Raw genomic sequence first — 144,179 nt, 5'->3', positions numbered from 1 at the left:
GGGTTTTTTAAGGTGAAACATGGAGTAAACAAGCCCAGGAAAAAAAAAAAAAAAAAAACAAGAGCTACTCAGCCAAGCCTTATAAACTGAGCAAATGAATCACCTGGGGAGAGAGGCAAAATGAAGCGCCTGAGTCAGGAGGTCCAGGGTAGGGCCCTGATATCCTGCATTTCTTTTTTTTTTTTTTTTTTTTTTTGTCTTTTTGCCATTTCTTGGGCCACTCCCTCGGCCTATGGAGGTTCCCAGGCTAGGGGTCTAATCAGAACACAGTCTTTCTTGTATAAGATGTTCCTGTAGGGCGGAGTCCTTGCCCTTCAAAGGATCAGAGGTGCCAATATTTGGCTTCATTAGAAGTAGCCTGTAGCAATTCCTGTTGTGGCTCAGTGGTAACAAACCTGACTAGTATCCATGAGGATGTGGGTGCGATCCCTGGCCTGGCTCAGTGTAGCCATGAGCTGTGGTGTAGGTCAAAGGTGTGGCTTAGATCTGGTGTTGCTGTGGTTATGGTGTAGGCTGGCAGCTGCCGTTCCAATTCAACTTCTAGCCCAGGAACTTCCATATGGGCCGCAGCCCTAAAAGGAAAAAAAAAAAAAAAAAGTTGCCTGTAAAACATAGGTATGGGGGCTAAAGAATGATGAGCTTATGGGTGGTTCTTGTCCTTGGCTGCACATTAGAATTACCTGGGGGAAGAATAGAAGAGGGGAGGGCATTTTAAAAATAGCCAGGCCAAAGCTAAAACTATAGAAATTCTATTGGTCTGGGCTTGGGGGGCAGGCAAGCATTAGCCCTACTATCTAAATACCAGTCAATGCTGAGTCACTTAACGATACTATGTGACTGAGGCTTCTGTAACAAAGTATCACAAATTGGGTGGCTTAAAACAATAGGAAAGGTGTTCTCTCAAAGTTCTGGGGGCTTGATGCCCAAGACATTGATAAGGCCATGCTCCCTTGGAAGGCTCTGGAGGAAGATCCTGCCTTGCCTCTTCCAGCTCCTGGCTGCCCCAGGTGTTCCTTGACTGTGGCCGCGACACTACAACCCCTGCTTCTTCTGATGACCTCAGATCTTCACATGACCATCTACCCACTGTGTGTGTTTCTGCATCCAAATTTCCCTCTTCTTACAAGAACAAAAATTGCGTTGGATTAGGGCCCACACAAACGGCCGCATCTTAATTTGATTACATCTTCAAAGATCCTATTTCTAAATAAGGTTACATTTATGGATACCAGGAGTTAGGACTTCAACATGTGTTTTGGGGGGATATAAGCAACCTATAATACCGACCTTTATATAAAAGAACCTCTCAGAAGGAGCTTCCAGCTTAGGCAGACTTTCTAAGAATGTTCTAGAGGGTGGTAGCATAGGTGATTGGCTTGTCCTTCCTACAACCCTCTTCCCACATTCCCTCCCACCCACCCCCCCAAAAAAAGCCACCTTAAAAATTAGTGGTCTCGAAGTTCCCGTCATGGCGCAGTGGTTAATGAATCCAACTAGGAACCATGAGGTTGTGGGTTCGATCCCTGGCCTTGCTCAGTAGGGTAAGGATCCAGCGTTGCCGTGAGCTGTGGTGTAGGTTGCAGACGCGGCTCGGATCCCGAGTTGCTGTGGCACTGGCTTAGGCCGGTGCTTACAGCTCCGATTCAACCCCTGGCCTGGGAAATTCCATATGCCATGGGTGCAGCCCTAACAAAAAAGAGAGAGAGAGAGAGAGAGAGAGAGAGAGAGAGAGAGAGAGAGAGAGAAAAGAATAGCTATCATCATTTCTGAGCTAGCAGTTGCCATTTGCCCACAAAATTTATGTCTGCATATTGCTGTCTATTATCCAAGGAGAATGTGTGTGTCCTGTGTCCTGTGTTTCACATCCTTTCCATTTGAACCAAAGTTCTGTTTTTCTTCTCTGTGGTGGCCTTCCAACTTGTTCATGTATCAAAATCTACCAGCCAACATGCCATGAATTACTTGTGTCCTGAACTATGCTAGGATTTTGAAAGATACAAAGGAACAGAATACACCCTCCTGGCCTCAGGGGATTACAATTTTATATGATATGAGAACTGAGTACTTCCAGTTGGGGATCAAAAGAGATTTCATTGAAAAGGAATTGATGGAATTCCCGTCGTGGCTCAGGGGTTAACAAACCTGACTAGCATCCATGAGGATGCAGGTTCGAACCCTCACCTCTGCTCAGTGGATTAAGGATCCGGCATTGACACAAGCTGTGGTGTAGGTTGCAGACAAGGCTGGGATCCCTCCTTGCTGTGGCTGTGGTGTAGGCCAGTGGCTACAGCTCTGATTGGACCCCTAGCCTGGGAACCTCCATGTGCTGCTGGTGTGGCCCTAAAAAGAAAAAGACAAAAAAAGAAAAAGAAAAGGAATTGAGTTAAACCTTGGGGGGAAAAGGGGAGAGGGTTTGGTGGGAAGTACATTCCAGACAGATGAAACAGCCTGCAAAACGGCCCAGATTAAGGAACACAGAAACCTCAGCAACATAAACCCAAAGAAAGTAGAAGGAAGAGAATAAAAAACAGAGAAAATAGTGCAGAAATACTATTGAAGATAGAATGTGTCATTCTTGGCATGGAATAAAGATAGGAGTCTATAGATTAAAATATTCTAACAAATGGTCCATTAAAAAAAATCTAGTTTTCTGGGAGGATTATGTTTTAATTCACTTTTACATATTACAGTGAAACTTCCAAACACAATGGTATCTTAGCAGTGGATCATTTGACCTGCCTGTTGGTGAAGGATGGAACACCCGGCAGCTGTGAAATTAACATGTACTACAAGTGATCATCAACACTTGGATGGCACTTCGGCCCCAGGATCCTCCCAGGGCTTATTAGAAATGAAATTTTTAAAATTTTTTTATTAAAGTATAGTTGATTTACAATGTTTCTTCAATTTCTGCTGTACAGCTAAGTGATACGGTCATACATATATATACATTCTTTTTTCATACTATCTTTCATCATGTTCTAATCCAAGAGATTGACCATAGTTCCCTGAGCTATATAGTACAGAAATAAAATTTTAAAAAGATAAAGATCAAATCCAAAATCAATCAGAGCAGAAAGCAGTGCAGCTACAAAGGACCAAAAATCAAATTGATTGACTTGCCTGTGGAAGTCACACGCATAATAAATATTTTTGGTGTGCTGTAGAAAAATAACTGAAACAAACTGAGATATTGTACAAATGGCTCCAGTTCTTGAGCATTTGATTGTTGGCCAATTCTTCATGATTTTCTTTTCTTGTCAGAGAAAGAAATTAATAGTGTACTGTTATTTGTACTTTAGAACCACATTCAAATGTGACAATAGAATATGAAGAATACTCTGGGACTACATTCAAAGAGTGCATACACATTCATTCATGGCTCCTTTCCGGGTTGAAACACTTGACTCTCCAGCTTTTGAGTGCAGTGCTCTTGTTGACTGCATCCAACAGAGTGCTGAATGTAGTCTTCTGGGAGAATTTCTCCTCTATAATTTCTATCTCTGTTCAATCCAAATATGCAGATATATCTAAGTGAGCAATCAAATGTTTGCGCCATGCTCAGTATGGATTGCGAATTAGGAATTTCTAATTTTAGAAAGACTAAGAAAAGAAATTGATGGCATATGCTGGAACAACTTCTCTATCCTTGATCTGGATAAAGCCACAGAAAATACCATCTGGCTGATATGAAACAATTATTTTCATTGCTTTTTTTTTAAAAAAAATATGCTTCAGGGTGCTATAAGATTTTGAATGCTTTCTTCCTAATTTACTTATAACGCATAATCCTTTTGAGTCAAGACAGCCCATAAATAATTCACAAGTGACAACAATGGAAAACTACAGACCTAAGAATGAAGTTCAAACTGTTCGATGTACCAGGTGAGACGGCCTGTGGTCTGTACCTCAGCTTAATTGTCAGGGTTATCTGTCTCTTCCTCTGCTCTCCAGCCTCACCAGACAGCCTGTGGTTTCCAGCATGTGCCATGCCAATTGTCACCAGCCTGAAAAATCTTCCCCTCTCCCTCTCCCTCCCTTCCCTTCCCTAGGCTACCAAGTCTCCATTCAAAACCAGTTCACAGGAGTTCCCGTCGTGGCGCAGTGGTTAACGAATCCGACTAGGAACCATGAGGTTGCGGGTTCGGTCCCTGCCCTTGCTCAGTGGGTTAACGATCCGGCGTTGCCGTGAGCTGTGGTGTAGGTTGCAGACGCGGCTCGAATCCTGCGTTGCTGTGGCTCTGGCATAGGCCGGTGGCTACAGCTCCGATTCAACCCCTAGCCTGGGAGCCTCCATATGCCGCGGGAGCGGCCCAAGAAATAGCAAAAAAAAAAAATAATAATAATAATAAAAGACAAACCAGTTCACAGTCACCACCCACACACCTAGTTTTGCTAACATGAAACCTGATGATTTTCTTTTCTTGTCAGAGAAGAAATCAATAGCATCCTACTAGTCATTTTTCTAAGTTTTTATTGTTATTTATTTATTGATTGATTGATTTTGATTTTTAGGGCCCCACCCATGTCATATGGAAGTTCCCAGACAAGAGTCTAATTGCAGTTGCAGCTACAGGCCTACGCCACAGCCACAGCAACTCCAGATCCCAGCCATGTCTATGACATATACCACAGCTCATGGCAACACAGGATCACTGACCCACTGGGCAAGACCAGGGATCGAACCCACATCCTCATGGATACTAGTCATGTTCATTTCTGCGGCACCACAGCAGGAACTCCTTATTACTCATATTTTAAAACCACATCCAAATGTTACCATAGAATATGAATACTATGGAACAGAATTCAGAACTGGGCTCTGTCAGCTCAAGGCCACGGGTATTTAGATTAGGAGCTGCTCTGTTGGGCCATGGGCGCAAACGGGCAGTAGCTGCCTAGCTTTAAAAAGTCACCATGAGACCCTAGAATGTTTAGGGAGAGGAGAAATTCACCATCTAGGGCCCAGAGGTTTGGCTGAATTTGCCCTTGGAAGGAACCTTAGGTGGGAGAAAAGCTTTAAGCTCTAAATGTCAGGTTTTGCATATGAATAATTTTTTAAACAATGCATGTCTGGCCACCATGGGATACATAAGGCTGGAGTCAGTCTGAAGTGGAACCAGCCAGTTTCATAGACCAGTATCTGCTTCCTGTTTCCCAACTGAATCTAGGATGCATGGTTTCAGAAGAGGAGGGATTGATGAGTGATCATGACAGTTCCCATGTTCCCCATGGCTTCGGAGGGAAGGAACAAAGCACCGAAGCAACATGACACCAAAAAGGGCAGTAGAGGAGTTCCCGTTGTGGCGCAGTGGTTAACGAATCCGACTAGGAACCATGAGGTTGCGGGTTCGGTCCCTGCCCTTGCTCAGTGGGTGAACGATCCGGCGTTGCCGTGAGCTGTGGTGTAGGTTGCAGACGCGGCTCGGATCCCGTGTTGCGGTGGCTCTGGCGTAGGCCAGTGGCTACAGCTCCGATTCAACCCCTGGCCTGGGAACCTCCATATGCCGAGGGAGCGGCCCAAGAAATAGCAACAACAACAACAACAACAACAAAAAAAGACAAAAGACAAAAAAAAAAAAAAAAAAAAAAAAAAAAGGGCAGTAGAAGGAAGAGCAGGACACTTTCTGTGCCGATTGATTTCAAAAGCCAAAGTGAGCCCTTAGACCTGGTGGTTGCACATGGCAGGGAAGTCCTGACTTGAAGCAGAGAGGTACCCCTTGGATGGACAGGGCAAGCTTCCTGGGGCTCTTCCAACCCCTGCCTCCTGGGGGACTTTGACAAAGATTCCCTGGCACGTTGTTGTATGAGAAAATCTCAAAAACTCTTGAGGTTTCTGCTCTTATACTTGATTTTTGCCTAAAAGCAAACTCAGAAAATTCAGACCAGGGTAGAGAATGAAAGTTTATCATTTCAGCTTTAGTGCAAATATCCAAAACATTTTCTCCAACTTTTTATCTTGAAAGTTCAAACTTATTAGAATTTTTATTTTACCTTATTTTATTTGGCTGCAGCATGCAGTGGCCTGATGTGGGATTTCAGTTCCCAGACCAGGGATTTATCCCGGGACACAGTGGTGACAGTGCTGAATCCTAACCACTAGACCACCAGAGAACTCCTCCAATTTATTAGAATTTGAAAAACTAGAACAATGAACATCCTTATACCATTTACCCAGAATTATCGATTACTATTATTTAGTCCTATTTGCTTGCTATTTTTTTTAACTGAAACTAAGTTGCAGACATTATGATGGATAACCATGAAATATTTAACTATGTGTCTTTTTTTCTTTTTTTTTTTTTTTTTTTGTCTTTTGTCTTTTGTCTTTTGTCTTTTAGGGCTGCATCCACAGCATATGAAGGTTCCCAAGCTAGGGGTTAAATCAGAGCTGTAGCTGCCAGCCTGCACCACAGCCACAGTAACACAGGATCCAAGCCATGTCTGTGACCTACACCACAGCTCATGGCAATGCCGGATCCTTAACCCACTGAGCAGGGCCAGGGATCAAACCTGTGTCCTCATGGATACTAGTGGGATTCATTAACCACTGAGCCACGACAGGAACTTCCTAGTTATGTGTCTTCTAAGCATATACTCTTACACAGCCATGATATTATTAACACTCCTTAGAAAGTTATTATCAATGGAATAATATTGAATGTACCAATGAAACTAGAACACACCCCCACAACATGCACAAAAATAAACTCAAAATGGCTGAAAGACTTAAACATAAGACAAGACACCATAAAACTCCTAGAAGAGAGCACAGGCAAAACATTCTCTAACATCAACCACACAAATGTTTTCTTAGGTCAGTCTCCCAAGGTGATAGAAATAAAAACAAAAATAAATCAATGGAACCTAATCAAATTTACAAATTTTTGCACAGAAAAAGAAACCATTTAAAAAAAAAAAGACAACTTATAGAATGGGAGAAAATAGCTTCAAACAATGCAAACAACAGGGGCTTAATCTCTAAAATTTACAAACATCTTATACAACTTAACAGCAAAAAAAAACCAACAACGCAATTGAAAAATGAGCAGAAGACCTGAATAGACAGATCTCCAAAAAGGATAATACAGATGGCCAAAAGGCACAGGAAAAAATGTTCAACATCACTAATTATTAGAGAAATGCATATCAAAAGTCTAATGAGGTACCATTTGTTAATGGCCATCATTAACAAGTCAACAAATAACAAATGCTGGAGAGGGTGTGGAGAAAAGCATATCCTCCTACACTGTTGGTGGGAATATAAATTGGTACAAGCACTATGGAAAACAGTATAGAGGTACCTCAGAAAATTAAATATAGAACTACCATACGACCCAGCAACCCCACTGCTGGGTGTATATCCAATAAAACTTTCATTGTAAAATATACGTGCACCCCTATGTTCATAGCAGCACTATTCACAATAGCCAAGACATGGAAACAACCTAAATGTCCATCGACAGAAGAATGGATTAAGAAGATATGGTACTTATACACAGTGGAATCATACTCAGCTATAAAAAAAGAACAAAATAATGCCATTTGCAGCAACATGGATGGAAGTAGGGACTCTCATACTAAGTGAAGAAAGTCAGGAAGAGAAAGACAAGTACCACTTATATATGGGATCTAATATATGGCACAAATTAGCCCATCTACAGAAAAACAAACAAACTCGTGGACATGGAGAACAGACTTGTGGTTGCCAAGAGGGAGGGGGAGGGAGTGGCATGGACTGGGAGTTTGGGGTTGGTAGATGCAAACTATTGCATTTGAAGTGGATGAGCAATGAGATCCAAACTATATCTAGTCACTTGCAATGGAACATGATGGAGGAGAATGTGAGAAAAAATTGTGTGTGTGTGTGTACGACTGGGTTACTTTACTGTACAGCAGAAATTGGCAGAACATTGTAAATCAACTGTAGTAAAAAATTTAATTAAAATAATAAAAATAAAATGTAAAAAAATAGTGAATATACTGTTCATATTCAAATTTTCCCAGGTCTTCTGAAAAAGATACTTATAGCTTCTTTTTTGGTTGACGATCCATTCTAGGATCATATATTGCATTCAATTTTTATGTTTAATTTTTATTATTTTAAAAATATTTATTACTTCACATGCTACAGCAGTGACATGTGAAAATTCCCAGGCCAGGGATCAAACACATGCCACAGCCATGACAATGTGGGATCACTAGCACATTGGCCACCAGGGAACTCCTTCATACCTCTTTAATCTTTCATCTAGAATAGTTATTCTGCCACTTTTTGTCTTACATATTTGTCTTACATAACTGATTTGCAGTGTCCAAATCAGTTATTTTGCACAATGTACCTCAATTGTGTATGTGTGGCTTTTTTGCTCTTAACAGGATTCAGCTTATTAATTTTTGTCAGGAGCACCACAGCTGTAAGTTTGTGCCCTTCTCAGTGCAGTACATCAGCAGTCAAATGATATCATTTTGTCCTATGATCAGGAATGTTAAGCATGACCCCTTCCCTAATCTGATACCCTCTAGATAACTCTCTTGTAAAGCTAGCTTTCCTCCGTTGTAATTGACAAGTCATCTGATGCTTCAAGGCTAATGTCTGGAAGAAGGAGATCAATTGCTGGAGGTGAAATGAAAACCATAATCCATTCTGTAAAAGAAGAAATTGCAAGAATGTTAAGGAGGAAAGTAAGTACTCCCTCCCACACTATTTCCCTTACACACACACACACACACACACCGACACACTAACACACTTGAAAGATCCCAGAAGATGCTGGGAAAAAGAAGAATGGGATACTCAGTATTTATGGGATGAGGGTTTGAGCCATCAATTTTCACAGTAAAGGAAAAGTAACCCAGAATGCTGGAAGAATTGGTAGTATTAAGGTGGCAGGCACCCTGATAGATTGTCTGCAGTAATGAACCCAGTTTGTTCATGCTCCCTTTATCCAGGCCCTTTGGTAGTGAGCTTTCACATGACCTCTGAACCCAGCCATATGGTCCATGATCCATTTGGTCCATAGGACAGTAGCAAATGACACAAGTAGAGACCAAAAGTGCTTACTTGCACATTAGGACTTGCCCTCTTTCTTTCTTTCTTTCTTTATTACTCAATGAATTTATTGCATTTATAGTTGTACAATGATCATCACAATCCAATTTTATAGGATTTCCATTCCACACACCCAGTGCATCCCCCCACCCCCAAAGCTGTCTCCTTTGGAAACCATACGTTTTTCAAAGTCTGTGAGTCAGTATCTGTTCTGCTGAGAAGTTCATTGTGTCCTTTTTTCAGATTCTACATGTCAGTGATAGCATTTGATGTTGGTGTCTCATTGTCTGACTGACTTCACTTAGCATGATAATTTCTAGGTCAATCCATGTTGCTAAAAATGCTGGTATTTCATTCCTTTTAATGAGTGAGTAATATTCCATTGTGTATATGTACCACTTTTTTTTTTTTTTTTTTTTTGTCTTTCCTAGGGCAGCTCCAATCAGAACTGTAGCCACTGGCTTATGCCAGGGGTTCAATCAGAGTTGTAGCCACTGGCCTACACCTGGGCCACAGTAATGCCAGATCCAAGCTGCATCTGTGACTGACACCACAGCTTACAGCAACACCAGATCCTTAAGCCACTGAGCAAGGCCAGGGACCAAACCTGCAACCTCATGGTTCCTAGTTGGATTCATTAACCACTGCACCATGACAGGAACTCCTGTACCACATCTTCTTGATCCACCCTCTGTAGATGGACATTTAGGTTGTTTCCATGTGTTGGCTATTGCAAATAGTGCTGCAATGAACATTGGAGTACAGGTGTCTTTTCGATTCATGGTTTTCTCTGGCTAGATGCCCAGAAGTGGGATTGCTGGATCAAACGGCAGTTCTATTTTTACTTTTCTGAGGAATCTCCATACTGTTTTCCACAGTGGTTGCACCAATTTACATTCCCACCAACAGTGAAGGAGGGTTCTTTTTTCTCCACACCCTCTCCAGCACTTATTGTTTGTAGACTTTTTGATGAAGGCCATTCTGGCTGGTAAAAGGTGGTACCTCATAGTGATTTTGATTTGCATTTCTCTAATGATAAGTGATGCTGAACATCTTTTCATGTGTTTTTTGGCCATGTGTATGTCTTCTTTGGAGAACTGCCTGTTTAGATCTCCTCTCCATTTTTTGATGGGGTTGTTTGTTTTTTTGGTATGGAATGGTAGGGAGTGTTTATAAATTTTGGAGATGAATCCCTTGTCAGTCGATTCATTTGCAAAGATTTTCTCCCATTCTGTGGATTGTCTTTTTGTTTTGTTTAGGGTTTCCTTTGCTGTGCAGAAACTTTTAAGTTTGATTAGGTCCCATTTGTTAATTTTTGTTTTTCCTGTCATTACTCTAAGAGGTGGATCTGAGGAGATGTTGCTGTCGTTTATGTCAGAGAGTGTTTGGCCTATGTTTTCCTCTAAGAGTTTTATAGTATCTGGTCTTATATTTAAAAATAATTGGGTTGTTAACATAAGCACACTGTTCGATAGAAATATCAAGCCTCAATGAAGGCCAATCAATTTGACCTCAAAGCATAATGTTGTTGAAAATGGTTTAAAGAAGTCTGAAAATCCCATAAAGGAAGGCTCAAACTTTCCTACACATTAGAATCATCTGGAGAAACTTTTAAAAATCCCAATACCCAGGCCACACTCCAGACCAATTAAATCAGAATCCCTGGGTGTAGTCCCCAGGTATCAGTATTTTTTCACAGCTCCTTGGGTGATTCCAGAGTATAGCTAAGCCCAAGACCCAGACCCACCAACTCTGCTTATATATAAATGTGTTAACAGATGTAAGTCATTCTGCAGTCTGAGTGCCTGAGAAGCAAAATACACCATGTGATCCACTCACTGATAGACATTCTACAGCAACCCTTTACAAAAGCATCAAAGATATGCTCATTCATCTCCAATTTCTACCCATAATATTTTCATATTTTAGGTAATATAAATGATCTGACAACCAAACTTCATAATTATCAAATAAAGCTTAATTTTTTGTTCTCTTCCAGAGTATCTCCTAAACTCTGAAATACTCCAGAAGGTACACAGCTGCTTAACTTCAGGATTAAATAATGCATGATTTTCTCAACAGAGCTTTCCTATTCTCTCACTGCCTGCCTGGAGAAAACACTTTTAAATCTCTTTTGGAGATGATTCTTGGCTGCTATGCTGAGTTCCTTGGCACTGATATCGTAACAATTTTATGACTCAACCCCAGGCCTCCTAAACCATATGCATGGAAAGTTATTGTATCTACATTGTGCCTTTCCCATAAGGGTCTTTTGTTGCTCAGGGATTTTTGTCGACATTTTATAGCCTAGCTCCTTCAAATCTTCCGCAGCTTTTTTAGCCAAAGATCTCTAAAATGAGCCAAACCGTTTTCCTCCCTAGACTTTTAAAATCTTCCAAGGCACCACTGAACAGTTAGTTGCCTAAGTTACATCATACCTACAACATAGACACATTGTGCAACTCAGTCTCCTCTGAACAAGAAGATAACACACCAGACTAATGGGTTAGAAGATACTGAGAGACCACACAAACTCCCTGCCTGGGACAGAGCTAATTTCACCCAATTATGCCCAAGTTGTAAATGTCATCATCAGCATCTAGGAGATGTCATTCCATCCAGCCCAGACCTGGTATTGCACACCTTGAACTGAATCAGGTTGGGGTTATTTTGCAGCAGACAACAAACAATAAAATCTGAAATAGTCCCAATGTCTCAAAGAATATTCTAAAGTTAACTATAAATGTTGACCTTGGGAGTTTCCATGGCTCAGCAGTAACAAATCTGACTGGTATCCATGAGGATGTAGGTTCAATCCCTGGCCTCATTCAGGGGGTTAAGGATCTGACATTGCCATGATCTATGGTGTAGGTTGCAGATGTGGCCTGGATCTGGTGTGGCTGTGTCTGCAGTGTAGGCTGGCAGCTACAGCTCAGATTTGACTCCTAGCCCGCAAACTTCCGTACACCATGGGTGCAGCACTAAAGCCAAAATATATGTGTGTGTGTTGACTTCCACCTACAAGAGGAAGTCGATGCCTTATCATTTCACAAAGGCTAATAGAAAGACCTTTTGAAATGTGTGTCCAGCTATATTGGGTCTAAAGCAATGGTGAGCAGGGAAAGGGGTCAAAGGAAATTGGGCAATTCCATGTCACCAGAAGGACTGAGAAATGAAGCCTGAGCGCCTGGTGACCCATCAGAAGAGCCAGCCCTTCAGGAAGAAGAGAGAAACAGGGTCTCCTGACACAGACTGAGTCTTGTCAAACATGGGAGAGGGTGGAGAGTTGTGTGTGTTGGGGGATTGGGGGTGGGGGGAACAGATGCAGAAAGACAGCAGCCTTCCCAAAATACAGATGGGTTTTTATGTCTAATATGGGAACAAGATTGACAATTACAAACAGATTTCAGAAAAACGTGAGCCAGTTTATAGGAGTGGGTTCAAACAGAGTTCATAAAAGAAAGATCCAGTTGCTTTCTCGGGGCCAGGTATCTTGGTTCATTCAGCAGAGCCAGGAGAAGCACTCTAGACGCTGCCTCACCCCTGCTCCCTCTCCCAGAAGACACAATTCCATATGTCCCAGATGCTTCCAATCTCTAGAATGAAAACCTACTGAAGGAGAACTTCTGTTCCTTTCTTTCTTTCTTTTTTTTTTTTTTCTTTTTTTGTATTTTTAGGGCCGCACCCGCAGCATATGAAGGTTTCCAGGCAAGGATTCACAGTGGAAGCTGCCAGTCTACACCGTAGCCACAGCAACTCTAGATCCAAGCCCCATCCACAGCTTGCAGCAACACTGGATCCTTTAACCCACTGAGCAAGGCCAGGGATCGGAATCAAAACCACATTCCACATGGATACTAGTCGGGTTCTTTACCTGCTGAGCCACAATGGGAAATCCTTGTGTTCCTTTCTTTAATAAGCCTTTTGCTTCTCAGCGGTGAGTCTCAGAATCTGTCTTGTATTTCCCTCAGTTGTTTGATGCTAGAAATTGAGCCCAGGTGATTGCTCTCTCTCTCTCTCTCTCTCTCTTTTTTTTTTTTTTTTTCTTTCTTAGCTATACATAGTAACACACATATCAACTCGGATTTAATCATGTTCTCCATACATACAAGCAAAGGTTACAGTTTCTTTGTGGAATATGCCCACTGTAACATGATCTGCCTGAAAGAGGTAGAGTGGAAAGTTCTAGAGCTGTTTTTGTTTCCTGAAGTGGAGAATGGAGGGGAGAAGGGCTGTCTCCCCACCCACCTGCTTGGTAAAGACCATATGATTCTGCCCGTCCCTGCCCCAGCCAGAGTCGATTAGACTGGAGGTGGACTGGGGCTGCTGTGTGCTGTTGTCTGAGCTGCGCCCTGCACAAGGAAAGCAGTGGGTTTGTGCAAGTGAAGCCTCAGTGTGTGCCCTGCTTCATCCCCTCTGGATGAAGGGTGCCTTTTCCAAATAACCCAAATGTACCCTGAGGACCAATGACCTGATCTGATCTGCAGGAGTTAAATTCTCTCTTTCTCCCAGGTACCTAGGATTCCTGGGCTTTAAAACTGAGATACCAGATGGAACTGGGTCTGGAACAGGGAGAGAGAATAAAGCAAATACACAGAGAGAAAAGTGTGCAGAAAACAATTCAGATCCCCCAGAATGTGGGGATATAAGCTGCACGATGATCTCCAGCTAGACTGTGGCCCCCAAAACAACATGAGCTGTGCCCGGCTCTCTCACCTAGACGTCTCTCCTTGACATGACCTGGTTCAAGGGCACTTCTGGTAGTTGCAACCAGGGATGCTTGATTGAGGTAAAGACCTTGTGAAGAACTACTCCCAGGTACCTTTGAGATGGATCGTCTGAGTCCTGTGCCCGGTCAGTATAAGTTCCCACAATGTTTCTTTGCTGATCAAAGTAGAAAGGCAGTTGCCATCGGCTGGGGAGAAGGGGAAGGGGGAATTTCAATTTAATGGGCAGGGTTTCTGTTTCACAAGATGGAAAAGTTCTAGGGATCTGGTGTACAACAAGGTAAATATACTTAAGGCTACTGAACTGTACACTTTAAAATGGTTAAGAGGGCAAATGTAAGGTTATATTTTTCACTACAACTTATATACATAAATATTTACATGTAATAGGCTATCATTTATTAGTTCTGGGATTTGCCAGACTTTTCTTCTTTTTAGAGCTGCATCTGTGGCACACAGAAGTTCCCAGGCTAGGGGTTGAATCAGAGCTCCAGCTGCCAGCCTACACCACAGCCACAGCAACACCGGATCTCTGACCTACTGAACGAGGCCAGGGATTGAAACGGCATCCTCACGGATACTACTCGGATTCATTTCCACTGCACCACAACGGGAACTCTGAGTTGCCAGACTTTTATCTAAAGGAGTCCAATTGCAAAATGACACTCCCACCCGTAGGATGGTAAATGCTGCCTGCAAAAGAAAAGTAGAAAATAGTAGTTGCCCCATCAAAAAAACTTTCTAGTTCAAGAAAAAGAGCAATGATCACTAATTCAAGGCATGAGGTAGAAGCCAGCCTCTAGCTCTGGAAGCTGGAGCCCACCAGACGGGCTTCAGAAAGGGCAAGATATTAACGGGCTTTGAAAGGTGGATGGAAATAAACAGGGAGAAGCTTACTTCCAAACTCCTTGCAATTCAGTATCCAGTGAAGCAGATTGAATTTGTTGGCCTTAAATAAGAGGAAAGCTGTGGTCTGAAATCCAGCATTGCAGATTACAAAGCAAAGAGCACTCGATGGAAATGGACACACTGTGGGGAAATAATGCATAACAGGGACGGCCTTTGCCACAAAAAACAAAATGTAGAGCGTTCCCATCATGGCTCAGCTGTAACGAACCTGACTAGTATCCATGAGGACACAGGTTCAATTCCTGGCTCTGCTCAGTGGGTTAAGGATCCAGGGTTGCCGTGAGCTGCAGTGTATGTCACAGATGCGGCTCGGATCCTGAGTGACTATGGCTGTGGTGGAGGCAGAGGGCTGCAGCTCCCATTCAACCCCTAGCCTGGGAACTTCCATATGCTGCAGTTACTGCCCTAAAGAAATAAAATATAATAAACAAAATGGAAGTTGGGGGAAATGGAATTAGAAGAAAGAGCATGGCACCTACTGGGCTTCATATGGGGACCATGTCACCGGTGGGCTCCTTCCTTCCCTTCTTAACTTTCGAGGCAAATAAAATCACGAACGGTTCTAATACCACATCTTTGCTATCTCTTGTCTGCCTCTTCCTCTTTTTCACTCCAACCTCATCTCTAATTGCGAGGTCTGTCAGTGGGGAGGCTGGGGGTTCAGCAAATAAAGAAAGCATGTCTGCATGGGGTCTTCTTCAGCCCCTATCCGATTTTGCCATGTGGAAGCCCAATGGCCCCTGCAGGTCCCGTACACTGCCTAATCCTCACCACTCCTTGTAAAGGGTCCCCAGTGAGGCAGGGACAGCATGGTGTGGTGAAGAGAGTGCAGGGGTTAGGCGGGGCTAGAAGTAGGTACAATTCCTACAAGCATAACCCAGCCCCACCAATGCTCACCCACCTTTCCCTAAAAGTCAAAGGCAAGCCAGCATCCAAGACCTTGGAAGTCAACGGCAAGCCAGCATCCAAGACCTTGGATACCTTTTTAAGGGACATATTCTATCTCTTCTTCTGAGAATGTTTGTGATAGGAGCAGTAAGATTTGGCTTCTTTATTCTCAACTTGCGCCCGAAGTGATACAAATGCCAAAAATGCGCCACCACCTGGACTGGACAGACTCCTGGGGCTGCAAGCCACTCCAGTACTTCCCAGCTACCTCCCTCAGAAAGTATTTCTGGACTTAAATGTTAGTTGCCTTTTCTTTTAAAAGAGGCGTGTATGCATGACTCAGGCCGGTTATTGGATATATGGTTTCACAAAACTGACTTCCAGTTCCCTGAACTAGCTGTGCCTTTGGATAATCTGGTATCTCTCATTTTTCTGTCTCTGCCCCAGCTCAGGCTCAGTCCATGCTGCACCTTCAAAAGCCTCACACAGACTAGCAAAGTGCATTACATGGAGCTGATACTCAAAACCCATGTGATATCCGTCACTGATTTTAATTTTCTCTTCCTGGCAGCCATGTTTTTTTTAAGTGGCATTTTTGACTGGTAATAAAGTGTCTAAACTGAATGAAATATAGAGAAAACACCGAAACTGAATTTTTTTTTTTTTAATGGGCACACCCCGCAGATATACGGAAGTTCCTCCACCAGGGACTGCACCAAGCCAAGCTACACCTGCGACCTACACCATAGCTGCAGCAATGCTATATTCTTTAATCCACTGCTCTGGGCCAGAATCGAATCCATGCCTCCACAGTGACCCCAGCTGCTGCAGTCAGATTCTTAACCCATGGCGCCACAGCAGGAACTGCAAACTGATTTTTTTTATTTAAAAAAAAGAAAAGCATTCACACAGTTTTGGTTGATATGAGATTACAATTAAGAATAAAAAAATGCCATTCTGCTAGGAATCCAGGATGCTAAAAGCTACATCGGGGAGTTCCCACTGTGGTGCAGCAAGTTAAGGATCCAGTGTTGTCTCTGCAGCAGCTTGGGTCATTGCCAAGGTGCAGGTTCAATCCCTGGCCCAGCACAGTGGGTTAAGGATTCAGCGTTGTTGTGACTGTGGCGAAGATTGCAGCTGAGCCTTGGATTCAATTTCTAGCCCCGATTTGATTCCTGGCCAGAGAATTTCCATATGCCTCACATGCAGCCAAAAACAAACAAACAAACAAAAAACAGGTTTCCCAAGTATCTACTCCAATTTGCACCTAATCCAGAGGCTGTTTTTTGTTGTTGTTTTTTTTGTTTTGTTTTGTTTTGTTTTGTTTTTTTTGGTTGGTTGGTTGGTTGTTTTTGCTTTCTAGGGCCACATCCTTGGCATATGGAAGTTCCCAGGCTAGGGGTCAAATCAGAGCAACAGCTGCCAGCCTATGCCACAACCACAGCAACACCAGATCCAAGCCACATCTGTGACCTACACCACAGCTCAGGGCAACACCACATCCCCGACCCTCTGAGCAAGGCCAAGGATGGAACCCACATCCTCATGGATACTAGTCAGATTCATTTCTGCTGATCCACAACAGGAACTCCCAAGGGCCGCCTCTTAGAGTCAGTGATTTGCATCTGCGTATTTTGTTTCCATGTTGTTTTTGTGGGAACCCTGGCGAAGAATGAACACTTTTTTGAAAAAGCCAGGAAAGTATTATAGATCTATAGAATAAAAATCTATCTGCATGTGGCCCAGGTGTGTGTATTCTGGAAAAGGTCTGAATACACACTCCATTTAGAGAATTGCCATCAGGGCCAGTCTGAGCTGGAAAGCGCAGAGCCCCCAGAACCAAGCACTGGTCTTGGGGATCTTGTTCATTCTTATTATCGTGTTTTGTCCTTCGTACCACACTCCCTCTGAGGCAGGCAGAGTTCACTACAGCAAGAGCATGTGTGAAAAATCCTGACCCTACTGCCTTTCCCTTGTACTAGAGAAACCCCAATTCTCAAGTTAGTGCAATGGAAAAAGTCTAGAATTTGGAGCATCTTTTGAAACTCAACTGTGCCACCTACTAGCTGTGTGACCTTTGGCACTTAACTTCTCCAAGCCTATTCTTTCCTGCATGAAAATACCCGAATCTGATAGGAGCCCTTGAGAGCATGCAATCGAATCCAACTTTGGCTAAATGAAGCCAAAAGGGAATTTTTTTTTTTTTATTGAAGTGTGATTGATTTATAATATTGTGCAATTTTTTTTTTTTAAGGGCTGCACCTGTGGCATATGGAAGTTCCTAGGCTAGGGGCTGAATCAGAGCTGTAGCTGCCAGCCTACACCACAGCCACAGCAACACAAGGATCTGAGCCACATCTGAGACCTATACCACAGCTCACGGCAATGCCGGATCCTTAACGCATTGAGCAAGGCCAGGGATTGAACCTGAGTCCTCATGGAAACTAGTCAGTTTTGTTACCACTGAGCCACCGTGGGAACTCCAATACTGTGCTAGTTTTAACTGTACAGCAAAGTGATTGTTACATTTTTTTCACATATTTTCCATTACAGGCTATTATAAGATATTGAGTATAGCTTCTTGTGTTATATTTTTTGCTTATCTATTTTATGTATAGTAGCTTACATCCATTAATCCTATACTCCTGATTTACCCCTTTCCTGCTCCCTTTCCCCTTTGGTAACCATAAGTTTGTTTTTTGTCTGTGAGTCTGTTTGTTTTGTACATAGATTCATTTGTATTATTTTTTAGACTCCATATATAAGTGATACCATATAGTATTGATCTGGCTTACTCCACTAAGTATAATATTCTCTAGGTCCATCCATGTTGCTGCAAATGGGAACATTTCATTCTTTTTTATGTCTGGGTAATATTTCATTGTGTGTATGTATGTATACATATTTTTTCTGAAACAAATCATCTGCCTTTGGGCACTTGGGTTGTTCTCACGTCTTGGTGATTGTGAACAGTCCTGCCATAAACTATAAACCCTTTTTGAATTAGAGCTTTTATCTTTTCCAGATATATGCCCAGGAGTAGGAGTCTGGATCATATTTTTAGTTTTTTAAGCAACCTCCATAACTGCTTTCCATAATGGCTGCATAAATTTACATTCCCTCCAAAAGTGTGTGAGGGTTCCAAAAATGGAAGTTATTGAGACAAGGAGGTGCCTCACAAATCAAAGCAGAGGTGAAGGGGCAGGGCAGGCAGCTCTGGAATCCAAGACACAGGAGCTAAATGCAGTGGATTACTTTGGCAGGCATTCTTCACTCTTCCCTTTACCGGTGACCTTTTGCCATACAATTTTGCAGGGCACTCCCACAGTGAGTGGGGTGACCTGCCCCAAAGCATGACTCTGGACTCAGCTATGTGACTTATTTCAACCAATGGGATATTAGCAGATGTGGTGCAAGGAGAGGCTTGAACTGCTTCATAATTGGAACCTGCTTGTCTAGCACCTCTTCCGTCACCATGAGAAGGATGTGCGCAGATGAACCCGTTGGAGGGTGAAGAATAAGGCCAGCCAAGAATTATAACTGCAAAATGATGCTCAATCCATATCTCCCAACTAACAGCATAGGCATCTCTTTGCCTGAGGACTTTCTCTGACCACAGAATTCTGCCCTGCCTGTGGGCTGGCAGACTGGGCAAACTGGGGGATTAACACTCAAGAAGAGTCCTCAGCAGATGAGTGTGAGCTCCCTTCCGCCCTCTGCTGGCAGAATGCTGAGGTGCTTGTTCCACACTGCCTCAGAGTCACCAGTGGAATTTAATTCCATTTGCCCATAGAGGAACTTGCATGATTTCACAGGCTTTATTGGCTACCTTCCCTTCCCTGTGTTACTTTTCTACTCCCCAAACATTATTTCTTGGGATTACCTCCCCAGGAAACTTGATGTAATCAAATATTTGTCTCAGGATCTGTTTTTATGGAAATCCAAACTAAGACAGACGACTTTCACCTTGGGGCACAAATTGTAATAGGCAAGAACATTTGTAATCTGTTGCAAGATAGTCACTAAAAGCTATAAGCTTAAATTATACATAATGGCCCATCTCTGGGCACCCTGCCTCCAAGTAATGAGCCTTAAGCTAAAATACCTCTGTTTAGCTCACAGGAAACACCCTGAGCAGGTCCATCTGTGAATGACTGCAGGGAAGAAGAAATTAACACATTCCCTCCGGAGACTGACCAGAACCAGGAAATGTTTTGACTTTACTCCTTCTCCTGTTAGAACACAAGAAGCCTGAACTCTAACTCAGGTAAGATGGTTCTTTGAGACATGAGTCCACTATCTTCTCAGTCTGTCAGCTTTCTGTATAAAGTCACTGTTCCTTGCCCCTTGTCTCTCAATTTATTGGCCTGTCATGAGGCAAGCAGTACAAGGCTGGACTTGGTAACAAAACCAAGGCTCCATTCCTTTTTATATGCAAGTTGAATAACTCAGAGCCCTAAGTCACTTAGAGTAAAAAGGTCTTCCCTCCCCCTCTTGGTTCCTCCCAAACCATTTCCAAAGCCAGTATGATTCACCTCTGAATGTGTATAATCCAATCCAGGTAATGGGAGTCACCACCAAGGGACTGGATTGTAGAGGGTGGGGCAGAGGAAGAATTGAGTTTTTGATTTTCTGCATTTCTACATTATGTGGATTCTTACACCACATGTATGCACCCAAACCCTCAGATGACACACCTGAGAGAGGAAGTTTTGCATGGCTTCCTGAGCTCGGGTAGAGATGTATATGAGCAGCTGGGTACAGGGGCTTCACCTGGAGGAGGAAGCATCAAAGAAGCTGAGGGTCAATATAAATCAGTGTTCAAGTACCTTCTTATAAAACTAAATCCTTTCTGAACTCAACCAGACATAGCTCTTGATAAGGTACAGCCTCATCCTCTCATTCATCTGAACTTTCAGAGAAGATCCTTTTACCACCAAGAAGATTTCATTAACTGAACTCTCTGTGAGTTCAGCTTTCAGGCTATTGATGACATGCTTCTTGCAAAGACTTTGCTCACGCAACCCACTCTCTCCCTACCACTGCCTCCCTCTGAGAGATCTGAAAACCTTCAGAAATAGTTTAAAAACACAAATTTCTGACTGAAAATCTGTAAGCTACCATAGACAGGGCGTGTGCCTGGCAGGCACAGATCCTGATGCCTCACCTTCCTCCTGACTCTCATCTTCCTGGTACGGACCCAGAAGCAGATGGAAATGAAAGTGGGAACCATATTCCACCCGTGTCCGGTGCCTTAGCAGCCACTCCTTCCAGAACCCTGTGAGAGCCAAGTGGATTGAACAAAATGTGGAAGCCTGTGCCAATGAACCTTGAACCATTAATTATGCTCTACTGTTTCCAACTGTAATTCATAGGTCTTAATTACATTTACTTTCAAAGTAATTAAAGAGTTTACATAGCAATATGTCTACAGTCAATAACAAGGGCACATTCGTAATTTGATTATTAGTTACTTTATGAGAGGCACATAAACTCATATAAAAATAACCTCAGGTAATATGCTTGGCAAGAGTGCTCCTCCTACCATACTTTGAATGACTGAGAGGATGCCCTGCATGCAGAACCGAGGACAGGTGTGACAGAATGGACACCGCTCAGAAATCATGCTTTTCAATATTGCCTTTTTCAGCCTCAACAAACATTTGCTTACTGGTTCAGATGCAACCCTCCACCCCTACCTCTACCAAAGACTGTTTACCACAAAAGTGCAAAATGATGAGAACTCTATGGAGTTTGAGGTGACAATATCAATATCTAGCAAAATTACAGATGATTTGATGCTTTAACTCAGAAATACTACTACTAGAAATGTATCATCCAACTTGTATTTACACATATACAAAAAGATATGTACAAAGCTATTCATTGAAGTACTATTGATTTCATATTATAGCACTATGCATAGCACGAAAGAGCTAAAAATTGTAATTTGACAGACATACTTTGGAAGCATTAAACAAATGTCCAGCAATAGGGAACTTAAAAAAACACTGTCGTATATCCACACAACAGACATTTATACAATTGTAAAAGGAAGAGTGAAGAAGCACTCTGTATTTTGATGTGAAAACTTCTTAAAGGCGGATAAATAAGATATATCACTGAATCTGCAAAAAGAAGAAAAATGGGGCAAGGGCAAGAGATACTTCTCCATGTATGACTGTGTTGTTTTGATTTTTGAATCATGAATTTACTATTTGTTCAAAAAATGTTAATGACAACATAGTATTTCATTAAAGACTTTTTTTTTTTACTTTTTAGAGCTGCACCTGTGACATATGGAAGTTCCCAGCCTAGCGGTCAAATTGGAGCTACAGCTGCTGGCCTATGCCATTGCCATAGCAACACAGTATCTGAGTAGCATCTGCAAACTACACCACAGCTCACAGTAACGCCAGATCCTTAACCCAGTGAGTGAAGCCAGGGATCAAATCTGCATCCTCATGGATACTAGTCAGGCTCCTTACTGCTGAGCCACAGTTGTGGGAATTTTCATTTTTAATATTAATGAAACTCAGCCTATTAATTCTTTCTTTCATTGATCATGCCTTTGGTGTTGTATCTAAAAAGTCATTACCAAATCCAAGGTCATTTAAATTTTTTCCTGTGCTATCTTCTAGGAATTTTACTGTTTGCGTTTTACATTTGGGTGTCTGATCCACTTTTTTGTTGTTTTTTATTTTTTATTTGTTTAGGGCCGCACCCATGGCATATGGAAGTTACCAGGTTAGAGGTTAAATCGGGGCTACAGCTGCTGGCCTGCACCACAGCCACAGCAACACAGGATCCAAGCCACGTTTGCAACCTACACTATAGTTCACGGAAATGCTGGATCCTTAACCCACTGAACGTGGCCGGGAATCAATCCCGTATCCTCCTGGATACTGGTTGGATTTGTTTCTGCTGTGCCACAATGGGAACTCCTTAATTTTTATTTAATTTATTTTAATGTATTATTTACTGAAATATAGTTTCTATATTATATAAGTTAGCAGGCATATAATATAATATAACCATTTATAGTTATAAAATATTAGCTATATTCCCTATGCTTTATAATACATCCTTGTAGCTTACTTTATACATAATGGTTTGTACCTCTTGGTTCCCTATCCCTATCTTGCCACTCCTCCCTTCCCTCTCCCCACTGGTAACTCTAGTTTGTTCTCTATAAGAGTATGTGATCCATTTTGAGTTAATTTTTGTGAAAGCTGTAAGGCCTCTGTCGAGATTCTTTTTTTTTTTTTTTAACATGTGGATGTCATTTTTCCAGCACCATCTGTTGAAAAGACTATTTTTCTCCATTGTTTTGCCTTTTCTCTTTTGTCAGATATCAATTGGCTATATTGATGTGGATCTATTTGTGGGATCTCTATTCCATTCCATTGATGTAGTTGTCTGTTCCTTCACCAGTACAGCACTGTATTGAATACTGTAACTTTACAGTAAGTCTTGAAGTAGGTAGTGTCAGCACTCTAATTTATTCTTCTCCTTTAATTTTGTTTTGACTATTCTGAGTCTTTTTGCCTCTGCATATAAACTTTAGAATCAGTTTATCAAAAGCCACAATGTAACTTGCTGGATTTTGATTGGGATTATGTTGAATCTAGAGATTTCACTGGGGGAAAAAAATGACGTCTTGACAATATTGAGTCTTCTTATCTGTGAACAAGGAATAGTTCATTTATTTAGTTCTTTGATTTCTGTCATTGGAGTTCTGTACTTTTCCTCATGTAGACCTCCTACCTGCTTTATTAATACTTCATTTTGGAAGGGAGCAAATGTAAATGGTATTGTACTTTTAATTTCAAATTCCACTTGTTTCTTGCTGGCATGTAGGAAAGCATTTGACTTTTATATATTAACCTTGTATCATGCAACCTTTCTATAATCACTTATTAGTTCCAGGAAGATTTTTGTCAACTTTTTCAATTTTCTACATAGATAATCATGCCATCTGCAACACATATTGTTTTATGTTTTTCTTTTCAATCTGTATCACTTTTATTTCCTTTTCTTATATTACAGCATTAGCTAGGACTTCCAGTACAATGTTGAAAGCAGTGATGAAAGGGAACATCCTTGCTTTGTTCCTGATATTAGTGAGAAAGCTTTCAGTTTCTCACCGCTAAGTGTGATGTCTACAGGTGTTTCTGTCAATAGTCTTTATCAGGTTGAGGAAGTTCATCCCTATGCCTAGTTTACTGAGGTTTTTTTTTTTTTCCTCCTGAATATGTGTTGGATTTTGTCAAATGCTTTTTCTACATCTATTGATATAATCATGTGATTTTTCTTCTTTATCCTGCTGATGTGATAGACTATGTTAATTGATTTTCAAATGTTGAACCAGCCTTGCATACCTGGAATAATATATACAATATACACATTGTTGTGGTGTATAATTCTTTTTATGCATTGTTGGATTCAATTTAGTAATATTCTATTGAATATTTTTGTACCTATACTGCGAGAGATATTGGTCTGTAGTTTTCTTTTCTTATAATGCCATTACCTGGTTTTGGTATTAGGATAATGCTGGACCCATAGAATGAGTTAGGAGGTATTCCCTCTGCTTTTATCTTCTGAAAGAGATTATAGAGAACTGGTATAATTTCTGCCTTAAATGTTTGGTGGAATTCATTAGTGAATTCATCTGGACATGATATTTTCAGTGTTGGAAAGTTATTAATTATTGATTCAATTTCTTTAATATATGCAGATCTATTTAGATTATTTCTTATGTGAGTTTTGGCAGATTGTGTCTTTCAAAAAATCAGTCCATTTTATCTAAGTTATCAAATTTGTGAGCATAGAGTTGTTCAAAGTATTCCTTGATTACCCTTTTCATATTCATTAAAAGGATAATCAAAGATTATTACACTTGGTAATGACATCCCCGCTCTCATTCCTGGTGTTGGTGTCCTCTATCATTTTTTCTAAGCCTGACAAGTTCATCACTTTTATTGATCTTTTCAAAGAATCAGTTTTCACTTTCATTGATTTTTCTTTAGTAACTTCCTGTTTTCAATTTCATTGATTTCTGCTCTAATTTCCATTATTTCTTTTCTTCTGCTTACTTTGGATTTAATTCACTCTTCTTTTGCAAGGTGGAAGCTTAAATGATTTATTTTAGATCAAACCTCTGTTTTCATCATTACTACAAATTTTATAAGTTGTTTTTTCATTTTTTTTTCCATGTACAGCATGGGGACCAAGTTACACATACATGTATACATATTTTTTCCTCCCATTGTTGTGTTGCAATATAAGTATCTAGACATAGTTCCTAATGCTACACAGCAGGATCTCATTATAAATCCATTCCAAGATCAATAGTTTGCATCCATTAACCCCAAGTTCCTGATCCCTCCCATTCCCTCCCTCTCCCCCCAGGCAGCCACAAGTCTATTCTCCAAGTCTATGATTTTCTTTTCTGTGGAAACATTCATTTATGGTGTGTATTAGAGTCCAGTTAAAAGTGATATCATAGGGTATCTGTCTTTCTCTTTATGACTTACTTCATTCAGGATGAGAGTCTCTAGTTCCATCCATGTTGTTGCAAATGGCATTAGGTCGTTCTTTTTCATGGCTAAGTATTATTCCATTGTGTATATATACCACATCTTCCTAATCCAATCATCTGTTGATGGAGTGTTTCACTTTCATTTAGTTCAACCTATTTTAAGATTTCTTTTGAGGTTTTCTCCTTTGACTCATACATTTTTTCTTTTTTAGATGTGTGTCTCTAAATATTTTGAGGGTTTCCAGCTATCTTTCTGTTATTGATTTTTAGTTCAATTCCATTGTGGTCTAAATGTAGATGTTATATGATTTCTTTTTTTTTTAAAACTGGATCACATTTTCAAGTTCACCACCACTAGACCTACCTTACAAGAAATTCTAAAGGAACTTCTTCGCATTGATAAGAAAGGATGCTAACCAACAACATGAAAACATATAAATATATAAAATTCACTGGTAAAGGTAAATATATAATCAAATTCAGAATACTCTATACTGTAATGGTGATGTGTAAATCACTTTTATCTCAAGAATAAAAGTTAAAAAACAATATTAAAAAATACCAGAGTTCCCGTCGTGGCTCAGTGGTTAACAAATCCAACGAGGAACCATGAGGCTGTGGGTTTGATCCCTGGCCTTGCTCAGTGGGTTAAGGATCCAGCATTGCTGTGAGCTGTGGTGTAGGTCGCAGATGTGGCTTGGATCCTGAGTTGCTGTGGCTCTGGTGTAGGCCAGTGGCTACAGCTCTGATTAGACCCCTAGCCTGGGAACCTTCATATGCCACAGGTGTGGCCCTAAAAGGACAAAAAAAAAAAAAAAAAAAAAAAAAAAAAAAGGACAGACAGGTGGCCAACAAGTACATGAAAAGATATTCAATATCACTAATCATCAAGGAAATGAAAACCATGAAGAGATATGACCTCACATCTGTTAGAATGGCTATCATCAAAATGAGAGATAACAGGAGTTCCCGTCGTGGCGCAGTGGTTAACGAATCCGACTAGGAACCATGAGGTTGCGGGTTCGGTCCCTGCCCTTGCTCAGTGGGTTAAGGTTCCGGCATTGCCGTGAGCTGTGGTGTAGGTCGCAGACGCGGCTCGGATCCCGCGTTGCTGTGGCTCTGGCGTAGGCCGGTGGCTACAGCTCCGATTCAACCCCTAGCCTGGGAACCTCCATATGCCGCGGGAGCGGCCCAAGAAATAGCAAAAAAAGCCAAAAAAAAAAAAAAAAAAAAAAAAAAGAAAAAAAAATGAGAGATAACAAATGTGTGGGTGAGGTTGTAGAGAAAAGAGAACCCTATGTGCTGTTGGTTGTAATGTAAATTGGTGCATCCACTGTAGGAAAAGGTGTGAAAATCCCTCAAAAAATTAAAAATAGAACTACCATATAATCCTGCAATCCCACTTCTGGGATTACATATGTATACACCAGGAGGAAGCAAAACTATCTTAAAAAAAAAAAAAACACAACATAATTATATTTTATTTTAATACACAACCCAAACAAAACACCATAGTAAACTGATGGCGTAAACACATGATGTTTCATTTGCAATGCATAACAACTGGTTAACATCCTCAGTCATAAGTGAATTCTTAGAAACCAGTTAACACAGACACTGATATTCCAAGGGAAATGAGGGGAATGAAATAATACAGGTGACCAATAAAGATTAAGCATACATGAGGATGACTGAGTTGAACAATAACAGTGAAAAGCAATTTCTTCATTATCTCATATTGCCAAATATTGAAAATCTAATATTTCTATAGGAACTAGACCCTCATAAACAAACACTGGGGAACAAGACTGATGAGGACCTATCTACACATTTGGGGGAAATCTGTAGATTGATCTCAAAATATAATTTTGGATAGCCTTAGTCCTGGCAGTTCTATTTCATTGAAACTATTTCAACAAGCTAGTTGGACAAAACCACTATCTTGAAGAGATATCCCCACCCCCATGTTCATTCACAAATAGTCTGGACGTGGAAACAACCTAAGATGGATGGATGAGTGGATGATATGTGTGTGTGTACCATTCTATCATATTCCACTATATACATATATACACATATATATAAAGGGATATTGTAGAATCGTGGTTGCCAGGGGCTGAAGTATAGGGATAACAAGGAGATATTGGTCAAAGGGTACAAACTTGCAGTTATAAGATGAATAAGTTCTGTGTATTTAATGTACAGCATAGTGACTATACTGTATTATACCAATACTGTATTATAAATTTGAACGTGGACAAGAGAGTATCTTAAATGTTTTCACCACACCACACACACACAAAATTGTTTTAATTATGTGATGTGATGAATTTCTTAACTAACATGACTGTGGTGATCATTTTACAACACACACACATATTAAATCACCACGCTATATATCTTAAACATACACAATGTTATAAGTCAATTATAGTCAGTAAATCTTGGAGAAAAATAAGTACAAAAATTTAAAGGGGAGAAGGAAGGTGAGGTTACTTCTACATAAGGTGAAAGGCAGAATCACATAGTGTCACCACTGGAAGCGTTTTCTTGATCTATTCAGGAATTTTAAGTTGGCATCCCAGTGCACTATGTTCATTCTCCAATATGTTTTCTTTGGCCAACACGTGGTTTTTGTTTTGTTTTAACTAACCCAACAGAATATTTATAAAGTTCTGAAATCCCAGGCTGGCTGGAAAGATGGGAAGATTTGACAAAGCAGAATCCATATTCCAAGCTACCAATTGGCGACAGGGATTTAACAGCAGGGGACCTCTTTAGACCTTCATCTCCTGCCACAGCTTCCGGTTCCAATTCCGCAGAGCCAAAGTTTCCCCTGTGTTTCACAGCTACCAGTCATCAAAATTAACAGATCCTGAGAGTTTAATCCCCTTTTCAACTATAAGGAAAACAAGGATCGGAGAGGCAAAAGAAATTGCCTAAAATCAGAGTCCGTTGTAAACAAAGTGGGGAGCTCCAGAGTCTCCCTGCAGATGGGGGGTGGGGGACTCAACAGGCATCGCCTTTGAATGGCCAAGGACTCGAGCATCGCAGGTTTTAGTCAGGACTTCAGGGTCGGAGTTTTGAGCGGAGCAAGCTGCTCCCGGGTTCCAACTTCTTCCGAGGCGGGGGCGGGGGGGGCGGGGGGACTCCTCCCCTCAACTCCAAAGGCTCCCTCTGAACTAGTCATCCATCCCCAGCACCAGCTCCTGGAATGATGCACCCCGGGCTCCTCCTGAAGGAGTCAGGGTGTAGCAGGAGCGGATTCTGTCACTGAACTCCCTGGAAGACAGAATGCTTGGCGCTCTCTCTCTGCCGAACCCCGTGGGGCCCCACGTAGGGGTGCAGAGGGCTCTGCGGGTTCCTCGGAATCGCAACATCTAAACTCGGCTACTGGGGTCCCATTCACACAAGGGTACCAGGGCTTAGAAATCCTCTAGAAGTGTCAACTCCACGGCCTGGGGACCCGCACCAACGCAGCTAGAGTTCGGTGCGCCCGGCGCCCTGGGAGCACCAGGTGCGGGAGCTGAGCGCCCACCCTCCGCCTCTGCTCAGAGGCTGGCGGAGACCCTGGGGGCGGAGCCCAGTGCGGGGTGGGCGCACCCGGCAGGGCCCCAGACGCTGGGAGGAGCTGCGCGGGCAGAGCGCCAACTCTAGCAGGAACCGGGAGACAGCGACGCGCCCGGGAAGCGAAGCGCGCCGGGCGAGGAAGAGGGAAGCCTCCTATGTAGCGCTAGTCCAGGTCCCCAAGGTCGCCGGGCAGCCGAGCGCGCCTGGGAGGAAGTGCGGAAGCCGGTAAGTGCAGATCTCCTGGGCACCAGTGGTGGGGTTCGGGGAGCCGCTCTTTTCTCGGGAGCATTAGAGCCACTTTTCCTCCCGCCACTCTCTGGATGAGCCCGGGCTGGCTCGGAGTAGTGGAGTGCGTGCCGGGAGATCAGGCCGGGGACCGTAGCCTGGCACTGGGCAGTGCGGCCACGGACGGAGGGAGCCCGCGGGCGGGCGCCAAACTGCGGCGGAGGGCGCCTTCTGAAAAGGTGAGCAGAAAAGGGGAGATGTCTTCGGGAAAATTCCCGCCCACCGTCTCCTCCCTCCACCCAGTTTTCTTCTCGTCTGGAGGCTCCACATGCTTTGCTTCTCGAGCCTGAATTTCTGATTCCCGCCCCTGCCAGGGCAGCGCCTCCAGGGACCAGGCGGCCGCACCGGGTGGTTAATAAGGTTTAGATGAGGGACGAGGTTCCTGGAGAGGTTTGGTCGAGGGCAGGAAGTGTCCCACATGATGGGGCCAGGACCTGCCCCAGCCCGGGCACACGCCCTCTCCTCGCGGTCCCGGGACTGAAGAGCAGCCAAGCGCAGAAACCGAAAGGGCTTCTCCGTCTCGGGCTGAGCAATGTCTGCGGAGATTCGGGCCTCGCGTAAGAGAGGTGACCCAAAAAGAGGACACCCCAGCTGCGGTCTTGAACCTCCCCTGGGGTACACAGACGGCGGGCGCACCGCAGATTGGAGTGTCCCCACCACCCTGAGACTGGGACGGCAGTCTCTGCCCTTCATTCCCCCTCTCTTCTCACAGGGCTGGGCCACACCTACTGTCCAGTTTGGTCTGCTTCTTGCCACCAGCATCCCGCTGTCCCGACACTTGGAGTCCTTTCCAGGTGTGCTAAGGGGGTGGGTGGTTAGTGTCTGGACGACTAAGGCCCCCATTCCAAGGGTGTTGGTGTCTGGATTCTTTTTCCAGCCCCTCAGATTCCTCCAACCAACTATGCCCTATCTCCTGAGTGCTCAGAACTTCAGAAACCATATTTCCTCTCCAATGGGCATCTGGAAGCACGAGGAATATGCAAAAGACTTGGGCTAGAAGGGGCAGTTCAGCCCTCAGCATCTCCAGGGTCCTCCCTGACACTCTCCTTGCACCCTCCCTTGGGTGGCTTTTTCCAGTTCAGCCAGGTCTCCAAGCAGCCACCACTTTCAGAGGAGCCACCCAGACTTTAATGACAAGTTGTGGGACCTCCCAATCAAGGCTAATTCTAGAAGGGCATAGAGGGCTTTTTTCTGGAGCTGGTTCTTAAAGCATGGGAAGCAGCAGAATTCCCTCCTACCCACAGGCCCAGCCACCTGCAGAACTCTGGTCAGGATCCTCATTCATTCATTCGACAGATTCTTATCCAGACTCCATTCTGTGCTAGGCCCTGAGCTCAACAACAGGAATTTGGTTTACAGGAAAACTGGGATTCAGAAAGCAGAAATCACTGGCCCAGGCTGACTCAGCCTGTGCATGTGAAAAATGGTGCTGTCCAAGTCTGTGGACCGGCCGGGACAGAGGGAGCAGTGCAGTGCTTTGGGGGAAAGACCCTGCTATCTTCCAGTCCTCTGGCTTCATTGTCCCTGGCCAGCAGATGGCCCAACATTGTGCCTGTCATGAAGGACTGGGCCAGCTGCATGGAGCAGTGTAGGGAATCTTCCAGAAGACCTCTGTGGGGGCTGATGGGGAAGCGGGGTGACTGGACAGTCAAACTGGCCCTGGCTCCTGGGAAAAGGGCAAAGATACGTATTCTTCTTGGGTGTCTCTGGGTCGTCCATTCCATCCTATACCCAGTCCCTCCCAACAACCAATTGAAGATTTCTCAATTTCCAGATCTCATAAGTCCTCCCTGCTGCACCCTGAGCAGTTCTATCTGTGGGTAGGCCCTAGGCCCTGAGTCTGGTTGGCCTATATCTGGGGGGACCATGGGAGGATGCTACTGGGCCTTCAGCTGTATTTTGTCCGCTGGCTGTATCTCCCTCCAGGATCCAGGATGTCGTGTTGAATCCCCAAGGATGTGGGCATGGTGCTGGGATCTCTGACCTCAAGAGAGCAGAAGGTCTGGAGCCCCAGCTCAGAGTGCTCAAGCCCTGGAGACCCCCAAACACCACTCACCAACAAGCTCTGCCATGGCAGCCCAAAATGGAAATGCTAGTTTTGCCAGCAACTTCAATCCACCCCAAGACCACGCCTCCTCCCTCTCCTTCAACTTCAGTTACGGCGATTACGAGCTCCCTCTGGATGAGGATGAGGATATGACCACGACTCAGACCTTCTTCGCAGCCAAGATCGTAATTGGAGTGGCACTGGTGGGCATCATGCTGATTTGTGGCATTGGCAACTTCGTCTTTATTGTTGCTCTTGCCCGCTACAAGAAGCTGCGCAACCTCACCAACCTGCTCATCGCTAACCTGGCCATCTCTGACTTCCTGGTGGCCATCGTCTGCTGCCCCTTCGAGATGGACTACTACGTGGTGCGCCAGCTCTCCTGGGAGCATGGCCACGTGCTCTGTGCCTCTGTCAACTACCTGCGTACCGTCTCGCTCTATGTCTCCACCAATGCCCTGCTGGCCATCGCCATTGACAGGTAAGGATGCTGGGCAGGGGGAGGGTAAGATGGGGGTGGGCCAGGCTGCCCCTTCCCTCATTTCAGCTCTGGCAGCTGGCATAACTCCAGATTCAGATGCTTGCTGATCTGTCAGACAAGAGGTGACCTGGTTTCTCCAGCTGTGGCTCATGTTCTCCCAAATGTGGGCACAAGTGACGCTCCTGAGTCATGCCCCCCCACACACACCGTGTCTGCTTCAGACACAAGCATGTCACATAACCGTGAGTGGCACCAAACACAGAAACAAAAGCAGCACGTTCAGGCAGGTTACTACTCAGAAGCCATGTTACACAGGTTAACTAAGGCAGCTTCCAGTCAAGATGGCACATGTGAAGTTCTTCCGGTAACCGCTCTCCAGATCAAGACACAGGACAGATACATCCCCTAGAAAGCTTCCTCGTGCCCCTTGCCAGTCAACCCACCCACCTCAGGCAAACATTGATCTGATTTCTATCATCATAGTTTAACATTGCCTGTTCTTTAACTTCATAAAAATCGCAGTATGTACTCTTTGTTTCTGGTGACTTTGTTGCAGAGCTGATTTTAAAATAAGATTGCAGGGTTTGGTTGCAAAAAAAGGAAAGGACATTCTTACCTTTCTTTTTTGTATATATCCATGTGCTCATTTGCATATATTTACATGCGATGCTCTAGAAGTCCTTGATCTATTGTAAACATGTAAAGTAAAATTTCTAATAACAGCTTCAGACAAATCTGACACGTTTTATTTATGTAAACAGTTGTAGGCCAGCATTGGACCACCAGCAGCTCTGTGTGAGGGGGTGATTGGTGTCACATCTTCTTGGTCCATCATTGTGGGTTATGCTGAAATGCTTTTCTTTCTTCTTTCTTCTTTTTTTTTTTTCTTTTTAGGGCCACATCCCTGGCATATGGAAGTTCCTGGGCTAGGGATTGAATCAGAGCTGAAGCTGCCAGCCTAAGCCACAGCCACAGCAACGCCAGATCTGAGCTGCATCTGTAACCTACACTGCAGCTCACGGCAACACCAGATCCTTAACCCACTGATCGAGGCCAGGGATCAAACCCGAATCCTCATGGCTACAGTTGGGTTCTTAACCCACTGAGCCACAGCAGAAACTCCTGAAATGCTCTCTTTTTCCTTTTTTTTGTCTTTTGTCCTTTTAGGACTGCACCCGAGGTATATGGAGGTTCCCAGGCTAGGGGTCTAATTGGAGCTACAGTCACTGTCCTATGCCACAGCCACAGCAACGCCAGATCCCAGCTGCATCTGCGACCTACACCACAGCTCACGGCAACGCTGGATCCCTAACTCACTGAGCGTGGCCAGGGATAGAACCTGCAACCTCATGATTCCTAGTTGGATTCATTTCCACTGTGCCACAACGGGAACTCCTGAAACCCTTTTCAATGATATATTTTTAATCATATTTTTTTCCTCTTTTATCTTCCTCCTTTCAACTCCAGTTTTTCCCTCATTCTCAGTGCTGCCAGTTTATTGTTCTGCTTAATCAACCAGTTGATCATTTTTCACTTTTGATAATATAATACACATCCAGATGTAAGAGACATTTTCCTTTTTATAATCTAATTCCTGTAGGAAGAACAAGTCTGTTACCCCAACTGTAAGGTGCTTCTACCAGCCAACTGCACAAAATTCCCCAGGAAAAAATGATACAAAGTGTCTTTGATGCAATGGACAAAGTCAGATTCCTGGGCCCCACCCCAGCTCTACTTGAAGGAGGCATCTGCATTTTACCCAGTTCCTGAGTGATTCTGATGTTTATGCAAGTGAAACTTATCACTGTTCTCATCCCTTTTGTTCCATTGAAACTTTTGTCTTTGTAATGTAGTTGTGGGTTTTTTTCTTTTTCTTTCTTCTTCTTCTTTTTTTTTTTTTTTTGGTAGCACAAGAGGTTCTTACAAAGCAATCACCCTGTTACAACACAACAAGTGGTTCCTTTTCTACCCCAAACCAGCTCTGCCTCTGTCACCTTCCAACTCAGTCACCAGTTCCACCATCTCCCAGTCACCCAACCAGGAAAAACTACCATCATCCTTATTCTTGCCCTCTCTTCCGCTCCCGCACCCCTTGTGTGCAGTCCTTTATCAAGTTCCAGCAATTGTCCCTCCAGCCTCATCCCTTGGCAAGTCATGGCTGGACCATCATAATGCTCTTCTCACCTGTCTCTTCGCCCCCTCAGGACCGCCTGACTGTCCCCTGAAATCCATTGTCATCCATATTAAGCATCAGAATATCACCATTGTAGAGTCTTTCTAGCATGTTTCATTCCTTACAAAAACTCCAAAAGTTCTGGTGCCTATAGAACACACACCAAATCCCAAGTCTAGCACTGCAGAGCCTTTATCGTCTTATGCCAACCTGTCTTCCAATCCAAGGCTGTGTATGAAGACTGTATATGAGTTTTTCCAAAGGTCATTGTATTTTAAGTACAACAACCATGTCTTCTATCTTTCTGTTTCCATAGTGCTTAGCATGGAGCCTTACACCTGTGTCTTAGTTTGGTTTACTCTCCGAATAGACTCTGAGACTAGGATTCATGTGCAGGCAGCATCCAGGAAGCTCCTATGGGAGATAGGAAGTGAGGCAGGCTGGGAAGATTGTCAGTACAGGCTGGGAAGATTGAACAAGGTCCCTCTGTGGGCAATTGAGGCTTATTCCTGCTGCGGACCTCTGGCAGCTGGTGTAGATCACGCCTCAGAGTTTTCCCAGGAGTGGGAGGGGAGGGAGCTCGGATATTTATACACTGACTCTCCTTAGTCATTTGTGAGGGCCACTCTGGGATTTCTATGCAGGTTACCAAGAGGACTCTGGGAGCCAAAGAAATGCAGGTGTTAGCAGATGGGAGTCGAGAGGTATGCACTCTGAAGTGATGAGAGCAAAGGGTCAAGAGCAGGGCACCGACAGCATCTGCTCCAATCTCATAGATCCACATATTACTGGTCCTACTGTGTGCCCAACTCCTGTGTTTGGAAACAAAGCAATAGGAGGCATAGCCTTTGACCTCAAGGAGCTTTTCTTCCACACAGAAGCTAGAATAATCAAGAGATAAGTCAAGAGTAACTCGGAGGAAAACGTGATCACTATGTTAGTGATACAGTCTGGGAATGCTTCATGAGGAAGGTGTTAAGATTTGAGTGTGCTACTTCTGATCACCTCCTATTCACCCACTGATGGAGGCAGGATGCTCTGGCCCTAAGAGTAGTAGATGCACACACAGCACCCAAAACTAGGATGATGAGACTGACAGCAGTTGGTTGGTCTCATATACTCCCAGCCCAGGGGAGGAGAACACTGCACATCCAGCAGCGCCACGTGGGGGGCTGCACTCAAAAGTACAGTGAGCCAGGAGGGGCTGTGGGAAGCAATGGTGACGAGAGGATGCGGTGACCCTTGGCTTCTATGGAAGGATATGATTGGCTTGTGTGAGTAATTTTGCCAACTGGCAGGGAGGTGAAACCCATTAGGGAGGCAGCTGTTTCCACTGATAGAGGAGCTGGCAGGACAGCAGCCTTTCCCACTGGGTGGAGGGGTGTGTCTGGTGAGAACAGTGGAACTCACGGCTAGGCTTTGGGGACCCTGTAGGACTCAAAGATGTCAAAGCAGGATATGGAATTTCAGCCCTTACAATCGGGACCCTAATAAATAGTATCTCTCTTTCTCAATTTCAAACCAATTGAAAAATAGGGGAAAATGATAAGAAAGCTGGATGGCTAAACCCTTACTTTTGTTGAGATGACACTAATATTAAATAATGGGCTTAGGAGTTCCTGCTGTGCCACAACAGAATCAGCAGTGTCTCTGCAGCGCCAGGGCACAGTGGGTTAAAGGACCTGGCATCGCCATAGCTGCAGCTAGGTCACAGTTTCGCTCAGATCTGATCCCTGGCCCAGGAACTCCATATGCTGAGGGGTGGCCAAAATAAAATAAAATGAAATAGCATGCTTATATCTGTGGGCGTGGGGATCATATCATACTCAGAATTATATAAACCTGCAAACCCTGACCAGCATGGGAGAAGCATAGACCTCCCTGTGCACTTTGTTTCCTCCTGGGTAAAATACTCCTGTCCTGCTATGTAGAAACATCAAAAGAGCTTTCTACTGCCGTTTCCAGATGCCGCAGCAAGAAGGAGAGCAAGGCTCATGTGCAAAGGGCCTGGAAGGGATGCTATTTGAAGTCACATAGACCCCAGAAGGAGAGTGTTGACCTCAAGAAACACACATCCAAGCAGATAGATGGCAACAAAGACCTTGCAGGTGTCCCTCTTGCCAGTGAAGGAGTTCTGGGAAAAGATGGGTTTAAACAGAGTGTTATAAGTTCCACCCTGCTTTATGTATATCTACCTTCTCAGAAAGAATATTTCAGAAAGCCTGGGAGGTTGTCTGTAAAGTTATTTTATCTCCATTTCACAGATGAAGAAACTAAGTCCCAGGAGCATAAACGACTTATCCAAGGATTCAGGTGCACAGCTGAAATCCAGGGCCTCTGAGTTACTCCTAGGCCAGTGTTCCCTCTTTTATGATTTGATGACCACTCTGAATTTTGGAGCATCCTATAGGATGAGGAAGAGGTTACTGCATGAAAAGGAATTAAAATTTAAGAGTTGACAGCAGAATAAGCAGGGGTGTGGAATTTCTCTTTGGTATTGGTTACTGGGATACTTTTCATGCCAGAACCTGATTGAGAGAGCACTACTCAGCCTTGACTTGGTTCTGCATTTTATAAAAACTTTGGATTCAGTATGGTAGGCAGAATAATGACACCCACCCCCCAAGATATCCACATCCTAATCCCTGGAATATGTTGTGCCTAAAGGGAATTAAGATAGCAAGTGGATTTCAGGTTGCTAATTAGCTGATCATAAAATAAGGATATTATACTGGATTATTTGGGTGGGCCTAATGTAATCACAAAGGTCCTTAAATGTGCAAGAGGGAGGCAGAAGTGTCAGTGTCAGGGTGTCAGAGTGATGTGATATGGGAGGAGCTTGGCTGGTTATTGGTGGCTTTGAACACGGAAGGTGGCCATAAGCCAAGGAATGCAGACACCCCTAGACAAGAAACAAGCAAACCAGATTCTCCCCTCTGAGCCTCCAGAAAGGAACATACCCCTGCCTACACCTTGAGTTTAGCCCAGTGAGACACATCAGACTTCTGACCTCCAAAACTGTAAGATAATAAATTTGTGTTAACTGATTGAATTTGTAGTTATTTGTTACAGCAGCAGCAGGAAGCTGATACACTCAGGCATCACCGAGTGATGGTGATTGTGAGATGTCCCTGCCCCAGTGAAAGATGGGCCAGCCCATTTGTTTCAGCCTCCAGCCTGTGAGCCTTGTGCCACCCAAGCAAGTCATGCAGGTTAATTTGGAAAAGCTGGGTCCCGTGGATGGGTGAAGAATTCCAGGAACTCCTAATCATTACTATCCAGCAAGGTTGAAGCCAGTGGTTGGGATGGGATCCAACTTTATCTCAGGCCTTCTGAAAGCTGCAAGCTGGCAAGAGCCATGCTGCATGGGATATCCTAATTGAATTCTATGTGTCTGAGCTGCCAGCAGGCAAGGGGCAGGGAAGAGTAGATAAAGCAGGCTTGTGACAGAAATATTGCCAGGACCAGAGAGAAATAATATGGCAGAAGGCCTTCTTGGTCAAGTCAAAAACTTGACCAAAGGGTCTAGTTACAAAAGGAGGGTTAGTTGGATAGAATTTTTTTAGGTGGATTCCTGCTTTTGATTACAACCTGATTTAAGCTCCAGGTATGAGGTACATGTTCATTTTCAAGGTTGAATTGTTTCTTCCCTGCTCCTATGCCTCTTCTCTTCCTATACCTTCCTCCACCCCATAAAATGCACAGGAATGGGAGTTCCCATGGCAGCTCAGTGGTAATAAACCTGACTAGTATCCAAGAGGACTTGGCTTTGATCCCTGGCCTCGCTTACTGGATGAAGAATCAGGCATTGCCATGCGTGTGCTGTAGGTTTCAGACGTGGATTGGATCTGGCATTGCTGTGGCTGCGGTACAGGCCAGCAGCTACAGCTCCGATTTGACCCCTAGCCTGGGAACTTACATACGCTGCATGTGCAGCCCTAAAAAAAAAAAATGCACAGGAATAATTCCAGGACACTAAGGCCTAAATAGGCGCTGATAAGTTTCTCTGGAAAGAAGGTATTCGACCCACACAGATGAGCTCATTCCCCTCTAATGGCTCCAACCTCTTTCCTAGGCAGTGTGGCTCATGGAAAGAGCAGGATAAAGGCATTAGGCTATGTGCTGCTTTATGGTGTCCGGACAACTTTACACACCTTCTCATCAGAACATGAGACAGCCCAGGGACATGAGTAGGAAAATTTTGCATCAGGACCTGGGGTTCTATTCCCTGCACAAAATGATCTCACTAGATTCCCCGGACTCAACCTTGAGCCCACCACTACCCTCCTGCTCTGTAATGAGGGATGACACCAGGAGGTAGAGAGAGAAAGACCTAGTCCACAGCCCTTCTTTCACCTCTGCACCATGAGATATTTGTTTTGTTTTGTTTTTTAAATTTTATTGGAGTTGACTTACAGTGTTGTATTAGTTTCAGGTGTACAGCAAAGTGATTCAGATATATATTTTTTTCTTTCCCATATAGACTATTGACTAGATTTCTCTGTGCTATACAGTAGGTCCTTGTTAATTCTTTATTTTATATACAGTAGTGTATATATGTTATTTCCATCCTCCTAACTTATCCCTTCCCACCATGGTTTCCCCTAACACCAGGAGACATTTTGATTGAAGAGTTTTGAAAGAATTATGTTCTTAGACAGAACAGCAAGCTCCAAAGCCAAGGTGGTCCCAATAGGACTCATAATCATGATAGGCCACATGGTTTTATTGAACACTTAGTACATTCCAAGCATTGCACAAACATTATCATAGCAGCCCTCCAAGGCAGGGTCATTTTTACTCTATGTTGCATTTGAGGAAATGAATTTCAGGGAGACTGAGTGATTCACTCAAGACCCCAAGGCCAATCAAGCGAAAAGCCAGGATTTATCATTTTTGACAGAAAGCCTCTGCTGTTTCCACTAAACCACTTCTCTATTCCAAATGCCAAATGATGTTGCTAAAATGAGGTGAAGCATGTTGGGGCTGGAGGACTCATTGTGCCATTTTTGTCTGCTATTGTGGGTCTTTGGGTTAGTTAAAAACTAGTAATGATTCCAAGCACACATCGTTGTTATTGACGACTTCCCTCCCCCACCAGATACCTTGCAATCGTTCACCCCTTAAAACCACGGATGAATTATCAAACAGCCTCCCTCCTGATCGCTTTGGTCTGGATGGTGTCCATTCTCATCGCCATCCCATCAGCCTACTTCGCGACAGAAACTGTCCTCTTTATCGTCAAAAGCCAGGAAAAGATCTTCTGCGGCCAGATCTGGCCAGTGGACCAGCAGCTCTACTATAAATCCTACTTCCTCTTCATCTTCGGCATCGAGTTCCTGGGCCCCGTGGTCGCCATGACCCTGTGCTACGCCAGGATCTCCCGCGAACTCTGGTTCAAGGCGGTGCCTGGCTTCCAGACCGAGCAGATCCGGAAGCGACTGCGGCGACGCCGGAAGACGGTCCTGGTGCTCATGGGCATCCTCTTGGCCTACGTGCTGTGCTGGGCGCCCTTCTACGGCTTCGCCATCGTCCGTGACTTCTTTCCCACCGTGTTCGTGAAGGAGAAGCACTACCTCACAGCCTTCTACGTGGTCGAGTGCATCGCCATGAGCAACAGCATGATCAACACCGTGTGCTTCGTGACGGTCAAGAACAACACGGTCAACTGCTTCAAGAAGATGCTGCTGCTCCACTGGCGGCCCTCCCACCGCGGGAGCAAGTCCAGCATGGACCATGACCTCAAAACCAGCAGTCTGCCAGCCACCGAAGAAGTGGATTGTATCAGACTGAAGTGATGATGGAAGATCCAGAAGCCAGTACTTGGAGCGTAGTTCAGCAATGATCAAGTTCACAGGCTTCATGGGGAAAGGGCAACTGTGTCCGCACTTCACTGCTCTCGAGGAGCTAGATGCTTCTGGAGTCCTTAAGATACAGTGAACCCAGACACAAACCACAGCAGGTGGCATTTACTTATATCTATTCAACACCTACTGTGTGCACAACCACACCATTGAGAATGGACAAGGACAACAAAACCTGACATTTACTGGTTACCTACTGTGTGCAAAAATATTTAAATAGCAAAATGAAAAAGCAGAAGCCATTGGAGTCACCAAGCTATATCCAGATATCTAGGTGGTCAGACAGAGGCCACAGATGGTTATAGCGGCCTCATTATTCCTCTTTCCTCGTTGTGTATCTTGTCAGTTTAGGAAAGTCAAAAGGCTGCAGAATACAGCACTTAGACACAATGGAAGTCAAAGGATAAGTTCATGCCATCGCATTGAGCTTTCCCACCCAACTCTTATCACGTCCCTAGAATGTTCTCTAGGATTCTGACTGCCAGAAAATAATTTGCTCATAACCAAGTCATTGGTTATCTATAATGGTGTGATTTCAAAGGAAAGAACCAAAAAAGTCTCTTTTCCACTGATGCTTGAAAGCTCATCATCCTTTTGAGTGAAGACAGAGGATCCCGAAATGAGAAACACATCCAATTCCTGATACCTCAGTGTAAAGGATTTCAGGAGCTCTAGGTCAGGAAGGAAGTGGACAAAGCAACAGTGGAGTTTGCCACTGTTAGTGAGCATAATCTCTGTGGCCATTTTGCTAAGAGCTGAACCACTTTTCTGGAACACACCCTCTTGTGCAAAGATGAGGTCTACTTGGAACCCAAAGATCTGGGTTCAAGTCCTAACTCATATGACCTAGATGTTTACTCTCTTAGTTTACTCATCTCAGTTTTGTTCTGTGAAACAGGGACGATGAAAATATCTTCTCTGCCTCCTTACAGTACTGTCGGGAAAGCCCACTGAGGTCAAAGTTTGTGACAGTGCTTTTCAACTATACAAGTGATAAGACTGGATAAGGGATATTGAACAATTTGTTTGGACCCCAACCACTGTGACTTATTATAGAGAAATACTCCCACTTATTCACTCTTATTCTTTAGACCAGTGATCCCTGAACTCTTCACAGGGTGGCCCATCTACATCAGGGCAAAAAAGAAACCCTAGTCCTGGGTTATAATCAGGAAGATTCAACCTCAGCGTCTCAATGACACACACACACACACACACACACACACACACACACACACACACACACACACATGCTGTCAAGACTTTTAGTATCCCTCTAGTCATAACCGTATTGACAATCTTCCCTGCATGTTGAAATTTCACTGTTGGACTAAAAACACCAACAATTAAATATACACACCCCAAACAGCACACCCCAAGGCTGCCTCAATCTGTTTGTGTTATCACATATCTCTGGTAATTGTGTATACTTGTCCTTATTTCTTCCTGATTCTTGTTGAAAGAGACAATGCACAGAGTAACTGATTTGGGATTGACCCAAATGGCCCACATTTGGACAATTCCTGCTTTTCTGTAGAGAAGACATTATTTAGTTGTTTGCTTGTGTGTGAGTGTGTGTGTGCTTAATCGTTGGCGTTTTTAATCCAACAGTGAAATTTCAAACAACGTTTTCCTCTATCACCACTCAACAGACTCACCTTCAGCCCAGTCATTGTAGTACTCTCAGAAAATACAAACTCACTTTAACATTAGGCTAAGCAAAATTATTTATAAATTCTGATTTTACAAAATTACCACAAAGCATCCTAAAGCCAAACAAGCAAATATTTGGGGTTATCTGAATTTTCACAAATATAATAACTGCATTTTTTTATGGCCGTACCCATGGCATATGGATGTTCCCAGGCCAGAAATTGAGTCCAAGCCACAGCTGCTGGATCCTCTAACCCACTGCATAGGGCAGGGGATTGGACCTGTTCCTCTATGGAGACCTGAGCTGCAGTCGGATCCTTAATCCACTACACCACAGCAGGAACTCCTGGTAACTGCATTTTTATTTATTACCCCTGTCCTGATTCTCTTCCTAATGATTCTTAAGAGTGGACAGTTACCAAGTGTATCCATCACAGGAATTTAGCCCCTTTTTCCTTTATACTAAAATTTACCATCCTCCTTTCATTTATATTTAACTGAAACACTTTTGTAAATATCAGTGTGATGTGTGACTTTCCAGTGAATTAAATCATTATGTTGTTGTCAAATGAAACAATTAACATTTGGAATCTTAACCACACTGTTCAAGCATTTTCCCCGCAAATCTTCTACCTGTTAGTATATTTAGATATAAATGAAGTAATAGCTGTCTAGTTCAACCATGAAATAAAAAAGGAGGTTCTTGAAGGCATTTTTAGAACAGTGGCAGCCTGTACCAGCAACCAGCCTCATCTTGGTTACATCCCTCAAGCTGATAGCCCAGGAGGCATACTCATGCATGCAAATCAGAGTCATAAATCCATGCTCGTGTTGCTCCTTCATTTTACTTTTTTTATCGGAGTATAGTTGACCTTCAAGATATGTTAGTTTCAGGTGTACAGCAAAGTAAATCAATTACACATATACATATATCCATTCCTTTTCAGAGTCTGTTCCCATATAGGCTATTACGCAGTACTGAGGAGATTTCTCCGTGCTATCCAGTAGGTCCTTGTTTCCATCTATTTTATATATAGTGGTGTGTATATGTCAATCCCCACCTCCAAATTGACACCTCCCCACCCATTTCCCCTTTGGTAACCACAAGTTTGGTTTCAAAATCTTTGAATCTGTTTGTTTTGTAAGTTCTTTTGTATCATTTTTATTAGATTCCATATACTAGTGATCTCACGGTATTTGTCTTTCTCTATACGACTTATTTCACTTAGTATGATAATTTCTAGGTCCATCCAGGTTGCTGCAGATGGCATTATTTCGTTCTTTTTATGGCTGAGTAATATTACATTGTATATGTGTGTCACATCATCTTTATCCAGTCCTCCGTGGATGGACATTTAAGATGCTTCCATGTCTTGGATTTTGTAAATAGTGCTGCAGTGAACATAGGAATGCATGTATCTTTTCAAATTATGGTTTTCTCCAGTTATAGACCCAGGAGTGGGATTGCTGGATCATATGGTAGTTCTATATTTAGTTTTTTAAGGAGCCTCCATACTGTTCTCCACAGTGGCTGTACCAATTTACATTCCCACCAACAGTGTAGGAGGGTTCCCTTATCTCTACAACCTCTCCAGCATTTATTGTTTGTAGACTTTTTTGATGATGGCCATTCTGAATCATGTGAGGTGATACCTCATTGTAGTTTTGATTTGCATTTCTCTAATAATTAGTGATGTTGACCATCTTTTCATATACTTTTTGGCCATCTGTCTGTCTTCTTTGGGGAAATGTCTTTAGATCGTCTGACCATTTTTTAATTGTTTGGGCTTTTTTTTTTTTTTGGTACAAAGCTGTATGAGATGTTTGTATTTTGTGGAGATTAGTCCTTTGTCAGTAGCTTCATTTGCAAGATTTTCTGCCATTCTATGGATTTTCTTTTCCTTTTTTATGGTTTCCTTTGCTGTGCAAAAGCCTTTAAGTTTAATTAGGTCCCATATGTTTGTTTTTGTTTATTTTCATAAGGAGATGGATCAAAAAAGATATTGCTGCAATTTATGTCAAAGAGTGTTCTGCCTATGTTCTCTTCTAAGAGTTTTATAGTATCTGATCTTATGTTCAGGTCTTTAATCCATTTTGAGTCTATTTTTGTGTATGACTTTAGAGTGTTCCAATTTCATCCTTTTACATGTAGCTGTACAGTTTTCCCAGAACCCCTTATTGAAGAGAATGACTTCTCCATTGTATATTCTTGTCCCCTTTGTCATAGATTAATTGACTGTATGCATGTGGATTTATTTTTAGGCTTTCTATGCTGTTCCACTGATCTATATTTCTGTTTTTGTGCCAGTACCATACCCCTTCATTTTAAAATCATCTTGCTTGTTTAATGAAAACTACTGTTTGCATGGAAATTGTTAATTCACCTAACTAGTGTTAAAGTAATAAATTAATTGCTCTGTGTTTACCCTTTTTTTTTGTTTGTTTGTTTTTTGTTTTCGGGGCTGCACCCTCAGCATATGGAAGTTCCCAGTCTAGGTGCTGAATTGGAGCTACAGCTGCCAAATTATGCCACAGCCACAGCAATGTGGGATCTGAGCTGCCTGTGTCTGTAACCTAAACCACAACTCATGGCAATGCTGGATCCTTAACCCACTGAGTGAGGCCAGGGATCAATACATACATACTGGTCAGGTTCATTACCGCTGAGCCACAATGGGAACTCCCTACCATTTTTTTAAAACTAATTAATGCTAAGCTTAAGATACTTTTAACGTGCTGAGATATATAAACATTTATATATACTATTATGTATTGAGGAGTTCTCGTCGTGGCTCAGTGGTTAACGAATCCGAATAGGAACCACGAGGTTGTGGGTTTGATCCCTGGCTTGCTCAGTGGGTTAAGGATCCGGCGTTGCCATGAGCTGTGGTGCAGGTCGCAGACGCAGCTCAGATCCCACGTTGCTGTGGCTCTGGTGTAGGCCGGTGGCTACAGCTCCGATTAGACCCCTAGCCTGGGAACCTCCATATGCTGAGGGAGCGGCTCAAGAAAATGCAAAAAGACAAAAAAAAAAAAAAAAGCTATGTTTAAGTTTGCTTCTCCATCTTCCAATGCTCCAGGGGCCCACGAAGCTTTGATCGATGATAATCAGCAAGAAGTTACATTCTCCCTGTACACCCAAGTGTAGCGTCAGCCAACACTGCACATATAACCACAATGAAGAAAGAGAAGATTGGGGGCTGGGATGGGGAGAAAAGAGGAAAAGAAATTGTCGCACTTGAAACGTGTGATTAAAGATAGGCGTTGTCGGAAGTTCCGGTAGTGGCTCAGCAGAAACAAATCAGACTAGTATCCATGAGGACATAGGTTCAATCCCTGGTCTTGCTCAGTGGGGTTAGGGATCCTGTGTTGTCGTGAGCTACAGTGTAGGTCGCAGACTCAGCTCAGATCTGGCATTGCTATGGCTGTGGCATAGGCGGGCAGCTGCAGCTCCTATTTGGCCCCTGGCTTGGAAACCTCCATATGCTACAGGTGCGGCCTTTAAAAAACAAGACAAAAACAAAAAATTGGCATTGTCATACAGGAGCCAGATCCAGATATTCTGCAATAGGGCTCAAAACAATAAGGAGAAACCAGTACGTCTTTGACATGGATACTGCAGGAAAATACAGTTGATATAGAATATGTAGCCCTTAATATTGGCAGCTTTGATACTTATGACTTTATGAACAATCGCAAAGACTCATGATGAGACCGTTTGTTATTTTCGAGGTCCAATTTCCCATCTTGGACACTAGTGACGAGGCCTAGCCAATCACATGGCAGCTGCATTTCAATGGACTTTCTTGTTCTTTACTCAACATTGCATCACTAGTTGCTCTCAAATAATGAGAGACTATTATCTCTCAGTTTAAAAATGTATGTACCCCTTAAAAACTTATATATAGCCCCTAAAAGAAAACCAATGGTAAGAGTTCCTGTCCTGGCTCAGTGGTTAACGAATCCGACTAGGAACCATGAGGTTGCGGGTTCAATCCCTGACCTGCTCAGTGAGTTTAGGATCCTGAGTTGCCGTGAGCTGTGGCGTAGGTCACAGACGTGGCTCGGATCGCACATCGTGTAGACCGGCAACTACAGCTCCGACTAGACCCCTAGCCTGGGAACCTCTGTATGCCGTGGGAGCGGCTCAAGAAAAGGCAAAAAGAAAAAAAGAAAACCAATGGTTTTTTGGTGGTGGAAGCTGGTGCTAGTGTTAAAAGTGAAGAAAGAAACAAAAATATTATTAGGTGAGAAGTTAAGGATCCTTTGAGAAAATGATAGTTCTTAACCAGAGAGTAGAAGTTTGGATAAATTTAAAGAATATAATGACATGCTTGCTTATTCCAACCCATGAATGAATTGAATAGAAGTTTTATCGAGACAGAAAAAGTGATTCCCAATGCTTTCAGCAAATGCTCCAGCCCGTGGGAAAAAATGCATTTCATGCAAGAAATTATATGCTGCAGCGTTGATTATATAATTGGTTATTTCCAAAAGTCGAGGATGAATCCTTCATGAATGTCAAGGCTCTATCTTTTCTGTGTCTCGGTTAAACTTTCAATACTTTGATATTTTGATGAAGTAGATTGATACCTGGTTGGAAGAATATTGATTAAAGTATCTGTGTTAAGCTAAAGGTTTTATCCTTTACTTGACTGAAACTAGAGAAGGCAACATTGTTACAGGCTGGACCACTGAATGGAAGATGGAGTGTACAGGACACTCTTGGATGAATCTCTTTTCCTTCAAGCTCATTGTTTGAGCTACATTAGCTAAGAGAAGTTCACAAAAGGCTTCAAGCCTGTTGTGATGTACTCAGATTGTACGCCTGAAGTCCCGCACTTTAATGTTATGTCAGCAAATGGTTATTGTATCATGTAGAGGCAGCTGTGAACTCTGGAAATTAGTTCTCCACTTTCTCTTCCTCCTCATTACCATCACCGCCATCTACCGTCTGTGGAGAGTTGTGGCTGTGTCAAGGGAAAAAAGCAGGAGTTCCCGTCGTGGCGCAGTGGTTAACGAATCCGACTAGGAACCATGAGGTTGCGGGTTCGATCCCTGCCCTTGCTCAGTGGGTTAAGGATCCGGCGTTGCCGTGAGCTGTGGTGTAGGTTGCAGATGCGGCTCGGACCCCGTGTTGCTGTGGCTCTGGCATAGGCTGGAGGCTGTGGCTCCGATTCGACCCTTAGCCTGGGAACCTCCATATGCCGAGGGAGCGGCCCAAGAAATAGCAAAAAGACAAAAAAAAAAAAAAAAAAAAAGGAAAAAAGCAGAAAATTGGGAGGTCCATAGCGGACCCAGGAAAGCGCTGCCATGCACAGCTATACTATTTTCACAATAGCATTTTTGTTTGCCACTGCTTTCCAGATCTCTGAGCATCTCTTAATTAAGGGGTGACCCCAGCTTCTGCCCATGGTTATTATAGCATCATAGAAACACATGGTGTTGATATTTCTGGTTCTCAGATTACTCCACCTGAGCCTTTGCTCCAAGCAGGAGTTTAGCTAAAAATATCTCCTAACATTGGGTTTAGAAACCCAGTGAAGTAGCTCTGAATGAACCTTCTATTCCCCCAGTGTGGCACGCTGAATAATGACCCCCCTAAATATGTCCACATCCTAATCCCCAGCACCTGTCAATGTGTAATCTTATGGCAGAGGGAACTTGGAGTGATTACGTTAAACATTTTGAGGTGAGGAGCTAATTTCATATTTTGGGGGGTGGGCCCCAAATAATCACAAGCATCCTTATAAGAGGAAGACAAGGAGGACAAAGTCAGAAAAAGGAGATGTGATGACGAAAGCAGAGGTTGGCAAGATGTGCTTTGAAGATGAAGGAGCTACAAGCCAAGGAATGCAGACATCTTCCAAAAGTTGGAAAAAGACAGCAAAACAAATGCTCCCCTAGAGTCTCCAGAAGGAATGCAATCCTGCTGACCCCTTGATTTTAGCCTCACAAATTCTTTTCAGACTTCTGATCTCCAAAACTCGAAGAGAATACATTTGTGCTGTTTTAAGCTACTAAGTTTGTGTTGATTTTTTATAGCAATGACAGGAAACTAGTACACCAAGATACCAATTCCACTACTTTCTTTGAGCCTGAATAATCAAGAGAACTTTGGTCCTCCCCAAATTATATGACTCTGGCTGGATATTTATACTCCAGTACACATGGTGAGGACAGCATCTGAAAGGTGTGTAACAGGCTGTCCAGAAAAGGACAGAAAATACTGCCACTTAAGGCAGGATAGAGGTCAAGTTTAGGGAGAGCAATAAAAGCAGAGGGACCAAGGCAGAGTCCAAGGGGTCAGACCGCAAACAGCACTGATGTGCTCAGCTCCTCAATCAGTCAAGGCTCGATCTCTGTCCCTGATTTGTACATCAACAGTGTGGGGGTTGTTTGCCACAGAAAGAGGTCAAAGGTTATGAGAAAATCCTACCTTAGACTGAATTGGACCCCTAGCCTTGGAACCTCCATATGCTGCGGGTGCAGCCCTAAAAAGACACACACACACACACACACACACACACACACACAAATTTAGCATTTAGGATAATTCACAAATGAAAATCTGAGAATAATGACGATTGATACTATATAGAAAAGAGGCTGTCCATGAAAAACAGAATCCAGCTGCCTATGATCCCAAAATTGTCATCCATAGGGTCAGTCTCCAAGCACAGAGCAGGTCAGAGAAGGGCAGAGAAGGCCAGAAAGAGAATCGGAGTGGGCAAAGAGTACAAGCAGACCCTTCATTTCTTCTGCAACCATGACAGCTTCAGACTTGGGCTCTCCTTGCCTCCTTACAGGGGGTTTCTCTTTAGTCCTTCGCGAGATGTCCACTTGACAATAGCCAAGGCAGCACAGTTCCCACAGTGCTGTTCCAACTACTCAGCTGTGAGTGAGACCCACTCCTGGGTGATGGAAACCTGGCACTTCTCTGATGCTAGGAGTTACTGGGAACTTATGGACAGAGAACAAGGGAGGCACGTGTCCCCTCAGGAAGCTGCCCTTGGAGACGCGGGCAGGTGGGACAGAAGCAAAAGGGAGGAAGGCCACAGGACTAAAAAGTTCAAGCCAGGGAGTTCCCATTGTGTCTCAGTGGAAGTAAATCTGGCTAGTATCCATGAGGACCAGGTTCGATCCCTGGCCTTGCTCAGGGGGTTAAGGATCCAGTGTTGCCGTGAGCTGTGGTGTAGGTTGCAGACGCGGCTCGGATCCTGCGCTGCTGTGGCTCTGGCGTAGGCTGGCAGCTACAGCTCCGATTAGACCCCTAGCCTGGGAAGCTCCATATGCCACGGGAACGGCTCTAGAAATGGCAAAAAGACAAAAAACAAAAACAAAAACAAAAAACTATCCTGCCCTGAGTACGAACGTGTTTCCCTCCCTGCTTCTCGTATTTTTAATGCCTTCCTCTCCTTTCTTTCTAGGTTTATTTATGTCATCCATCCCTTTTTGTTGTCACCTAGTCCCAATTTCTTGTTCTTTGCCAGCTTTTAGTGACTTTAAAAATGTGGTTGCCATAACAACTCTTCTAAAACTCATGGCTGGCTGAATTATTTAGCAGTTGGCATAACCTACCTTGAAACAACATCCTGATAAGACGGAAGGCGTGGTCTTCTATCTTATGTTAACGCTGAGACTCAGGGTCCGGAACTAACACACTCACCCCCAGCAGGCAGGCACACACATTAGCTCATTTAACCCTTCACCTACACTCTGAGGGATGAATCGCTATTAGTGCTGTTTCATAGATGAGGTAACTAAGGCTCAGAGAGGTTGAATAACTTGCCCCAGGTCGTACTGCTAGTGAGGATTCAGAAATGGGGCAGGAACTCAGATCTGTCTGGGTATAAAGCACATGCTATTAAGCAGGAAATCAAAAGTCTCCCATATAAATTACTTCAAAGACCCACCCCCAGTGAAGACACAACTATGAGAGATTGTGATGCAGACTGCTAGGAGACCCTGCTCCTGGCATCTGCCCCTCTTCCTCCATGAGAGGTCTGGGGTCTTTACTAAATGATAATTCTCTTTAGGGGTCATGGCTGGTTGAAGCTGATGTGCCTCTGATTATCTTCCTTCCCGAGAACCTGAAGTGTTAACTAGAATGTCCTCTTGGGCTTCAAACTCTGAGTTGCCCCATTATTGTAATCAGATCAGAATCCGACCCCAAGACCAGAGTTCCGGTGTAAGTAGTTGATTAAAAAATAGTGAGTTCTTGGAGTTCCCGTCGTGGCGCAGTGGTTAACGAATCCGACTAGGAACCATGAGGTTGCAGGTTCGGTCCCTGCCCTTGCTCAGTGGGTTAACGATCCGGCGTTGCCGTGAACTGTGGTGTAGGTTGCAGACGCGGCTCGGATCCTGCGTTGCTGTGGCTCTGGCGTAGGCCGGTGGCTACAGCTCCGATTCAACCCCTAGCCTGGGAACTTCCATATGCCGCGGCAGCGGCCCAAGAAATAGCAACAACAACAACAAAAAAGACAAAAGACAAAAAGACAAAAAAAAAAAAAAAATAGTGAGTTCTGGAGTTCCTGTTGTGGCTCAGTGGAAATGAACCCAACTAGTATCCAAGAGGATGTAGGTTCAATCCCTGGCCTTGCAGACTAGATTAAGAATCTGGCATTGCCATAAGCTGTGGTGTGGGTCTCAGATGCGGCTCCCATCTGGCATTGCTGTGAATGTGGCTGTGGCTGTGGCCAGCAGCTGTAGCTCCAATTAGACCCCTGTCCTGGGAACTTCCATATAGGCAAGATTCAGCCCTAAAGACACACAAAAAAAACCAACAGGTTCAATCCCTGGCCTTGCTCAGTGGGTTAAGGATCTGGCTTTGCTGCAAGCTGCGGCGTAGTTCACCAACTCAGCTCAGATCCGGTGTTGCCCTGGCTGTATCGTAGGCTGGAAACTGCAGCTCTAATTTGACTCCTGGCCCGGGGAATATGCATATACCACAGGTGCAGCCCTAAAAAGGAAAAAAAAAATAGGGATTTCCTTGGAGTTCTCTGGTGGTCTAGAGTTCCTTAATAAATTACATAATTAATTAAGGGGAAACAAGTAAGAGAGTGAGGGAAGCAGGATATGGAAGAGGAAGAAGCCAAGTAAGGGGACATGTCAGGTGGAGCCCCAGGCTCAGCCTGATCCCATGGGGTGATAACACCCTCAGACTCTGTCCACGCTGGGGAGCTGAGCCTCTGTCCTCCCACACCTGTCCTTGGCAAGGAAGGGAAGAGTTTGGGGAAAGGGCAAAAAAAAAAACCCAGGCCCCTCTAGATCTCTTTTGGACAAGGCAACTCCACCACCCAAGACAATCTTCAAAGGGCATAGGTGCCAGTGTTGGCAGCAAACCCCATAGCAGCTAAGGGTGCTCATGGGAACTGGGCAGAGGGGGTCTCAGGGGTCTGGGCAGCACAGCAATGTCCACACCATACCCTGGCTTCTCTCCTGGAACCAAGAGCCATTACTGCTCCACTTAAGGGCGACAGACATCCCGACCCTCCTGATGCTGTTGCTTGGTCCCCCAGGCAGTTCTGAGGATGAGCTGGTTGGTTTTCCAGCCCTGGCACAGGCTTTCTCCAGCTCCTCTCAGTTCTCTGTCCGTCCTGCCGAATGTCTGTGACATGAGAGGGAGGGATAAAAGCAATAGTTGAAAGGAAGCACTTTCCTCTCCTCTGATTTCTGTCCTTTCTCCAGCTTCCCTGTGGATTCTGTATAGATCTGCCCCTCATCTTTGCCTTATGCTTCAGAACAAGACTGAATGAATGAATAGCCAGAGCTGTTGGAAGCAGCCTTCCTGATGCGGCGACTTGAGCCCCAGGCTCAGTGGGCACTAGGCTCCCCTGGCCAGACCTTTTCAAACTCAACCCAACAGTCAGCCATGGTGCCTTTGTTTTTTTATTTCGTTTTGTTTTATTTTGTTGCCAACCTGCTCTATTCTAAGAACATAAGAAAGAACTTCTGTTTTCTCCAGGGAACCAGGAGGGATGGGGATGGGGTTATCCTGAAAGAGGTAAACTGAGACAGAAATGGAGCAGGGCCTCTATCTGCTCCTCATCCTCCCACTGCCTCTGTCCGTACTGGGGTCATTTCCAAACTACAAAATCAAAAAGGCATGGCCTATTAAAGAGCATTATCTGGGGCAGTTTGGGGATCTCTCATCTGTTCCTCAAAACATGCACACACAGGAGTTCCCATGTGGCTCGGCAGGTTAAGGATCCATCGGTGTGACTGCAGTGGCTCAGATCGCTGCTGTGGGGCAGGTTTGATCCCTGGCAGAAACGTCCACATGGTGTGGACATGGCCAAACACACACACACACACACACACACACACACACACATACACACACACACCCCTACCTGGGTACAGATTGGATAAATGCCAAATACTTCTGCCCTGATTGCATGCTGAAACTAAATCCATGTGTGATATTTGAGTTTCTTCATAGGGAAATTGGGTCCAGAAAGGCAAACTCTCCTGTGCAAAGTCACAGAATGGTTGGTGGTGGACTGTGCTCTAGAACCCACGTCTCCTGGTCCCCAGGCTAAGGTCTTCACACACTGGGCCATCTACACACCTACCCCCATGACAGCTTGTTTCAGAAGGTCCCCATGCAATTAATGCACGATGTACAGAGGGTGTATTAAATATATGGGGGTGTAGGTGGGCATAAGACTGTGTAGTTGCACATGGTGTGTGGGAGTGATAAGTATATTATTGTGCGGATGGTTTCATTTTGGTGAGCCGTGCTTTTGGGGTCGGATGTCTGCATGTTTGGCGTGGAAAGTTTTTGTAAACTTGTTTTGGAGATAGTAGGAAGGTACTTGGTGTTTTGGTTGATATACAATATTAGGTTGTTATAATTGATAGTGGCATGGCTTGACCAGGGAATAGTTTAATTGGAATTTCAGCTTTGGGTGCTGATGGTGGAGTTAGTCTCCTTCCTTGCGTCTTAGGGAGGTGGTGTCCTCCTTCTCTGGTTTACAAGACCGGAGTATTTGATATACTACAAAGACTCTTCATTTTAGGAGGTTGTTTTCAATGATGCTGGTTGCTGGCGTGCGTACTAGAATAATTAGAAAGTATAGAATTGGTGCTAGTTGTCGGATAATGATGAAGGGGTGTTCTACAGGTTGTCTCCAATTCACGTTACTGTGAGGAGGTCCCCTACTAGTATTCAGAATGGACATTGGCTCAGTGGTCGGAATGTTATGCTTCGTTGTTTGGATGTGTGTAGTATGGGCACGAGTACTAGGATTAGGATTGAGGATACCGGAGCTAGTACGCCTCCTAGTTTATTAGAGATTGAGCATAGGATTGCAGAGGCAACCAGGAAGTATCATTCTGGTTTAATATGGGGTGGTGTATTTAGTGGGTTTGCTGGGGTATAGTTGTCAGGGTCTCCTAGTAAATCTGGTGAGAATAGTACTAGAATCTGTAGGACTAGACTTAGGAATAAAGCTCCTAGGATGTCTTTAATGATGTGGTATGGATGGAATGGGATTTTATCTGTATCGGACGAGATTCCTGTGGGATTGTTAGATCCGGTCTCATGGAGGAATAGTAAGGGTACGGCTGCAAGGGCAGTGATGATGAAGGGTAGAATAAAGTGGAAGGCAAAGAATCATGTGAGGGTTACTTTGTCAATGGAGAAGCCTCCTCAGATTCATTCCACAAGGTCTGTTCGGATGTATGGGATTGCTGAGAGTAAGTTTGTGATGACTGTTGCTCTTCAAAATGGTATTTGTCCTCAGGGTAGTACATAGCCTATAAAAGCTGTTGCTATGACTGTAAATAGTAGGATGACTCTGACATTTCGTCTCTCTATGAACATGTAGGATCCATAGTATAGGCCTCGCCCTACATGAATGAATAGGCAGATGAAGAATATTGATGCTCCGTTTGCGTGTAGGTAGCGGATGATTCATCCGTAATTCACGTCTCGGCAGATATGTGTTACTGATGAAAAGGCAGCTGTTGTATCTGATGTGTAGTGTATTGCTGGGAATAGGCCTGTTAGGATTTGTTAAGATTAGGCAGCTGCCTAGGTGGGAGCCGAAGTTTCATCATGATGAGACGTTTGATGGGGCTGGAAGGTCAATGAATGCATTGTTGATCATTTTTATTAGTGGGCGTGATTTTCGGATGTTGGTCATTAGTGTTCTTGCAGTTGAAGTACAACGAGGATTTTTCATGTCGTTGGTCGTGGTTAGATTCCATGTGAGAATAATGACAATATACATTGCATTTATTTTAAGCACTACTTTTGTTATTAGTTTTGTTGGATTTTCCTCAAAACCTTCTATTTATGGGGGTTTGGATTAATTGTGAGGGGTGGAGTTGGTTGCGATATTGTTTTGAATTTTGATGGATCTTTCTTGGGTTTAATGGTCTTTTTAATTTATCTGGGAGGTATGTTAGTGGTATTTGGGTATGCAACTGCTATGGCTACTGAGATGTACCTTGAGGTTTGACTTTCTGACAAAACTGTTTTGGGGGTGTTTGTTTCTGTCTTGATGATAGAATTTTGTATGGTTTATTATGCTTTAAAGGAAGAGGAAGTGGAGATTGTTTTCAAGTTTAATGGACTTGGGGATTGGGTGATTTATGATACTGGTGATTCTGGGTTTTTTAGTGAGGAAGCTTTGGGGACTGCTGCTTTATATAGTTACGGTACTTGATTAGTTATTGTTACTGGGCGATCATTACTCATTGGGGTTGTTGTTATTATGGAGATTACTCGTGGTAATTAAATAGTGTTGTACCAGTTATAATGGTGATGAGGAATGAGAGAAAGCATAGTTTGATTAGACCTTTTTGGTCGGATACTATAGTTGATATTTTTATTTGAACGTGGGAGGTCGTTTTTGGTAGAATGGTTTTTTTTTTTTGTCTTTTGTCTTTTTTGTTGTTGTTGTTGCTATTCCTTGGGCCGCTCCCACGGCATATGGAGGTTCCCAGGCTAGGGGTTGAATCGGGGCACCGGCCTACGCCAGAGCCACAGCAATGCGGGATCCGAGCCGCATCTGCAACCTACACCACAGCTCACGGCAACGCCGGATCGTTAACCCACTGAGCAAGGGCAGGGACCGAACTCACAACCTCATGTTTCCTAGTCGGATTCGTTAACCACTGCGCCACGACGGGAACTCCCTGGTAGAATGATTTCTAATCAAATTAAGTCTAGGAGTGATGATGCAGATTTTTGGCTTGCTGAGAGGTTTAAGTATGTTGGTAGGTGGTGTATGACAGAGGGGTAATAGCCCAGTATATTGGAGAATTTCTATGACTGTGATGAATACTTGAATTTTGAGTACGTGTAGCGTTGTTTAGTTCGAGTGCCAGCATAAAGCCCATAATAGTTACAATTAAGGCTGTTAGTTTTAGGTAATAGGGTATTGTTATGTGTGGTACTGTCATCGGTGGGATATTGTTGGAGATAAGGAAGCCGGCCAGGACGCTTCCAACTAGGAGGTATTTAATGGAGTTAATTAATAGGGGTTATTTTCGTTAATTAGGACTAAGGGTGAGAAGCGTGGTTGTCCTAGAAGTGCGAAGAAAATGATTTGGGTGCTATAGACAGCTGTTAGGGATGTGGCAACGAGTGTTATTAGTAGGGCTCAGGCGTTTGTATACGATGTATTTGCTGTTTCAATAATTAGGTCTTTTGAGTAAAATCCTGTGAGATAGGGTATTCCTGTTAATGCTAGGTTTCCAACAATTAGTGCTATTGTAGTAAATGGCATTGCTTTGTACAGTCTGCCCATCTCTCGGACGTCTTGCTCATCGTTGAGGCTGTGGATAATGGATCCGGAGCACATGAACAATTTGGCTTTAGAGAATGCGTGTGTGCAGATATGGAGGAATGCTAGATAGGGCTGGTTGATGCCAATTGTTGCTATTATTAGGCCCAGTTGGCTTGAAGTTGAGAAAGCTACAATTTTTTTGATATCATTTTGGGTAAGGGCGCATAGTGCTATGAAAAGGGTAGTAATGGCCCCTAGGCATAGTGTCATTGTTTGGATAAGTTTGCTGTTTTCTATTAGTGGGTAAAAGCGAATTAGTAGGAATACACCTGCTACCACTATTGTGCTTGGGTGGAGTAATGCTGATACTGGGGTGGGACCCTCTGTTGCTGAAGGCAGTCATGGGTGTAGTCCAAATTGGGCTGATTTTCCTGCTGCAGCTAGGAGTAACACTATTAGTGGTATGTCTGGGCAGTTACTGTTTAGTACGAAGATTTGTTGGACGTCTCATGCATTTGAGTGGGACAGAAATCATGCTATTGATAGGACAAATCCGATGTCTCTGATACGGTTATATAGGATTGCCTGTAGTGAGGCTGTGTTGGCATCTGTTGGTCCGTGCCACCATCGGATTAGTAGGAAGGATATAATTCCTACCCCCTTCCAGCCAATGAAAAGTTGGAATAAATTGTTAGCGGTGACGAGGATTATTATAGTAATGACGAATAATAGTAGGTACTTGAAGAATCGGTTAATAAAAGGGTCTGAGTGTATATATCATATGGAGAATTCTATAATCGACCATGTGACAAATAATGCTACTGGAATGCATATTATTGAGAAGTCATCTATCTTGAAGCAAAGTGACAGTTCTACAGTTTGGAGGGTCATTCAGTGTCAGTTTGAGATGATTATTTCTTGACCTGTGTGGATGAATATTAATATTGGGATTAGGCTAATAGTGAAGGCGTAGGATATGTTGGTTTTTACATAATGGGGATATCGGTTGGTTTTGTAGATGTTAGAGATGTATATTATGATTGGTATTGTGGGAATAGCTAGTGTGGTTAGTGTGAGTGAGGCATATAGGTTTATTACTTTTATTTGGAGTTGCACCACTTCTTTGGCTCCTAAGACTGACGGATAACTGCTATCCTTTAGAAGTTGAAAAAGCCGCATTGTTAGATGTGGAGGCATGAGTTAGCAGTTCTTGCATACTTTTTCAGTATATAAGAATATTTCATTTTCTGTTACTAGATTCACAATCATTGGATTGTCTTAAACTATCTACAATATAGGGGCCCTAAAATCGTCTTAGGGTTCAGGGTTAGTAGTAATAGTGATAGGAGGTGGAGGGCTATAAGAGCATTTTCTCGTGTGAAGGATGGTTTGATGTTATTGTATATTGATGTTATTGTATATTGAAAGTGTGTATACTTTCCTCGTTGGGTTGTAATTAGCATATACAGAGAGTATAGAACTGTGATTAGCATATTGAGTCCTATGAGGATGATGGTGATATTAGATCAGGAGAATGATGCTGTGATGATGAAGAGCTCTCCAATTAGGTTAATGGTTGGGGGTAGAGCTAGGTTTGCGAGGCTTGCTTGCTATTAATCATCATGTTGCCGTAAGTGGTAGAAATGTCTGTAGGCCCCGGGCTAGGATCATGGTTCGACTATGTACGTGCTCGTAGTTGGTGTTTGCGAAGCAGAATAGTATAGACAATGTTAAGCCGTGGGCAATTATTAGGGCTGTTGCCTCTATAAAGCTTCATGGGGTTTGGATTAGGCTTGCTACAATTACAAGTGCTATATGACTTACTGATGAGTGAGTGATTGGGGATTTCAGGTTGATTTGACCTAAGAAGATTGAGCTGGTTATGATTATGCCCCACAGGGAGAGTGTTAAAAATGGGTAGGCTATGAAGCTTGTTAGTGGGTTGAGAATGGCAGTCACCTGCAGTATGCCGTAGCCTCCAAGTTTTAATAGGACGGCTGCAAGTACTATTGAGCCTGCGATACGGGCTTCCACATGGGCTTTGGGTAATCAAAGATGAAGTCCGTATAGTGGTATTTTTACTATGAAGGCTATAATACATGCTAATCATATGAAGATATTTGATCAGGTGTTAGGCAGTGCGTGAATTCAGTTAATGTATGATTAAGAAGTTTAGTGAGCCCATGGTGTTTTGGATATAAACTAACGTTACTAGAAGTGGGAGGGATCCTGCTAGCATGTAGAACAGAAAGTATAATCCTGCGTTAAGTCATTCTGTTTGGCTTCCTCAGCGTGTGATGATAATTAGTGTGGGTACTAATGTTGCTTCAAATAGGGTGTAAATAAGATTAGTTCGGTGGCAGGAAAGGTTATTACTAAGAATAGTGGCAGTAGCACTAGTATTATAGTTTTTTTCGGGTTGATGTCTCTTTTGCTAGGTGTGATTGGCTGGCTAAGAGGCGTAAGAGGAAGTAGCCATGTAGTTAGGACTAGTAGGGGTGCTGACAGCCAGTCGGAGAAAAATGTCAGGGAGAGGTTGAGACTATTGTTGTTTAACTGATTGAGTAGGGATGGGCTGATTAGGCTAGTTAGGAGGCTGTATGTTGTTAGGTTGATTCAGATCATGTTGTGTTTTGATCTTCATGTGAGGGGTAATACTATTATTGTTGGGATGATCACCTTTTTTTTTTTTTTTTTTTTTTTTTTTTTTTGCTATTTCTTGGGCCGCTCCTGCGGCATATGGAGGTTCCCAGGCTAGGGGTCGAATCGGAGCTGTAGCCACTGGCCTACGCCAGAGCCACAGCAACGCGGGATCCGAGCCGCGTCTGCAACCTACACCACAGCTCACGGCAACGCCGGATCGTTAACCCACTGAGCAAGGGCAGGGACCGAACCCACAACCTCATGGTTCCTAGTCGGATTCCTTAACCACTGCGCCACGACGGGAACTCCCTGGGATGATCATCTTTAGCACTGTAGGAGATTTAGGTTTTGAACATAGTCGGTGCCGTACGTATTTGAACCTATCACTCGTAGCGATAGGCCAAGTGCGGCTTCACAGGCTGCAAATACTAGTAGGATAATGGGTATTGCGCTGGCCAGGGTGAAGTGTGTATTTAAGATGATTAGGGTTGATATAATAAAAAGTGATAATATTATTCCTTCTAGACATAGTAGTGAAGATATCAGGTGGGATTGGTATATTGGTAGTCCTACGAGGGCAACTATGAATGCTACGATAATGTTTATGCATACTAATGGCACCTGATAATTATGAAGTAACTCATAGTCCAATGAGTCGAAATCATTTGTTTTGTTTTAAACTAATTACCATATTCAGTTCACTCTAGGCCTTTTTGAGTCCATTCGTAGGCTAGGCTTGCTGCTAGTAGTGCTATTGTGAGCATAGTGCTATTGTGAGCATAGTTTTGAAGTTATCTTTTTGAGATGCTCGTGGTAGGGGTAGGTGGAGGGCGATCTCTAAGTCGAAAAAAAGGAATGTGATGGCTACCAGAAAGAATTTTATTGAAAATGGAAGGCGTGACGATCTTATAGGATCGAATCCACATTCAGATGGGCTCGTTTTTTCTGAGTATGTGTTTAATTGGGGTAATTAGAATGTGATTAATACAAGGAAGGAGGCTAAAGTCACGTTTGTAAGTAAGGTCAGTATGATATTTATTATTCTTTTTCGGGTTTTCCTGAAATTAACTGATTGGAAGTCAGTTGTACTCCTTGATACTAAAAGCATAGGAACCTCATCAATAGATGGACATGTAGAGAAATAATCGTCCTACATCTATGAAATGTCAATACCAGGCTGCAGCTTCAAAGCCGAAGTGGTGGCTAGATGTGAAGTGGAATTTTAACTGTCGTAGGAAACAGACTGCCAGGAAGGTGGATCCAGTGATTACGTGTGGTCCGTGGAATCCTGTGGCCACGAAGAAAGTTGAGCCATATACCCCATCAGAAATTGTAAAAGTTGCCTCATAGTATTCTGAGGCTGGAAGTAGGGTAAAGTATACCCCCAGTGCAGTGGTAATGAAGAGTGCTTGGAGCATATGTTTGTGGTCTCCCTCCACGAGACTGTGGTGGGCTCAGGTAATAGATACTCCCGAGGCAAGTAGGATTAAGGTGTTTAATAGCGGCACTTCTAGTGGATTTAGTGGGCGAATGCCTGTTGGTCAGCAACCCCCTAGTTCGGGTGTAGGTGCAAGGCTAGAGTGGTAGAAAGCTCAGGAGAATCCGGCGAAGAATAGGACTTCAGAGATAGTAAATAGAAGTATGCTATATCATCGTCCTTTTTGAACCACTGGTGTGTGGTGGCCTTGGAAATTGCTCTCTCGGATGATATCCCGTCATCATTGACACATGGTTAGAGTATTGGTTAATAGTCCTAAAGATGATAGGAATATCGAGTTGAAGTGAAATCACATGATTAGGCCTGATGTTATTAGAAGGGCCGATAGAGCCCCTGTAAGGGGCCATGGGCTTGGGTTGACTATACGGTATGCGTGCATTTGGTGGGTCATTATGTGCTGTCCTGTAGGTATAGGCTTACCGGTACTATAAATACACAGGCTTGGATCGGGGCTGTGGCAAATTCAAAGATGGTTAATAAGATGAGAATAGTAAATGTGATGAGGGCTGTTGCAGTGCTGATGCTGAGTAGTGCTAAAGTGGCTCCCCCAGTTAGGTGAATCAGTAAATGTCCTGCTGTGATGTTAGCTGTTAGTCGAATGGCCAGGGCTACTGGTTGAATAAATAGACTAATGGTTTCGGTAATTACTAGTATCAGAATCAGTGGGGCTGGCGTTCCTTGCGGTAGAAAATGGGCCAAGGATGCTTTAGTTTTGTGACGAAATCCCATGAATACAGTTGCTGATCACAGGGGATTGCTGTACCTAGGTTTATTGATAGTTGTGTTGCAGGTGTAAATGAGTGTGGTAGTAGACCTAGAATATTTGTTGAGCCAATAACTATAATGAGAGATATAAGTATGAGTGCTCAGATTTGGCCCTTTTGATTGTGAATGGCTATCATTTGTTTAGATATGAGTTGAATTAGTCATTGTGGAATAGAGATCATACGATTATTAATTAGTCGTTTAGGTGCTGGAAATAGTAGGCTGGGACATACGATTAGAATGACAATGGGAAGTCCTGTTATCGTAGGGGTAATGCAAGAGGCAAATAAATTTTCATTCCTTTTGTTTCTCAAGGGGTATTTTGCTTTTGTCCTTTAGATTCAGTTGGCTCTGGGCTCATGGGGTAAGTAGAGTTTGAGACTTTTGATTGAAATAAGATGAAGAGAACTATGATTATGGATAAAGTCGTAATGAATCATGTCGCTGTATCTAGTTGTGGCATACCATTAAGGGAAGGTTTAACTCCCAGTCTCTAACTTAAAAGGTTAGCGCTGATTATCTTCTCAATGAACCTGTTATACTGATGTTGATCATTTTTCGAAATACTTTCGTGGAACTAGTTCCAGTACCATGGGCATGAAGCTGTGGTTTGATCCTCAGATTTCTGAGCATTGCCCACAGTAAAGACCAGGCCGTGTCGACATTAGAGCTGTCTGATTTAATCGTCCTGGGGTAGCATCTGTTTTTAGGCCTAGCGATGGACCGGCTCATGAGTGTACGTCGTCCTCGGAAGAGCCCACCATTCGAATTGTCATCTCTGTTGGTAAGACTACTCGATTGTCTGCTTCTAATAGTCATATTTCTCCGGGCTTCAGGTCGGATGTGGGGATTATATTTGCGTCAAAGGTCAGGTCTTCGTAATCTGTATACTCATAGCTTCAGTATCATTGATGCCCTATTGTTTTTATGGTTAAGGATAGGTTATTAATTTCATCCATTATATAGAGAATTCGCAGGGATGGCAGGGCAATTAAAATTAAAATAATAGCTGGTAAGATTGTTCAGATTGTTTCTACTTCTCAGGCATCTACGGTGCTGGTGTGTGTTAGTTTTGTTGTTAATATGAGTGCGATATAATACTAGCAAGCTAATTAAGAAAACGATTATTAGTGTATGGTTGTGAAAGTGTAAAAGTTCTATGATGGGTGAAGTAGTGTCTTGAAAGCCTAATTGGAAGGGGTAAGCCATAGAGATATATAGGGTTCTCACCTATAATTTAACTTCAACAAAGTTACGTAATGTTTTACTAATATCTCAGTTATCGAGAAAGACATAATGGTTCCGGCATTGGCTTGAAACTGGTGGAAGAGGGTTCGATTCCTTCCTTTCTCACAACTATTTCAAGTTTCTATAGGTTACTTCTTCAAATGTGTGATAAGGCGGTGGGCATCCGTGCAGTCATTCTAGGTTAGTATTCGTTAGTTCAACTGAAGATGCTTATCATTTTGATGCAAATGCTTCTCAGATTATGGAAATTATTAATATAACCACTGTTAGTGAGATGAATGAGCCTATTGAGGAGATAGTCTTTCATGCTGTGCATGCGTCAGGGTAATCGGAGTATCGTCGAAGCTTTCCAGACAGGCCTAGAAAGTGCTGTGGGAAGAAGGTTATGTTGACTCCTACAAATATAATTACAAAATGGACTTTTGCTCATGCCGAGTTAAGTGTGTATCCAGAGAATAGGGGGAATCAGTGCACAAAGCCCCCTATACTGGCCAATACTTCCCCCATGGATAGTACATGATGGAAGTGTGCAGATACGTAGTACGTATCATGTAGTACGATGTCTAGAGATGAATTGGCTAGTACAATGCCAGTAAGGCCTCCTACAGTGAAAAGGAAGATGAAACCTAGAGCCTATAATATTGCTGGTGACCATTTAATATTTCCATCGCGAAGGGTGGCTAGTCAGCTAAATACTTTTACTCCAGTTGGAATGGCAATAATTATTGTGGCAGATGTGAAGTATGCTCGAGTGTCTACATCTAAACCCACAGTGGACATGTGGTGGGCCCATATGATAAAGCCTCAGAATCCTATGGACATTATAGCTCACACCATACCCATGTATCCAAAAGGTTCTTTTTTTCCTGAGTAGTAAGTTACGATGTGTGAGATTATTCCGAATCCAGGTAAGATAAGGATATAAACTTTGGGGTGTCCAAAGAATCAGAACAAGTGCTGGTACAGGATAGGGTCCCCTCCACCTGCTGGGTCAAAGAAAGTTGTGTTAAGGTTGCGGTCTGTTAGTAGCAGAGTAATTCCAGCTGCTAGGACGGGTAGCGATAGGAGAAGCAATACAGCCGTGATTAGTACTGATCAAATGAACAGGAGTGTCTGGTATTAAGATATTGCTGGTGGTTTTATGTTGATAACGGTGGTGATAAAATTGATGGCACCTAAAATTGATGATACTCCTGCAAGGTGCAGAGAGAAGATTGTCAAGTCGACGGAAGCTCCTGCGTGAGCTAGGTTTCTAGCTAGAGGTGGATACGCAGTTCATCCAGTACCTGCCCCAGCTTCCACTACTGAAGATGCAAGCAGTAGCAGGAAAGATGGTGGGAGCAGTCAAAAACTCACTGTTCATGCGTGGGAAGGCTATGTCAGGTGCTCCAGTTATTAGGGGTACTAGTCAGTTACTGAACCCTCCAATCAGGATGGGTATTACCATGAAAAAGATTATTACGAAGGCGTGGGCCGTGCTGATTACATTATAGATCTGATCATCGCCAAGTAGGGCCCCGGGTTGACCGAATTCAGCACGAATTAGCAGGCTTAAAGCAGTGCCCACCATCCCTGCTCAAACACTGAATAATAGATACAGGGTGCCAATATCTTTGTGGTTTATTGAGAACAATCAACGATTTATGAACGCAGGTAAAATGGCCAAGTAAGCATTAGACTGTAAATCTGAAGACAGAGGTCGAATCCTCTTTTTACCAAGTCCTGTGGTGAAATATCATATTGAATTGCAAATTCAAAGAAGCAGCTTCGATTCTGCCAGGACTTCTCCTGCCTTTTTTTTTTTTTTTTTTCCTGCGGCAGGAGAAGTAGATTGAAGCCAGTTGACTAGGGTATTTAGCTGTTAACTAAAAGTTTCGTGGGTGTGTAATCCCACCAATCTAGTGAGGGTTTAGCTGAATTAAAGTGTTTGATTTGCATTCACTTGATGTAGCATGAAGTCCTGCAGTCCTTAGTTACCAGGAATTAAGTATTGTATACTTACTTCGAGCTTTGAAGGCTCTTGGTCTGTGTTAGCCTAAATTCTCAGTTTAGTGCTGAGAGGGCTGATGTTAAGGGTAGGATTAGTGTTGATAGTACAGTTATCGTAGGGAGTAGTTTTATTCGTTTTGTATGTTGAAATTGTCATTTTATTTTTATGTTATTGGTGGATGGGAATATGGTTAGTGATGAGGAATAGGTTAGTCGTATGTAGAGGTAGAGGTTCAGCAGTGCCACTGTGGCTATGAGTGTTGGTATAATAATACGTTCGTTTTTTGTCATTTCTTGAATAATTATTCATTTTGGCATAAATCCTGGTAATGGGGGTAAGGCCTCCTATTGATAGCAGGGTTACTAGTACTAGGCTTGTCATGATGGGTGTTTTGTTTCATGTGTGTGATAGGGATAGTGTTGTGGTAGTTGAGCTGTGAGTTAGGACTACGAACATTGTTAGTGTTATTATAATATAGATCAATAGATTTAGGAGTGTCATTGTTGTGTGATATGGTAGGACTGCTGTTATTCATCCCATATGTGAGATTGACGAGTATGCTATGATTTTTCGTAGTTGAGTTTGATTTAATCCGCCTCATCCCCCCCCCACTAAAATCGACAGCATGGCTGCAGTTCCTATTAGGTTAAGATTAATTGACCGTGAGATTTGGTAGAGTATTGATAGTGGGGCTAGTTTTTGTCATGTTAGTAGGCCTGCTCATAATGAGATGCCTTGGGTGACTTCTGGCACTCAAAAGTGGAAGGGCGATAGTCCTGGTATTATAGCCAGGGCTATACTTATTATTGTTGCTGCTGTCGGGTTAAATATTTTTGTAACAGTTCATCGGCTGGAGTATAGTAAGTTGATGATAATAGCTATTATTAGTAGTATGGAGGCTGTGGCTTGGGTTAGGAAGTATTTTGTGGCTGCTTCTATAGCTCGTGGGTTGATGTTTTTTATTAATACAGGAATTATTGCTAGTAAATTTATTTCAAATCCAATCCAGATGAGTAGTCACTGTGAGCTAATCATCACGAGTATGTTCCAGATACAACGGTTGTGATGTGGATGGTGGAGATAATGGGACTTACTAGTATGGGAAGGATATGAAGCAGCATTTTCAGGGTATGGGCCCGATAGCTTAATTTAGCTGACCTCACTGTAGAATATGGTGTATTTTGGTAGCACGGAGGATTCTGAATTCTCAGGTGTAGGTTCGAGTCCTGTTGTTCTAGAAATAAGAGGGTTCGAACCTCTATTCTTGACTCTTATCAAAGTAACTCTTTTGTCAGACATATTTCTATGTCTGTGGGGGAATGCTTGCTGTCATGATAGGTAGTGAGACATATCATATGCACAGGGCTAGTATTAGTGGTAGGAAGCTTTTTCATAGTAGGTGTATTAATTGATCACATCGGAAACGTGGGTAGGATGCTCGGATTCATAGGAAGGTAATTGTTAGCACGAGTGTTTTTTTTTTGGTCTTTTTTTTTTTTTTTTTTTTTTTTGCTATTTTTTGGGCCGCTCCCACGGCATATGGAGGTTCCCAGGCTAGGGGTCGAATCGGAGCTGTAGCCACTGGCCTACGCCAGAGCCACAGCAACGCTGGATCCGAGCCGCGTCTGCAACCTACACCACAGCTCACGGCAACGCCGGATCGTTAACCCACTGAGCAAGTGCAGGGATCGAACTCGCAACCTCATGGTTCCTAGTCGGATTCGTTAACCACTGCGCCACGACGGGAACTCCAGCACGAGTGTTTTTAGGACGAAGTTGACATAGTTCTGATGTGTTAGGTTGTGGAATGCTCCTAAGAATAGGATTGCTGTGAATGCATTTATTATAACGATGTTGGAGTTACTCTGCTATAGAATATGGCAAAAGGTCCAGCTGTGTATTCTACGTTGAAGCCAGATAACGAGTTTGGATTCTCCTTCTGTAAGGTCAAATGGGGCTTCAGTTGGTTTCTGCTAGGGTCGAGGTAAATCATATCATGGCTAGGGGTCAGGATGTGAAGATTATTCAGATTCGTTCTTGTGTTGTGATTAGGGTAGATAGAGTGTAGGAACCATTTGTTAGAAGTACTGATAATAAGATAATTGCTAGTGTTACTTCATATGAAATTGTTTGGGCTACCGCTCGTAGGGCTCCGATGAGTGCATATTTTGAATTGGATGCTCATTCTGATCATAGGATGGAATACACTGCTAGACTTGATATAGCTAGTATGAATAATACTCCTAAGTTTATGTCGATTAGAGGGTTTGGTATTGGTAATGGAATTCATATCGTTAGTGCTAAGATTAGGGCACCACAGTAGTGACCCAAGCGACAGCAGTGACAATGCCAGATCCTTAACCACAGGGAACTCCAGACCCAGTTGGGTTTTTTTATATCTCTCTTGCTCCCTGGTATGTTTGCAACAAAAGGTAACAGACGGGTAGAGGGCCCTTGGTTGGGTGAAAATTCTGCAAAGTTGAGTGATGGTTATGGAGAGTTCAGTGAGAGTGAAACTGCAGGATTCGTTTTGGGACTTAGTCCGCATAGGTTCTTCTGTCTTGGTGCAGAAAGAATTCAGTGAAAGTCAGTGGCAGGAAAGGACTTATTCACATAGGATGCTTGTGAGCAATATAAGCAGATGTGTCAGGGTGTGCTCCCTGGAGAACTCAGCGGGCTACAGCTTTATAAGCAAAGGAAAAGCAGGGATTGGGAGAAGGCCACCTTCTTCCTCATTCGTGAGTAGATGTCAAACTTCCATCATCAGCTCCTCCTCCAGGTCAGGCCAGGAGGTCTTCTTGTCCCTACATGTCAGCTTGGACTGTCATGATGCAATGGAAATGAGCAAAAATCTCTGAAGTTTCAGTATAATGTCACTGTATTCACTATAGTTTTGTGTGTAGTGTGTGCAGAAAAACATATCCTAGGAATCATTAACTTACGGGCCTTACTGGGCAGGATGTGGGTCTCATTCCAACATTATTTTGTTGGTTTGGGGGCATGTCCCAATGCTTCGGTTGTATGGTTTTGTGGCCGAGCAAACCTGCTTTGTTGAGTGATCATTAACTTACAGGGGTCTCCCATACTTCTTTTTCCCCTACTTATAATGCCCTAGTGAGATCAACCTATTTAGTCATGTACTTTGGCTCTTTACTTTCTTCGCTGTCATGAGCAGCTGCTTATGTACAACAGATGTGCTCAGAGCAGGCAGGTCCAGACCCAAGAGTAACCTACCCGCCCCCCACAGTGAGCCATCTTGGGGATGCTATCAAAAGGCCAGGCCCACTGACCAGGAAGAAAAGAGGGAAGGAATACTGAAATAACAGCCAATACTTGTGAAAATGTACTATGTGCCAGAAGCTAATAATCTAAGTTCTTTACAAGTACTAACTCATTTTATCCTCGCAATACTGTGGGGTGGGCACTATTACTACCCCCACTTCATGGATGAGGCAACTGAAGCACAGAAAGGTTAAGGAACTTGCCCAAAGCCACAAAGTCACACAGCCGGTAAATGATAAGTCAGGAGTCAAACTCAGGGGCTCTCCCAATTAAAATGTCAAAGATGACAAACCATCTCTCCTTCTTGGGTTTGATAAAGTGGCGGTGGAAGGGGATTCCAGCACCAGATTCAGCCCCTTTCAGGACAATTTTCTTTTTTCTTTTTTTTTTTTGCTTTTTAAGGCTGCACCCGTGGCATATGGACGTTCCCAGGCTAGGGGTCGAATCGGAGCTGCAGCTGCCGTCCATAGCCACAGCCACAGCCACGTTGGATCTGAGCCACATCTTCAACCAACAACACAGCTCATGGCGACACTGGATCCTTAACCCCCCGAGCGAGTCCAGGGATGGAACCCGCATCCTCACGGTTACTAGTCAGATTCATTTCTGCTGCACCTCAATGCATACTCTCCCGGGATGAAATTTAGTTCCTAGTCCCTGAGGTAAGAAGACTCAGGAACAATTATATAACTTCAGCCCCCATCCCCTTCCTTCCCAAGGGTGCACCCTTCCCTGTGCCCCAGCTTCAGCAGCCCGCCTGCCCCTGTCTTCAATGGATTCTTGGCGCCAGTTCCTCCCCCTGCCTTCCCTAGAAATTCACTTCTCAGATAATAATATTACAAATACAAAGGTCAACTATAACAGAAAAAATAAAAATCTTAAAATAGGAAAAAAAAAAAAAAGCCAAAAAATGTTTTTTTGGCTGCGCCCATGGCATGCAGAAGTTCCCAGGCCAAGGATTGAACCCAAGCCACAGGAGTAACTCAAGCTACAGCAGTGACAACACTGAGTCCTTAACTGCTAGGCCATCAGGAAACGCCAACAAATAAATTTCTGATGAGTGACAGTAGGTGTTTGTTACTGAGCAAGCGTTTTGCCTATTTTTCTCACTTATCTCCATTTTATAGAGGAGGAAGCTGAGCAAGAGGTTGAGTGTTTTGTTCAAGGTCACAAAGCTAGTGATTGCTGGGAGTTCCCGTCATGGCTCCAGCAGTAATGAACCCAACCAATATCCATGAGGATGTGGGTTCGATCCTTGGCCTTGCTCAGTGGATTAAGGATCCAGCATTGCTGTGGCTGTGGTGTAGGCCAGCAGCTGCAGCTCCAATTCTACCCCTAGCCTGGGAACTTCCATATGATGTGGGTGTGGCCCTAAAAAGACAGGGAAAAAAAGAAAAAAAGCTAGTGACTGCTGGGCCAGGATTCCACCCAGATGTGTCTCATTCCAAAGCCTTGTGCCTCACTAGTGTCCCCCTGCTGCCCTCTGCTGGACATGTGGCAGCACTGCCCTATTGTGCTGGGTACCAAGTTTTACCTAGGGCACAGCACTCAGCTAAACCCCAAGAGGTTTCATCTGATGAGGTAGGGAGGCAGAAAGAGAAGTTCTGGTTCTCAAAGCCACTGCAGAGCCCCTCAAATTGCCTCAGCCAAAACTATATGTATTCTTTTGCTACGAAGAATACGATTGGGATAATTGGTGAAATCTGAATAAGTTTACGTAATAGTAAAGGGGCATGATGTGTACAACTTTCAAACAATTCAAACAATTTTTAAAAGTGTGTGTATGGGAGTTCCCTGGTAGCCTAGTGGTTAAAGATCCAGTGCTGTCACTACCTTGACTCAGAACACTGCTGTGACTCAGGACACTGCTGTGGGGTGGGTTTGATCCCTGGCCCAGGAACTGCTGTGTACCATGGGTACCACCAAAAAAAAGTGTGTGTGTGTGTGCGCACACGTGCACACATGTAGAGATACTAAATAAATGTAGTAAAATGTTAATATTTGTGGAGTTGGGGTAAAGTAGAGAATTATTTATACTACCCTTTTTTTTCTTTTGTATTTTTAGGGCCACACCCGAGGCATATGGAGGTTCCCAGACCAGAGGTTGAATCAGAGCTGTAGCTGCTGGCCTACGCCACAGCCACAGCAACACAGGATCCGAGCCAGCCGTGTCTACAACATACATCACAGCTCACAGCAACACCAGATCCTTAACCCGCTGAGCCAAGTCAGGGTTTGAACCTGCATCCTCATGGATCCTAGTTGGGTTCATTAACCACTGAGCCACAGTGGGAACTCCTCTTTATACTATCTTATAAATTTTCTGGTAAGTCTGAAATTATTTCAAATAAAAAGGTAAACAATTACACCTTCAGGAAGTGCCCCAGGTCCCTGGGACTCTGGTAACCAAAAGATCCATGGGAGATTGCAAATTTATCCACCATGTGGGTCCCTCCCTGGCTCCTCTTCAGGACGACAATCATGACAACCCTGGTAGGTAGGGAGTATAGGGACCCTTGAGATGACAGGAGGAAAAAGCTCCCTTTGAGCAGCTTCAGGGTCTTCAGTTCACAGGACTCCTTCCTGGGCACCCCTCCCCCAGTATACACACATATTCACAACCAGAGGCAATGATAGAGGATTTCAAAAAGGATAGGCTTGTGTGTGTCCAGACACTGGTCAGCATAGCGAAGGGGTGAAAGGCATCTCTTGTGAGGAAGGATTGAGGAGAACAGAATGAGGAGCTTGGGAAGAGAAGGCTGGGTTGTGAGGGGAGGAGCTAGCTGGGGGCACATGAGAAGAATTACAGGCAGTTTCCCTTGTGGCTCAGCGGGTTACAAACTCAACTAGTATCCATGAGGATGCAGGTTCGAACCCTGGTCTCACTCAGTGGGTTAAGGATCTGTCATTGCCTTGAGCTATGGTGTAGGTCGCAGATGTGGCTCAGATCCTGCATTTCTGTGGCTGTAGTATAGGTGGGCAGCTGCAGCTCTGATTCAACCCCTAGCCTGGGAACTTCCACATGCTGTGGGAGTGGCCATAAAAAGCAAAAAAAAAAAAAAAAAAAAAAAAAAAAGGAAGAAGAAAAAAGAAATGTATAGACATTTGTCAAAGCAAAAGGGATGCGGACTCAGTCCGAGAAGCCAGACAGGATGAATACTGAGTGGAGGTACCAGGAGGCACACACCTTTCTATACCGTGGCTTGTGGTGTGGAATGACACTCCAGTGATTTCACCAGAAGGCTCACCTCAGGACACCCTGAGCCTCTCCCCTGGGGACATTCGAGTGTGCGTGGGGAGGAGGAGTCCGAGAGGGGTGGACTCAGTGAGGGGAGTTTCAACCACTGCTTCTCCACCTGAGCTGTTTGCTGAAAGTCTCCCAGGAAATGTTTTTAAGAGGCCCACATCAGAGATTCTGATGTATTTGGCCTGGGGTGCTGCCTGGGCATTGAGATTTTTCAGAGTCCCTCAAGCGAGTCTAGTGTATGGCTAAGTCTGAGAACCAATGGCTTGGAATGTACTGCCTCTAAGGCTCTTTGACCTCAGAGAAATTGGGACACATGGGCAAGATCAGAGGGCCCATCTCTGTTACAGAAATGAATGGCTTTGGAGTTCCTGTCATAGTACAGCAGAAACAAATCCAACTGAGAACCATGAGGCTGCAGGTTTGATCCCTGGCTTCACTCAGTGGGTTAAGGATCCAGCGTTGCATGAGCTGTGGTGTAGGTTGCAGACAGAGCTCAAATCTGGTTGCAGTGGCTGTGGTGTAGGCTGGCAGGTGTAGCTCCATATGCCACGGGTGCGGCCCTAAAAAGCAAAAAAAAAAAAAAAAAGGGAGTTCCTGTTGTGGCGCAGTGGTTAACGAATCCGACTAGGAACCATGAGGTTGCGGGTTCGATCCCTGCCCTTGCTCAGTGGGTTAACGATCCGGTGTTGCTGTGAGCTGTGGTGTAGGTTGCAGACGCGGCTCAGATCCCGCGTTGCTGTGGCTCTGGCGTAGGCCGGTGGCTACAGCTCCGATTCGACCCCTAGCCTGGGAACATCCATATGCTGCGGGAGCGGCCCAATAAATAGCAACAACAACAACAACAACAAAAAGAAAAAAAAAAAGAAAGAAAGAAAGAAAGAAAAAGAAAAAAGAAAGAAATGAATGGCTTCAATTACTCCAGTCAAATGGATATCAGAATTATTTACCGGAGTTCCCGTCGTGGCGCAGTGGTTAACGAATCCGACTAGGAACCATGAGGTTGCGGGTTCGGTCCCTGCCCTTGCTCAGTGGGTTAACGATCCGGCGTTGCCATGAGCTGTGGTGTAGGTTGCAGATGCGGCTCGGATCCCGCGTTGCTGTGGCTCTGGCGTAGGCCGGTGGCTACAGCTCCGATTGGACCCCTAGTCTGGGAACCTCCATATGCCGCGGGAGCGGCCCAAGAAACAGCAACAACAACAACAACAACAACAAAAGACAAAAAATAAAAATAAAAAAAAAGAATTATTTACCATGCACCTAGTTTCAGTCTGATGGACTTTTTTTTTTTTTTTTTCTTCATGCTATCCGGCAGCATGAAGAAGTTCCTGGGCCAGGGATCAAATCTGCATGCACCACAACGGTGACAATGCTGGGAGTTCTCATTGTGGCTCATCAGTAATGAACCCAACTAGTATTGATGAGGACATGAGTTCGATCCCTGGTCTCACTCAGTGGGTTAAGGATCTGGCATTGCTATGAGCTGTGGCATGAGTCGCAGATGTGGCTCAGATCTGGCGTTGCTGTGGCTGTGGTGTAGGCCGGTGGCTACAGCTCTGATTAGACCCCTAGCATGGGAACTTCCATATACCGTGGATACACCCCTAAAAAGCAAAAAAAAAAGGTGACAACGCCATATCTTTAACCTCCAGGCCATCAGGGAATTCCTGATGGAAGAGCTTTTGACCCTAAAAATGTGCTTTCTTGTTAAAATCGAGAAGACACATAAAGGGAAGTGGAGGCCCAGTTTTGCTGCATTTGAGGGCTCCTGGGGGTTGGCTGCTTTTGGAATTTTCCTTTGGTAAATATGGGAAGGTGATGGGTTTGGTTTAGTTTGTCATGGGGGGGGGCTACGAGAGGGCAGGGCCTCAGCATGGGGTCAGAGGGGACGGCCTGGGGGACCTCAGTAACAAGCTCGACCTGGACCTGAGGCCACAGGAAGGTGCCAGGCAGAGAAAGCTCACCCCAGCGATGGTGTGAGGAATGAATGAGCAGGGGCAACCAGGCTGCAGGGAGCGGCTGGCACTCAGCATGAATCTGAAGGACACTGAGAAGGGAGACCCGGCAGTTCTGGTTACTGATGAGATCACTCCTAGTCACCGGCTTGTGGTGAAAGAACACTGGATGGAGCAGGTGCAGGAGGAGGGCCTGGTCTGGATCTGGCCATGCAAAGTCCACACAAAGAGGCTCCGCAGACCCACATGGTTACAGGTGTGGATGTGGGAATCACGGGGATAGTGCAGTGACCAAGGTGTTGAGAGTGGCCGAGAACACCCAGGAGAGCACTCGGTGGGGCAGAGAGTGGAGGCAGAAGACTAAGGGCCGGCCAGAGGAGACCCAGAAAGGCAGCAGGAGGAAAGCCTGGTGAGCTTGGCGATGGCCAAGGGCAGAGGAAGTCTCTAGAAGCAGAGAGTGGTTGGCAGCATCCTGGGAAGTGATGCTGGTTCCATACCATCAACCCCACACGTCTCACACCAAGTCAGCTCTCCCCCCATCAAAAAACCACAGACGATCTAGAATTGAGCAGATGTTTATTTGTGGAATAGGAGGATTCAGGTGTATAAATAAGGTGACTATTTCCCAGCGTACAGTATATCATGTTCTGACGTTGCATTGAAAAAGAATCTACAGGTATTGTTCAATACTGATCAGGCAGTGCACAGAGAAAAGGTCAGCGCTGGCAAAAACACATGGTTTTAGCGAAATGCCAAAGGCAGGGACAGGGCAACCTGAGGGCGGCACAGACACTGCAGGGGCTGCTTTTGACTACCTGGTACTCCCCAGTGGGGCCGGGGAGGCCATATCTAGGTTTCGGGAAAATGTCTCACTAAGCGGATCTTCAGAGTGAACAGAAGTGAGGAGGCGCCTCACTCACCCAACACCCCCGGGGTTCCTTCCCCAGAATCTTCAACAGAGGGGCCTCGTCTCTAACACTTTGGCCTCCCACTCCTGTCTTGGGAAGTATGAAACATCTGAAAAAAATTAAAACTTGGTATCAGCATCAACTCCAGAAGATAATCCACAATCCAGGAGCGCTGAATCTCCCTGGATGGGCTTCTGAGCCCCGTTTCTGGTCCCCACGGAGAGAGATGCAGGGGGCTGGCCTCCGCCAGTGACAGGACTCGCCTATCCTCTGCCTGTGCTCCTCCTGCTGCCATCCCCAAGGCTTCTCGACAGTGCTCTGCCTGGACAATACTGCCTGCATCCTGCCCCTGACTCCAAGCCTTTGGTTTTATTGGCCCTGACGTCTGCTAAGCTCTCTTCCCTTGTTATCAGCTCCCAGATACCCAGCCAGTGTGACATAAGGCAGCCACACAGTGCTGTGTGTGAAAGATTTAAGTGAAAACAGCACTCGCAAAACACCTTATATAATAGAATATGTACGTATCTTCTTAACCCTTTTTCTATGCTGGTGATTCCTGGCACAAAGCCAGCAAAACCAGCGCCTGATCCTGACAGAGGTGACAAAAGAGAGCTCCAGCAGCCGAGGACCCAGACTGCGCTGTGGAGGATGTCAGCAAACCCTGTCACCCGGGACAGGGTCACCAGGCGGCTCCACCCAACTAAAGCTCTGAGTGCCACATAAAGGGAGCCCCGGGAGACTGCAGAGAGCTCAGGAGAGCTCTGCAGAGGCATCTTCAAGACCAAGGCCCAGAGGATCCCTGCCTCCAGCTCAGAGCCATTTTCACTACAGTTAAAAAGCAGCTGGTCCATCAGATGAAACGATGAGGGAGGTGCTAGCCTGGCAAGCACCAGTCCTGAAGGGCGAGAGGGCAAGCCCAGGCTCAGCCATTGCAGCAGCTTACTCCACCCCCACAACCATGTTCCTGGTTCCCATCCTACTTATTCATCAACTAACCAAAGGAAGAGACCATCAGTTAAACACAGGGGGCCTTTGGGCCGGATCTTCATTCCCCACCAACACTCAGGAAACAGGCCACAGTCAAGCCAGTGGTTCTAATCATTACTATTCTCTTGGCTTTAGAACTCCATGGATCCCGTCAATGCCATTCCTTCAAAGCGAAGAACGCTCCACACCTCACACACACTTTCCCCAAATCCGGTTTCCATTTGAAAAATGAAAAGAAATATTTGTCACTCAATCCAGTGCCTAGTCTCCATTCACAAATCACATGTGGCCCTTCGCTATCCTAGAATCCAACAGAAACTCCCCCGTATCACCTATCCTCACCGGGTCCCCTGCATCTATCCTGTTAACACTTGTAGGAAAGCAAGAAACACAAAGCCTGGCGGGTACGGACATGAGCGAGAGTGTCCGGGCTCTCCTTCTGTGTTACCAGCCACTACAGAGACGCTTTCTCTCTCCCACTCTTCTTGGGCCCTGTGGTGCCTGCTCATTCAGAGAACAGCTGCAGCTTCCTAAGCTGTGTGCACAGAGCACAGTTCTTGGCAGAGGGGGACAAGGGGTCCAGACCAAGGCACAGATAGGCCCTCGCTGCTCAAGGAGTGGAGTGGGGGCAACAATGGGGCAAAAGGAAAGGGGCTCCTTCCTTTGGAAAGTCTCGACGAGGGCCAGCAGGGTGCAGGCAAACCGTTCCTACTGAAACCTCCATACCCTCTTCCCTTTTGTCAGGCTGGCTCTCTGAACAAAGAAGGAAGTACCCAGATGCTACAGGTAGGGGCTAAAGTTGCACTGCTTCTCTCAGAAGGAGGGTGCACTTGCTTTCTAGACTTCGTACACCCAGGCTGTGTGAAGGGCAAGGGCAGCACAGTGGCCAAGACCCAGTCTCTGGCATTATACTAACTTGGGTTCCAATTACCAGTGAGTTCCATAAAAACAGCTACCATTTACTGAGTGCTTACTACACGCCAGGCACTGTGCCAAATGTTTATGGCATATTATTTCATAAAACCCTCACAACTACCCCACAAGGGAGGTGCTATTATCAGAGCCAACAGGGTTGGAACTGCATCTAGTACCCTGTCCAAACCTAGGGCTCTTGGATCTCAAAGTCTGTCTTCTTAACCATTCAGTGCCCTCAGCGTGTCACAGTGCTTCCTTTTCCTCACATATAAAATGGGGATAATACCTAATCAAAGGTTGGTTTTTTGGGATTAAAAGGGATAATGTATGGAAATCCTTAGCACTGTGCCTGGCACATATTAAGCACTATTACTATTATTTCAATTATTACTAATAAACTGCTGGTAACTTAATGACTCAAAAATAAAAAAGAGGAGTTCCTGTTGTGGCGCAGTGGAAATGAATCCGACTAGTAACCATGATGGTGCAGGTTCGATCCCTGGCCTCGCTCAGTGGGTTAAGGATCCAGCATTGCCAGAAGCTGCGGTGTAGGTCACAGACACAGCTCAGATCCTGAATTGCTGCGGCTGTGTTGTAGGCCAGTGGCTATAGCTCCGATTTGACACCTAGCCTGGGAACCTCCATATCCCACAGATGTGACCCTAAAAAAAAAAAAAAAGACAAAGACAAAAAAATCAAAAAATAAATAGGAGATTCAACAGATGAGCATTTGGTAGAAGCGGGGAGGAGGAGGACAGGGTTTTCAAAGAGCCCATGGATTTGAAAGCCACTGGCCATAAAACCCTAGATTTTACAAAGTCTGGGCCTCTATTTTCATAAACCATCCACAGGTTCTAAAACCTCAACACTTTCACACCCAAAGTACGCCTCTCCCCAGCTACCCTCCCAGCCAAAATCCCTGCCTTTGAAAACATGGTGCACATATGACAGGTTGAAAGCCTTACTCTATCAAGAGGCGGCCCTGAGGAAGAAGAGCCTCTATGCACCTGAGAGCCCAGGTGAGTAAGGTCACTGCTGGTCAACCTGAAAGGGGGGACGGTGCTGGGAGGAAGAGAAAGATGGGGCCTCCTTCAAATAGAAGCAGGCAGTCAGCAGCAGGGACTCCAATTCCTGGCTGAGAATGGGCCCCACCTTCTGCAGGGAACATGGGTGAGCAGAGCCCGCACCAAGAGGATGTGGGCCTAGAAGGGCCCTTCAGTTATGCTCAGTCATCACCACTTGGCCCAGGCCCAGCACCCTATGGAGGCCCCCAGCCAACACGGGAAACCAAGTCAGGAAGTGGGAGCGGGTGATCTCTTCAAAAAGTGCAAGGTGGGCAACTTCGTGAAGGGTAATCAAGCGGAAAGGAAGTTTGTTTTGACCGAGACAAAGACGGAATACTGGGGCTCTGCCCAGGAATCAGACCCTCTTCAGGGAGCTGCTGGTTTGTTCCAGCCACTTGTTCAGAGGCCCTGCTATGGACAAGCACAGTGAGTCGGCCCATGGTTAGTTGTCATGCGCGGTGTGTACGACAGTCCCCTGGGCAGTCTCCCTGCCCAGACTGTGGAAGGCCAGGAACCCTGGGCCTGAGGGAAACTGCCCCTCCCCTCCCCCCTCTCCTAGGTACAAAGACAAAAAGTCATGGTGCCTAAGATACCAGTGACACAGAAGCGGTGCCACCTTTAGTAGAGTGACATAGATCGGCTTCCTTGGAAACTGACCTCGGGAGGGCTTCTTATGCAACAAGGCCACTGCCGTCCAGTTTCTCAAGCGATGACGTTCTTGGCCGAATCTGTCACACACCCCAAACCTGGTGGCATCAGGGATGCTCCCAAGCCTGCTGGCGGCTCACTGACAGTTTGAAGATCTGAACTCACAGATCCATTCAAATCAGCCTCCAGCCAGCTCAGCAACTAGCTCACTCAAATCAAAGAGTCTGTTCAGTCTCCCTTAAAATATATTTTTGAAATCATCTTGCATAATATAAGTTACAGGATAAAAAGTCCAGTGGGGAAAAATAAATCCCATAAAATGGTTTCCAAGTCCACCTGCGGAAGGTTAAAAGTTAAATTCTGCCCCTTCTGAAAGAGACACTAGTTTCAAACATACATTATAGAATTGTACACCACTAACTGGAAATACACCTTAAATACAGTTCAACTACAGCTCCTAAAATGCTCAGAGTATGAAACAGGCAGAACGTAATAAACATAATAAGACCCAGGCTGCCTTCCAGGGTTTCACTTTCAGGAGCAAAACATAAACATGTATTTTTTCGATGCTGAGAGCAGTTATGAGTGTAGCATGTGGCTGCAAAGGGAAAAGGCTCGGGTGTTCTACAAGCAAGACCTCAGCAGGGGGGGCACCCAGGCCCAGCCCCTGCAGATGCTCCCTGGTTCTGTGACACCCTTGTTCATCAGCTGCTTATGTCACCGAGCAGGAGCCAACAGCAACTTAAGCTCCAAACCTGGCACGCATGTCAGGCCTCCTAAGCTTGCTGGAAGGAGGCTGCGCTTTCCCAAATGTGACGGGGCCATGGTGATGTGGCCTCGTCCCAGCTGAGATGGGGAAAGTCTGGACTCCACCTGGTGACCTGGGGTGGGGGGCGGGGAGATGCTGTCCCCTCTGGCCCTTGGTTTCCTCACCTGTAAGGTGCCTCTCACCCCAAGGACCTCAGAAGGCTGCCATGAAAATGTATAGGATTTAAATTGGCAAAGAAAACAAAACCTCTAAATCAGGACTGCACAATACATATGATTACCAAAAAAAGTGAGAAACATAGAACCATGCATGGAAGTGAGGCACTGAATCCACAGAAAGGGAGGACACACAACTTGTCATATTTTATTTCTGGCCAAAAAAAAAAAGATTCGAAGCAAATTGTTATGCCACTCATCAAGACTTGCACAGGTGTGTGTTACAACAGTCTCTGGAAACTTGTCTGTACCGTGCAAGATCTTCAATAAATGGGAGTAAGAAAAACAATGTGTGAAAAACAATGTGTGGCAAAGACACAAGGAGCATCTGTCTCCTGGCTTCTCCACTATGAAATCCCCCTTACTTCACCAGCAAGCATGTGAGGAAGTCAGAAGAAAACAAAACCCCAGCTGACCCTCTGGCCTTCTTGCAGGTAGCTCCACTGCCCCCCCTCAGCTCCCTGAACCCCCAGGCGGACTATTCAAGGTGGCTCTCTGCTGCTACGTCCCAGCCGAGACTACTTGCTCCCCAGGACCCCCTCATCTGCCCACAGTGGGGCAACAGGAGAGGTGCCATTCTATCTCTGACTTGAGGAACCAGGTTCATTCTTCAATCAGAAAACTAGATTTGTTACTAATCACCTGCACGGTTTATGACTGACTGCTAAGGACAAGCATTTAGAAAAGGCCTGAAAACACTTGATTTTTCAACGCCGGGGACACAGCCCAACACCCACAGCAGCCTCTGGTACATGTGCTCGCTCAGCCAGAACCACAGAACACTGGGATTAGAAGACAGCTCAGAAAAGAGGACCCACGGGGTGACACGTCCTGCCCAGTCACACAACCAGGGTCAAAACCCCGCGTAAAAACACACAAGGGGGCTTTGGGCTGGAAAAGAGACGCCATGAACTACAATAGACATGAAAGTGCAGAAGAAAGAAGCAGCCACACATGGAAGGTCACAACTGTGAGCTGACAGTCAAGAGGGGTCTGGCTGTGCTGTACACTCTAGGGATCTGGGCCGACTGTGTGCTTCCAAGGAGGCAGTGGGGCTGGCCAACAAAGCAGAGCAGCACCAGACCACAGTGCTGTGGAGCAAGCTGTGACTGCCATTTGGCAACGAGGACCACCGTGGCACAGAATAAGGGAACATGTTTGGGCACGAAGCATGCCCTCCTCTACTCTCTGGCTCATTGTCCTGACAAAGAACAGATACTCCAACATTCCACCTCGCTTCTCTAACTCAAAGGAAAAAAAAATAAATAAATCACAGTTTAAAAGAAAGAAGGTCCCCCTGTAACATACAAATGACATTGAAACTGATCACATTACATAACAAGTATACATCGGCTCCTCAGAAGATTCAAAACCTCTCATCCGGTTGGGAGACCCAGAGTCGTAAGCAGGGCTTTGTGGCTTCAGTGAGGAAGTCATGGTACAATTGAAATCACTAAGAAATAAGTGATTTTTAAAACACACACACACAGATCCACACTTGCCTCAAGAGTCATATAAATACAACACAGCAGCTACATGGATGGTCAAGCCAGGCCAAGGGTGTGGGTGAGTGAACGAGGAGCCCCCTGTTCCCTGCCTAACGGGGAGGCCCCCAGAAAGGATTCGGCAGCAATGAGTCTACAGCACAAATGTGAACAGCATCATCCCTGAAAAGACCCAGTTAGCCAGACCGCCCTCCAGGAGCCACCTGAACCGAAAACCTGTGGGAAAGGGCCCAGGTACAGTACATTCTACTGCATATACTTGCAATAGTACAGTGTTACTTTCTCCCCAGACTATTACTATTTTTCATGCTTTCTGAAAAAAATAAAAACTGAAACCTTCTTTCAGTCCGTGATGAATTAAGGTGAACCCATGTCATAAAGCAGCGCTCATACACCACAGGATTTCATGGACAGAACTCTTATCTGATTAATAAGCTTTCACTCCTCTAGCCTACAGAAGGCAAACCTCCTGAAGCTCCGGGCGGGGGGGGGGGGGGGGGGGGGATTATCCAGAAGCCCAGGGAAAGCGCTTCCGGTAGTGAAGACATCCAAGCCGTGCACCTCTTCCCTGCTGGGGCTCAGCTATGAAGACAGCTGGGGGGCGAGAGGGAGCAGGGGGCCAAACTGGACAAACCTCCACTCTGATCAAGTCCAGAAACGGAAACTTCAGCTTGGGAGCTGGAGCACCAGGCAGGCTCACCAGAGCTGGGCAACACTGTCTTCCAGGTTGCTATAAATTCCTGGTTAAAAAAAACCCAAATGGTTTTACCCCAATGACTTCTTTCCAATCCCAAAGTTGTAGTTTACTCACAACCCACACTGTAAGCACATAGACTGTATACAGATTTTTTTTTTTAAATCCACAAATAAAAAACACTATTTAAAAAAAAAAGTCAGTGAGTTGAAGCCTTGTCTTCATCTGAGTTATACCAGTGGGACCTGCCTTGGAGCCCTGCCCTCAGTCCTGTCCCTGCTCTCCCAGCCCTGGGTGGCCCTACTCATCCTCCGTGGCAGCTGTCAGCATCCCCTTGTCCATCAGGTGAGACCTGAGTGTGTTGAAGATGTGGAGCTGCTGATCAGGCCGCAAGGTCAGGAACTGCTGAACCAGCTTGCTTGGGTTCGGGCCCCTGGAGGAAGATGTGAAGAAACAGCACTGAGTGAGGCCCAGCAGTTCTGAGGGCCTGATTATGCAAGTCGCTGTTCCCCCTCTGGGTTCTCTACTAATGGAGGGTTAGGAGGTCTGAGCGAATCCATAAAAAATAGCACCTTAGGGAGTTCCCTGCAGCAGCCTGGATCACTGCTGTGGCAAGGGTTAGATCCCTGGTTTGGGAACTTCCACATGCCACAGGTACAGCCAAAATTAAACTTCAATTAAATTAAATTAAATTAAAATACAATCAGCACCTGAAAACTGCACTCATATTTAGGATGCTTTTCACTCAAACTGAGGAGCTAGAATTCTAGAATTTTACCACACTTAAAAATCCACCAACTTGGTTCAGGTGGAAAGGTACTGCACCTGATAAAACTGGCGATATACACATTGACAAAGGTGGCCATCAGATACTGGCAGTCAAAGCGATCCATGATGCCTCCGTGTCCAGGAATGGTATTGGCAAAGTCCTGTTAGAAGAAGGGAAGGACTGGTGAGCCTGGCCTCGGCCAAGATCAAAGCCTGGCCCATGGTCCCACCTCAGTTCCCAGATACTGGCCTGAGTAGCTGAGGGCAACAGAAAATGAAAAGTATTAGTGGTTAAAGCTATAATGGTATACAATCTTATTAAATTACGAAGTGTTTCTTTTTAGGAAACCTACAAGAAAATGTCCACCTACAGGTGAATAGATTAAGATGTGGTATATATACACAATGAATACTACTCAGCCATAAAAAAGAACAAAAGAATGGCATTGGCAGCAACATGGATGGAACTAGAGATTCTTGTACGAAGTGAAGTTAAGTCAGAAAGAGAAAGACAAATAGCATGTGATATCACTTATATCTGGAATCTAATATATGGCACAAATAAACCTTTCCACAGAAAAGAAACTCACGAACTTGGAGAACAGACTTGTGGTTGCCAAGGAAGGGGGGGGGGGAAAGAGGGGTGGACTGGGAATCTGGGGTTAAAAGATATAAACTATTGCCTTTGGAATGGATAAGAAATGAGATCCTGCTGTATATCTCTGGGAACTATGTCTAGTTACTTATGATGGAAGATAATGTGAGGAAAAGAATGTATATATGTCTGTGTGACTGGGTCACTTTGCTGTACAGTAGAAAACTGACAGAACACTGTAAACCAATGACAATGGAAAAAATAAAAAACATTTAAAAATGTTTAAAAAGAAACATACAAGATATATGAACCAATAAACTGAAAATCCAAATACTGAATTTTCTTGGAAACACTGTATTCCCCCTTTAATATACCTAAGTTCCATGCAGGGGTAAAGAAGCGCACACATGGAAAGCAGGGTTCATAGCCTGGTATTTTGAAGGGGGTAATGGTTGATGGGGTGGGAAGGCAGAAGTCGGTAAAAAGGGGTCTGGCTGGGAAACAATGAGAGGAACAGAGAAAAGGGTTTTCCTACTTTGATTTTAAAGGCTCGCTTGAATCCACTAGCGAAGAACCCTCCAAAGGGCCCGATGAGTGAGGCAAAAGTGGAGAGGGCGATGCTGTGAATCTGGAAGGGGTACATCCGGACTGTTTTCTGAAAAAGAATAAGTGAGGTCAGTCAAGATGCCTGCAAGCCCAGGCTTATTTCCTGTTAACATTTTTAAAAAAACAATAAAAAAAACAAAAGACTCTGGAGTTTCTTGGTGGCTTAGTGGTTAAGGATCTGGCATTGTCACTGCTATGGCTCAGGTCACTGCTGTGGCACGAGTTTGATCCTTGGCCCAGTAACTTCCACACGCGGCAGGAAAAAACAAAAAAACAAAAAAAAAACAACTTTAATGAAACTCTATTTCCCCTCCCCCCCCAAAAAAAATTTAGTAAGAAGACTGGTTTGGGGATTTTTGTTTGTTCTTGGTAAATCTCTAATATCTGGCTTAATAGAAAACATTAAGATACTATGTATTCATCTACTAAAATATGATGTTTTAGTTGAAGTGTATGAGGAAAATCCCCTTACAGGGATATATGGTTTAAAAAAAAGGAAGAGTATTTTACATACTATCTTTTCAGATAATTATAGGTATTCTTTGATACACCAGAACTTGACTAGTGGTAGATTTCTAAAAACTTGGTACAATGTGGAACCTGAAATCCTATCAAGGACTGTTCTGTACTCTTACATTAAAAGCCATTGGTCTATCTTGCACTTTGAATGGATCTTTTACCCCTGCATGACTATGTGATACCATGCACTGACCATTTCAAAAATACTGGCTCACTGAGTTATGTAAATCTTCCAAACATAGACACATTTCGCCGTACAATGTCAAAACGACTTATGTTAAAATCACCGCAGAAAAAAAAAGAAGAAATAAAAACCATAAAAAAAAAAAAAATCACTGCAGAGCTCATCAGGAACGCCTTTAAGTATTAAGAAGCTGTCAAACTCACAGTGGCAGGTACACACTTTCTAAAATTCTAATTTTTACTTGAAAGCCAAATTCTATCACTGGTAACAATTACTGTCAGTTGTTTTTTATGTGACAGACTCGTTTCATTCCTCTTCAAGAAAAATGTCTGCCAAAACCACAAATCTGAAAGACTATAGTGTGTTGGCTCTTTTCAAGTAAAATTATGTCCCCATTAAAAAGTGAGTTCAGGAGTTCCCATCGTGGCACAGTGGTTAACGAATCTGACTAGGAACCATGAGGTTGCAGGTTCGTTCCCTGGCCTTGCTCAGTGGGTTAAGGATAAGGCACTGCTGTGAGCTGTGGTGTAGGTTGCGGACATGGCTCGGATCTGGCATTGCTGTGGCTGTGGTGTAGGCTGGTGGCTACAGCTCCAACTCCACCCCTAGCCTGGGAACCTCCATATGCCTCGGGAGCGGCCCTGGAAAAGGCAAAACGACAAAAAAAAAAAAAAAGTGAGTTCAGCTCATAGCTCAAAACCGGTGCGCACACTCTTCCTGTAAGTAAGCACTGTCCTTCAGGATTTAGCAGAAGCCTTTTATGTACACTTTCCATTTGGGTACACAGAGCATTACAAAGTGTGTCTTCAAGGGTCAAGATTTAATAAAACTAATAATTTTACTGTCTCATTGAAGACAGTCTTAAGATGAGCTGGCTTGGTTTTCCTGCTAGTGTATGGCATGATGACTCTAGGGACAGGCCAGTTTGGTGCCACCCCTTCACTCATGCCAGCAGGTGTACGCACCACTGCTTGTGCACCATCACACAATGCTGACAAAGTGAAAAAGGCAGATGATGTCAATACATTATGAAGAAAATCACCGTGCTCTCATAGGCCCCTTGAGGGTTGCAGGATGCCCCAAGGATCCAGAAGCACACTTCAGATCCCTGGTCTCAAGGACCTCAAGGGGGAGCGAATGCCTCCTCCTGCCCTCCCCCTGAACTGACTTGAATGAATCTCCATCCTGGGCTTTGGGGAGGGAAGAAGCTGGTTTGTTTTTGTTTTCCCTTTTGGCCACCCCGGGGCATATGGAGTTCCCCGGGCAGGGATCAGATTCCAGTGGCAACTGTGACCTATGCTGCAGGCAAGGCCAGATCCTTAAGCTACTTTGCCAGGCTGGGGATCAAACCTGCATCCCAGCGCTCCAGAGACACCACCAACCCTGTTGCGCCACAGTGGGAGCTCCAAGAAGCTAGATTTTGTGAGGGAAGGCAGTGGTGGAGAGAGGGCTCTCTCTTCGTAGCCACTCCCAACTGCAGATCATTTGCCCCATGTGAGCAGCACATACCCAGCCAATGAGCGACTGGATGACCCCAGGAATGTTGTACTCCTGCAGGCGAAACAGATCCGAGGGCTCACAGTCCACGGTGAAGCTGTTGGTATCATTGTTGTACTCCACAGGGCAGACAAAGCATCTGTACCCGGACATCACGTAGGACAGCTGCAGAGGAGAACAGAGAGACAGAGGAGCCAAGTTCTAGCCATCCTGCCTGGGCAGCAGACACCCAGCTGGCCAGGCCCCTCGCCGTGCACAAACTACAAGCTTTGCACTAAATCAGATGTCCATGTTTTACCACAGGTGCATTTTAGCTGAATTTGGAAGAAAAAATTGAAAAAGAGGCTCACGGCCCACTGAGGCTCCCACATGTGCTCAACCAACCAGGTCTTGAATAAATCTAGTCAAGACCTGAAGGAATTTGGGCAAAGAACCACAGAAGTTTCACCCCATTTGGAGTCCATTTTTCTCAGGATCTCTTCATTCAAAATGGCAGGGGTGGGGCAGGGGGGGGCACAGTGAGAGAGAGACACCAGGAGGGAAGAAGACTGCAGAGCAGTAAGTATGGGAGTCAGCACTGAGGCAGCTGGTCAATTCTGAAAAAGGCAGAGCCTGACCTGAGGGTCAGAAGCAGGGAACGGAGCTCCAGAAAGGCCGGAAGATCCCGCACCTCCAGGCAAGGCGCACTTGTAGGAAAATCAATCTGAGTTGGAAAGACATTCCAGCCTCACCCTACTCTCAGGTAAAATTTCAATGCATGGACAAGAATGCCACCTCCTGGAGTTCCTGTTGTGGCTCAGTGGTAATGAACCCACTAGTATCCGTGAGGATGCAGGTTTGATCTCTAGCCCCACTCAGTGGGTTAAGGATCCAGCATTGCTGTGAGCTGTGGTGCAGGTCACAGACACAGCTCGGATCCTGCATTGCTGTGGCTGTAACTGTGGCCGGCAGCTACAGATCCAATGTGACCCCTACCCTGGGAACTTCCATATGCTGCAGATGCAACCATAAAAAAAAAAAAAAAAAGGAGTTCCCGTCGTGGCGCAGTGGTTAATGAATCCGACTGGGAACCATGAGGTTTCGGGTTCGATCCCTGCCCTTGCTCAGTGGGTTAACGATCCGGCGTTGCCGTGAGCTGTGGTGTAGGTTGCAGACGCGGCTCGGATCCCGAGTTGCTGTGGCCCTGACGTAGGCCAGTGGCTACAGCTCCGATTCGACCCCTAGCCTGGGAACCTCCATATGCCGCGGGAGCGGCCCAAGAAATAGCAAAATGACCCAAAAAAAAAAAAAAAAAAAAAAAAAGAATGCCACTTCCTGTGTGTCACCAGGCCTCAGGATGAGAGGAATACAAGGTGTGCCTGACCCCTGCCCCTCTACTGCCCAGACCCTGCTTAAAACTGGCAGATAAGGGACAGCTGGCACTGCCCATGCTGTGTTCATGCCTCACTACAGGGCAGGTTACCATTCAGCAGGACAGAGTCCTTGGCCTTGGGAAAACCCGCTCTCTAGCCCTGGGTGGGCTTTGAAGGTGGGTGGGAGGCCTCCGCCCATCTCCCACCCAGCTGGGAGCCACCACCTACCAGAAGGCCAAAGACCACAGTAGCAAAGCAACCCCCAATGAAGCCTTCCCAGGTCTTCTTCGGGGACAGCTGTGGACAAAGAGCAAGTTCTTAACAAAAGGTGTTTTCATAACTCTGGCTTTGGGAATAATGATTGCTAAAAAATCTTTCTCCTTTTAAAAATCTCATTCAACTAACTGCTTCGCCTTCTAAAATATGCCCATGATTGGTTTCCCTGTTTCCTGCCTGAGAGCACTTTGTTTTCATTCTGTTTCAATCAATCAAATAATTATATTATAAAAGAGTATACTAAATAAATGACACCACTCACAGTCAGATCAAAGCCTCAAAAGTGTGACTACACAGTCTATAAAAACAATTTCTCTACTAGCTCTTTTGTTTTTCCTATGATTGGTTATCATGTCTTCCTGTGGCTTTCTGCTTGAATTGAATTTATTACTGGTGTTTCTCCAGGACGATGTGAAGATGTATACACCACCTACATCTCGTCTCTGCCTCCCAAGCTGATCTACTCATGTAAAGGCACCACCCTTCCCTCACAGCGGTGGTCCATATAAGGCGGATCCATTTACCTTGATGAGTGGGGTCCGACCAAAAAAGAAGCCAAACATATAGGCCATGATGTCATTACAGATCACACAAGAGATGGGGACGATGAACCTAAGAAATAAACCGAAGAATCAACACTACCAAGATGATAATACCTCAGGAGTCCACCAGACAGTGCCATTCATAAATTTCAGGACCAAAATAATGCATAAGTACTTATTGCCCATGCAGAAGTAAGTTTAAAAGAAATAAAATATTACATGAGCCATAACTAGTACCCGGCACATAGTGCCTTCAAATGTATACTAAATGACTTACTGACTAAATGGAGGTGGTATTCTATAAAGTGTCATTTGTTCTTTTTTCATTATAAAGTAATATAAAATTTTAAACTGTAAAAGAAAGAAAAAATAAAACGTTCCTTGATAGGGCTGTTTGCCCCACTCCTATCTCTATTCTCCAATGTAACCACTTCTACTCGCTTCTGACTTCTCTTCTTCTAGTAGTTACCTCCATGTCCTAAGTAATACATCTCTCTATTTCATAATTTACCACACTTTTTTTGTCTTCTTTTTTCTTTTTTTTTTTTTTTTTTTGTCTTTTTGTCTTTTGTTGTTGTTGTTGTTGCTATCTCTCTTGGGCCGCTTCCGCGGCATATGGAGGTTCCCAGGCTAGGGGTTGAATCGGAGCTGTAGCCACCGGCCTACGCCAGAGCCACAGCAACTCGGGATCCGAGCCGCGTCTGCAACCTACACCACAGCTCACGGCAACGCCGGATCGTTAACCCACTGAGCAAGGGCAGGGACCGAACCCGCGACCTCATGGTTCCTAGTCGGATTCGTTAACCACTGCGCCACGACGGGAACTCCCATGTCTTCTTTTTTCTTGAGCTGCTCCTGTGGCATATGGAGGTTCCCAGGCTAGGGGTCGAATCGGAGCTGTAGCCACAGGCCTACGCCAGAGCCACGGCAACACGGGATCCGAGCCACATCTGTGACCCACACCACAGCTCACAGCAACGCCGGATCCTGAACCCACTGAGCAAGGCCAGGGAACGAACCCACAACCTCATGGTTCCTAGTCGGATCTGTTAACCACTGTGCCACGACGGGAACTCCTACCACACTTTTTTTAAACTGTTTATTACTAGGCTCTAGTAAGCCCTGCATTTCCCCAGGACAACAGTGAGGGCAAGACCACAGCACCTAAGTACATACAGCCAGATTTCTTCTCTGCCTCCTTCTGCTGGTGGTCTGGTCATCCCCATCAAGAAAAAGGGGAACAGAAGAAAGGGTGGGGGGAAAAACTGTAATTGCAATGTATACATGTAAGGATAACCTGACCCCCTTGCTGTACAGTGGGAAAATAAAAAAAAAAAGAAAAAAAAAGAAAAAGGGGACAGTTTCCACATGTCTCCTTTCTTCACTCTCCACTCTCTGACACTTTTTTTTTAAGTCTCTATTACAGTTTAACATAATATACAAAAATCTTGATTTTTTTTATATTAGAGTAGCCCTTCGACTCTAGGCAATACTTTCTGACTTCCTGTTTGTTAAGAGAGAGGTTTAGAGTATCTGCCTATATCCACCCAACCACCTCATTTACTTTGTTGAGGCTTCTAGCACATACTCTTTGCTCTACAGCTATAGTTAACTCTTATAGGTTGAGTTTGAAAACCAGTAACCAGAGGCTTGGATCAGATTCCCTCTAGAACCAAGTGGTGTATCTGGCCCTAAAGACAAGGACTTAGCCTGAGCCCCTGTTTAGAATTACCTAACAAGAGGGAGTTCCTGCGGTGGTGCAATAGTAACAAAACTGACTAGCATCCATGAGGACGCAGGTTCGATCCCTGGCCTCACTCAGTGGGTTAAGGATCCAGCATTGCTGTGGTAAAAGCCGCAGAGGTGTCTTAGGTCCCCAGAGGCTGTGGCTGTGGTGTAGGCCAGCAGCTGCAGCTCTAATTCGACCCCTAGCCTGGGATCTTCCATATGCCATGGGCAAGGCCCTAAAAAGACCAAAGGAAAAAAAAATTACCTAACAAGAACTCTGAAAGAGCAGGAGAGTGTGTCTGCCTGGGCCATCAGCACTGTTTAAACATAACAATGCCCAAGGCTAACATTTAGATAGCTAATCTCTGTTCTAACTATTTTACATGTTTTTCATTAATTTATTTCTCAGGCAGTGGCCATTACCTTATCTTCATTCCAAGATCTGGAAAAAGAGGCATAGTCTAATATCTTACCCAATACTTTAGTATTTCATATATGCTAGGAGATACCTTCACTGCTTCACTATAATCACAGCTTCTTTGTCAGCCCACTGACTTCTATCAATGGTGATAGATTTCCTGCTGAAACCATGGCATTTCTGGAATAAAATCTACTAACTATATCATTCTTTTGACACATTGCCATCATTCTTTTGACAACTTGCTATTCTAAATAACATATTTAGAATGATTTATCTATGGGAGTTCCCGTTGTGGTTCAATGGTAACAAGCCCAACTAGTATCCATGAGGATGCAGGTTTGATCCCTGGCCTCACTCAGTGGGTTAAGGATCTGGCATTGCTGTGAGCTATGATGTAGGTCGCAGATGGGTTTGGATCCTGTGTTGCTGTGGTGGTTATGGCATAGGCCTGTGGCTATAGCTCCAATTCAAACCCTAGCCTGGGAACTTCCATATGTCATACCTGTGTCCCTAAAAAGGCACGAAAAAAAAAATTGTGGAGTTCCCATCGTGGCGCAGTGGTTAACAAATCCAACTAGGAATCATGAGGTTGCAGGTTCGATCCCTGGCCTTGCTCAGCAGGTCGAGGATCTGGAGTTGCCGTGAGCTGTGGTGTAGGTTGCAGGCACGGCTCAGATGCTGGGTTGCTGTGGCTCTGGCGTAGGCTGGTGGCTACAGCTCCAATTCAACCCCTAGCCTGGGAACCTCCATATGCCGCAGGAGCGGCCCTAGAAAAGGCAAAAAGACAAAAAAAAAAAAAAGAATGATTTCTCTATATTCATAAAAAAATTCAGTTTATCATTCCTCTTTCTCCTTCCCTATGCTTTTTTCAGCTTTAACAGTTTTAGAGAAAACTCAACTGATGTCACAGGTCATTTTTTCCAGGTGTGGATCCTTATGCAATTTTCAAAGTTCTTTCTGTTTTTGATCTAGTCAAGTTTTCTTCTTTATGACTTTTAGTCACTGACCTCTTGCCAGGAAATCATGATTCTTTTCCTTCTAGATTTTCAAATTTGTTGCCATACAGTTGCACTGTCTTTGATTCTTTAAATATCCCTATATACCTTAGTCTATAATGGTGGTTCTCAAAGTGTAGGTCCTCACCAGCAGCATAAGCATCAGTTGGGAAAGTACTAGAAACTCAAGTTATCAGGCCCCACCTGACATCTACTGAAGCAGAAACTCAGGAGTGGGGGGTCAGCAATCTGTGCAGTAACCAGGCCTGTGGGGTATGCCGATGTAGCTCAGGTGAGAGCCCCTGGCTTGGACAGTAATCAGGATTTCTGAGCCCACCTATTCAAAAGAACACCCGCAAAATAAAAGGAAGACCACCCCTCACTGACATCACTCACCAGATCATGCCTTCAAACAGGTTGTGGATAACGAGATGCGACTGGGTTACAACAATCAGTAATGTTACATGGGTCCAGCCAAACTGCAAAAAGAAGATGAGGAATAAAGTGTATCAGTTTACCCTGGAACAGTTAATACCAAATAGGAAATTGCTGAGAAACAGGTAGGAGAGAGACTTGTTTCCGTACCTATCTTACTGGAAGTGAAAAGGTATACCTACTCCTGGGCATCTATCCAGAGTAAACCATGACTCGAAAAGTTACATACACCCCAATGTTCGTTGCAGCACTATACACAATAGCCAAGACATGGAAGCAACCTAAATGCCTATGGACAGAGGAGTGGAAAAAGAAGATATGGTACATATACGCAATGGACTACTACTCATCCATAAAAAGGAACGAAATAATGGCATTACAGCAACACAGATGGACCTAGAAATTATCATGCTAAGCGAAGTTAGACAGACACAAATGTCATATGTTCTCCCTTATATGTGGAAATTTAGAAAAGGATACAATGAACTTCTTTGTAGAATAGATACTAACTCGCAGACTTTGAAAAACTTATGGTTACCAAAGGAGATAGATTGGGGGTGGGGGGAATGTGCTGGGGGTTTGGGATGGAAATTCTATAAAACTGGGTTATGATGATCATTGTTCAATTATAAATATAATAAAATTTATTGAGTTAAAAAAAAAAAAGAAAAGGTATAGAACAGGCCTCTAGGATTGACCATGTTTCCTAGCTATAGGTCCCATCAAAAGCAGAGCCCACATGGCTCACTAGTTGGTCCTTCTATGCTCCAAAAGCCCAGGTACTTGTGTTTTCTTAGTAAGTTTTTTGTTTTTTGCTTTTGCTTGGGACACTCAGAGAGGGTATGTTCTCAAGTTGAGGGAGTACATAGCAGGTAGGATATCTGTGGGCAACGCCTGAAGCTTCACCTTGAGTCTTACTGACCTCAGGCCACCCTGAGGTCCAGTAGAGAGATTGCTTAGGGTGTAAATGATGTAACAGTGATTGGCTCAGTGAGGATGCCTCCTTCATCCTCTAGGTTCTAGATGCACAAGAACAGACTACATTCCAGGGCTGATTTATCACAGAAAGGATAAGGGGCCTGTGGAATTTCTGCATAATTTCATATATGCCAGGAATTGTGACAATGACGCACAGATCTCCCTTACCATGTAAAATTGCAGTCGATAATGCTTCTTGACCAGACTCAGCACAAACATGCAGAATCCTAGATTGAGGACAAAGAGCAAAAATAAATCACATTCCGCATTTATCTTTGTCCTAGTCTTTAGCTGTGTTAAGCGGTCCTTTGCTAATTTCCTGGCAGCCGTTAACCAGGGCACAAATCCACAGCCCCAGGGAATAAAACCTTCGAGACAATCAGAGGAAGGCAGTATTTTAAAATCTTGAAGACTACACAGAACTTAGGACACAGTTCACCCAATAGAAATGCTTTTGATCTTAGAGTAGGGGCAAACAATGGTCAGGCCAGCTGTCTGTTTTTATAAACAAATTTTATTGGAACACAGCCACACCTATTTGTGTACATATTGTCTAGGGCTGCTTCTTTGCAGCAGAACTGAGGTGCTGCAACAGAGACCCTCTGACCACCCCCCTGCAAAAAAAAACCTATAATATTTATTATCTGGACCTTTAAGAAAAAGTTTGCTGACCTCTGTCCTCAAACATAGAGGTCTGGCAGAGGGACCTACCTGGTATGGGGCCAAGGCCATCCTTGCATCTCTCTCCCACTGGGCCGTATGACCAAAATCCCGGGTAAAAAAGAGACGTTTACCCCTAAGTGTCCCTCAAAAAAAGAGCACATTCCTGTTGGAGACCCTGGCCTCCCTATGTGGGGCTGCTCCTAAGCTCTGAGGCGGGCTCTCTGACTTTCCCCAACCCTGCAGCCTATTTTAATAGCCAGGTGCCATTCACAGAGCCAAGGGTTGCTAGCAAGCTGATGAAAAATAGGTCAGGCTGAAATTTAGGTCAGAATAAACTTCTCATATGCCTCAAAAGGGCTTTGCGGGCAACCATGAAGAACACTCACATTACTAGACCTCTTGCACAGTCTTGAGTTTTAGATTGACAGAGCACTTAAACTGTTTGTCAAGATCAAATCCTCACGGTAACTCTGCTGTTTTGGCTCTACATTACAGGAGAGCTAACTGAGACTCAAAGAGTAAGCTCCTAGCTCCTCTGAAGTCACAGGTCTTTTTAGCCCAAATCAGTAAAATTTCCACTAAACTGCAAAGCCCCTTTTTATGCCCGAGTTCCTGGGTGGTTTTTATTTCGATCAGAATCTCTGCCAGCAAGGAAGGTCAGCAAACTCCAGCCCTACAACTACATGAGCCCCTTATTTCATTTCTCTTAGTAAAGAATTGCTATGGCTCGTGGAAGGCAAAGCCCTCGGCTCTCTCTGCTCCCCTGTGTGGTCAGAGTTCATGTCATCAAAACCTTACACCAACCAAGAAATGCCCCAACTTCAATTCAGCAGACTTGCAAAAACAAGACAGGGACAAGAAGTGGTGAGCCACTTAATGCATACCTGTTAGATAAAGGGTAAAGGAGATGAATCGGTGGTATTTACTGAGAATCCGCAAAGGCTCCTCTCTCTGGACTAGGGTGAAGAAGTAATCTGTCACTGTTTCACCATAGAAGAAATAATTTACACACAGTAGAAAGTACCTGTAAAAGAAGACTGGTCACTGCCAAGGGCCCCTCCTTTAGAGTGAGACCGGCAAAAAGCCCTGGGCACCAGAGGAGCAGACCACCCGACCCTGAGATCCCTGGGGCAGCTCGCAGAGAGGGGCAAGCAGACCACAGTCCCCTATTCCCTGGTGACACTGAAGGTGAGACGTTTATCTAGAAATGTGTGGCTTGGGAGTTCCATTGTGGCTCAGCAGTAACAAACTCAACTAGTATCCATGAGGTTGTGGGTTCAATCCCTGGCCTTGCTCAGTGGGTTAAGGATCTGGAGTTGCTGTGAGCTGTGGTGTAGGTTGCAGACGCAGCTCAGATCCCGAGTTGCCGTGGCTGTGGTATAGGCCAGCATCTAAAGCTCTGATTCGACCCTTAGCCTGGGAACTTCCATGTGCCACATGTGTGACTCTAAAAAGCAAAAAAAAAAAAAAAAAAAAAAAAAAGAACAGAAATGCATGGTTTTCATTTACTCTCCATTTATCACAAACTTGGGACTCAGATTCTGCCCCTTTGTTTCCTAGAACTAACTAGACACTCAAACCATAAGACAACCCCTGGAACACACCTTATCCTGCCTCCCCAGCCTTACTTCCATATGCTTCCTGACAGGAACCCTGCACACTCATCAAAATCTCTCTGGCTTTGCAGCCTACCTGTGCAGCTCCCTTCTTCTCCCTGCCTGCAACATCCTCTTACCCAGTTTTTCACTCGTTGCCCAAATACCATTTTCTTCCCATAAACTTGCACAACCTAACATGATGTCTGCCGCCTTTGCATTTATTTCTACAGTACAAAATATTTGCTCTTTTCACTAAACAATGAATTGGGCTTCATCTCAGACTGTCTCCCTCTCTGATACCTACCTCTGACACAGAATCTTCCACTAGCAATAACTTTCATGTTTTATGAACTTTCTCCTCAACTGGAGCTTTAGGGAGGAGCAGCCATGGCTCGTATACCTTGCAGCCACACTGTTGTGTCCACATATGGGGACAAGTGGCCCACTTTAAATACTCAATGAGGAGTTCCCGTTGTGGCTCAGCAGTAACAAATCCAACTAGTATCCACGAGGATGCCGGTTCATTCCCTGACCCCGCTCAGTGGGTTAAGGATCCGGCACTGCCATCAGCTGTGATGTAGGTCACAGATGTGCCTTGGATCTGGCATTGCTATGGCTGTTGCATAGGCCAGCAGCTGCAGCTCTGATTTGATCCCTAGCCTAGGAACTTCCATATGCCTCAGGTGTGCCCTTAAAAAGACAAAAAAAAACACACACACACACACACACACACAAAAAAACCACTCAAAACACGCAACAAGGATCTAGACAGAAAAGAGGACAAAGAGCTTTTATCTCCCTTTTTTTTTTCTTTAAATTGTGGAAGTTCAGAGTTCCCCTTGTGGCTCAGTAATTAACAAATCTGACTAGGAACCATGAGGATTCGGGTTCAATCCCTGGCCTTGCTCAGTAGGTTAGGGATTTGGCGTTGCCGTGAGCTGTGGTGTAGGTCACAGACGCGGCTCGGATACCGTGTTGCTGTGGCTCTGGAATTGGACCCCTAGCCTAAGAACTTCCATATGCCGCAGGAACGGCTCTAGAAAAGGCAAAAAGACAAAAAAAAAAAAAAGTAAATTGTGGAAGTTCAAGAACTCCCATGCTGGGTTTATCTTCTGTTACATGAAAAACATTACCACAGTCAGGGATCAGACATCCTGAGTATATTAACAAAATTCAAAATACTGCTTCCTAGCTATAGAGGAGCCACAGAGAGACCTACATCTTAACCCCCAAAGGCCTGGTGAAGACTGCAAGACAGCTTGTGTGGCTGTGTGATGAGGAAGCATCTCTGAGAAGGATGTGTCCAGCCTAAGTCCAGGCATGTCAGCTCCCTTGGCCATGACCCAGTTGCTGGGGCCCCAAACACTACTCTCCAGCTAGCTAAGTGGTAGAATCAATGCCCAAGTCCCAGCACAGCAGGGTGAAAGTGGCCTGCATTTGCCCCAAGGCTTCTCAGGACTACGAGTGTTCTGCCCATGTGTCACCAACAGAAGAGTGTGACCCATACAGCAGAGAGCTTCTGATCAGAAAGGGGCCTCAGTCATCCCCTGTGTTACAGGCCTTCCTTCTGGATTTTTTTGTTGTTTTCTTGGGAGGGGTTTTTGTTCCCCCCAGGCTGTGCTTCTGTTTTTGCTTCAAGACAGTCAAGCCCTTTCCTAGTCTAAGGAAGAGAAAGCAGAGCTTCTCTGGAGCCCAGATGCCCTGCATTCAGTCTCTCCTGGCCACCAGCACCCCAGGAGCCTCCGACGACTGACCTGACTGGGTAGGAATCCTTTGAACCATCCATTTATTTGTTTGTTTTTCTTTTTGCAACCACACCTGTGGCATATGGACATCCCTGGTACAAGGGTCGAATCAGAGCTGCAGCTTGCAGCAACACCGGATCCTTAACCCACTGGGCAAGGCCAGAGATTGAACCTGCATCCTCATGGACACTGTCAGGTTCTTAACCCATGGAGCCACAGCAGAGACTCCCTCAACCACCTGTTTTAAGGATGAGGAAGCCAAGTCCCAGGGATAGCAACATCAACACTGACAACTCCCAGATAACTCCTATGGGATGCTAGGATGCTAAAGGACCAAAATATATAGATCAGAGCTCCCATCCTGGCTCAGTGGTAACGAACCCAACTAGAGTCCATGAGGATATGGGTTCCACCCCTGGCCTCACTCAGTGTGTTAACGATCTTGTGTTGCTGTGGCTGTGGTGTAGGCCCGCAGCTACAGCTCTGGCTGTACACACACACACACAGATCTAGAAAAGGGGGGAGGGGTGGATTGTGCAGAGTCTAAGGAATCTAAATACCAAGATAAACACGGTCACAGATGCAGCCAGTCTGGTGTCTTCTGAGAAAGAATCCAGACTCTGGGTGGTACCAAACCACTCCTCATAGGCCAGCCACACAGCCAGGCCTATGCAATACTTGGATCTCAGAGGTGCTGTGTAGGTCCATGGCCATCACCCCCTTACTACCACTATGACTATAAATACCTACAACAAAGCACCAGTCCAAATCTGTTAAGGGTCCCTGTGGGGCTTGAGAGCTTACCAGCTGAGCGTTCTGAACCAGGGCAGGTCATAGGAGTGGTAGACATTGTAGCCGATGGTGATAATCTCATGGAAACACTTAATCTGAACACACATCACCTGCAGGACACAAAAGAATTAGAATACTTCTACCCAGTTCTTAAGATCTTTGGAAACAGAAACCAGCAGGTCATGGGCCTTTAAGACAAACCATCATGTTTAGGAAGAATGTCAGTCCTACAGTGATTCTGCTCTCCTCCTCCCCTCGCACCAGCCCACAGGGCAATGAAGCCCTTTACGTCACATGGAGTGGATCCAATTTCTCACAAGACGTACATGCTTCTGAAACTTCAATTAACATTTTATTGCAGAACCTCCCAGGACTAAATCTCATTAACTTTTGACTCTGTATAGAAATACATACTTGAAATGTCTCAACTGCTCCGTTCAGCAGTCAGCTGTTTGACATCTGACCCTGTCCATGACAGTGGGGAGACTAAGAGAAAAGCACTGTGGACTGGGATTTCTTAACAAAAAGTCCTAAGCCTGTGAAGGAGGCCCCAGGAAAACAAGAAACAAAACCAAGAGTTACACAGAATCATAGCAAGGGTCCCAGTTTAATCAAACAGCTAAAGCAATAAGATAACATTTTTACGTGAAGAGACGTCTTTAACCACACACAACTGGCCCCCTGCCAATGGCCCTCCAGTTGGCTCCCGGAAGGTGAGAATCGCAGCTATTCCAGGGCAAATGTAGTCTGAGGAGCCTGGACCCCAAGTGAATCCCCGAACCAACCCAATACCTGGCACTTAAAATGACCAGCCCTGTAGAAAAAAACTGAAGGCAAAACCAAAACAACATACAAACAAGCACTTACAATCATCATTAAAACCATTGGTCCCAGGTAAATGATGATGAAGAAAAATGCAATCATGGCCAAAGTCAGGATGCCTCTCACCCACCAGTTCTTCCATCTAAGTTAGAGGGGAGGGGAGGGAGAAATCATGTTAGGAACCCAAAAAGAAGTGAAGCACAAACCCAAGGGGATGGTTGTTCCTGGGATGAGACGTCCTGAGGTCAATTCTTTCTAAGAGTACCCCCTTCACCTTGACATGAGCGCTAACCATAGGCTGGCGGGAGCAGGGCCACCAGAGACATCACCTCATCCACACTAAACTCACAGGTGCTCCAAGGCCCACATAAAAATACACCAGCTTATGTTTTAACAAAAGAATCAGGAGTACCCATCGTGGTGCAGCGGAAATGAATCCGACTAGGAACCATGAGGTTTGATCCCTGGCCTCGCTCAGTGGGTTAAGGATCCTGCATTGCCGTGAGCTGTGGTGTAGGTCGCAGACACGGCTTGGATCTGGAGTTGCTGTGGCTGTGGTATAGGCCAGTGGCCATGGCTCCAATTAGACCCCTAGCCTGGAAACCTCCACATGCCGAGGGTGTGGCCCTAAAAGGACAAAAGACAAAAACAAACAAACAAACAAAAAAACCCCAAAGGAATCAGACAAGAGTCCTGAGGGCAATGTAGTGCCTACTACTTCTGTATCTACTTGGATGGCTTCTATGGGCGTCTCAGGAAAAAACTATGAACATTCTTCCTGAGGCACCATCCTACACTGCCCGACCCCTGCACTGTTATGGTGCCAACAGTATTAAATGCAGCAGTAATATCAGCTATCACACATGCGCACCTGGCACTTTTATAAGGATTTTTTTTTTTTTTAGGGCCACACCTGCAGCATGTGGAGGTTCCCAGGCTAGGGTTCAAATCAGAGCTGTAGCTGCCGGCCGACACCACAGCCACAGCAACTCAGGACCTGATCCGCATCTGGATCGACACCACAGCTCAGGGCAACGCTGGATCCTTAACCCACTGAACAAGGCCAGGGATCGAACCTGTGTGCTCATGGATATTAGCTGGGTTTGTTAACCACTGAGCCATGATGGCAACTCCTATAAGAGCTTTATATGCATTGATCAATTCAACCCTCCACACTACTAGCTTGTACAGGTGAGGAAACGGATGCACAGTTCATACAGCTGTAAGTGCTTAAGCTGGGATTTGAAACCTGAGAACCACTGCACATACGATCTTTCAATGGGACAAATGGGGATGGGGGGAATGGGGACATGCACAGGAATACATTATTTTTATTTTTATTTTGCTTTTTAGGGCCACACCCATGGCATATGGAGGTCCCCAAGATAGGGGTCCAGTTGGAGCTAGAGCTGCCAGCCTACGCCGCAGCCGAAGCAGCATCAGATCTGAGCTGTGTCTGCCACCTACACCACAGCTCACGGCAACCCCAGATCCTTAACCCACTGAGTGAGGCCAGGGATCAAACCCACCACCTCACGGTTCCTAGTCAGATTCATTTCTGCTGCACCACGCCAAGAACTCCCACAGGAATACTTTTAGATAATGTTTTCAAGTCTTGCAGTTTGTCTTTTTAATCTGCCTGCAGAGCTGGTGTCAGAAAGCCCAGAGTCTCAAGAGACCAAAATTTTAACCTTGGATTCACCCAAGTTGAGATGTTTCTCAATTCTCATAGGAGAATTTAAGGAATGTCCACAATGGATGTGTGTGGGAGAGGGAAAGCTGAACTCTGAACTAGAAACTCGGGCTCCTTGGTGGAAAGCAGCCTGCCCATTCATCACAAAGCCCAAAGACCATTTATTGTCATGTGCTGTGTCAGCAACCACCCCAATGTCCACGTTCTCCTTCTCCTCAGAAAGCACCTCCCAGCCAGCCTACAGCACGGATCGGGGGGCAGATCCAGCCAGGAGGTGCTCAAAGTCACTGTTAAGCACCAGAGGACATTCACTGGAGCCCAGGCAAAGGCAGGGGAGGTCAGTGAGGTGGGCAGGCCTCCCCGCGTCTTCCATGGCACCTGGAGACAGGACAAGCCCCTCAGCGAGCACCTGCATCATTAAGCCAGACTACCTTGAAGACAAGTTGGAAAGGGCCCGGTTGAGGACCTCTGGGGTGTCGTCTGCAGAAGTTGGTTGGGTGACAGCTTCCACTCGGCTCTCACTGTCGGATGCAGTCTCTCCATCGACCTTTGCTTCTGACTCCAACTCCTGCAGAGCAGAAAAACAGATGAGGAAAAGGTAAAAAACGCTGAGTAGGATCCTGGGTAGAGACACCCAAAAAGACCCATCCACCTTTGAAAATCCCTCTCCATACTGTGAGCAGCTCCTGCTCTGCCACAGCAAATGGTGGCCTCTCAGAGCCACCGGGACCACCAGCGGCTCTGGCCAGGCTCTCTCAGGGGGAGCTGGGTATGCCAGCTATTGCCCCCTGCAACAAGGCTCCCCAAAGCACTATCTCCAGACTTCGCCAGCATGGAAGCCGTACAGGACCACTAACTCGAGTCCATGCTTCACCAGGACTGGTGAAGGGCACTGCCTTCTCCCTGCCACCAGGCCCAGGTGTCAGTAAACACATAGACGTCACTCACAGAGTGGCCACCAGGCCCCAGCCACAGAACGAAATGCCGCAGGAACTCACCCTGCTCCCCAGCCTGTGTGGAGGGATCAGGGCCATGCCAGCAACAGGCTCTCCATTCAAAGCACCAAGGAGCAAGCTGCTCCACATCCTCCTACTCAGAGCTTTAATTTCTTAGAAGAGTTTAGAATAGCTTCTGTGAGAAAAGGTGGAGGAGAAATCAAACCTCATGGATTAGAGTAAAAATACTACCTAGTATTTGAATAGCCCGTCATAGTTTTGAGAGCATTTCCCACGCCTGTGAACACCTGAGCAGTTCTGGGAGGAAGGGAAGACAGAAAGATCCCAATTTACAAATGAAGAAACAGGCACTCTGAGAAATGCAATGGCTCGCCCCCCCATCTCCTATTAACCAGATTTCTGACTTCAATGTGTTCATCCCACTGGATTTCCTTTTATTTAAGCATCTTGGAATCCATTTTATTCTTTAGGAAGAAATTCAGAACAAAGTAAACTGGAAATTTTGCAAAAGGATATTTCACCAAATCTTCAAATATTTCAGTACATACATGCGCAAACACAAAACGTGCTTTTTTCAAACTGAACTAACAATTTGAATCTTCCTGGTGGTTAATAAATATATGAAACTGAGTACCATGTCACATGTTTCTTGATCATTTGGATATCACCTTTTGTGAAGTATCTGTCAAGTTACTGGCCAGGAGTTCCCGTTGTGGCTCAGTGGTTAACAAACACGACTAGTATCCACGAGGATGTGGGTTCAATCCCTGGCCTTGCTCAGTGGGTTAAGGATCTAGCATTGCCATGAGCTGTGGTGTAGGTCGCAGATGAGGCTCAGATCTGGAGTTGCTGTGGCTGTGGTGTAGGCTGGCAGCAGGAGCTCAGATTCGACCCTTAGCCTGGGAACTTCCATATGCTGTGGGTGTGGCCCTAAAAAGACAAAAGAAAAAAAAAAAAAAAAAGTCACTGGCCAGTTTCCTACCGAGTTTTCTTGCCTTCCTTTTCATTAATTTGTAGGCGTTTTTTACACATTCCAGATTTAAGCACTTTTTGTCCCTAATATGTTCCCTCAGCCTTCTCTAAGCCTCACTGCCACCTCAGTCATTCCCTCTCCTACAATCAAACCTTCTCCCTCCCTCTCAGCACTGACCAGAGGGATCTTGATGGGAGCATTTGTAATTGTCTATTGCCCCCATTGACCCTAAGCTCCCTAAAGACAGGAGTATGACAACCTTTTCTCCTGATATCCTAATGCCTGGCACACAGATACCTACACAAAATACTAATATCTGGAAGGATAGCGGGAAGAAAAGAATTAATTCCAAGTGTGGTAAAGATACCCAGCTCGTGCCCTCATGGAGACAGCTGTTTCTAAATTAACTAACAACAGTGATAACATCATTCAACAGAGGCCTTAGATGTTACAAGGCTGCTGATACAGGGCGCACTTGGTAAAGAACTTCTAGAGGTGGCCTTGGCAGTCAGATCTGAGAAAAGAGCCCCAGCTTCCAAGACGGAGTCCCTGCTCCTGCCTCTGCCACTGCTGAACCTGTGGCTCTGGACAGGTCACCCAAGTGCTACACTCCAGTGTCTTCACCGAATAAAAGGGACCAAGAAAGGACCCTCTTTACCTGGTAGGGGTTCCCTAGAAAGAGAACCAAACCCTCACCCGGAGCCACACAAACTCTGAAACACAGCAACACCTCTGGGATTTTAAGTCAACACACTCGGGTGTCAACTTAAAAAATATGCACAACTTAAACATTGAGGGTTAAGTTTTACTTGGGGCAAAGTGAGGACTACAGCCCGGGAGACAGTAATTCAGACAGCTCTGAAATACTGCTCCAAAGAGGTAGGGGGAAATGTCAGTATATATGCGATTTCAGTGAAGGGGGAGGTCCATGGAACGAAGCACATATTTTGCAGAAGTAGTCTCATGAAGGTTACTGTTAGTCACGAAAAGTCACCATGAACAATTTTACTGCTTTTCTAGATATGAGGAGATGCAAGAATTGGGCTCATGAAATCTCCTGAAAACATCTATCTGATGACCTTCTCTCAGTTTTCCCAGAGCACAGAGGGTCTCCCTCCTGATCTCCACCCTGAGCTCCTTTCAGGGGGTCTTGAGGGTCAGCAGCTACAGCATCTCATAGTTCAATTCTTGCAGGGGTAGATGGCAAGTGCCCATCTCTAGTTCACAGGACTCCTGGATGGTCAAAAAGGATTACTTACATTGGACTGAGTGAACTGGCAAATATGGTTATAATTTTCATGGTTTCTATCTGACATAGTACTGGCTTTTAATCTGCATTTTCCAGACACAAAGAAATTCTTCCCCTCAAGCTAATTATGACTTAACAGCAACTGGTAAATTATACCTTTGGAAGCAACATTGAAATATTTATCTTTTCTTTCTACCTAATCCCTCCAGAGATTGGAAACTCTTAGCTTGCCAGCAGCTTTGTCAGATAAATTTCCTACAGGAATCTCAAGGTATTTGGGGGACTCTGAAAGAACTGGGTAACTTTGGAGGAATTCACCTAAATATGTAATATAAAATCTGACATGCCCTTGGCATGTCTTTCCTAGCCACAAGAGGCCTTTAAAAACTCAAACTTTTATAAGAGATTTCTTATAAAAGTTCTAGCAACTTTACCAAACTCGTTGATGAGCTCTAACAGTTTTTTGGTTGGAGTTCCTGTCGTGGCACAGTGGTTAACGAATCTGACCAGAAACCATGAGGTTGTGGGTTCGATCCCTGGCCTCGCTCAGTGGGTTAAGGATTGCTGTGAGCTGTGGTGTAGGCGACAGATGCAGCTCGGATCTGGCATTGCTGACTGGCGTATGCTGGCAGCAACAGTTCCGATTAGACCCCTAGCCTGGGAACCTCCATATGCCATGGGTGCGACCCTAGAAAAGATAAAAAAACTAAAAACAGTTTTCTGGTAGTATCTTTAGGATTTTTCCAGATATAGTATCATGTTATCTGCAAACAGTGATAGTTCACTTCTTTTCCAATTTGAATTCCTTTTATTTCTTTCTTCTCTGATTGCTGTAGCTAGGACTTCCAAAACTATGTTGAGTAACAGTGGTGAAAGTAGACATCCTTGTCTTGTTCCTGATCTTAGAGAAGAATACTTTCAATTTTTCACCATTGAGAATGATGTTAGCTGTGAGTTTGGCATATATGGATTTCATGATGTTGAGGTAGGTTCCCTCTATGCCCACTACTTTCTGAAGAACTTTTATCAGAAATGGGAGTTGAATTTTGTCAGGAGCTTTTTCTGCATTTATATGAAAGCCCAGAAATAAATCCAAGCACCTATGGTCAACTAATCTATGACGAAGCAAGAATACACAATGGAGGAAAGATACTCTTCAATAAGTGGTGCTAGGAAAACTAGACACCTACATGTAAAAATTAGAACACTAACACCATACACAAAAGTAAACTCAAAATGGATTAAACACCTAAAAGTAAGGCCAGATATATAAGCTCCTAGAGGAAAACATAGACAAGAATACTCTTTAAGGAGTTTCCATCGTGGCTCAGTGGTTAACGAATCCGACCAGGAACCATGAGGTTGTGGGTTCGATCCCTGGCCTCACTCAGTGGGTTAAGGATCTGGCGTTGCCGTGAGCTGCGGTGTAGGTTGCAGATGCGGCTCGGATCCTGCTTTGCTGTGGCTCTGGCATAGGCCAGCAGCTACAGCTCCAATTCAACCCCTAGCCTGGGAACCTCCATATGCTGCAGAAGTGGCCCTAGAAAAGACCAAAAAAAAAAGAATACTCTTTGACATAAATCACAGCAACATCTTGTTTGATCCACCTCCTAGAATGACAATAAAAACAAAAATAAATTAATGGGACCTAATTAAACACAAACGCTTTTGCACAGCAAAAGAAACCATTAAAAACATGAAAAGATAACCCACAGAATGGGAGAAAATCTTGGCAAAAGATGCGACCTACAAGGGCCTAATCTCCCAAATATACAAACAACTCACACAACTAAACAACAACAACAAAAACTCAATCAAAAAATGGGCAGAAGACCTAAATAGATATTTCTCCAAAGAAGACATGAGATAGCCAGTAGGCACATGAAAAAATGCTCAACCTCACTAATTATTAGACAAATGCAAATCAAAACTACAATGAGGTACCACCTCATACTGGTCAGAATGGCCATCATTAATAAGCATACAAATAACAAATGCTGGAGAGGGTGTAGAGAAAAGGGAACCCTCCTACACTGCAGGTGGGAGTGTACACTGGTATAACCACTATGGAAAACAGTATGGAGGTTCCTCAGAAAACTAAATACAGAACTACCATATGATCCAGCAATCCCACTCCTGGGCACATATCTGGACAAAACTATGATTCAAAAAGATACATGCACCCCTATGTTCATTGCAGCACTCACTATTCACAATAGCCAAGACATAGAAACAACCCAAATGTCCACTGACAGATGAATGGATTAAGAAGATGTGGTACTTATGCACAATGGAATACTTTCAGCCATGAAAAAAAACAAAATTAGGAGTTCTCCTGTGGCGTAGAGGGTTAAGTAGTCACTGCAGTGGCTTGGGTCTCTGCTGTGGTGCAGGTTCGATCCCTGGCCCAGGAACTTCCACATGCCATGGATGCAGCCAAAAAAAAATTTTGGAGTTCCCGTTGTGGCACAGTGGTTAACAAATCCAACTAGGAACCATGAGGTTGTGGGTTCAATCCCTGGCCTTGCTCAGTGGGTTAAGGATCCGGCATTGCCGCGAGCTGTGGTGTAGGTTGTGACGCGGCTCGGATCCCGCATTGCTGTGGCTCTGGCGTAGGCCGACGGCTAAGGCTCCGATTAGACCCCCAGCCTGGGAATCTCCTTATGCCGTGGGAGTGGGCCTAGAAAAGGAAAAAAGACCAAAAAAAAAAAATAATAATAATAATAATGCCATTTGCGGAAACGTGGATGGAATTAGAGATTCTCATACAAGTGAAATAGAAAGAGAAAGACAAATACCATATGATATCACTTATATCTGGAATCTAATACATGGCACAAATGAACCTTTCCACAGAAAAGAAACTCATGGACTTGAAGAACAGACCTGTGGTTGCCAAGGGGAAGGGAGGAGGAAGTAGGATGGACTTGGGAGTTTGGGGTTAATAGATGCAAACTCTTACATTTAGAATGGCTAAGTAATGAGGTCCTACTGTATAGCACAGGGATCTATATCCAATCTCTTGGGGCAGAACATGATGGAAGATAGTACGAGAAAAAGAAAGTATATATAGAGAGACGTATGACTCGGTCACTATGCTATACAGCAGAAATTGACAACACTGTTAATCAAATATACTCTAATAAATATAAAATTAAATTTTAAAAAAGTTCTAGCAAAGCCATTTTTTTTAGAAAAGTCTATATAACCAATCATATTTATCATGAAGCCAAGTATACTGAGATTAGACTTAATTTGCAAACAAATTAGTCTTAGTTTGGCTATATTTGATACAGATAAGAATAATTTTAAAGAGAAAGAGATGTTTCAATGGACACCTTTAATCTGTTAATCTAATTCTGTAGAGATTAGAATTACACTGAGACTCAATTCCCAGAAAGTTCTTTGCTATTATGTTATACAGGTGCCAGGTTTAACTGAGCTTCTACAAGGACATTTTAAGCTTGTTTCTAAAGCTTATCTCAGTAATATACCTTTGGATGATCATATGCCCCAGGACCTGCAACCAGGGCATTATACATACTGGGAAAAGACATAAAGGACTATTTCCAAGCCAGATGAAAAGGCCCTCACCCAGTACTCTTAACTAGCTCATGTGCAGCAAAACTAAAGGAAACTGACTCTTGGATTCATATTTCCCACTTTAAAAAAGAACCTGTACCAGACTTGTCTATAGAGAGGGCTGCTGACCTCAAAATCATCTTAAAACAATGCTCACATAGAGAAACTGCACCAGGAAAAGAACACATCAGAAGACAGCTGGCCCAAGGTGCTGGACCTGGTTCGTATGATGATTTACAGTGTTTTCTTGATTTCCTGAACTTCTGCATACAAAGCAAATGTTTTTCTATCGTGGGCATGATCCTATACTAATTTTTTTTAAAATCCAATTGTTGGGCCTGTGACAATGGATTCACAGTACTTCTGGGTCTAGTACTTCTGGGTTACCTTGGTGGGTTTCTTCCTTCCAAAGCTCTGATTGGATAGCCTGTAGGAAATTCATTTCATTACTAGGTGGGATTTTCTCATCTGGCCAATTAATAATACCTGCTATGATTCTGATCATAAATATGAATTTCTTTTAGGGTCAAATTCAGTCAGAACAATGAGCTAAGTTTTAATCAAAAATCATACATAACCTCCATCTTATTAGAGGGGAACCTTCCACAACTGTGGGATGAATTTATATGATTAACACTAGGCTATAGCCATTTAAGTTTAAAGGCTCCCCTATGTTGGGAACAATTAAATCATACTAATAATGATCAGCCTAGCAACATTAGGAAACTAGACTGGGTGCCTTATGAACAATGCCTACATTTTATTACCCTTAGAAATAGTGATTGGTATGGAATAGACTGGGTCAGACAACAGGAGAATCACTGGGTTGCACCTAATGGAACTCACTGGGTTTGCGGTACTGATTTATGGCTTTGGCTTCTACCAATATGGATAGGAGGATGTACTCTAGGATTCCCTTGGTTCAAGGAATATATGTAACAATTTAAAGATGACCCCAGAGTTCCCATTGTGATTAAGAACCCGCAATAGTCTCTGTGAGGATGCAGGTTCAATCCCTGGCCTCAGTGGCTTAAGGATCCGGCATTGCCACAAGCTGCAGCATAGTTTGCAAATGCAGCTCAGATCCAGAGTTGCTGTGGCTGTAGCAGAGGCTGGCAGCTGCAGCTCTGATTCAACCTCTAGCCCAGGAACTTCCATATGCTGCAAGTGAGGCTGTAAAAAGGAGGGGAAAAAAAAAGGAAAGATCCCAACCAATCTACCATATGAACCTGATGGGTCAAGAGATATGCATTTTGCTAGTACTTAATTTAGCGGCTATTTTTGTACCTTCAATAGGATTAGAGGGTGTAATAAGCCATACCAGGCCTTAATGAAATTCACTGAACAAAAGACTTTAAATGATAGTAACCAGGTTATTAGCCTACTGAATTGTGAGGTCTCTATGCTGCTTTAAAAGTGACAGGTTTTCTTTTTTTTTTTTTTGCTTTTTAGGGCCTCACTCATGGCATATGGAAGCTCCCAGGCTGGGGGTCGAATCAGAGCTGCAGCTGCCAGCCTACACCACAGTCATAGCAACATGAGATATGAGCCGCATCTGCAACCCACACCACAGCTCACTGAGCGAGGCCAGGGATCAATCCCGAATCCTCATAGATACTAGTCTGATTCGTTTCCATTGCACCACAAAGGGAACTCCCCTGGCTCCCTATTCTTGACACCTTCTAAAACTGGTTTGGCATAGGAAGTGCTTGGCTTAAATATTTACTTATAACTCTGTTAATGTTATTAGCTATATTGTTTATATTTTGCCTGTTTTACAAAATTGTTTCTTGTATTTCCAAATGTGTAACTGAGCCTCCAACAAAAATGATGACTAGTTCCCGTCGTGGCGCAGTGGTTAATGAATCCGACTAAGAACCATGAGGTTGTGGGTTCGATCCCTGCCCTTGCTCAGTGGGTTAAGGATCTGGTGTTGCCGTGAGCTGTGGTGTAGGTCACAGACGCGGCTCAGATCGCACGTTGCTGTGGCTGTGGCGTAGGCTGGCAGCTACAGCTCCTATTAGACCCCTAGCCTGGGAACCTCCATATGCCGCGGGAGCGGCCCAAGAAATGGCAAAAAAAAAAAAAAAAAAAAAAAATGATGACCAGGGGACTTGAAGAAATTGATCAAATACTAATTCTTTACCAGATTAATGACTGTAATAGTGTAACTCTAGATACGGGAAGATGCAACAAGAGAGAATATTTTCCTCAACCATAACAGACTAGTAAGACAGGTGGTCCAGAGACTTTTGGCTACTTACTGTTAATAAGGCCTAGTCCAGTAATAGCACATCGTGTGGACTATCAGTGAAATCTTCGCCAGACCTTGGATGAGCTTCTCTAGCACCACAGGACGAATTGGTCATGAAATGCCTCCCAAAACTATGGTCAAATTTATGACTATGGGGGAGCCCTGTAAAATGGAGAATTAGCCCTTGCCATCTGCCTCTACACGGACTGAATTATGAGCCACTGCAGCTGCCGACTCTCAATGCCCCCAAAAGGAGCCCCCAAAAGGAGACTGGGAGCAAGGTGTTTTGTGCGCTGGAAAAGTGGCAGAACAGGCCTTCAAATAGTTAGATAATTTCAGGAGATTTTATGAGCCCAATTCTTTTATCTCCTCATATCTAGAAAAGCAGTAAAATCCTTCATGGTGACATCTGCCTCTCAAGACTGGAGGCAAAATTCTGTGCTTGGTTGCATGCACTTTCCCCTCTGTGGAACTTCAAGGTCTCTCCAACGAGATAAACTCAAAAAGCCTCTGGCCAGGATAAAAATTATCAAACCCTCATCACCCCTTCTGTCCCACTACAAGTGTTTCAGAGTTCTCAAGCCCCTCCTGAGCAATCTGGCCTACTCCTTCCTGTCCCTACTAGGAAAGGTATTTGGCCCATGCCTCACCCCACCCCTATAGGGGAATTATATGATCCCAACCAACCAGCAAGCATAGAGACCTCTCCTCTCTCTTTTGTCCCTGAGCTATAAAAACAGACACAACCAAGCAAGCGTGTGGAGTCAGCGGTCCCTGATCATCAGGAAGTTGTCCTGATGCACTAGCAGCATTTCTTCTTATCTCAATAAACTTATTTTTCTTTTCACTCTGCTCTGAGTCTGGAAATTCTCCTTCCAACCTGTGCACGAACCACCACATTTTGGTGGCCCATAAAGGGAGCTTACTGGGGGGGTTCTCTCCCCCACCTTTCTCCCTTCTCTCTTTCTGGAACCCTCTGTGAACAGGTGAGTAGCTATAGAAGCAACTGAAGAACTCTGGCCAGGGTTACACTCTGGTGTGTTCTGAATGCTCACTATGCCTTAGTAACTGCCACCCAAACAGGTGAAAGTTCCTCTTTTCTATTTCCTCTCGGCTGAGGACCAAGCCAACTAAAATGCATGGGCACGGGTCAGGCAATAAAGCCATCAGGGCAGTCTGCCGCTTGAAGACTCCCATGCAAGGATAAGGGGGTCATGGAACGGACCAGGCTATCAGAGCATCTGCTCCGCATTAAGACAACTTCCGTGCAATGTGAGGCACATAGTGGTTAAAGCAAAACACAGAGCCCACTGTTCCTTGGCCACCACCTCCCTGATAGGACTACAAGGTAGAATCCCCAGCCTACTCTCTTCCTGTTACTTTCACTCTGTCTTCCTCTGCCCAGAAAGGCTTTGAAGGACACCACCGCTCCTGTGTCATCCTGAGAAGTCCTTCTACGTCCCAGCAGATCTCCTAATGGTGAGTTAATGCCTGGCTGGCTCCCAGGAATTCCCCCGCCCTGTCCAAGGGTCATTTCTCTGGCCACCTATGCTGGTCAGATGCAACCATGGAGACGGGTGGACTTTGTGCCTTCGTCACATGGAGACGTCACTGAGACAAAAAGGGATGCTTTTTTTGCCAGCCAGTGACTCTCAGCACCCCTATTCTATGGCATATAGCCTAAGAATGTGTTCTGGTACATCCCGGGAGCCTCCCACAGATGCTCCCCTTGGCTGTGTCCTCAAGAATTGGAAGGAGTTCCCGTCGTGGCGTAGTGGTTAACAAATCCGACTGGGAACCATGGGGTTGCGGGTTCGATCCCTGCCCTTGCTCAGTGGGTTAAGGATCTGGCATTGCCGTGAGCTGTGGTGTGGGTCGCAGATGCGGCTCGGGTCCCGCGTTGCTGTGGCTCTGGCGTAGGCCAGGGGCTGCAGCTCCAATTAGACCCCTGCCTAGGAACCTCAATATGCCTCGGGAGCGGCCCTAGAAAAGGCAAAAAAAAAAAAAAGAATTGGAAGGAATGTGACAAGGAAAGGACTCCAAGGTAACTTATATCCAGGCCTTCATGACCCTCAGCCAAAATCTGGGCTTAAGGGACTCCTGCCGCATGTGTCTCTCTGTTGCTGCTCTACTGCTTCATCCCCCTCCTTCCCTCTGTCTACCAGATATTCCGTTTGACCTTTCCTGTCCTCATCTCACCAGTCTCCTCCTCAACCCTCTGCTCCCCAACCCCTACCTCCTTAATGGGGGTAGGGCGTGGGAGGACAAATGAACAAACAAAAATGGGTTTTATACAGCTGTACCTAATTCTTGGCTGAAACTTTTGAATGGGAATCATGAGGTCTCTGCTTTATGTGTTTGTACGTATCTGTATGTGTTATGGGTGTATGGCATTGCCAAATTAATTCGTAAAAGAGCTCTACTTAATTAGCTTAAAGGAAATTAAGTGCTTACATAAATTCTCAAAAATACAGAAGGTAATCGGCCAGAAATAATTTTAGGTTCATGTGAACTGGGAAGTATTCAGTATTAAATTAATACCTGGTATTAAAGTTTTCAGATCTAAGTAATACAGACTTTATTTTAGAGTCATCAGCATTAAGCATAATAACCTTTATTGTACCTAGGTTACACTAGATAAGATCTGTTGATTATTTGGTAGATTAAATTACAGGGGAGGGAGTTCCCGTTTTGGCACAGCAGAAATGAATTCGACTAGTAACCATGAGGACACAGGTTCAATCCCTGGCCTTGCTCAGTGGGTTAACGATCTGGCGTTGCCGTGAGCTGTGGTGTGGGTCGCAGATGCGGCTCGGATCCCACTTTGCTGTGGCTGTGGTGTAGGCCAGCAGCTGCAGCTCTAATTTGACTCCTAGCCTGGGAACTTCCATATGCCATGGGTACAGCCCTAAAAAGCAAAAAAAAAAAAAAAAAAAAAAAAAAATTACAGGAGTTCCTGTCGTGGCTCAGCAGAAACAAATCTGACTAGCATCCATAAGGACATAGGTTTGATCCCTGGCCTTGCTCAGTGAATTAAGGATCCGGATTGCCGTGAGCTGTGGTGTAGGTCACAGACAGGGCTTGGATCTAGCATTGAGGCTGTGGTACAGGCCAGTGGCTACAGCTCCAATTCAACCCCTAGCCTGGGAACTTCCGTGTACGGTGGGTGCAGCCCTGAAAAAAAAAAAAAAAAAAAAAAAAAAAGACACACACGCACACACAAATTACAGGGGAAACACAGTCAAATGAAAGGTAAAAACAACAAAATCTTCATATGTGCCAGGATTATGGCACATATAAAGTGCATTTTAATTCTACCAAAAAAAAAAATTAACCCCTCATTGTTGCCATCCTGATGCTCCAGCAGCATAGCAACCGTCTGCTCCTAAATCAGAGAATTAAGACAGGTAAACAATAGCTGTGAATTAAACAGTCAGGGCTATAGGAAATCCAAGATGGCCGATAGGTTCTTCCCAGCTCCATGGCAAATCCAATAATGAAAAAGAAATGGTTAGAAAATGTGTTTTCCATTTGGAATATACATTTTACAATCCTAATTTGTCTATATCTGGTAAAAATGAGGGTAATTGGAAAGAAAAAAATTGTTTAATCAAATGTTTTCCTATTATTGCCATGATCCTATGTGAATTTTAGAAATCAATCCAAATTGTTGGGTTGTAGTCAATTACTTGCAACTAGTACTGCTGATTTACCTTGGTGGGGTCTTCTGTCCAAGGCTCTTAGGAGCGGGCCCTTTGGAAATTTATTGGAAAAAATAATTCTGTTCAAGCCACTGTTGATATAACTAGGTGGGATTCCCCTCACCTGGTCAATTAATAATATCTGCTCTGACCCTGGCCATAAACATACTTTCTTCTAAAGTGACTCAAGCTCAATCAGAGCGACAAGCAAGACTTCAGCCAAGAGATAATTAACTTTCCACAACTATGGGATAGATTTATGTGGTTAACAACAGACTACAGTAATTTAAATTCAAAGACTCCCTTATGTTGGGAACAATTAAACCATCTAGGGATAACCAGCCTAGTAACACTAGGAAATTGGGGTGAATGCTTTATGAACAAATCCAGTATGTAATTTCCCTTAAAGAACAGACTAAGCCAGATGATCTGGGGATATACTGGGCTCCACTTGGTGAAAGCTCCTGACTTAAATTCTTATTTATGACTACTAATACTGCTAACTATATTATTTTTATTAACTGTTTTACTAAACTATTTCTTGTATTGTCAAATGTATAACTGAGTCTCTGATAAAATAACGTAGTCACATATGAGATAATAATTGTAACAGCATAGGTCTAGATATGAGAAGAAACAAGTGGGAATATTTTGCTAGACCATAGGAGACTAGTAAAACAGGTGGTCCAGAAATTTTTGGCTACTGTTTATAAGGCCAAGTCCAGTAGTAGCACACTGAGTGGCCTGTCAACGAAATCTTCACCAGAACTGGTAATGAGCATTCCTAGCGCCATGGGACGAAATGGACATCAAATGCCTCCCAAACTATGGTCAAATTTATAACCATGAGGAGGCCATGACAACTGGAAATTGGCACTTGTCATCTGCCTCTACAAGGATTAAATTTTGAACAGCTACAGCTGCTGAACTTCAACACTCCCTGAAAGGAGTTCAGGATGGAAATCAGGAATAAGGCACTCTGTTCTGGGAAAAACTGGCAAAACCAGCCTTCAGATAGTTAGATGTTTTCAGGTAAAGGATTTGAGCCCAAATTCTTGCATCTTCTTATACCTAGAAAAGCACTAAAATCATTAACAGTGGCATCTGCTTCAGCCATTAAGGAGAGAAGCGAAATAGAAAGGAAGAATGGAGTAGCTATGGTTCAGACATCCAAGGTAATACTAGGTAATATTGTGGGAGTAATTTTAGGCAAGTCCTTGTATTGTCAGGAACTTAAGGTTTATGTACTTAAACCTGGTCAGACTTGATACCACCATTCATTCTCAAAGCAGCATCAGCTGGCAGCTGGGAACTGCAACCTTACATTTTCAAGGTCTCCTCTTGTAACTATTAATAAAAAATTTTTTTTTTGTTTTAGATTATACATTAACAGAAAGAGGGGACACATGTATAATAACCAATAGCTCGTGTTAATTATGTGTTAATACCACAACAAATGTTACAACGTTTCTCTAAGTAGAAAAAACTACTCAACTGGCTACCTGACTACAAGTCTCCTGGAAATTCCAGGTCCAGACTGGGCTTCACATTTATTCTCCTGAAAAGAAATGAAATCGATTTTGTCTATAAATGTTGAGGTTGTCACTCCTCCAACTGGGGTCATTACATCTACATCAATAATAGTGGGCTAACAGAGGATATGACCATGCCAGCTGGTTCTGTTCCTTCAGACAGAATAACCCAAGCACTGATTCTGTCTGGACTATAATAAAAACTGTTGGAGTTCCCATATCATGGCTCAGAGGAAATGAATCTGACTAGTAACCATGAGGACACAGGTTCAATCCCTGGCCTTGCTCAGTGGGTTAAGGATCTGGCGTTGCCGTGAGCTGTGGTGTAGGTTGAAGGCACAGCTCAGATCCTGAGTTGCTGTGGCTATAGAGTAGGCCGGCGGCTACAGCTCTGAGTCGACCCTAGCCTGAGAATCTCCATATGCCACAGGTGTGGCCCTAAAAAGAGACAAAAAATTAAAAAATTGTTACCAAGCATAACTTGGTTCTTACCCTGCTTGGGCCCCCAGTTAACAATAATTCTTTTACTGATCTTTGCCCTTGACTTTATTTTATTTATTTATTTTTTTTTTTTTGCCTTTTTTAGGATCATACCTCGGCATATGCAAGTTCCCAGGCTAGGGGTTATATCGGAGCTACAGCTGCTGGCCTATGTCCCAGCCACAGCATTGCTGGATCCAAGCCAAGTCTGTAACCCACATCACAGCTAGTGGCAATGCCAGATCCTTAACCCACTGAGCAAGGCCAGGGATGGAACCAGTGTCCTCACAGATACTAGTCAAGTTTGTTACCACTGAGCCGCAACAGGAACTCCTGACCTCGACTTTTTTTTTTTTTTTTTTTTTGTCTTTTGTCTTTTTTGTTGTTGTTGTTGTTGTTGCTATTTCTTGGGCCGCTCCCGCGGCATATGGAGGTTCCCAGGCTAGGGGTCTAATCGAAGCTGTAGCCACTGGCCTACGCCAGAGCCACAGCAACACAGGATCCAAGCCGCGTCTGCAACCTACACCACAGCTCACGGCAATGCCGGATCGTTAACCCACTGAGTAAGGGCAGGGACCGAACCCTCAACCTCATGGTTCCTAGTCGGATTCGTTAACCACTGCTCCACGACAGGAACTCCTGACCTCGACTTTTTAATCTGCTTGTTAAGTTAGTTTCTTCCAGAATACAGCAAAGTTGTCTCCAAATGGTAATTCAACAGGGATTCTAGCCCATAATGCCACACCTAACAATGTTGGAACAAGCAGCCAATATTGTTCCTGGAGCCACACCTCCCTCTTCATACCCTGACAGGGAGCAGGCAGATGGAACCCAGGGCCCTACAATGCCCCTGTGCAGCAGGAAGCAGCCAGAGGAGTTGTCAGTCCTTTTCTCTTAAACTCTGGGTTCCCAAACACCAAAGAGGAAAATAGGCAGGTAGTTAGACATGAGGGGCCAAAGACTTGACCCTTGAGAAAAAGAGGAGGGAATGTGGGACTTCAAGGCCTCTCCAACAAGTTAAAACTCCACCTCTGGCCAGGATAAAAATTATCAAACCCTCATCACCCCTTCTGTCCCACTGCAATTGTTACAGAGTTCTCAAGCCCCTCCTGAGCAATCTGGCCTACTCCTTCCTGTCCCTACTAGGAAAGGTATTTGGCCCACTCCTGACCCAGACCCTACAGGGACATTATATGTCACAACCAACCAGCAAGCATAAAGACCTCTCCTCTCTCCTTTGTCCCTGGGCTATAAAAGCAGACACAACCAAGCAAGCGTGTGGAGTCAGCGGTCCCTGATCATCAGGAAGTTGTCCTGCTGTACTAGCACACTGTTTCTTAACTCAATAAACTTATTTTTCTTTTCACTCTGCTCTGAGTCTGGAAATTCTCCTTCCAACCTGTGCACGAACCACATTTTGGTGGCCCATAAAGGGAGCTTACTGGGGGGGTTCTCTCCCCCACCTTTCTCCCTTCTCTCTTTCTGGAACCCTCTGTGAACAGCTGGGCCACTAGCTTTCCAGTCTTTATGTTAACATTGTCACCCACACCCCATTTGCTACCATTAGGAATACAGCTAACGATTCCAATGCCGTAGGATTATCTAGATCTGACCCCTAAGGGGCTTTGGAACACAAGTACCAGGGCCCCATCAAAGCCAAAGGAACTGAGCTGAGCACAGCAGGCAAGAGGGCGCGCGCGCGCGCGCGCGCGCGCGCGTGTGTGTGTGTGTGTGTGTGTGCGTGCGCGCGCGCGCGCGCGCGCACAAACAGAAGCCCCAGCACAGGTTATTTTTAACTTAGCCATCCGGTTGTCAAGGAAACTCACAAAGGGTGCTGCTTCCCCAGGCTAGGGAGGGCAGGACAGAACCCAGGCAGAGCCCCTACAGGCGGGGTGGGGGTAGGGAGCTCCAGCTCTACTCTCTCTAAACCTTGCAGATCCTTTTATGAACATTAGCCCAGGCACTGCCATCTTCTTCCTTGCTAGAAAGAGAGGCCGTGAAGAGAGGTATCCTTGAGGCAAGAAGTGGTAAAAGGAGATAGAGAAGTATTGCAAAGATACTGTGACTGATGTTACTGTTAAGACATCAGGGGGCCTGGGATTAAAAAACTAAGTAAACACCTCGAAGAAACAAGCCTGAAGATTATCATCAGGTGTTACCTTTCTTTAAGCAATTCCAGGGTCCTGGGCCTCACCCCAAGCCACCCAATTCGATAAGCATCCTCAGAGCACGTGATAAACATCTACACAGACAACCATTCTCTCACAAGCTGAAAACAGGGCCAAGAAAGCAGAAGGGCAAACCCCTGTGCAAGACCACAGCCTGGGCAGACAAGGATCCGCCCAGCTCCCAGGCATCCCCCTCCTCCATTCTTTTTTTCTTTTCAATCCAAGGGTGGCCAGAGGCTGAGTAGATCACATCCTATCTCTCATATTCTATCTCAATGACCGCCCATCCTCCCACAGTCCCTGCAGCCATTTCCCAAGTGGGTTGTGGTGCTGGTGTAAACAGGAAATGAGAGCATTGCTTTAAAAGGGGAAAAAAAAAGCTCTCTCTGAGGCCTCCTTCCTTCTGGTTCACTTATAGGGGAAGGCAGAAGCACTTAGGCTGATAGATACAAGAAGTGTCTTGGGTACCAAGCTCATTAACAGTAAGGACTGCCCTATTCATCTCTGTTTGCTTGTGAGCTCCTTGCCTAGAATATGGTAAAAGCTCAAGGTGTTTTGTTTATTTGTTTGCTTGTTTTGTCTTTTTTTAGGGCTGAACCCGCAGCATATGGAAGTTCCCAGGCTAGGGGATGAATCGAAGCTGTAGCCAACAGCCTATGCCACAGCCACAGCCACAGCCACATGAGATCTGAGCTGAATCTGCAACCTACACCACAGCTCACGGCAACGCCGGATCGTTAACCCACTGAGCAAGGGTAGGGACCGAACCCGCAACCTCACCGTTCCTAGTCGGATTCGTTAACCACTGCGCCACGACGGGAACCCCTGTTTCATTTGTTAAAAAACAAAATTCAAAACTAAATACATTTTAAAGATCTTACTAGCTTTATTCAATGATCATGAATCAGGTAGCATCCAATCTAGCAGACAGAAATGAGCTCCCAGGAGCTGCACAAAATGAAAGACTTTTATAGACAGAAAGGAGTAGAAACAGGAAGTTACACTAGCAAAAAAGTAGACTTGTTATTGCAAAATTACTTTGCTTCAAAGGATAGCAGGGGTCCATCAGGCGGCTTATAAATAGTGCTGATGAGGTGACTCCTGACTGGTTAAGGATTCCATTTCTGTGGTGCAGCAGGTTAGGGATCCAGCCTTGTCTCTGTGGCAGCGCCAGTTAAGGATCCTGCATTGCCTGGGAACTTCCATATGCCACGAATGTGGACCCCCCCTCCCCCCAAAAAAAGATTCCATTTCTGGGAGAGCCAAACTGTAATTAAATCTTGGTTTGATGATGTGGAGCTTAAGCGACTCCATTTTGGGCCTACTGTCTTGTTTTTAACACCCTGAACCTCCATTGCTCTTTGGCCTGTGCAGACCTAATGAATGAGGAGGCTGTCTTCCCCAATAATACAGACTTTATAACCATGCTTTAGCACTCAGATATGAATTCTAGAGTGTATCCTATCAGACTGCTGGTGTAGCTGCCCTCAATGCATTTCCAGGCTGCCTCTCCCCCAGAGAACTCTATCAGGTGTTGACAACTCAGAAGGTTGAAGGAAGCCTGAGCCAAGAATAGACAGAGCCAGTGAACTGTGCACAGCCCGAGAGGGTCCTCAGGCTCAGTGCCCGCTCAAGGATGTCGGGGCACAGGCTGTAAACATCTGCCCCAGCTGTTCTCAGAGCACTGACTCCAGGAAGACAATAGGACAGCTCAGTACTAAGGCCCTCCGAGTAGGTATTCTGAAGCCTGAGAAAGAGGTGAGGCGGGAAGAAATCTACCCAGAGGCTTCCACAGGTAGGGTAGGAAATCCAAGTTACCACAGTGCTTTGATATATGGAGAGTGGGAGCTGTGTTCACACAGCCCAAGCTACTGGTGACATCTGCATGCTACTGTTGGGGCTCAGGGCAGACTACCCCAAAATATGCCACAAGGACATTGATTATTTTGAATTAAAGTTACTTAAGAAACCACCAATGTGGAGTTCCCATCGTGGCTCAGCAGTAACAAACCTGACTGGTATCCATGACAATGAGGGTTTGATCCCCAGCCTCATTCAGTGGGTTAAGGATCTGGTACTGCTGTGAGCTCTGGTGTAGGTCACAGACACAGCTCGCATCTGGTGTTGCTGTGGCTGTGGTGTAGGCCAGCAGCTGCAGCTCCAATTCGACCCCTGGCCTGGGAAATGCCACATACCATAGGTGCAGCCCTAAAAAGACAAAACAAAAAAATTAAATAAAAGGTTATTTTTAAAAGGCAGGAAATAAACCTCTCATGTGAAAGGTGCACTCCTGCATCTGGAGGGAGGACACCCTCAGAGCCAGAGATGGGGAATTCAGGCTGTGAAGCCTGTATAAAAACACCTCATTACTTTTTTAATTTACGACCCCAAGCCCAAACTCTATTGAGATTCTTCACTAATTGGGCACCCAAAACCTAAGGTGCTCTGACATATCAATTCTTTCCAGACTGTTTGTCTAAAAAGTGTAAGAGCTGCCTATGTTGGCCACCTTTTAGGTCCTCTTTCTATGGGACCTCCATGCTCATGAATTAAAATGTGTTTCTTTTTCTATGAATCTGTCTTCATTATCAGTCCAGCCACAAGAACTCAAGAGGAATAGAGGGGGAAATTTTCCTCCTCCCTCACAATAGTAATTTTTAGTTTAGCCTTCTTATGCGTTTGCATTTTTAGTTGATATTCTGCAGCATGTCCAAACTTTGTGCATCAGAACCACTTAGTTCTACTGTCTTTTTCCTTTCATAAATTCTAAACGTTTTTCAACTAGGCACATTATATGTTAATGCAGCATGGTCTTTGAATACTAAAAAGAAACACTGACCTGCCAATGTTTTCTTTTTGTTCCACAACTATAGTCACTAAGCTCAACAAATTCCTCCTGAAACCACAGGCCTGGATCAGACTGCTGGGCCAGTTGCTAATCTCTATAGCTGACTTAGCACCACTCGACCTCCTGACCCCTTGATGTCTAGGAACAGCTAAGTCTGACAGCTACCAGGAGTTTATAACCAAGTCACACAGGAAAGTTGTGCCTTCGGGCTCTGCTTTCTTTATTACCGCTGGGGCAGTCCATTTTGCCAGACTGCCAGGAACCCCCATAATGGATTAACATGACTTTACTGCATCTCATGGGAACTACAGAAATCCAAGACAAGGAGCCCAGCTCCAGAGACTTCATCTGCTGAGGAGAGAGCACCCAACCAGGATTTGGACAATTTCCACAGAAGCCTAGAGAAGGGAGGGAGATGAAGAAATGGAGTGAAAGAGTCAAGAGGGTCCCACAGAGGAGGCTGGGGCTAAGCTGGGCCTCAGGGGACAAGAGTGCTGTGCCCCCAGGCCTCATACCAATGTAGCCAGCCTCCAGGCTGGTTGCAGCCTGCAGGACCCATGCCACCAGAGATGCTCCCAGGAACTCAGGGACCACTGTCACCAGGTCCTCTCTCACCTCCTCTGAGACTTGTGCAGAGTGAGGCAAAAGCTCCCCCACTGCTCCCCACGGCCCTGTCAGCCCACCCTGAGACACACACAGTCTTCCTGCATTGGGGACAATTTGGCCACACTGGGGAAGAAAAGTGACCAGGGGTACCAGGAAGTCAGGGAGGCAGAAGACTAAGGCAAAGAGCATGGAACTCAGATCCAATCCAATAAGGTTCAAAGTCTAATCTGAATTTCAGGCCTTTTTGTTTATCCTGGTGAAACAGGAGCTAAAGCTTCTGATAATCCAGAAAGCCCACTTCCAGAAATGTATACAAGTAGCCAGCTGGTCACTGCATGGTCAGGCCTTTAATCACAGCCTACTGAGCAGTCCCACTACCTCAAACCCCCACCAGGCTATCACAGTAGCAGGTCTGTGAAAAATGCATAACCATTTCTAAAAATCCTTTAGGAATACCACAGTTTAGCTCTTTCAACTTCTTTAATAATAATAATTTTAAAAAATCCTCTTATAATCAGTATTAAAAATGTAAACATGCCAATAGAAAAATCAGCAAAAGAGAAAGCAATGTGCCCAATACAAATAACCGGTATACTTATTTAACTTCATTAGTCATCAATGACACAAAAAATAAAATGGCCATGACAAACAATTTTTCTCACATCAGACTGAATGAATAGATTAAAAGAACAGTCTCTGTGGACCACAGTTGTCAAAAACCAGTACTCATATGGTACTCAAGGAATGAAAATTATTTCTGAGAGGCAATTTGGAAATATGTACAAAAAGCCTTTAAATGGTTCACATCTTCTCTAACAGTCATTCCATATTGAGCCACTACCCTAAGTGAATATCTAGAGAAACACATAATTTATAAGGATGCTTACCACAGCATTAGTTATAGGAAGAAACAAGCTATCCGTCCAGCAACAGAAGATTCTGCCATGATCTATTTAACAAAGACAGGGAGAGATGCCAGGCAGAGCCTTTTTTAATAAAAACCATAAGAAAAAGATCAGCAGGACATGATGAAAATGTTAACAGCAGTTATATGCTGGGTAGTAAAATTGAGGCAATTTACTTTCTTTTTTTTTTTTTTTTTTTTGGTCTTTTTGCCATTTCTTGGGCTGCTCAACGAGGCATATGGAGGTTCCCAGGTTAGGGGTCTAATTGGAGTTGTTGCCACCGGCCTACACCAGAGCCACAGCAACTCGGGATCTGAGCAGCATCTGTGACCTACACCACAGCTCACGGCAACACCGGATCCTTAACTCACTGAGCAAGGCCAGGGTTGGAACCCGCAACCTCATGGTTCCTAGTCGGATTTACTAACCACTGCGCCACGACGGGAATTCCGGCAATTTACATTTTTTATACCTTTACTATCATCTCCACATCTTCCACAAAATGAGTATTGGTTCCCATAATTTTAAAAGTACAAAATGGATATACCTAAGCCTCTCACTCCTCTGTGCTAAAAAAAAAACACCATCACTGGCTTCTCCCAAACTCTCTGGCAGGGCCTTAGGGCCTCCCTATTGCACTCTGAGATCCCTGACACATTCTCCATCCATCCTTCCAGGCACATTCCTGATCCTCCTGCTCAAATGTCACCACCCCTGTACCATGGCCTTTCCTCTGCCCCACCCAGGCAGTGCTAGACACCTCAGAATGATGAGTGCGCCCTGGAGTCACACACAGATGAACACACCAGGCAATGAGTCTTCAAAGCAACTGGAAGAACCAGCCCTAAGATCAGCTTCCACAACCACGTCACCTGTGCTGAACCCATCAAAGCCAACAGAGATTAGTGGAGGACAAAAGCTGGAGTCCTAAGCCAATTTCCCTGAAAAGGAAAGGCCCTGAAAAAAAAAAAAAAAAAAAATCTCAAACCATCCTGGTTTTCTATCCCCTTTTTGATCCCCAGGGCACTAAAATCGTTGTTTCTTCAACTTCAGATGGTGAATCCCTGCAGTGTTTTGGATACCTTAAGACTAATGAGAAATAGAAGATGATGTTGGGACGCCAAACCCCATCATCCGCATAGCTGTGCCGTGAGATTAGGAAACGAGTCTAACCACAGCTCCCCAGACTCAAGCAAGACTCTCCAGAATGATAAGATGTCACTGTCTCTGATGAAAAGTCCCCAGGAGAGGCTATAGCTGTGGAGGAAATGGCTCTTTTGTCAGTTCTCAAAACAGCTACTCCCAGGGGCACTTTTTCAACAGACTGCTATGTGCAAATTGAAAAGTCTCTGCACAGAGAATTCTGTGGAACAGTCAGGAGACAGAAATGGCAACTGTTCAAGAGAAAACTGGGTATTTGGCTGACACTCCTGTAAAAGAACAAAGCTTACGCGGCCATTGCTTCCCTCTCCCAAAACCATATAGGAGGGGACAGACATCAGCCCAAACACAGCGCAGACAGGACAGTGGTGGGAGATTCCATTCAAAGTAGCCAAAAGCCAGCAATGAAGGAGGTCCCTGGGCTTCTACAAACACCCTCACACTTAATGTGAGAGGCACCACAAACCTGCAATAGAAGGGAATAGAGAAGGTTTATATCCTGGGAGTTTAACCCATGGCAAAAAATGACCAGAGGCAATGAGAAGGCGATCCAGCCAGTCTCCACAGGTAACATGACGACACTATTTCTCAACTTTATCTGTTAGTTATTTTTCCCCCAAGGACCTCTTATTTGAAGAATGCATTTACTAATTACTGATTTGTTTCTCAAAGATAACTGCCTCATTGCACATCCTCTTTAGGCCCTTTGAGCAGGACACTTGGGTTTCCATGCCAGACCTGCCAGTAGCCATGCCACCCCCAGCAAGCTACTGGTCCAGCATCTAAGAAACACACATTTCTGCTACAATAGCAGGAAGGGGGCGCATGAACAATAACTCTTCTCCAAAGTCGTCTTGTTAAAGCTGCACCATTTCTGGCTATTACCACACAATTCTGTAAGAATTGGAGGTCATCACTGTGCCATTCTACTGAGAGATTAAAAGATATAAATTAGATGATGAGGGATGGGGGAACTGGGCCTGGTTGTTCCTCTATCATTAGAAAAGTGGTACTGGATATGCCTCCTGGGAAATACTAGGATGCAGGGACTTTTCTACATATTATTCCTTTGTTCGCCAAACATTTATGTACAACACCATCCAAAGATGCTGAAGGCCTGTGCCTCAAGGTTCTCTCACTGCCTGCACTGAACCCTCAGCCCCTTCTTCCTCATCCCAAACCTGTAAAACAGCCTCCCTTTCCTTGCTGCCTCACTGTTAATCAATCAGCTGCCTGCCATCACTGCAGGAGACTCTTGGCCACCACTGGTCTCCTCTACTCTCTGCCCTCATTTTCCCCCACCTTTTCTTTCTCACTGCCTTCCAGATCTCCTGCCAATTTTCAATAGGCATCTTCAGGCCTCTGGAAATGCTTGGAGATCACTGGTTGCACCAACATCTATTCTTTTTTTTTTTTTTTTAACTATTATAATAGGAATCCTAGTGCTTAGCCAAGAACATGGTCATTTCCCAACTTAAGATGCAACCGGGCAAGGACATGTGACAGAGTCTGATCAAAGAGCTGTAAGCAGAAACAGTGCATTTTCTAGGAAATGTCCTTACAGGAAAGGAGCAGGCCTCTTCTCCTGCCCTTCTTCCTGATTTCTGAAATAGGCTATGACAGCTAGAATTCCAGCAACCATCTTGTACTAGAGGTAAAAGTCACAGACTCAGGATGGTGGAACAGCAAGAGAAGGAACCTGAGTCCTTGGCACTATGAAGCTGCTGGAATGCTGACCTCTAGCCTTCTCTTATGTGAGGGTAATGTATCTCCATCTTATTTAACCATTTTTGGTTTTTTGGTCACCTGAAGTTAAACAGGGCAAGGGATAAGTCTTGGCACAGAAGCCTGAGATTTTGCAATAATGTTCAAGGAAATAATATATAGAGATTAAAAATAGCATAAGAAAGAGCTTAGCAAGTCCATAAATTAACAAATATGTATAAAGGTTTACTGTTCAAAAAAAACCCTTAGGTCCCATCACTTTCTGAGACACCGTCTTTCATAAAATGATGTTTGAGTCATTGTGGGGAAACATAGGGGCAGAGGATAAACCATGTTTACTTCCTACTCTACTTGACATCTCCATGGTACTCGACACAGACCTTTTCTTTCTAACCAAAAACTTGTTCTCTCAGACTTCAGTAGCATACGACACTCTCCTTAACTGGCCTCCTTCCCTGCCTCCTCTCCTCCATTAACCGGCTCCGACCCATCACAGGTACCTCTTGCTTACCAAGAGCAGAAGCCCAGAATTCACGGTTTTCATCAACCAAGAGGAACCATTTATATCTCTCGCCACACACAGAAAACAACAACAGTGTTGCAACTACCTGCTTCTAATGCTGTAAGATCAGCTCCGTCCCTCCAAACTTCTTGTTCAGGAGGATGGACTGAGCCATTGCCTTTTGACCTCAATATCCCACTGAAATGAATGTCAATGAGTATGGTAAGGAATAAAACCACGGCTTTGGACAGAAATACTAGAGGACAGAGATCATCAGTGCATGGGTTTTCAACAAAATTTCTAGATGACAAAAGAGACTAAAGAGCTAAGACAGATGGAATAAAATAGGAGGGGAAAAAATGCAGTCAAGAGTATATTTAGGGGAGTTCCCGTTGTGGTGCAGTGGTTAACGCATCCGACTAGGAACCATGAGGTTGCGGGTTCCAACCCTGGCCTTGCTCAGTGGGTTAAGGATCCGGCGAAGACGCAGCTCGGATCCTGCATTGCTGTGACTCTGGCACAGGCCAGCGGCTACAGCTCCAATTGGACCCCTAGCCTGGGAACCTCCGTATGCTGTGGGTTCAGCCTTAGAAAAGACAAAAGAAAAAAAAAGAAAAAAAGAATATTTAGATGAAAAGGGAGTTCTGTGGTGGCCTAATGGTTAAAGATTTGGCATTGTCACTTCTATGGCTCAGGTTGGAAGCCTGTCCTGGGACCTGCTGCATGCTATGGGTATGGCCCCAAATAAAAATACATAAATAAATGGAGGAGGAGGGGTTGGGAGGAAGAGGAAGGGAGAGGAGGAAAGGGAAGAGGAGGAGGAGGAGAAGGAGAAGAAGAAGAAAGGCTCCAGGCAAAACAGGAGTCCTCTGCCCTCTGCGACCATGGAGGAGCTCTGGACTGAGGTCTGACATGAGGGGGTGGATAAGACATGGGGGGTTCTGCTCTCCGCCACTCAATTTTAAGTGAGGCCTATCAGGCAGCATTTAATGAAATCCAAGCGCAGAGGTCAGGCCAATTTCCACTCAGGAGATGTGAGCCAAGATTCCTGTGACTCCCCACAGTCTCTCCTCGTCTGAATAGGGAAGCTTCTTATACTCACCTTCATCCTGACCCTCTTCTACAACTATACTTGAAGGGGCAAGGGAGGACAAAAAGATAATAACCCTCTCATGCATAGTTGCCAGACCCAAGGAGAAGACTACTGGACATCAAAAGGCCATGCGAACGATGAGCCACACACAACGCCTGGTGACTGGACAGAGCTCTGTGCTGCCTGCCATGGGAGGAAGTGATGAGCTCTGCAAGCCGGAAGAGGAGGCTGGATCAAGCAAGAAAACCCTGCAAACCCTCCCCAGCTCATGTTTTCCTGGAAATACATAGATGGATTAATACACATGCTTCACAGAATGCACATGATCCTCCTCATGATATTTTCAGTCAATGTTTATAGAGGGGGGAAACATGTGTATTTAGCCCCAAAGATCCATTCAGAATTTTTTTTTTTTTTTTAGGGCCACACCCACAGCATATGGAAGTTCCCAGGGGAGGGGTCGGATCGGAGCTGCAGCTGTGGGCCTACACCACAGCCACAGCAACCTGAGATCCAATGCTGCATTTGCAACCTACACCACAGTTGACGGCAACACAGGATCCTTAACCAACTGAGCGAGGCCAGGGATCAATCAAACCCGCATTGTCATGGATCCTAGTCGGAAGGGAATTTCTTTTTTTTTATTATTATTATTTTTGGTTGTACTCACAGCCTGTGGAAGTTCCCAGGCCAAGGATCAAAGCTAAGCTTCAGCAGCAGCTACAGTGACAACGCTGGATCCTGAACTCACTGCTGCATAAGAGAACTCCCCATTCAGCATTTTTAACAGAACAATGCACTGGGGAAATTTTTGAGTTACATTTCAAACAACACTGGGAGAACATCAGAATCACTACACATTTTGAATAGTACATTGGGTTCCAAAAGAGATGTGTGGTCTCCAAAGGTACTGATATTTTGAGAGTCATACTGGCAGCACACGCCTTGTCAGGATAAAAAGCTTTCCTTTTAAAAAATGGCCTAACAGAGATCATATAGCATCACATGAAGAACAATTTAATGCAGCAGCCAAGAATAAAACAAAGCTTCACCCCGCAGTTTTTCATCCCAAAGCACGGCCCACCATGGTCCATAGGAAGGTGAAAGCTTGCCAGTTCAGGAAGACCTACAGCAGGACCAAAACAAAGATAACCTGATTGCCCAGTCTGATGACCCACCTGATGTGAACCTCATCAAGTGAGTGACCTATAAGGTATCCTCCAAACTAAGACTCTTAAGGGCAAAAGAGTGTGTCACCCTAGTCATCACCCAATTCATCCACACCCATCAACAATGACTGTTTCAGCCATTCCCTTCCCTGGTGAGTAATTCATTCATTAAAGAGCAGTTCTTAAAATTTTTTATCTTAGAACTTCTTCACATTTTTAAAAAATTTTTGTTATTTCCCCAATACAATTTTCTTTTTCTACTATACAGCATGGTGACCCAGTTACACATACATGTACACATTCTTTTTTCTCACATTATCAGCTTCCATCATAAGTGACTAGACATAGTTCCCAGTGCTACACGGCAGCATCTCATTGCTAATCCATTCCAAAGGCAATAGTCTGCATCTATCAACCCCAAGCTCCCAGTCCATCCCAATCCCTCCCCCTCCCCCTTGGCAACCACAAATCTATTCTCCAAGTCCATGATTTTCTTTTCTGCAGAAAGGTTCATTTGTGCCACATATCAGATTCCAGATATAAGTGACATCATATGGTATTTGTCTTTCTCTTTCTGACTGACTTCACTCAGTATGAGAGTCTCTAGTTCCATCCATGTTGCTGCACACATTCTTAATTATTGAGGACTTCAATAGTTGTTTAGGTAGGTCCTATCTACCAACATTTGCCATTATTAGAAATTAAAACTGAGATTTCTAAAATATAAGAATACACAAATATGGAGGATCCTCAAAAAATTAAACACAGATATACCTATGACCCAGCAATTCCACTTCAGAATATATTGCCTGAGAATTGAAAGCAGAAACTCCAACAGGTACTCGTAAACCCATGTTTTTTGGGGTATTTTGGCCGCACCCACAGCATGTGGAAGTTCCCAAGCCAGGAACTGACCCAAGCTTCCGCAGTAACAACACCAGAACCTTAACCCACTGTGCCATTAGAGAAGTCCTGTACACCCATGTTTATAGCAGCATAATTCACAGTTTGGGTTGTTTGCAGTGTGGGGCTACAACAAAGGACACTGCTTTTAATATTCTAGACCTTGTCTTTTAGTGACCCTATGTACAGATTTCACCTAGGAGTGGAACAACAAGGTTGTAAGGTCTCTGGAGTTCCTGTCATGGCACAGCGGAAACAAATCCGACTAGGAACCATGAGGTTGCAGGTTTGATCCCTGGCCTTGCTCAGTGGATTAAAGATCCAGCGTTGCTGTAAGCTGTGGTGTAGGTCGCAGACGAGGCTCAGATCCCGAGTTGCTGTGGCTCTGGTGTAGGCTGGCAGCTACAGCTCCGATTAGACCCCTAGCCCGGGAACCTCCACATGCCACGGAAGCGGCCCTAGAAAAGGCAGAAAGACAAAAAAAGAAAAAAAAGAAAAAAAAATACACAATATCTGGTTGTCTGTGATGGTAGTAGCATTTATGGTTACTGTCTCATTGTTTTTCTTTTCTTTCTTTCTCTTTTTTTTTTTTAAGCTGTGGTCACAGCATGTGGAAGTTCCCAGGCCAAGGATCAAACCTGCACCACACCTGTAACCACAGCCACAGTAGTGACAACATCAGAGCCTTAACCCACTGAGCCACAAGGGAATTCTGGTTATTGCCTCATTCTAATTAATCCAAAAAAGGTGTGAAAATATTAATACTCTAGCATCCCTTTTCCAATTATTCTATTAAAAGAAACGTCTAATCAACTACTCGGTAAAGTTTATAGAGGAAAGGCATAATAATGCCTCAGAACAACTCCATTCTAAGCCCATTGTTCAAATGAGAAAACTCAAGCAAATTAATGGTAGAGCCATGTTATAAACTAATCGGTCCAACTCCAGACTCTGTGCTTATAACCACTGGGCCAAAACGTCTCTCTTAATATCAAGAAAGATATTGGGAGTTCCCATTGTGGCACAGTGGAAACGAATCTGACTAGTATCCATGAGGATATGGGTTCAATCCCTGGCCTCATTCAGTGGGTTGGAGATCCAGAGCTGCTGTAAGCTGTGATGTAGGTCACAGATGAAGCTTGGATCCCAAGTTGCCGTGGCTGTGGTGGAGGCTGGCAGCGGCAGCTCCGATTCGACCCCTAGCCTGGGAACTTCCATATGCTGCAGGTGTGGCCAAAAAAAGAGAAAAAAAAAAGACCAAGAAACAGTATTCCTTTCTGGGGAGAGACCCCAAGGTCAAATACTTTCATGCAGTTGTGGTGACTACAAATTTATTGCAGGAATAAAATATATTATCTGTATCAAAAGCTTAAACAATGTACATCCCCTTTTGAGGTGGCAGTTCTAAACATAAATCTAAGGATATGCATGTGCAGAAAGATTTCGTTTTCCCATTTTTTAAAACAGGGGTGTTTCCTACAACTTGCTTTCAACAGCAAAAAACTTAAAAACAATTTAAATGCCTGACTGGTTCAATAAGTTAATGAAATGAAACAACATACAATCATTAAAAATGATAATGGGTTAAAATGTTTAAAGATCTGAACAATGTTTGAGGCATATTCTTAAGTTAAAAAAATGCAAAGTTCCTGCTGTGGCACAACAGGATTGGTCTCTGGAAAGCTGGGATGAAGGTTTGATCCCCGACCTGGCACAGTGGGTTAAGGATCCTGTGTTACCATAGCTGTGGTGTAAGCTGCAACTGTGGCCTGGATCTAATCCCTGGCCCAGAAATTCCATGTGCCACAGGACAGCCAAAAAAAGAAAAGAAAAAAAAAAAAGGGTTTTGGAGTTCCCGTCATGGCGCAGTGGTTAACGAATCCGACTAGGAACCATGAGGTTGCAGGTTTGGTCCCTGCCCTTGCTCAGTGGGTTAACGATCCGGCGTTGCCGTGAGCGGTGGTGTAGGTTTCAGACGCGGCTCGGATCCCACGTTGCTGTGGCTTTTGTGTAGGCCAGCAGCTACAGCTCCGATTCAACCCCTAGCCTGGGAACCTCCATATGCCGAGGGAGCGGCCCAAGAAATAGCAACAACAACAAAAGACAAAAGACAAAAGACAAAAAGACAAAAAAAAAAAAAAGGGTTTTAGGGAGTTCCCATTGTGGCTCAGCGGGTTATGAACCCAACTAGTATCCATGAACCCAACTAGTATCCATGAGGATTCAGGTTTGATCCCTGACCTCACTCAGTGGGTTAAGGATCTGGCATTGCCACAAGCTGCTGTATAAGTTACAGGTTCAGCTCAGATCCCACATCACTGTGGCTGTGGTGTAGGCCAGCAGCTGCAGCTCTAATCCCAGCCCTAACCCGGGAACTTCCATGTGCCACAAATGTGGCATTTTAAAAAACAAAAAAAGGGAGTGGGGGGGCAGTTAACAGTACACATAGTACAGAAATATGCAGTGTGTATAAAAAGAAAAGTTAACAGTGTGGTTATCTGAGTGACAGAATTATGGTGGTAACTTCTTCGGTGCTTTTATAATGAATATCTTTTTTTTTTTTTTTTCTATTTCTTCCATAATAAAAAAAAAAAAAAAGTTTGAAATACTGGTTTGCAAAGAATCTTTATGAACCTTAACAATGTGGGAAAATGCTCCTGACAGCATAAAAAGGTAAGCTATCACCTAGGAGTTTTATGGTGTCATGTCTTATATTAAAGTCTTTGCCATTTTGGGTTTATTTTTGTGTGGAGTGTTTTGACTTCACTGACTTACATGGAGCTGTCCACCTTTCCCAGCACCACTTGCTGAAGATGAAGAGACTGTCTTTTCTCTATTGTACATTCTTGTTTTTTGTTGAAGATTAACTGACTGTAGGGGTGTGGGGTTTTTTCTGGGTTCTTTATTCTATTCCATTGATCCATATGTCTGTTTTTGGTGCCAGTACCACACTGGGTTTTTTTGTTTGTTTATGGCACCACCCAAGACACATGGAAGTTCCTGGGCCAGGGATTGAATCTGAGCCACAGCTGCAAACTATGCCATAGGTGCAGCAACACTGGATCTTTTAACCCATTGTACTTGGCTAGGGAGCAAACCCCTGCTTCTGCAGCAACCCAAGCCGCTGTAGTTAGTTAGGTTCTTAACCCACTGTGCCATGGGAGGAACTCAGTACCATGCTGATTTGATTATAGTAACGTTGTAGTACTATCTGATGTCTGGAAGGGTTATACCTCCAGCTTCCTTCTTTTTGCCCAGGTTTCCTTTGGCAGTTCTGGTCTTGTGTGGTTCCATATAAATTTTAGGATTATTTATTCTAGTTCTGTGGAAAATGTCATGGGTAATTTAATAGAGAACATAGGCAAAACATTCTCTGACACAAATTGTAGCAATACATTCTTAGGTCAGTCTCCCCAGGCAACCGAAATAAAAGTAAAAATAAACAAATGGGACCTAATCAAACTTATAAGCTTTTTCATAGCAAAACAAACCATAAGCAAAATGAAAAGATTACCTATGAATGGGAGAAAATAGTTGCAAAGGATGCAAGAAACTAGGGTTTAATCTCCAAAATACTCAAACAGCTCAATACCAAAAAAGCAAACAACCCAATCAAAAAATGGGCAGGAGTTCCCATTGTGGCTCAGTGAGTTAAGGACCCAATGCATCTCTGAGGATGTGGGTTCGATCCCTGGCCTCACTCAGTTGGTTAAGGGTTCAGCATTGCTACAAGACGCAGCAAAGTTCAGAGATCTGGCTCAGATCCCACATTGCTGTGGCCATGACACAAACCCCAGCTGCAGTTCCAATTTGACCCCTAGACTGGGAACTTCCATATGCCACAGGTGTGGTCTGAAAAATGGGAAATTAAAAAAAAAAAAAAAAAAAAAAAGTCTACAAACAATAAATGCTGAAGAGTATGTGGAGAAAAAAGGAACACTCCTACATTGTTAGTAGGAATGTAAATTGGTGCAACCACTATGGAGGACAGTATGGTGCTTCCTTAAAAAACTAAAAATAGAACTACCATACGATCCAGCAATCCCACTCTTCAATGTATCTCTGGAAAAGACAAAAGCTCTAATTCAAAAAGATATAGGTACCCCAGTGTTCGCTGCAGCACTATTTACAATAGCCAAGACATAGAAGCAATCTAAGTACCCACTGACAGATGAATGGATAAAGAAAAGGTGGTATATCTATAAATGGAATATTACTCAGCCATTCAAAATGATAAAATGCCATTTGCAGCAACATGGATGGAACTAGACATTATCATACTAAATGAAGTAAGTCAGAGAAAGAAAAATATCACTTACATGTGAAATCTTAAAAAATGACACAGGAGTTCCTGTTATGGCTCATTGGTTAAAGAATCCGACCAGGAACCATGAGGTTTCAGGTTCTATCCCTGGCCTCACTTAGTGGGTTAAGGATCTGGCATTGCCGTGAGCTGTGGTGTAGGTCACAGACACGGTGCAGATCTGGCGTTGCTGTGGCTCTGGTGTAGGCCGGCGGCTACAGCTCCATTTAGACCCCTAGCCTGGGAACCTCCACATGCCATGGGTGCAGCCCTAAAAAGACAAAAAAAATAATAATAATAAATAAATGATACAAATGAACTTATTTACAAAACAGAAACAGACTGACAGAAAACAAACTACAGTTGCCAACAGGGAAGGCAGGAGGGGAGGGATAAAAACAAAGTTTGGGACTAACAGATACACGCTATTATATACAAAATAGATAAACAACAAGAACCTACTGAATAGAACTGGGAACTATATCCAATATCTTATAACGACCTATAATAGAAAAGAATCTGAAAAAAAGAAGTGAATAACTCTTCTGTATACCTAAAAGTAACACAACATTGTAAATCAACCATACTTCAATTTTTAAAAAGGCAAGCTATCTGATCATGCAAAGTAGCTATTACAACCATGCGTAGCAACATGCACGGGAGGGATATGCAATTGAACAATGTTCATTTCTTTTTTTTTTTTTTTTTTTTTGTCTTTTGTCTTTTTGTCTTTTGTTGTTGTTGTTGCTATTTCTTGGGCCGCTCCCTCGGCATATGGAGGTTCCCAGGCTAGGGGTTGAATCGGAGCTGTAGCCACCGGCCTATACCAGAGGCACAGCAACGCAGGATCCGAGCCGCGTCTGCAACCTACACCACAGCTCACGGCAACGCCGTATCCTTAACCCACTGAGCAAGGGCAGGGACCGAACCCGCAACCTCATGGTTCCTAGTCGGATTCGTTAACCACTGCGCCACGACGGGAACTCCAACAATGTTCATTTCTGAATGATACTATAAATGGATTTTATCCTCATATGCACCCATTTCTGTGATTTCCACAATACAAACATGCCTGATGAAGTACTGAGATGGGGAAGATCTAAAATGGATTCTGAGAAAACAGAATTTAAATAGGGAGAGGTGGCAAGAGGGGTGACAGAAAATGAGCACATTTCCTAGGATTAGAAATGGTAAGAGCCAAGATCCATGTCACAGAGGCACCAAGCAGGAAGAGGGACTAGTTAAGAAACAAGGCCAGAGGTTCCCTTGTGGTACAGCAGGTTAAGGATCTGGCATTGCCACAGCTGTAGCACAGGCTCAATCCCTGGCCCAGGAAAAATTTCCATGTGCTCTGGATGAGGCAAAGGAAAAGAAAAAAAAAAAAAAAAAAGAAAGCAAGAGAGAGACAAGGCCATTAAAGGGCCAAATTTAAGAGATCTGAAAAACAGGTCAGAATTTTTTTTTTCCCTTTGGCAACTCATGGGGAAGATTCAAAGCTACATGAAGAAAGGCCAGGCCAGAGTTCCAGTCACTGTTGTGACTCAGCGGTAATGAACCCAACTAGTATCCATAAGGACGCTGCTTCAATCCTTGGCCTTGCTCAGTAGGTTAAAGGATGCAGTGTTGGTGTGAACTATAGTATAGGTCAAACACGCAGCTTAGATCCTGAGTTGCTCAATTAGAAGAGTTCACAACAGTTCAGGCATCAAGCCCTGAACTATCTAAAATATGCAAAAGCAACAGATAAGGAATCCAGGTAATACCTGGTGAGAATCTGTGGCTTGGACTGGATGTGGGAGCAGAGACATGGGGACTAACGGATTTTAAGCTGGAGCAGAGCAGGCAGGAGGAAAATCACCACCTAAAATGAGAAAAGTCATTTTGATCATATTGGCTCCTCCAATCCAAGAGCATGGTATGTCTTTCCATCTATTTGTGTCATCTTTGATTTCTTTCATCAGTGACTTATAGTTTGCAGAGTACAGGTCTTTTGTCTCTTTAGGTAGGTGTACTCCTAGGTATTTTATTCTTTTGGATGCGATGGGAAACGGGATTGCTTCCCCAATTTCTCTTTCTGATCTTTCATTGTTAGTATATAGAAATGCAGTCAATTTCTGCATATTAATTTTGTATCCTGCAACTTTGCCAAATTCGTGGATGAGCTCTAACAGTTTTCTGGTAAAGTCTTTAGGGTTCTCTAGATATAGTATCATGTCATCTACAAATAGTGATAGTTTTACTCCTTCCTTTCCAATTTGGATTCCTTTTATTTCTATTTCTTCTCTGACTGTTGTGGCTAGGACTTCCAAAACTATGTTGAACAGTAGTGGCAAGAGCAGACATCCTTGTCTTATTCCTGATCTCAGCGGGAATTCTTTCAACTTTTTACCTTTGAGAATGATGTTAGCTGTGGGTTTTGTCACATATAGCCTTTATTATGTTGAGGTAGGTTCCCTCTATGCCCACTTTCTGAAGGGTTTTTATCAGAAATGGGTGTTGGATTTTGTCAAAGGCTTTTTCTGTGTCTATTGAGATGATCATATGGTTTTTATTCTTGAGTTTGTTAATGTGGTGTGTCACACTGATGGATTTGTGGGTATTGAAGAATGCTTGCATCCCTGGGATAAATCCCACTTGATGCTATCAAATTACCAAGGACATTTTTCACAGAACTCGAGCAAAATATTTTCAAGTTTGTTTGGAAGCACAAAAGACCCAGAATAGCCAAAGACATCCTGAACAAGAAAAATGGAGCTGGAGGAATCAGGCTCCCGGACTTCAGACTATACTACAAAGCAACAGTCATCAAAACCATATGGTACTAGCACAAAGACAGAAATATAAATCAGTGGAACAGGATAGAAGCCCAGAATTAAACCCACACACCTACAGCCAACTAATCTATGACAAAGGAGGCAAGAATATACAAGGGAGAAAAGACAGCCTCTTCCATCAGTGGCGCTGGAAAAACTGGACAGCCACATGGAAAAGAATGAAATTAGAATACTCCCTTACCATACACAAACATCAACTCAAAATGGATTAAAGACCTAGATATAACACCAGACACTATCAAACTCTTAGAGGAAAACATAGGCCAAACACTCTCCGACATAAACAAAAGCAACATCTTCTCAGATCCACTTCTTACAGTAATGACAGGAAAAACGAAAATTAACAAATGGGACCTAATTAAACTTAAAAGTTTCTGCACAGCAAAGGAAACCCTAAACAAAACAAAAAGACAATCCACAGAATGGGGGAAAATCTTTGCAAATGAATCAACTGACAAGGGATTCATCTCCAAAATCTATAAACACCTTCTGTAGCTCAATACCAAAAAAAAACAAACAACCCCATCAAAAAATGGGCAGAAGATCTAAACAGACAATTCTCCAAAGACGACATACACATGGCCAAAAAACACATGAAAAGATGTTCAACATCACTCATTATTAGAGAAATGCAAATCAAAACAACTATGAGGTACCACCTTACACCAGCCAGAATGGCCATCATCAAAAAGTCTACAAACAGTAAGTGCTGGAGAGGGTGTGAAGAAAAAGGAACCCTGTTACACTGTTGGTGGGAATGTAAATTCCCACAGTATGGAGATTCCTCAGAAAACTAAAAATAGAACTCCCATTTGATCCAGCAATCCCACTCCTGGGCATCTATCCAGAGAAAACTATGACTCGAAAAGACACATGTACTCTGATGTTCACTGCAGCACTATTTGCAATAGTCAAGACATGAAAACAACCTAAATGTCCATCAACAGAGGTTGGATAAGGAAGATGTGGTACATAGAAACAATGGAATATTACTCAACCATTAAAAGGAATGAAATACCAGCATTTTTAGCAACATGGATGGACTTAGAAATTATCATGCTAAGTGAATTCAGTCAGACAGTGAGACACCAACATCAACTGCTATCACTGACATGTGGAATCCGAAAAAAAAAGGACACAATGAACTTCTTTGCCGAACAGATACTGACTCACAGACTTTGAAAAACTTATGGCTTCCAAAGGAGACAGTTTGTGGGGTGAGGGGATGCACTAGGGGTGTGGGATGGAAATCCTATAAAATTGGATTGTGATGATCATTGTACAACTATAAATGTAATAAATTCATTGAGTAATAAAAAAATTAAGCAAATAAATAAAATGAGAAAAGTCAGACTTGAGACAAAGTAAGCTTGTGTTGACTGAGGGACACACACCTAGGAATTTCGAGCATATCACTGAAACCACAGGACTAGCAGGACACAGACTATGGGGACCAGGCTCTGAGAGTCACCCACTGAGGGATCCAGGTCAGTGATAGATGTCCTCTCAAGAATGTTGCCAGTAAATCCTCGGTATCAAGGGCCCTTTCAAAAGCCCAGCAAAGTCTTCACAGAGAAGCCCAGGCTGGCTCTATGGGGACTCTGATAGGAAAGGCTTGCTCCCAAAGGGCAAGAAGTCAAAAAGGACAGTTCAAGTCCTTCTGTACCAACAGTGGTGCTCCTGAACACTATAACCTGGCAGAGGAAAATGAGGAAGGCTTTTGTAGTGTACACTTTACACCTTTCAAATTCTCAACCATGCACATACCCCAAACATCCAGGCAAAATAACATAATAGGAGTTCCCAGCGTGGCGCAGTGGTTAACGAATCCGACTAGGAACCATGAGGTTGCAGGTTCGGTCCCTGCCCTTGCTCAGTGGGTTAAGGATCTGGCGTTGCCGTGAGCTGTGGTGTAGGTTGCAGACGAGGCTCGGATCCCTAGTTGCTGTGGCTCTGGCATAGGCCGGTGGCTACAGGTCCCATTCGACCCCTAGCCTGGGAACTTTCGTATGCTGCAGGAGCAGCCCAAGAAATAGCAAAAAGACCAAAAAAAAAAAAATAATAATAATAATAAAGTTTAACTTTCTTTAAAAGGTCACTCAACTGAGTGGGCCCTATGCCATGCCCATGTTTGAGGCAAACAGCATAAGAACAAAGATCAGGGACTAGCAGGGTGAGCTGCCCAGTAGGGACCAGGTCTGCCCTGGCTGGCGCTGCACTTCCCCGTCCCCGCCTCCACCCCCTGCCAAGGCCAGCAAGCCTTGAAAGGCAAGAACCCCACCCTAGGCCAGGGACAAATCAGTATTCCTTCAAGGAGAGCCTGGCAAAATGACAGTCAAGAGTCAGGGTCACTGGGAGTTCTCGTCGTGGCACAGCAGAAATAAATCCGACTAGGAACAATGAGATTCAGGTTTGATCCCTGGCCTCGCTCAGTGGCTTAAGGATCTGGCCTTGCCATGAGCTGTGATGCAGATGCAGCCGGATCCTGCATTGCTGTGGCTATGGTGCAGGCTGGCAGCTATTGCTGCAATTCGACCCCTAGCCTGGGAACCTCCATATGCCATGGGTGTAGCCCTAAAAACCAAAAAAAAAAAAAAAAAAAAGAGTCAGGATCTTTATTCCAAACCAGAGATAATCTGTAAGTGAAAAGCTGTACTCTATTACCCCCAGCAACCCAACAGGAAGGCAGGGGAGGCTGTCACAGCACAGGCAGCAGGTTAAGGAACTGTATGCAGAAGAGTAACTCTGCAAGACCTCTGGATCCACCTATGTGGATCCTAGAAAAGACAGCAGAGTGTCCAAATCAGAAATACTGATGCTCAGTATTTTTTCAAACAGCATAAAAGGCAATTATCTGCACTGTGAAATTAATTACAAGAGTTATTTCAAAAGCTTCCCAGACACATTCAAGAGTATATGATTTCTACAGAGTTCCTGCTGTGGGTCAGCCGGTTAAGAACCCAACATAATGTCCATGAGGATGTGAGTTTGATCCCATGCCTTGCTCAGTGGTTTAAGGATTCAGAAGCTGCAACACAGGTCACAGATGCAGCTCGGGCCCAGTGTTGCTGTGGCGCTGGCCTGCAGCTCCAATTAGACCCTGGCCTGGGAACTTCCATATGCCTCAGGTGCAGCTATTTAAAAAAAAAAAAAAAAAAAAAAAAAACTGGCTCTGACAAAAGAAAATTATTTCTTCAAATCAGTGGAAAAAAGAATGGATTATCTGGAGCCAAAATTGACATGAACCCTGAACATTTTCCTCATGAGCAGAGACCCCTGCCCTCCTCTCAGAACTACCAAGACTGTATACAGCAGACCTTGGATTCAATGAATGTCCTAAAGTGTGTTGAATACTGAATGACTGATTCTTGCTAAAACAAAGTTCTAATACTGAGTCATTGACCAGAAAGTATTTATTCTGAGCAGCCTTACATGCAGTCTAGAGTGAAGAACCTATACCTTACTGGGAATTCCTTTCAAGGATACCCAAGTGGCTGCTCCCAGAAGTGGACTTGAAATATATAAATCCTCACTTTCCCAATAAACGGGAAAACTTGACCTAACCAAATTTTCTACCAAAAAAAAAAAATTTCTCAGCTTTTCCACATTCACTGAGAAGGGATTTTATGTGAATACATACACACACACACACACACACACACACATATATACATACACATACACTTAAAAGATTTTGCTATTTTTTTTTGATTTTGTAGTCATATAAGAAAAATATGTGATATTTGGGCATTTTTTCCTATCAAAGTCAATCATTGCAGAAGCTTTCACTATCTGTAAATTAAATCTGTGTCCTTGAAGACAATATTCATTAGTGAAAACAAATTAGAAAACCTTCATACTATTAACCACTCTGCATCTAACCAGCTGTGTTACCTTGAGCAAGAAAACTCTGGGCTTCGGGCATCCTCTGCTATAAAAAAAGGACCCCTTGGAGTCTCCACAGCTCTAGGACGCAGGTTCCACCCCAGACTGGCAGAGCTCATTAAAAGAGCCCCTGTTGAAATTTTCATTGTGGCTCAGCAGTAACAAACCCAGCTGGTATCCATGAAGAGGTGGGTTCGATCCCTGACCTTGCTCAGTGGGTTAAAGATAGCATTGTCCTGAGCTATGGTGTAGGTCAAAGACTCAGCTCAGATGCAGCATTGCTGTGGCTGTGGGATAGGCCAGAAGTTACAGTTCTAATTTGACCCTTAGCCTGAAACTTCCTACCATATGCCACATGTGCAGCCCTAAAAAAAAAAAAAAAAAAAAATCCTGAAACTGTGTTCAGATCTGATCCCTGGCCTGGGAATTCCATATGCCTTGGGATGGTCAAAAAATAAAAAATAAGGACTCTTATAATCCCTTCTAGTTCTAACATCTGAAGAGAATAACAATAGTTTAAAAGATGTTAAATGCTAATGAAATATCACAAATTTATGCAAACACAAAACATTTTAAACAAAATTAGCTTTCTAAAAAAAACTAATTATGTCATAAAATGGGAAGTAAAACAGCTCTGAGTTTTTAAAATAAAATTATACTGTTTGGCGTTCTTGTCGTGGCTCAGCAGTTAATGAATCTGACTAGCATCCATGAGGATCCAGGTTTGATCCCTGGCCTCGTTCAATGGGTTAAGGATCTGGCACTGCCATGAGCTGTGGTATAGGTCGCAGATGCAGCTCAGATCCCGAGTGGCTATGGCATGGGCCAGCAGCTACAGCTCCAATTAGACCCCTAGCCCAGAAATCTCCATATGTCACTGCTGCGGCCCTTAAAAAAAAAAAAAAAAAGGCAAAAACAAAAAAACCTTTCGTCTCCTCTTCCTATTTAAGTCTAAGAACCAATGTTGAGGTTTGCTGACTTTTTTCAACACCCAAACCATTTTTCAATGCAAAAGAAAAAAGTTTTTAAAAATACAACATTTCTCCTACATCTGAAGTAGTTACAGCTCTGAAAACAAGATTTTATTATTTCAGTAGTTCACTCTTAAAGTCTATTAGAAAACCATATTTAATGACTCACCATTGTTCTAAAATACAGCTAGTGTATAAAGAGAAGATAACTGCATGTAGCAACATTCCTTCTACAGTTAACATTTGACTGTTATTCCAAGCACTGAAAAATTCAGCAACAAAATGAACTGAAAAGATAGGTCATAGAAGGTTAAGCCCTGTCTATAAAACTTTCCTTAAAAGGTAATAAATAGGAAAAGCCTACTCCAAACTTATTAACTTCAATATTTACTCATCTTCCAAGAGTGGAAGGTGAATATTAAAGTCTTTTTTTCTATGAAACTATATTTCAACCAGAAACAACACTAGCTAACATATTGTTACAATGTGACAATGCCTGCCCTACATTTGTAACATGCATACTCATTTAATCCACATGAATATCCTCTGAGCACATGCTATTTTTTAATCACCGCAGCTGTTTTAGAGATGGACAGAGGGTTTTACACAAGTTAAGCGACTTGCTGCTCAAAGGTACATAGCTTCTCCTTGGCAGAGTCCAGGCTCAAAAGAGATCTACTCTTAAAACCATAGTCTTCAGTTCAACTTTAAACTCCCCTTTCTAAATGATGTCACTATTTCCTCTCCATACTGGTGTCATCAATCTAGAAAGGAAGCCTTGAAATGAGTAAAGCTCTAGTTTAAATAACACTCCAGCATCTAGGTAGACCAGAAAAATCCTTCATTCTAACCTCCAAAACGAAGTCTCATGAAGTGCCAACCCAAACATAAATTTTAAGATCTTGATCTTTTGGCCCACATTCCATTCTTTTCTTTCCTAAACTCCATTAGGAAAACATGGATGGGTGGGAAGCTTAAATTCCAAGTTTCTTGTTTGGCAACAATATTGTGCTTTGGGACTTTAAAATTATAAGCATGTACAGTGGGAAAATAAAAAAAAAAAATTATAAGCATGGTTCCCAGAGGAAAACATTTCCTTTATTAGCAATTGGCTTTGACAATTCCATTCTAGGATGCTAAATATAACAAAATACCTTCTGACTTTTACAATAAACACATTCCCCAGATTACTTTGAAACTAACCATTGTCTGTTTATTTACAGGACATTTTGCAACAAGTTAAGCAACTGTAACTTTTTTTTTAAATCTTTCAAATTTGTTCCAGTTCTTTTAATGAATTGATCTGACATTGTTTTCTGAATTCTTCTATTATGAAATAAGAAAGTTCCCATTTCACCATGTATTTCCCTAAAAGATATCCATTTTATTATTTCTAATTTTCTTAAATCGTAACCCAAGAATACCAGCAAAGATTTCTGACAGGAAGTTTTTCATACTGTAGAAAAGCCTAATTTTAAAACTTTAAACACATTCATCAAAGACAAATAAAACATTCTGCAGTTCTTAAAATGTATCTTTATTATTAAAAATCCCATGCGTGATAATTCAGAAATAGTCAGTGAGAGGCCAACTGCCTTGTTCTGGGCTAATGGACTACATCAGGCTTTTAACAGAATGCAGTAGCTACTGTGTTTAGGGAACAACAAGCACTTAGTGCACCTCAGAGCCCCAGGCATTCTGTCATCACATAAACAGTGTAAGCACAGTTGTAAATAAATAAATAAATAATAAGGTACCTTTAGTTGGATAGCTCCTCTTACCCTCCCTACCTAAAACAAGGAACAGGGAAGTATTTAAGGATGAATTGGCAGTTTTGTCTTCGAGAGATGGATCCAAGTAGTTGGGTGGGGAGGGTAGAAAATTTATGTTTCACCTCATAACCTCATGAGTTTTGGGTGTGTAGGTTTGCTTGTTTTTACCATGAAGTATGTCTAATTTTTACAAATAGCTTTTCAAAAATATGGCCCACTAGTTAACCATGCTTTCTTTTTTCTCCCTCTTCTCATACCTTCTAAAAACCATGAAGTCTCAGTCAACATCAAGTCTGATCTCTCTGAAAAGTTCTTGCTTTTTCACTTTTTAAAGTTTTATTGAAGTACAGTTGATTTACAATGTTGTGATAATTTCTGCTCTACAGCAAAGTGATTCAGTTATTCATGTAAGCTCTTAAACAGGGCTACACAGTCTCCAGAATATCTGGAAACCCCCCAACAGGCATATACAGGCTAGGGACAGAGCTCTTCCAGGCCAAACAAGGACATTTAATAGGAATATTAGAGACTTCCAAGTACATTGTCTCTGTAAGTGACTCCTTTTTTTTTTTTTTTTTTTTTTTGGTCTTTTTGCTATTTCTTGGGCCGCTCCCGCGGCATATGAAGGTTCCCAGGCTAGGGGTTGAATCGGAGCTGTAGCCACCGGCCCACGCCAGAGCCACAGCAACACAGGATCCGAGCCGCGTCTGCAACCTACACCACAGCTCACGGCAACGCCGGATCGTTAACCCACTGAGGAAGGGCAGGGACCGAACCCGCAACCTCATGGTTCCTAGTCGGATTCGTTAAGTGACTCCTAAACTTGCACCCAAGCCCTAAATTTTCTCCAAAACATATTCTAAAAATCATTATGGAGAGTTTTAAACAAAACTGTTTAAAATCCCTTTTCTTTCACCCAAAACAGTCCTTCCAGTGTAATTGCTCTCTTGACACCCTGACACTAAATCTTGTGCTTTTCTTCCTTCCTGCCATCTCCCTAGTGTTCCTTTCCTCCAGTTATCAAAAACAAAAAGCTCAGGAATGGTACTATACGCCGGGTGTAGGGCAACAAGGATGGGTGGGAACAGCTGTCCCAGCCAAATAATTCAGGTGGAAATGTGATGGCAGATCTTCCAATTATCCAAGACAAGGAATAAATTCGGATTGTTGGGAGAAACGCTCTGGTGTTTAATGCAACATAGGGACCAAAGAAAACATCTGTAGGTCACCAGTTGGCAACCTGTGAGTTAACCAGTCTCTCTCATTCTGGTCCACGCTCCCTCAGTCCATTCTACACATCACTGTCAGATCAGTTTACCAAAAGCACTGCTCCTGATCACTGCTAACTCCAGGCTGGAAATACTACCACGAAGTTTATACTGTCATTCAACGTCCAAAGTAACAACCACTCACCTTTCTCAAGTCCCCTACCTTTTACTTCAATCAAAGGAGTCCAGCCCCTCATCCCTCACCCAGCTATGTCCCTGCCAAGATGGCCTCTTTTCTACCCTCCTCTTCTACCCCATCAACGCCCACATTTGAAGCAAGATACAAGCCTTCTATTGGGAAAATACACACGAGTTAAAGAAACGTCTCTGCTTAAAATCAAGAGATTTAACCTAAAGCTAACAGAAGGGATCCAAACTTCCGAACAAGCAAATCCCATGGCCTTGTCTTGATACACCCCCCCCCAAGATCCAAGAAACATTTTAATGGAGAGCAGAGGTCACGCTCAGAGGAGTCTTTGCGGGGTCTCCACGTCTTCACACCCAGGAAGGCCTTGGGGAGGTGGAGGGCTGGTGGGGTACCCTCACCAGCCCTGGGAGGCAGGTGGACGTGCGCAACCCCTCGCGCGCTCCTTCCCGCGCCCCAGAGATACTACCCCCAACCGGACTCCAGAGCCAGGTCCCCGGGACCCCGACCTGCTGAACCCTGGCGCGCGCACAGCGGGGCTCCGCAACCGAGGACCCTCCGCGCCGACCAGGCCAGGGGGCGCCGGCGGCCGCTCCAAAGAGTCAGATGGAGAGATGACCCCTCTGCGCGCTCCCCTCACGGACCTCCGGGGGACGCCGCTGCCCAGCCGCGCCCACCCGATGCCCAAGCTGCCGCTACCTTGTCCTCGGGCGGTGCGTCCGGGTCGTGGACCATCCTCTGCCTTAGTTCCGTCATGCTGGAGACACCGGTGCTAGGTCGCCGCGAGCGAGTACCGCAGCCGCTGGGGCCGGCAGCTCAGCGCTCCAGCCCCGCCTCGGCTGAGCAGCGCGCGGCTCCGCAGCGGCTCCCAGGCCCCACGGCAGCCCGGCCTGCAGTCCTGGAACTCGGCCCCGCCCGGTGCTGCAGCCGCCCTTTCACCCGGGCTGAGCGCAATCAGCCTCCTCAGCCCTGGCCCGCTAGCTCCTTCTCTCGGGAGGGCCCCGGAACCAGCGCGCAGGCGCACCGCCGCCATCATGGCCACAGAGATCCACCAATGGCGCGAACCCGTCAGAGAGGAGGGGCGCTGGGGGCGGGGCAAGCAGAGCGGGATGGAGGGGGCGTGCCCTGGATAGCAACATGACGGGGCGTGGAAAGGCGTGCGCGTCCGAGAGAGACTAGCCAATGGGAGCTCAAGAGCTGGTACCCTAGGTCCTAGAGGTAACAGGTAGCTAGGGGCCGTGGGTGGCAGCTCCCAGGCTCCAGCCTGTCTTGTGCTTGCTCACCTCGGCTCCCTGTCCTCTGTAGCCGGGGCTCTTCCCTTGCACAGTTAAGTAGTTAGGACCTGAGGGGAAAAGCCTGGGAAATCCACCTGTGTTAGAGAAGGAGCTCAAGCCAAACTTTAACCTGCCTCGCCTTGCCAAATTATCTTCTACCACTTACTGAGCGTTAATTATATGCTGGGCATTATACTATGTGATCTTTTTAATTTATCCCATTTAATCTGCACAACACTTGGAAGTGGATATGATTTCCATTTTATAGATAAGACTTCACAATTATTCAGCTTTCTTTTCTGTCATCTGTACTATTGAAAGACCTTTTTTGGACAGGAATACTGACTACTTTGTTCACATCCTGATCCCCTATGTACCTGACATACCTGTTCAATAGATTTAAAGTTTCTCCTAAAGGAAAATGATTTAGCCAAGGTCTCATGGCTAAAAAGTGTCCACTGAGAATCAGAACACAGATTTGTTTGCGCCTACTCTAACCACTGTACTGATTCCTGCCCTTCCTAAATTCATTGTTAATATCTGTTACTCAAGCATTGCCTTCAGCGGTTTCTGTTTACTGCCTTGTAAATGATATAAAACAACTTTAAAATGGGGTCTCTTCCCTTAAGCATATTGTTGTTGAAGAGAGAAATATGCACACACGGGAGCTGCAATTTTGTATTGACAATTTTGACGTGCGCCGTGGGGTTTGGGAAATTAGTGAGAATTCTGACAAGGGCATTGTATTTTCTTGTCTTCTATGAAAGTATATTCAGAAAGCACAGTTTAACTACCAGGGTTTATAACTCCCTACAGTTTGGCCCAAACCTTTTATCCATTGCACTCAGCCCTCACGAGCTAATGGAGCTCAGGCCAGGTACAATTCTGAAGTCACTACTGTAGTAAACAGGGATCAGGTGTTCAGACTTCTGGAAGTAAAAGCTTTAGAGCCTCTCCCTCAAATACAGACAGAAATTAAAAGTAAAATATCCCCCACACATGCCTCCAGCCAGAAAGAGGATTTTGTTCTTTTACATTATCTTACACCTCCTCCTCTACCCCTGATTTTTGTCTTCTATTCCTCATAATAGCTCTTCCCTCTAGGGTCATTTCTCCCAGGCTTGTGACATGTCTTGTATATGGTGCTTTCCTTGCATTCCTTCCACTATTTTTAAATTAGTGCAGGTAATAGACATAAGAATTTTAGTCCCTGGAGCGTGCAGGCTGACTGCAAGCTCAGCATGTGGGCAAATATTGCCGTAATTATTATCATTCTATAATAATAATTTAAAAACCTCCCACCTTCTTCTTTATTTGAAAACTGCATTGGTACAAGTGACCAGAAATTTCTTTGGTTCCCTGAATAGTGTTTTTCCTCTCTTAGAGGGGAAGAATTCTTGGAACAATACATTCTTTTTAAAATTTTCTTGATCTGCTTTTTCTCATCCTACATATTGCCTTTCTAGTGCTTAGTCTAAGTGTTCTCAGATAGCTAAAACTTCTAATTCAGTTTAATGAGATGACATGCAAAATGGAATTGAGAATGGGCTATGCAGAATTGTCTCATTTCTTAAAGTTTAAAAAATGTAGGAGTTCCCACAGTGATGCAGTGGTGTTAAGGATCCAGTGTTGTCTCTGCAACAGCGAGTTCTATCTCCAGCCTGATCTCGAGTTGCCACAGCTGCGTGGGTTACAGGTACTGCTCAGATTCAATCCCTAACACAAGAAATTTCACATGCTGCAGGTGTGACCAAAAAAGAAAAAATAAATTGCAAAACCTGCACTCCCACACACTTGTAGACCTGTTATACACACAGTCCATCTAAACTAAAATTTCAGTCTTTTCTCTGGCAAACCACAGGGCTTACTTTTTCAAACTAATAATCTACATGGAGGCGCAGGTGGCTTTAAGAAAAAATATTCATCAATTGATCACACATGCCAAAACAGTGCTTTTCTGTCCTGACTATTTATTAGAATTCACTGGGAAGCTTCTAAAACTTCCAATGGAGGACCCATCCTAGACCAACTAAATAAGAACCTCTAAAGATGGCCATTAGAGGAAACAGGTTTTTTTGTTTTGGTTTAAGCTCCCCAGGATAGTCATGTGCAGCTAGGATTGAGACTCACTTTAATATATCTCCTTGCAAAGAAATTTTCCAAAAAATATATTAAAGAGTTTATAGCATTTATGTTTCCCAACACGCAGTAACATTTTCTTTTTTTTTTTTTTTTTTTTTGTCTTTTTGCTATTTCTTGGGCCGCTCCCGCGGCATATGGAGGTTCCCAGGCTAGGGGTCGAATCGGAGCTGTAGCCACTGGCCTACGCCAGAGCCACAGCAACGCGGGATCCGAGCCGCGTCTGCAACCTACACCACAGCTCACGGCAACGCCGGATCGTTAACCCACTGAGCAAGGGCAGGGATCGAACCCGCAACCTCATGGT

General features: G+C 44.3%; 2 protein-coding genes and 1 long non-coding RNA gene across 3 annotated transcripts; 1 reads left to right on the top strand and 2 right to left on the bottom strand.

Moving 5' to 3' along the window:
- Positions 1 to 28,806: 28,806 nt before the first annotated feature.
- Positions 28,807 to 43,623, top strand: PROKR2 (prokineticin receptor 2). The gene is made up of 3 exons (XM_003359888.5): positions 28,807 to 28,915; positions 30,902 to 31,503; positions 38,778 to 43,623. Exons 2-3 carry the CDS (start codon positions 31,046 to 31,048, stop codon positions 39,472 to 39,474), a joined length of 1,155 nt encoding a protein of 384 aa, XP_003359936.1. The 5' UTR covers positions 28,807 to 28,915; positions 30,902 to 31,045; the 3' UTR covers positions 39,475 to 43,623.
- A 35,942-nt stretch (positions 43,624 to 79,565) lies between these two features.
- On the bottom strand, positions 79,566 to 141,215 carry CDS2 (CDP-diacylglycerol synthase 2). Its single transcript, NM_001166673.1, has 13 exons — positions 141,159 to 141,215; positions 97,906 to 98,042; positions 95,827 to 95,923; positions 94,972 to 95,069; positions 91,709 to 91,848; positions 90,330 to 90,388; positions 89,145 to 89,227; positions 85,587 to 85,674; positions 85,015 to 85,083; positions 83,447 to 83,599; positions 81,164 to 81,283; positions 80,091 to 80,194; positions 79,566 to 79,698 (listed from the first exon to the last, which is right to left on the bottom strand). The coding sequence occupies exons 1-13, from the start codon at positions 141,213 to 141,215 to the stop codon at positions 79,566 to 79,568; spliced, it is 1,338 nt and encodes a 445-aa protein (NP_001160145.1).
- Positions 101,459 to 107,891, bottom strand: LOC146395166 (uncharacterized). The gene is made up of 2 exons (XR_014832782.1): positions 106,724 to 107,891; positions 101,459 to 105,750 (listed from the first exon to the last, which is right to left on the bottom strand). It is a non-coding gene; the product is annotated as an uncharacterized LOC146395166 (long non-coding RNA).
- Positions 141,216 to 144,179: the final 2,964 nt, after the last annotated feature.

The sequence above is a fragment of the Sus scrofa genome, chromosome 17 (genome assembly GCF_054392235.1).
Source record: "Sus scrofa isolate SSC_HxYL_T2T_F1_AM1 chromosome 17, Sscrofa_HxYL_maternal_Yorkshire_Landrace_v2.0, whole genome shotgun sequence".
NCBI classification, from domain to species: domain Eukaryota; kingdom Metazoa; phylum Chordata; class Mammalia; order Artiodactyla; family Suidae; genus Sus; species Sus scrofa.
Note: the sequence above shows the minus strand (reverse complement) of the source record. Positions and strands in the feature narration are given on the sequence as shown.

Bases quoted from the DNA above. Each gene is read 5' to 3' on its own strand.
- CDS2 (NM_001166673.1), bottom strand. From the start codon at position 141,215: ATGACGGAACTAAGGCAGAGGATGGTCCACGACCCGGACGCACCGCCC. The intron at 80,195-81,163 runs GTAGGAAAACCC...TTCTTCTAACAG, and splicing joins AGCGAGCCTTTAAAATCAAA to GACTTTGCCAATACCATTCC. The intron at 79,699-80,090 runs GTGCAGTACCTT...ATCTTCCTCCAG, and splicing joins TATATCGCCAGTTTTATCAG to GGGCCCGAACCCAAGCAAGC.
- PROKR2 (XM_003359888.5), top strand. From the start codon at position 31,046: ATGGCAGCCCAAAATGGAAATGCTAGTTTTGCCAGCAACTTCAATCCA. The intron at 31,504-38,777 runs GTAAGGATGCTG...CTCCCCCACCAG, and splicing joins CTGGCCATCGCCATTGACAG to ATACCTTGCAATCGTTCACC.